The sequence below is a fragment of the Thamnophis elegans genome, chromosome Z (assembly GCF_009769535.1).
Source record: "Thamnophis elegans isolate rThaEle1 chromosome Z, rThaEle1.pri, whole genome shotgun sequence".
Lineage (NCBI taxonomy): Eukaryota > Metazoa > Chordata > Lepidosauria > Squamata > Colubridae > Thamnophis > Thamnophis elegans.
Genome location: NC_045558.1, coordinates 47,578,364 through 47,708,825, shown reverse-complemented (window position 1 = coordinate 47,708,825; position 130,462 = coordinate 47,578,364). Strand labels below are relative to the sequence as shown.

The 130,462-nt window shown below is 40.3% G+C and overlaps 3 protein-coding genes across 5 annotated transcripts; 1 reads left to right on the top strand and 2 right to left on the bottom strand.

Annotated features, from left to right (window-relative positions):
- Positions 1–11,923: 11,923 nt before the first annotated feature.
- Positions 11,924–15,887, bottom strand: RPL15 (ribosomal protein L15). Of its 2 annotated transcripts, none has more exons than XM_032235881.1 (4): positions 15,821–15,887; positions 14,380–14,564; positions 13,185–13,321; positions 11,924–12,277 (listed from the first exon to the last, which is right to left on the bottom strand). In XM_032235881.1, exons 2-4 carry the CDS (start codon positions 14,549–14,551, stop codon positions 11,972–11,974), a joined length of 615 nt encoding a protein of 204 aa, XP_032091772.1. In that variant the 5' UTR covers positions 14,552–14,564; positions 15,821–15,887; the 3' UTR covers positions 11,924–11,971. The 2 variants fall into 2 exon arrangements, with proteins under 2 accessions (XP_032091772.1, XP_032091773.1); XM_032235882.1 differs by having other exon boundaries at positions 14,380–14,561; positions 15,821–15,866.
- Positions 15,888–15,911: 24 nt separating this feature from the next.
- On the top strand, positions 15,912–23,015 carry NKIRAS1 (NFKB inhibitor interacting Ras like 1). The gene is made up of 3 exons (XM_032235885.1): positions 15,912–16,690; positions 17,569–17,810; positions 19,672–23,015. Exons 1-3 carry the CDS (start codon positions 16,597–16,599, stop codon positions 19,909–19,911), a joined length of 576 nt encoding a protein of 191 aa, XP_032091776.1. The 5' UTR covers positions 15,912–16,596; the 3' UTR covers positions 19,912–23,015.
- UBE2E1 (ubiquitin conjugating enzyme E2 E1) lies at positions 22,839–90,368 on the bottom strand. 2 transcript variants are annotated; one of them, XM_032235884.1, is made up of 6 exons: positions 90,246–90,368; positions 88,715–88,803; positions 87,680–87,730; positions 33,224–33,356; positions 25,288–25,435; positions 22,839–23,691 (listed from the first exon to the last, which is right to left on the bottom strand). In XM_032235884.1, exons 2-6 carry the CDS (start codon positions 88,753–88,755, stop codon positions 23,594–23,596), a joined length of 471 nt encoding a protein of 156 aa, XP_032091775.1. In that variant the 5' UTR covers positions 88,756–88,803; positions 90,246–90,368; the 3' UTR covers positions 22,839–23,593. The 2 variants fall into 2 exon arrangements, with proteins under 2 accessions (XP_032091775.1, XP_032091774.1); XM_032235883.1 differs by having other exon boundaries at positions 88,715–88,896; positions 90,246–90,356.
- Between the last annotated feature and the right edge of the window lie 40,094 nt (positions 90,369–130,462).

The following is a 130,462-nucleotide window of genomic DNA, read 5'->3' as shown; positions in this document are numbered from 1 at the left end:
ACCGGGGGAGGGTCTTGAGCAGAATTTATGGATTGACTTTCAACTTGTCACACCTGAGGAAGTGGACAAGGCCATGGGAGCTGTGAGCACCTCCACTTGCGTGCTGGACCTGTGCCCTTCCTGGCTGGTTGCTAACAGCAGAGAGGTGACACAGGGCTGGATCCAGACGATAGTCACCGCCTCTCTTTGGGAGGGGACCTTCCCGCCCCTCTTAAAGGCGGCGGTGGTGAGACCCCTCCTGAAGAAGCTGTCTTTGGATCCAGCCATTCTAAGTAACTACCGTCCAGTCTCCAACCTCCCCTTTGTTGGGAAGGTTGTTGAGAAAGTGGTGGCCTCTGAGCTCCGGTGGTCCTTGGATGAAACCGATTATCTAGACCCCTTTCAGTCTGGATTCAGGCCTGGCTACAGCATGGAAACTGCTTTGGTTGCGCTGATCGATGATCTCTGGAGAGCCATGGACAGGGGTTATACCTCTGTCCTAGTGCTCCTTGACCTCTCAGCGGCCTTTGATACCATCGACCATGGTATCCTTCTGCGGCAGTTGCGGGAGGTGGGAGTAGGAGGCACCTCCTTTGGTGGTTCTCCTCCTACCTCTCGGACAGGTCACAGTTGGTGTTGGTTGGAGGGCAGAGATCGACTCCTAGGCCCCTTAAGTATGGGGTGCCGCTGGGTTCGGTCCTGTCCCCCCTCCTGTTTAACATCTACATGAAGTCACTGGGTGAGATCATTCGGCGCCAATACCATCAATATGCAGACGATACACAGTTGTATCTGTCCGCCCCGTGTCAACTCAGTGAAGCGGTTGACATGATGTGTCAGTGCCTGGAGGCTGTTAGGGTCTGGATGGGTGTGAACAAGCTTGCACTCAATCCCGACAAGACCGAGTGGCTGCTGTTTTTCCCTCCCAATAATTGGCCTTTTATTCCAACTCTCAGGCTGGGGAGTGAAATTATACGCCCCTCAGACAGGGTTCACAATTTGGGAATCCTCCTGGACCCACAGCTGACTTTAGAGCATCATTTGTCAGCTGTGACCAGGGGGACATTTGCCCAGGTTCACCTGGTGCACCAATTGCGTCCCTACCTGAACCGGGAGGCACTCGGAACAGTCACTCACGCCCTTGTGACCTCAAGACTGGACTACTGTAATGCGCTCTACATGGGGCAGCCCTTGAAGAGTATTCAGAGACTACAGCTTGTCCAGAATGCAGCCGCGTGAGCAATTGTGGGTGCACCTCGGTACACCCACGTTACACCTATCCTCCGTGAGCTGCACTGGCTGCCTATTGGACTCCGGATGCACTTCAAGGTGCTAGTCATTACTTTTAAAGCCCTACATGGTATTGGACCTGGGTACTTGAGAGACCGCCTTCTGCCAATTACCTCCTCACGACCGATTAGATCCCACAGATTAGGTCTCCTCTGGATTCCATCAACTAGTCAGTGTCGATTGTCAACCCCCCGGGGGAGGGCCTTCTCTGTGGCTGCTCTGGCCCTCTAGAATGATCTCCCCATGGAGATTCGGACCCTCACTACCCTTTAGGCTTTCTGAAAAGCCGTTAAAACCTGGCTGTTCCGCCAGGCCTGGGGCCGATGAGTTCCCAGCCCCACTCGAATTTGTTGCGGCTGTTGATGAGTTTTTATCTGTTTGTATTTGTCTGTCTTTTTGTTTTTTGTAGTTCCCCTTTCCCCTATTTAGTTTGTTAGCCGCCCTGACTCCTCAGGGAATAGGGCGGCATACAAGTTCAATAAAACTAAACTAAACTAAACTAATTACCCCATTTTATGACCTTTTATCATCTATTGTTACAGAATCAATCAGCACTGTTAATGTAATGCACAGGTAAAAGGGTTCTTAACCTGATATTGTACTGAATTTTCTAATTTTTTTAACCAGTCCTGCCTTTATATTCCTTAATATTGTAAGATTAGAGTTTACTATTTAATCTGTGATTTCACTATCTCAAAATTGTTGTATATACAATTGGAATAGTAATGAATGCATTTTTATGTATTTTTGCTTAGTCAAAAAGACTCAACATTTAGTCAATAACATTTTCCTCTCTTAACAGAGGAAGTTAACCAAATTCATGATATCACATTGCGATTATCAATTGCTAAAAAGTTTAAACTGTCAGATTATAATGTATTTATCAAATTTAGAGACTACCCATCTCACATACATATCCTGTTGTTAATTTTCTCAGCAGTTTGGTGAACTGGTTATTGAAAGAAATCATTAGGGCAGAGAACTGGTTGTTAAATTATTTGAATTCCACCACTGGGATGACCTATATGTGAATTACACCTTATATTCACAGGAGCTGAAAATAAATCTTCCTAACCCAAATAACTCTGAACAAAAGTCATCATGGATTGATGCATTGTTAATTCAACACCAAACATATTTACTTCATGTTTAGCCAAAGTATTAATGTCTTAAACAATTATATCTGTCCAAACTGACAGAATTAGAATTGTAATGTACTAAACTCCTGCTAACTTTGCTGAGTTCTATTTAAAAAAATTAACAATGATTTTAAAGTTTTAGACTCTTTTTTAAAAAAGGTCTGCTAACTTCTAAAAAGAAGTTACCAGAAATCAGATTTGACAATAATTTCTATAACATATCACTTATATTCATTAGTAAAAATAGTTAGCATCGCATCTCAAATATAGTAAAATTATTAAATATTATTAAGTAATTTAATATATTTTATTATGGCAATCATTTCATTAATATGTTTATAAATGATATTTGTATTTTTAGTTATGTTCAACATTCATTGAGTTGGTGTTCTCCAGATGTGGATCCACACATTCCAGAAGAAAAATACAAAAAGAGTATTAGTTCTTACCTGAGATGCCTAATCTCATAGGTTGGAGGTAGCATTCAGACTGGGTTGACCTCATCTGCTCACTGATAGGACTGAATCTGATAAGGCTGTTAAGCCATGCCCTTGTTGGTAGGCAGACCCAGCTTTCGGCAAAGGAATTATGTCAGACTTGATGTGTTGTCCTCCCGAGATAGTAGTTTAGGTGACAGGCATCAATGCCTGATATGTTGCTTCTGGTGTGAAGCCTGCTGTCATGTCTAATGGTAGAGTCAGTTAACAAATTGCAGTCAGAAACACGAGGACCAACCTTTCTTTGGGAGGGGTTGGATGCTACCTCCATCCTATGAGAATAAGCATCTCAGGTAAAAACTTTCTCCAAAGTGGTGGAGGTAGTATCCAGACTGGGATATACCAAAGCTGGATCTGTCCCCCTGGGAGTGTCTATGACTGGTCTGAAGAAGTCCCTGCCCTATGTACGGCCTGGTGTACCCTGAGGCCAAAAGCTGCATCAGCCAATGCGAAGCTGTCCAATTTACATTTTTTAATAAAAAAGTGGGATGGGGAAGCCCACATGGCAGCCCACACAAATCTCCACTAAGGAAGCCTGTGTTGCCCAGACAGCAGTGGTAGTAGCGCTCCTGGTAGAGTGTGCGGTTATTCTTCCCAGTGCTGGTGTAGACTATGACTAGTATGCAGTAGCAATACAGGCCCTTAAGCATCTACCAATGGTGGAAGCTGTTACTTTCCTGCCCAGGGAGGCCGCCTGGATGGACACAAATAATGTCTCTGATTTTATAAATGGTATTGTCCTTTTCAGATAGATCTTTAGAGCCCTCCTCATGTCCAAGGTGTGCCACTTTTTTCCTAGAGGATGCAACGGTTCCGGGCAAAAATTAGAGAGAATAAATTCCTGGGCCTGGTGAAAGCAAGAGCACACCTTGGGTATGAAGGAGGGTCCAGCTGTAGCACCACGCGGTCTTGGTGAAAAATGCACAGCTCCTCCCTGACCGAGAAGGCCTGCAGTTCTGAAATCCTCCTGGCAGGAATGAAAGCCACCAGGAAGGAATCTTTAAGGTCAGGAACTGCAAGAGATATTGCATAGTGGCTTGAACGGGGACCCTGTGAGAGGATCTTAGACAAGTCCCAGGAAGGGTACCTGTGTACCTCAGGTGATTTAAGATTCAACGCCCCTTTCAGGAAGCAATGCACAGTGGGTTGATGGCTCAAGGATTGCAATCCCCCACAAGATAGCACCGATGAGATAGTTGCTATCTTCTGCCTCTGGATGGTATTCGGAGACAGCCCCCTATCCAGTCCATTCTGGAAGAAGTCCAGGACCTGAGGAATTATCGCCCTCATATAATTTAAGTCCTTACCAGTGCACCACAAACAACACGTATGCTGTGTGTTCTGAAGAGTGGTGAACAGATCGACCACCAGGAGGCCAAAGCAGTCCACAATTTCCCAGAAAATTGATGGGTGTAGGCATCACTTGGCATTGTCCATGATGGTTCAGCTGAGCCAGCCTGCCTGTACATTCCCACTCCTGATATATACTCACGGTGATTGACAACAGGTTCCTCTCAGACCAAAGCCCCAGCCAGTTTGCCTCCATCATGAGGGATCTGGACCTGGTCCCTCCTTGTCGGTTTATGTGGGCCTTGGCCGCTATGTTTCCATTAGGATAAGAATGTGTCTGCCAGCCACCTTGTGGTGGAACTGGTGTAAGAACAGGTGGACTGTTCTTAGCTCTAACAAGTTGATATTGTGAGTCTGTTCTGCCTAGCCCTACTGTCCCTGTGCCATATGTGCCTGGAGATGGACCCCCACAGCCAAACAGGCTGGTGTCCGTAGTGACTGTCAGTCTGTCCTGCTCCTTGAAGTAGCGTCCCTTGGTGATTGCTGGGGACCTTGCCCAGGGAACAGCGTAAGAGCCTCCTCTGAAATGGCAAAAGAAACCATTGGAGATCTCTGGCATGCAAGCGCACCCAGGGCATAATGCCTATAGTGGACACCATGGTGTCCAGCAGTTTAGATAGTTTGGCCAAGGATACCCTTCGCTCCCTAGCCACCTGACCTGCTAAGTCCTTAAGGTTTATTTGTCTCTCTTGGGACAGGGAGACTCTGCATTCAGTGGTATTAATTAGCATACCCAGGTGCACCAACCTGGTGGTGGGTTCCAGGTGGTTCTTGGGTATGTTGATAGAAAACCCATGGGCTTGTAGGGTGTGCATGGTGATTCTAAGATCCCTATGAGCCTGACTTTCTGAAGATGACTGTATTAGGATGTCATCTGAGTAACACTGTAGTCTTACTGGCAACTCCCTCAGTGATGTTGCCAAGGCAGCCAATACCTTCGTAAATACTCGAGGCATGAAGGAGAGCCCAAAGGGTAATGCTGTATACTGAAAGTGATGACCCAGCTAAGAGAATCTAAGGTATTGTCTATGGAGGGGTAAGATAGGGATATGGAGGTATGCCTCCATTAAATCTATTGAGGTGAGAAATTCCCCCTGTCTGATGCCCCCTAGAATGATTTGTAAGGAGTGCATCTTAAACCTCCTATAATGTAAAAAACGGTTTAATCTTTTAATGTCAAGAATTGCTCTCCAGCCCCCCGTGGCCTTGGGAATAGTGAAAATATGGAATAATATCCCTGATCTTGCTGATTTTCCGGTACCAACTGCACAGCTCGGATGTCCAACAGGTGTTGTATTGTCTCCTGCATGAGGCGTTGCCAAGCCAGATTTGTTGACACCGGACAGGTCTGGAAAAATCTTGGGAAGTTGGAGATAAATTCTAGGGCAAGCCCTGACATAACTGTGGTTCTAACCCATGCATCTGAGGTGGTGTTGTCCCACCAATTGGCAAAGAAGGCCACTCAGCCCTTGAGGGGGGGATTGATTGCTGGGAGTCTAGGTCCAGCGATAGAAGCAACCTCTGCCTCCACAAAAGGGTCGCTTGGAAGGTCTACCCCTCTGGTAGCGATCTGTCTGGTTTCGCTGTCTCGGGGTGTAGCCTCCCTGCTGTCTAAAACCTGGGGGCCCAGGTTGGATCCCCGAAAGGATGAACCATAGTCCTGGTTCTGAAAGGACGAACCAAACGCCTGGCCACAAAAGGCTGGGCACCTAAGGTATGGAGAAATCTTTCTTTGATGTAGTGGGGAGGACCTTCCTCTTATCTTTGTTCTCCACCAGGAACAGTTCCAGGGCATCCCCAAACAGTGAACTGCCATTGAATGGAGCTGACACCAAACACCATTTGTGTTGTACATCAGCTTGCCATTGTCGCAACCACAACAGTCTGCATGAGGCAATTGAGGATGCCATAGTCCTGGAGGTGAACCTGGTGGAGGTTAAAGTCGTATCAGACATGAACTGGACTGCCGCCACCAGTTTGTTGATATCCTGGTGGGCATGAATGTCTGCAATAGGAACACGCTACTGTAGTCCTGCAACCAGAGAAGGCAGGAACAAGTAAAGAAGGACACAGTAGCTGATGCTCAGACCACCCATGCCGCTGCTTGATGCCCATATTGTAATGTGAGATCCGCTCTCTTGTCTTCCGGTTTCAAGGCATCCTCTGGAGCCCCCTGCAGATTGGCTGAAGTGTAGAGGGCAGTCACCGGAGTCGACTGGAACTGTGTCAGGTCATTGTCCACATTAAAAAATCTTTTATCCATTGACGATGGCATGGGGCCTGAAGTAGGAAATGCTCGCTGACATTGGACCAGGTTCACAAAGATCTTGGGAGTGAGCACTGTCTCGGTCTGAAGTCTTTTCAGAAAACAAGGTCTCCGCAGAAACAGTCATAGGGCGAATAGTGGAAGCAGATGATTCCTAAATTGCCAGAGGTCTTTCTTTTGAAAGCAGCTACTTAAAAAGGGAGGGTGGGAACAGACTGAAAAACCCCAGTTGCTCGGGTGCCATACCCTCGTCCTCAAATAGCTCTGCTTCTCTAATCTCCCCCTCCTCTGACACTGATGATTGGTCCTCTACTGCCTTGTCAGGTAAAGGTGACCCTTGTGCAGATATGGAATCCTGTGGCTCTGTAGAGTGTCCAGATGCCTGTCTTTGTGCACAGGCATCCTTTTGTTTCAACCCAGCCTCAATGCCCTGTGAAACAGCATTGGCTGTGATGTCCTGGAAACACAGGGGATTGAGCTGGTCAGGGCACAATCCAGCAGATATAGATGGGAATGCATCCATCCTGCCAGTGCTAGGCTTCTGCACATAATCTTGTGGTGGCAGTGGGGTTTGCACATCTTGCGCTGATCCCCAGATGCCCGAGACATCAATGGAAAAGATAGAATTAAGGGAGTCCTCCTTCTCTTCTCTACCTTTAAGGGAGAGTTGTAGGGCTAGCCATCCCTGGGAATGCTGCCTCCTGTCTGCTGATTGTGAGGAGGGAATCTTCTTACTACTAGCCTTCTTATATATGTGCTTTGTCTTTTTGTCTTTCAAATCTCGAGCTGGATTTGGAAGATTTCCTAGTCTTGACTGATGTAGCAGAAGCCTTGGATCCCTTCCTGTGAACCTTGTCAGCCTTGGTGTTGATGGAAGTGGAAGGTAAGGAGGCTGAGTCAAGGCAGGAGCCCCTGACCCTGACTGGGGACTATGAACCTCCCCTGGCAGCTCAATTGCAACATTAGTAGGTGCGGAAATAGATGCAGCTGCCATTTTAAAATTAGAAAGCGCCTAGAAAATGGCATTTCATGCCCTTTTTAACTGGCTAGATGGCTCACGCTGCCTCCTGGCTTGCCTCTCTGGCCACGACATGCCTTCGAGCTGTTATCGTTGCCGTCATCGCGTGCCTGAGATCAGGTCACTCCACGGCAGCAATAGATGTTTTAAAAGATGAGGGAAAGCTAAAACAAATATGGGACTAAGAAATTCCAGATAGCCTATGCTTAAGATCAGGAATGATTTAAATTGTTCAAAGTTAGCGTAGCAAGAAGCAGCTAAGATCAATGTAGAGATGTTATTAACCCCTTTTTTATTTCTTTTTTCTCAATATATTTTAGACTGTGTTTGTTAAAAATCTATACCGTGTACGGGCTCTGGGAAGTCGGGGGGGGGGAGGGAGGTGGGGTGTTGGGGGGGAGGGTGGAGGGAGGGAGGGATATATACTAGGTTAGATACGATGTGTTAGATTTCAATGTAATGCGACTTCACGTGTATACTGTTTTTATTTAATTTCTCTGTAAAAATAGGATGTTAAGTACATTGACATATAGTGGAAATACACCAAGGGGAGGAGTGGGATAGAAGAAAGATGGGTAGAGAGGGCGGGAGAGAGGATGGGAGGGAGGGTGATAAGGAAGGGAGGGAGTGGATCGGGAGAGAGGAGTGGTAGAGGGGGAGGGGAAGTAGGGTAGAGGGGGATGATGGAGGGAAGATAGAAAGTTGGAGGGGGGTGGAAGAAAGAGGTGTACGGAGAGTGGAAGAGGTATATTGGGTTTCTATTTTTTGGGGTATTGTTGACAAGAGGAATTGCTGTGATTATTGTTTAATGTTGTATGGCTCCGGCTATGCACAGTATATATGTGAGTGTATGAAAATGAAAAAATGGAAAATAAAAACCTTTTTACAAAAAAAAAAAAAAAGATGAGGGAAAGCTAATCTTCGCTGTTGTGTTCACCGCTTGACTAGTGACAGGAGTGGCAGATCACTTCCCCAATGTAATCTGATCCTGAACTTGCATGAATACAGCACACTGACTGAGTTTAGTTCAATTATTGTCCAGCTTCTGGCAGCTCAGATTAAACAGCAGGGCGGCTAACAAAGCGCGGTATTAATTCTGCTCTGTCGTGAGCATCAAGCATTTTACCTTTCTGACAGTTGGAAGAGCCTCTGTGAATAAGCCTTCTCGCCCTTTATGGGTGTGCAGCCCGAGGCCAGCAACATTCGCCACCCCAAGGGGTTACAGGCTACAAGGGCTACCCTCCAGGTAGATGCCTAAGATTAAAATGCCAGTTACTTACAAATCCAATTATTAGAACAGAATAATATTTGTCTTCTTTTTGGGAGCAATTCTATGACACATCCGTCCTCACTTAGGGCCTGGGTATGCCTAGCGACAAGGGTGTGGCTTAAGAGCCTTATCAGACTCAGTCCTATCAGTGAGCTAATAAATTCAACCCAGTCTGGATGCTACCTCCACCACTATGGAGAAATGGAAATTTCTCATATATTCTCAAAAAATTCTAGGAGACAGGTGTTTTTTATGACCCTACTTTTCCCCCCTGAAAATTCAAATGAAGATGTATTGCCAATTGAATTAAATAAAAAGTCACGCAGGGACAAGTTTAGAAGCTATTTGTCTTGTCAACTGATACTTGTTCTTCATTGTTGTGTAATGAAAAACAGTTCAGAAAAAAAATGCTTTACCAACAAGATCTGCACACCACAGTCCATTTCATTCCCTTTTGGTTGGCAGTGTCTGGAAATTTATCACTAATTTCAAAAATAAGCATATTTATCAACGGTGATTTAATACTTTATATTTCATTGCATGTTGTTGCAATGCTTGGAAATGTAAGCGAAACATGAAACAGATGGACATGGTCACAATTACACTAGATCAAAATGTACTGTTTTTTGAATTATAGCATGTGTGAATTCAGCCATTACATTTTGCAAGCCATGGCTTGCAGGCCTTGTAAAAGTACTGATCAACTTGTTTGATGTTTGGAGAGGGTTGTTTTTATGTACACAATAGATTCTACTTTAGTTCTTGTTTTCAAGACAAGAAAATTACAAGAAAACTCTACCTGAAAGATTGATGTTTTCAGCAGATTGAACAGAGAGTATATTCTGGGATTCATGATTCTTTGGTACTATTGTGGCTTGCTATAATGCTGATGCCCAATCAATATATCAAGAATAGTAACTTTAAAACATGAGGGATAAAAATTTATCTTATATTAGCCAGTTATTTGAATTATTTTGGAAGTTATACTGAATAAAACTATCTACTGTACACTACAAAGTTGCTATCAAATTTTAATTTATAATTCATTTTTATTATAAAATTTAAAGTTGAATCCTTAACAGACAGAAAGATCTCTGCAATTGACTTACCATATCTGAATATTTTCTAATGATTGGGCATGTCCCTCATGCTGTTCATCTCTTCACTAAAAATACTTTGATTTTATTAATATATTATCAGGCATTAAACAAGATTAAAATTATATGATTCATTAAAAATACTTAATGGAGCTTTGGCAGTTTATACATGTCAGCTTAGATAGCAGCATTCGCTAATGCTGTTTTCTGCATAAAAGGAAAATACATATTTTAAACATTAAGAATGCAATAAAGGAAGATATTTTAAATACTGAATATGTCATAATCATGTTAGGCAGACTAGACAATGTGATGTATCTTTTTCTCCCATTGTGCACCTTTTAATAACCTTGTTTGTCTTGGATGTAAAACATTTTGCCTCTACATTAACTATAAACTTCCTTAGTTTTCAAGCAATGGAAATGATTTAAATTGGTGCAACTGAATAGTTTTGCTGCATTTTCATAAAATAATACAATCTTTTTATTTTTATTATATATAGATCCAATCAATTTAGTATAAAATGATAATTTCCCAACATTATCTTATGTTAACTCTAGTGGAGTCCAGCATGACAAATTAATAAATTCTAGAAGCTATAGATCCATGTTTATAACTGTCAGACTAAAATATGTTTTTGTATGTTATAAACTATACAAAACTTGTGATCCTGAAAATATAATTTGAAGCTTGAATACATAATTTTGTACAATGTGAAATCCTAATTTGCATTCAAGGCTTTTCTACAAATTCTAATAAATAAAAACCTAAATTTTAAGTTTGCTTAAGAAAAAAAACCTTACAAGGAAAATAGATTGATAGAAAAGTATATTTGATTAAACCAGAGTATTTGTGTAGTTTTATGCTTTAATTTATAAACTACCTACCTCAGCATGCATAAAGGCAGAACTTAGAAATAACAAGATAGAAAATAATGCATAGCATGGTTCCAAGATATTTGCTCAACTCCTTTATAGCAATGAGATTTGTTTTCTATGTAACCAAGTAATTTGCTGCTTTTGTTTATGAGTACATTGAGGCAGCTAGAAAGTACAAGATGGCCTGTACAAGTATGCTCTTTAGGTATTATAATTCATTTAAACATTCATTTTGTTCTCTATGTAAGTAGATGGAGACAGCTTGGCCCTTTCTCATTTGTCAATAAACAGAATGTTTTTTAGATTTTTCTATTTAGAATTAGGTGAACACTTTTATCTGGAAAAAATAATGGAGTTATGACACTAAGCTCAGAGAATTACCCTACATAACAATCTACTTATTGTAGTGTATAAGATGCACTTTTATCCTCAAAAAATAGGCTGAAAATCCTGGTGCATCTTATACACTGAATACAGCATTTTTGCCACCCGAAGCCCCATCCCTTTCACCAAAATGGTTGTGCGTACCCTTGAAGGCTTTCAGAGAGCTCATGGGGGTTGGGGAGGGCAGAAATGAGCAAAAAAGAGCCGGTTTTTGCCCCCCCACCAGCATTCTATCTGACTGCAACTGTGACTATGAAAGTCTAAACATGAATTATTTGCTTAGGAACAGATAATCAGTCGTATTTTAAACATGTAGATTATGAAACTTGACTAACAATTTTTAACGTCTATTTACGGCTAACAAAGTAGCATATTCTGAACAAAGTATATTTAATAATTTTACTTCCAGAAAATGTATCACAATTTATATAAATTATGATTACAAAACAGAGCCCAACCTCTAACAAAGTAAATTTGTATCAATCTTCATTAAATCATTTTTGGAATAATTTAAACTAAATTTCCAAAATTTGGTGTTTGCTTACATGACATTTTCCCAGTTCTGCCGATTTTATTTTTAACTTTTTTCAAAATTTAGAATCAAAATAATTTGAATTGGTTTATTACGATAAACACAAGTGAGTTTCTGTTGCATATTTTAGTTATATGTTTATAGATGAGAAGCTACATCGAGAACTCTTTAATTCAACCTGTTTATCCCATTTTCACCTCAATGACCACACAATGCAAAGAAATGTAAAACCTCTGGTGACTTTTTATTGTGATAAATTTAGAATCATTTATCAGCGATAACGATGAAGCTGCAAAGTGTTATGTCGTCTCCATGCAGCACGGCGTGATCCACCAATTGTGTGATGGAACTTGTGGCCTTTGCCAAGGCCACGGCTCTTCCTGCCAGCAGAGGTCAGCCCACGCATCTCTCTGTGCTTGTGAACTGGTTTGGTGATCCATTGGGTATCTGGATTGCGCCTGATAGCTTTGTGGAATGGATCAATCAGAATGACCTCAAAGAATTTGTATGTGGAATCCTCACCCACCCAGTAAGAATTCAGCACTCTCAAAGCTCCACAGTGTCGGCCAGCACGCTCCTAAAAAATAAGTTTAAATGTAAGTATCTGTATATACATATACACACAAACAAATATATTATACAGGTGAAATCAGATTGAGAAACATGATGCAAAGAAATAAGAATATATAAATACTAAAGTACTTACAAGTAATTTAATATTTCCTTTCTTTACACATCAGTATTTCATTTTCCTCAGTGGCTATCTCTCATATTTTCTCAGCTCTGGATATTTTGATTCCACAAGTACATGCTTTGAACAGTTGCTTTACTAAGTTGCTTTAGACATTAATTATTTTCACTAGTAAACTGTTATTCCAATTAATGCTGCTCAAATGTCAGCCTCCTGCAAACACTCTTTTGATTGATGTGGTTTTCTGTTAATTCAGGACATACTGGTTTTCCCATGAGCCAAAACTCTTTACCAGAAAGAGTATGAAAATATTCATGAATAAACCATGCATGGATATTGATCCAAACTAACAATATTTGAGTGGCAAAAGGGGAGAGTTCTCATTTGAGCTATAACATAGCATTTAAATTAACTATGCCTCCTGGAAAAAATAAGGAATACTAATAACCCTTAAAATCTTATTCAACTCACCAAGAATAATTAATTAAATCAGTTTGTAATCTTATTTCCAATTTGTTTCTGTACTGCTCTATAGATCCGGTTGTATTTACAGAGAAACAATGTCTCCATGTAAGTGAATATAATAAGTTATTTATCATAGCATTGTTTCTACCTAATAGAAACACTACACCATCATTACTACTCAGTGAGGAATATTTTCTTTAATTAAGGTTATTCATTTAATACATGCTGGACAAAATTATATTGTAATATTACCCTAATGTAATTTATAATTATGTAATCTATTATGCTATAATAAAATTTATCCAGGTTCTTCTCAAGATTTCCTTACTTCTGCTACAGATTGCAGACTCCGGGCAAATTTTAACTGGTTCACACCATGATGCACAGGCTTTCCATAAGTAGCACCCTTAGGAACTGGACGTTTACGACCACCACGACGAACTCGGATGCGATAGATGACATAACCTACAACAGAAAAAATAGCATTTTAACTGCTACCATATCAAGAGGGAGTTAAGCTATTCTCCCTAGAACTAAGAAGAAATTTCCTGAGTTAGAACAATTAATCAGTGGAATGACTTGCCTCCAGAAGTTGTGAATGCTCCAACAGTGGAAGTTTTTAAGACTGGACGGTCATTTGTCTGATAAAGTATAGGGCAGTGATGGCAAACTTTTCTTATGGCGTGCCAAAATTGTGTGCGCGTGCTATTGCACGCACGCCCACATCAAGGCAATCCTCCCTGCCTACTTGCGCATGAGTGCGCCACTCCCCCTTCAGGCTCTGGAGGCTTTCCTGAAACCTGGGGAGGGTGAAAGCGGCCTCCCCTGGTCCTCCAGAGGCCAGTTGAAGCTGTTTTTCCCCCTCCCCAGGCTTCAGGAAAGCCTCCAGAGGCTGGGGAGGGTAAAACCCAGCCCCAACGTGCCAGCCAGAAGTTTGGGAACGAACTTCGAAGGCTTTCCTGAAGCTTGGGAAGGGAAAAAAAAACAGACCTCACAACTGGCGTGCCAGCAAATATGGCTCTGCGTGCCACTTGTAGCACGCATGCCATAGGTTCGCAATCAGGATATAGGGTTTCCTGCCTCTGTAGGGGGTTCGACTAGAAGATCTCCAAGGTCCCTTCCAACTCTGTAATTCTTCTTTCTGTTATAATTGTATTAGCATCTTAAACTTTTGTCCAAGCTATCTGGCTATTCTGTATTTTTGATCCACATATGTCTATTCTATTAATCTGAGGTGATTTACAGCCAACAACAAAAAAAACCCCAATAGAAATTAGATTCACATAACATAGACAAAATTGTTAAAATTTGCTGCCTTATATAAGCTTTCCATCAACTTGACTTTTCAGATGTTTCCTGTACTTTATCCTCTTTGGATGAATAGTTAGGTTCCAGTTAATTTATAATAATAATCCCTATAGCGAACACTCTATCAGATCAGGTTCTTTTTCTCCATATATGTAATATGCATTCAATCAACGATACAAAGCAAAACAAAAATGTTTTTTAATTGTTCCTGTTACCTTGCTTGGCTTTATATCCCAGTCTGCGGGCTTTGTCTGGTCTGGTTGGGCGAGGAGCACGATGAAGTGCCGATAACTGACGATATTGCCAGCAACGGACACGCAGAAGGAAACGCATCACATCAGATTGCTTCTTCCTCCATAGTTCTTGGATATACTTGTAGGCACCCATTATGACTTTCCTACTAAAGAACATGCAGAATTATGTTAAATCATATTGCTACACAATATATATCTGTAATAACAGATATATACTAAAGGGGACTCTTTTAAAAGAACAGTGCTCTCCAGTATCTAAGAACAATTTTCCTAAAACTGATTAAGTAAATCCATAGAAAATATGCCATCATCCAGGTTTCTTTTTTCTGCTAATGTGCTGGTAATAAGGCACATACTGATAAAAGCCATTTTAACTTCAGTCTCCCAGATAAACATGTTTTACATGTCAAAGAAAAAGAGCACGTCATAATTTTTGCTTCCTTCTATCAGCTTCTGAAATCAGATAGATGTCCATGATACAATTTCAAACTGTTATTGCTTACCATATACACCATACACCCCAAACATACATGAATGAATATATATGTATCATATACAGACGTATGTTTTACCAATATTAGGTAGCATTTTTTTCAAATTTTATAGGTTTTAGCTTTAGTCAAGAACAAAGGTTGCAAGCAGAATATTTTACATCATTTACTATGTAAAAATCCTTAAAACAAATCTACCAACTTGAGAATTATTATTTTCTATTTCAATTCTATTTTTTATTCTTATTAACTCTCACAGATTGATAACTTTTGATTATCAATCGGGTTTGAATAGAAAATCACTGATTGAAACTGAGGCTTTGCTCAGAAGAGCCTCGTGTTTAAGGCACCAGACTAGAAAGCAGGAAAATACTAAGGTCAAATCCCACCTTATTCATTAAATTCGGTTGGGTGACTTTGGGCCAATCACTCTCTATTAGCCCAATCCACTCCACAGGGTTGTTGTTGTGGACACAATAGGAGGGTGCGTGTGTATAAATAAATACATTAATTAATCTGGTCTACTTCTTTAGAGTTCCTTCCAATAGAGGTTTGCATCGAGGAAAGACGGCATGAGCAGCCATCGCTCGATTTTCACCATAATTCTGAGCTGTAAGAAAAGACCCGATGCCAAAGGAACTCAGCATTTCAACGATTCTTTTCGTTTGGATTTTCATCCATCTTTTTTTTTTTCCACTTGACTATCTCGCTCGGTAGCATAAGGCCCTAGACGCCATTCTGCCAACCAGACCCTTAAACCCTTCTTTTTCTTCCACAGCTGACAAAACATAATCATTCTCTCTCCCCGAGTCTCGTTCCATAAGAATCTGTACTAAATGGGTGGAAAGAGCCTCCAGACTGCAGGATGACATTGGATAAATCATCCGCAGAAGGAGCCCAAGGAATCTTACCAGAAGTCGCTCAAAGCCGGAAAGGAAAAGGCCTCTTTCCCAAAATGCTTTGTACTAGAGGAGGGCAGGAAAGACTCGGCGGTCAGGTGCTTGCTGGGAAATGTAGTTCGTGGAGAACACGTGTTAAAAGGGGGTGGACTTTCGAGCTATGGGATGGAACGGATCCCTGTGACTTTTGGCTAGCCGCTTTCTGCAAGTTATGTTCTTTTAAAGGCATCAGCCATGGAAATTATCATAGAAAATATTCTCCTTAATCACATTTTGGGGTTGTTTTAATTACTAATGATAGAATGCTTTAGAGATACACTTTCATGCTGATTGTTTATTTCATACGATCTATTAAATGGAATTAATATGGGAAGGTTATGTCTGAGTTCTTATTTTAAATTAAATTCCAATTTTATTCCAGAATTCGAAGCTCATTATGTTAAAGAAATTCGAATAGAGAATAATTCTTTCAAATTTAAAATCCCTTTATCTGTTGCTCTTTTAGAAAAAAAAATAACTTCCAGTTTCATTAACTTTGTGCAAAGGAGCTTATTTTTTGTAAATAAAAAAATAGTTCTAGAAGTCTTTTGCTCGATACTCCAGAAACATGGATAAATCTTATTAGGAGGTAGCTGATCTGTAATTTTAAAAATGATTGCCATTCACTTCAGTTAGCAATAGCATATATTATAATTATGAAAATACCAAATCTATGAAATGAGAAAAATAATTACCATTTTGCGTGGCCTATAGGTTTTGGATTTCTACCGGTAGTAGTGAGAAAGAAGATGGGAAAAGGCTTCAAAGTGTTTGTTTGTGGAATGTGTTCAGTGGGAAAGACAGCCATCTTGGAACAAGTTCTGTACGGTAATCACACTACTGGTAAGAAAGATGCCTATTTTTTATTGTTGCCTAACTAATGTTATAACTGCCACTTAAATAATAAATAAATTCTGCCTGATGATAATAGATGTAAAATGATCCATATACCATATTTGCATAGGTTAATTATGTTTTTTTCACAAAAGGCAAACTAAGTTCTCAAAAATAATTAGATATCTCTTGTATGCATTTTCCTGAACCAAGCTGGCTTGGGGAAAACATTGTAGGACGTTGTCACTCAGTCCTCTCCCAGAAAAATGAAATATCCTAGGAAATATTGAAAAGGCAGACTATTTCTCTGGATGTGAAAAGGAAGAAACATGTTTTAAAAGACAGAATAGCTCCCTGTAGCTTCCTGCCCATGCCCACTTTGCCAATGGGCCATTAAGAAGGCCAAGCTAGTCCACTTTACATAATAAAGAGTTCTCCCCTTCAGCTCCAGGGGGATGGGATTAAGGCATGATAATATTGGCTCTTTACCCAACTCACCACATGGCATCTGAAAACTTAACCAAACCTGGATTCAAAATGCAGCCTAGAGAGTTGCCCCTGCATGACCCCATGGAAGTCTGACAACCAATCAGAATACAAGCTCAAGATCAAAGGCCAGAGGGGGATAAAACCAGGGACTCAGCATCTCAGTCGGCCCTTCTCTTTTCACTACCAACATTGAAGCATGTGATCACCTTTTCTGTTCTGGACTCAAGCCATGTGGTCCTGTCCACCAATAAACCACCTTTCCAAGCAGCCTCCATGTCTCCAGTGTCTTTTTCCCCACTTGGAGCCGAACCCAGAAGGACATTTCTTTCAACAACATAAATGAGTTTTATGTTATGTCTGCAAGAAATTGTTTTTCTCTTTATTTTAAACAAAAATAGGTGGAGACTGCAGCAGAACTATGGAAGATGTATATGTCGCTGTGGCTGAAACAGATCGAGGACTAAAAGAACAATTACGTCTGTATGACACCCAAGGACTCCAAGGAGAAGAGGCTTTCCCCAAACATTACTATTCTATGGCAGATGGCTTTGTTCTAGTGTATGCTGTAAATAGTCTGGAATCTTTTGAGAAAGTTAACTGGCTCAAAAAGGAGGTTGACAAGTTTAAAGAAAAGAAAGAGGTAAGACTATTTCTTTTAATTTTTCAGTCTATTTGAAGTATTATTTTTTCCACAAAACTATGAGAGCTTATTACTATTTTCTAGGCTGCTTATTAGTTATCATACAATTTTGAATGTGTCATGGATTATGGGTTGAAGGTGAAAGAAAGGGAAGTACCTCTACTTTGATAATTTCACTGTAAAGAGTTGCTTGGCCCGGATAACATAAGTGTTGTCTGAGTAGATTCCTCCTTACTCAACAGGTTTTCTTTTCTTTTCTCTCCTTTCCTGGCCCTTCTGCCTCTCAATCTCTTAAGAAGAGTCTCCCACAGAAGAAAAGGATTGGATTGGTACTACTATTGGAAATGGATATGAGAGCTAGTCCTACTGCTTGTCATAAGAGGCAATTTGATTTAAACAAAATCCAGGTCATAATTTGGTATATTTCTGTATGAATCTTTAAGATGAAGGTGCTCTTAAGTATTAGCTACTAGGATTCTCTATCTTGCCTCACAGAATAATTTCACACAGGGCACTGTGTACTCACTTTTAATAAATTGTAGATATTGAGCTCCTAGTGGTTAATATTATTAAATATTTTTGACAAAATACAGGCAGAGAACCTTAATCTGGGACTATCTAAAACAGTTTTTTAGGTGTACAGTTATATAACATTACATGTTTCAAAAGAAATATTTGTGCAATACTTTGGGTTTGCTGATCTCATGAGCTAAATGTAGCATTACAGTAGTAAGTTATTTAAAAAGTATACAGTAGTCCTCAATTTACAACCATTTGTTTAGCGAGTGTTTAAAGTTACAGTGACATGATAAAAGTGCTTATGACAGTTTTTCACATTTATGATCATTGCAGCATCCCTATGGTCAAGTGATCAAAATTTAGATGCTTGGCAATTGGATGATATTTTTAAGGGTTGCTGTGTGTTATGATCATGTGATCATCTCACAAGCAGAGTTAATGAGAAAACCAAATTCACTTAACTATGTGACAAAACAGTTCACTTAACAACTGTGGCAAGAAAGGTCATAAAATAGGGCAAAATTTACTTAACAATTGTTTCACTTAGCAACATAACATTTAAGTTTAATTGTGATTGTAAGTAGAGAATTACCTGTATGGTTTTAATTGTCTTGGGAGCCTACTGTAAGAAGACAGTAGATTTTCAGTGTTCTGTAATTGGGATCTGTTTGTTTCTGTTTGTGTTTAAAATCAAATCTATAGTTGTGGTGGCTTGAGAGCCAGTCAGCATGTTCTCTGATTTGTAAGATTCACTTCTTATTGCTTGCCTGGTGGAGTTTTTCAAGCATCTTAAAGTTGGGCCCACTTCTAAATTCTGTTCTATAATAATAGTAGCTATCATTTTAGAATTGCTTATTCAGTAATTGTTCTATTTTATTCCAGTTAGAGAAGCATAAATAGGTGTTACCTTGTTTATAGGAACAAATGGTTTTAAAAATATATGATGTAATTGTAAATAACATTTATTTAAATAAAATGTATTTAAATATAAATAACAGTAATAAAATACAGGAAATGGAGTCAGTAAGATTTTAGTGATTACCAAATCAATTTGGTAAATGTAACTATTCAATTACCAGTTTATAAAATTGAAAAATACATATAAACATTACAGAAGTCAGTCAAGAAGCTAAAGGATTATTTATTCAGCTCATGGATCTATTTGAATTTTGCATGGTCTACTTGGAATGATAGCAGCTGTCTAAATTGCAGAGAAGAATGCATTCCAATCTCTTTCCCCCTCCCAATAACGTGATTAGTCTATATATGGAAACTGGTACAAAATAAGATTTACATCACTGATTTTATTTCCTGTTTTGATTGTTTTATTCCTTCTTTGCAGTGGCCAATTATTGTTTTAGGTAATAAAACTGACCTTTTGGAGGAAAGACAAGTACAGAGTGAAGTTGCGCAACAGTGGGCTAGGATTCAGTCAGTGAAATTATGGGAAGTGACAGTAACCAATAGAAGGACAATGATGGAGCCCTTTGTGGCGTTAGCAAGCAAACTTTGCCAATCACAGAACAAGTCAACATTTTCTTTCTCCCGTCGGAGACTCAAAGGCAATAAGGAAGATTACTGAATGCTCTTATGCCTCCACTGAGCCAAGAATCTGCTGTGGCTTTTGCATTTCCAGAGTTTGTTCATGTCTAGAGCAACTAAAGCAGCTCTCACACCTCAGGATGAGAATGGCATCTGAAATCACTTCATAAAAACACTGAAATGATCATAGTTGTCTGTATTCAATTACCATATTTTTGGACTATAAGATGCACCTGATTATAAGGCACTTAAATTTACAGGAGGAAAAGAAGAAAAAAACAGCTTCACTCTCCACGGCCTGTTTTCGCCAAAAACATGGCCATTTTTGGCCTGGAGAGTGCTTCTGGGAGCCTGGGAGGGCGAAAACATGATGTGCAGAGGGCTTGGTGGCCCAAAAATGGGCCTGTTTTTTTGCAAAAATGGGCTGTGCAGAGCACTACAGAGTGCTTCTGGGGCTGGGCAGACGAAAACACAACATGTGGAGGGTTCAGGAGGCCAAAAATGCCCATATTCGGTCTATAACATGTACCTAAATTTTCACCCACTTTTTTGGGGTGTGTGTGCATCTTATACTCAGAAAAATTTGATATTTTGCATTTTGTGGAATGCAAACTGGAGAATGTTTGAGTGCAGAAAAAAGAAAACCTTTTTCTAAAAGAGGAATTCTAGAGTCATTGGGAATATTGCCACTTCACTTAGCATTTCAGAAAAGAAATGAAAGAACAAGATGAAAAAGTTGTTTATTTTGATTATACATTGTATAGCTTTATTCATTCTGCTATGAGAAAGAACTTATGAAAAAGAGAGTCCAACAGAATTGGGTGCAGTATAAGCATTTGACCTTCACTACCTTTATTATAAAGTGTATAATATAATAGTATTAGCATTGATGCTTTTGGATGAACCAGTGTTATTTCTATTGATTATCATCAAGCAACCATTCATCTTAATTAGGGTAAAACAATGATCTCTATTGCTAAAAATTGGGCCAAAGAAAGAAAAAATAATTTATAATAACTTCATATATGAATGGAGAAAATTTTGACACCATTCCCCAATTTCAAAAGCCCATTATTTTTTGTCTCAGTGCAGTGACAACAGCCTCCTGAAAAAAAAAATAGTAACTTGGTTAATTTGAAAGGCTATGTTTCTCAACTCAGCAACTTAAAGAAGTGTGGATTTGTAATTCCTGAAATTTCCCAGTATATGTAAATCTTAAAAGTTATTGTGATTGAAAAATGTAGGACTATGTTAAAAGTATTTGATTCTGGCTTAGCGTGTTGTTTGACCTATTTATTCCATAAACTATTGTTTATGGCTTAACATTGGGTGAAATCAGCCTGTAGTAATTTATTAAATCTGTACAGGGAAAAAAAAGAGTATTATTAGGGGAAAGGATTGCTCCATCCAGTTTTAGGTTTAAGCAACCTATTCTCTTCAACTGTACTCATTGTTGCCATGCAATAAGTGCCTTAAAAATAATATGCTGACATAAGAGCAAATAAATACAGGATTTATATCTAGGGAAGTGGAAAGATCTTACAAAAATATGAAAATAGGTACATTGAACTTCCTTAGAAAAAGAAATAGCATACCTACGTATACTTTTCCTCATAGCTATATTCTTCATGACAAAAAGATGATTTGAGCAACTAATCACAAACCTAGATCAAAATTTCTTCAGAATTCCTAATATGACTAATGCTGGATATGGCTGGACGTTTTAGGAACTGTAGTCCCCAATAAATCAAGACTGTTAGATTGGAGAATTTAAAAGTCTATTCTAGGATTGTTACGGTGTCTTATACCATCACAATATAATAGACGTTCTCACCCACTTCTAAATGGAATCTGATTAGATTTGCATTTTCACAATTTTCATTATAATGCTGAAGGATGCAAAAATCAGTTAGAAAGTAGGTAAGTAATTGTTGGACTGAAATTTCTGAAAATGTAGAGTAGAGAAATTGATCAAAGTTTTCTTTTCATCTAGGAATAAAATATTTTAAAGCCTAATGTGATATATTTTAAGGACATTTTTAGAATTTAAATGCACATTCTTAGAATTAACAAAAATAGAATCGGTGAAATATCTAGCTGTTAAAATTACAGATTGAAATACATATTTTGATTCCATTCTATTTATATTGCACATTTAAATGACTCTATTTGTTTATATATTGCACTCATAAGCTGTCCTTCAGTGCATTTTGCAGAATGAGTTTTTATAGCATCATAACAAGCACAATTAACATGTGAATTTTATATAACTATTTTGGGCCACTAGTGAATTGTGCTTCAATTACTATTGATTGAAAGCTAAATTGAACTATGTTCACTTCAGATATTTTGGGTGCTAATAAAAGAGAAAAGGAACTTTTTAATAGAGATTAAATAGGTTAGCAGTTTAGTATAAATGAATGTCAAGAAAAAGGAAAAGCTTCCTCTTCTCCTTCCAAATATGTTAAGCAACAATGACCTGAAACCACAAATGAATTGCTCTAATGTTAAATGGCTAGGGAAACTCCAAGGAGAAGATCCAATCTTTTGATAAAAGTCATCTGCAAAAAAATTAACAGATTGTTGGAAAGATATGTAAGTTTGCCTTCTGACCCAGGATTTAATTTCATAATCTCTTAAATTCTTCTCATGTAAGTTTTTGTTTTATAACCTATTTTTGTTTTTTGTATGATTCTTTTATCAGGAATATATTGTATTGTCTTATATCAGGGATCCCCAACCCCCAGATTGTGGACCAGTACTGAACTAGGATATGCAAGAAATGGGAGAGTGAGTGAACTACTTCTGCACATACATGGGATCTAGGTTGCACATGCGAACCCTCCCACCCCATCCCTTGGATGACAATTTTCTTCCAAAACCAATCCCTAAAGCCAAAAAAGTTGGGGACCATTGTGTTACATGCAGCCAACATAGATGCTTCCAAACAGAAGGTATATCAGTAGGGAGTTTGTACATATTTTTATTAGCACAGTAACAAATGCAGACTTGGATAGTCCACAACATACAACCAATCCACTGAGTGACTCCTATTCCACGCCTTACAATTAAACAGCTTAAGGTATTTCACTACAGGTTGTTCCCAAGTTCAGTTAAAACCTTCATTCTCATAAAGGTAACTCGGCATAGAAAAATGAATCTCTGAACTATTCTCCCTATGCTAGGGGAGACAACAATCTAGCCTTACCCCTATATTTGAAGTTAATGAAAGGGTAGTCTTGTAAAAAGATGTGTTAAATATGAAAATCTCCCACCTTCCCTAGGGAAAAATATTTGCAATATTTTTTACAAATAAAAACAAACTAAAAGAAAATCAAGTTGCAAGCCTTCTTGCAAGAAATTTTACAGAGATGCCAATAAATTAAGCTGTTTTTTTTTAAATCTATCACAACCAAACATCTTTGCCTACCCTCATCCAATTATCAGGTTAGTTTACATTCTTCTTGGTGCTATAGCAGAGCTACTATTGCTGAACTAGTGAGAGTCTTAAAATATGCTATTCCCATTCTAGCTGTCTACTGTAGCAAGATACCTTAAGTAACAACAACAAAATCTCAGGAAATAAAAGACTGAATAAATTCTTTTATAGAAATACCCTACTCTTTTTCAGTTTCTCCCCTTCCCTGTCCCACCCCTTCAAAATCATAAGCAGCTCGCTCTGTCACAGATGATTTAACACGCAGGTCTGACAAAAATCCAGTTTATGTTGCATATCTCTTGGTCCACTGTCTGGCCATTCTGTCGTGCTCTGCTCTGTTAGTCATATACTGAGTTGCAATACTTCCAACAAGGGGATCAGCTGCAAAATAAAACAAATTCCAGCTAATTATTGATGCTAGGGGAAGAGAAAATACATGTAATAGATCAGATATGATGAGAGCTCTTCGAACATTGCTTTAATGAAAAATACTTGTGTGGCTTTATAATTTTAGAATTATTGTACATTTTCCATTCAAGCCAAGACTGAGAAAGGGAACTTGTGGTCCTCTGGATGTTGATAAAGTGGAAAACCCAACCTTTATATTTTTAGACTTCACGGTGCTTTTTCAACCATAGCCATGCTTGCTGAAACTGTTGGCAATTGTTAACACTGCATCTCTGCACATCAAAGACCTACTATAATAATGGGTTTTGTTGGACAACTGGTGCTTCCATAGATATTGTACATTTCTATCAATCCCTTAAAATATATCTCACAACAGCAAGCCCTCCTGGAGATGATGACGACTTTCACAAAGCAATCAAAGCCAGTAATTATTCAGTTACTAAACGCCATAAATGGGAATATTCCACTTCTTATTAATTTTGTGGAAATGAAAGGTTCACTTTTCCATCAGTGGATTTTGAAAAAAATTGTAGGTTTTTAAAAGTTTTTGTAAGTTATGTCAATGTGATGTAATGTACATGATATTCTAACCAATAACAATTCTGTTTGAGGTTTTAATTAATTTAATTTGCTATTCTTTAAGACAGAACAGATAATTCTTGATTAGGGACCACTCGAAGTTATGATATAGATGAATAAGAAGACTTACGATTACTCCTCATAGTAGTAGCTGTTACAGCATTCTTGTGTTCATGTGATCATGATTTAGGTTGCTTGGTAGCCAGCTTGCAATTGTGACAGTCAGAGCATCCTACAGTCACATGATTGCCATTTGCCATATTCATTGCTAGCTTCTGACAAGGAAAACTGATGGGGAAGTTGGCAGAAGGCAATGATCACATGCTGCAATTGTGTGTGATTTACCTAACAATGGCAACTGGGACTGCAACAACTGCCATTATTAGGTTTGCATGATCATATGACACACTTTACAATTATGGAGCTGCCAGTTCAAATTACCCTGATTAAGCAAGGACTGCTTGCATAGCTTTTAGACACAGTTGATTGGATTTTCCTTGTATATTGTGTTTTGGAGATGGGCTCTTAGCAAGAAGCAGCTAGAACAGTGCAGGAAAACTTGTGGGTTAACAATAGCCCAATACTGCATAAGACTGGACAAGGAAAAGAAGGCCAGCCAGTTAATGACTTTTGTAGTGATGATAAAGCAATCTATGGAAAGCAACTATAGTGCAGAAATGTATCTGTCAATATTTCACTACTAGTTAAAAGAAAATATTTCCATTTTATACAAAAAATGAGTTGCTTGGTGCTAGAAAAGGTCTGTTGCCCCTCCTGATCAATACATTCTTAAATACCCAAAAGAATGTAATGCTAGAGGGGAACCACTCTTCTTGCAGAAGATATTCCTGTGTTAGTTATCAGAAATCAACATGAAAATTCCCCATGGCTTTATTATAACCCTATGGATAAACAGGAAGTGGGGCCAACCTTCAATCTCTGGATAGATCCTGTTCTCTGTTCCCCATCCCTCATTTTGACCCAACTTACCAGGATTGCAGTCTGTGAGAAGTGAGCAAATTGAAAGAAGAACTTTAGAAATAGTTAATGCTGGACTCCAGTTGTCCTTTAATATGTCCAGACAGATCACTCCTTGACTATTGATGTTGCAATGATAGATTCTTGTTCGAAAGGTAACCTACGGTATATGAGAAGAGTTTTTTTTTTAAAAAAAATAAGGAAATTGTGTTTATCCTCATTTTTTCAGATAGGCCCTAAGCCATCTGAATAAAATACTGAATTTGTCTAAACTCATTTATAGATGGTTTCCAATTTTTGATAAATTACTAATCTAGCATCAGACAACTTTCTATTATTTCTCATTCTGCTAGATTTTCACGAATATTTTTTTCTCTTAATTCCAAAAGACTAAACCCTACCTGCTAATTTCATCAATTGAAGCTTTTCTTAGGTTTACAATAATGTTGAAAAATCCTCAGATGTTAAATTAGTCAATATCATTAAAATTCAATTTTCCTGCATCTGATTTTCATTGAAAAGGGATTAACATTAACTTTATTTCTACATTAATTCAATAAATGTTTTTGGATTTCATATAAATGATGCAAAATCTCACTTTCTAGTGGTCAGAAGTCTTCATATATTTTACCAGGTTACCTTTTGTAGCTCCCAGGACTATTCTTCAATTTTCCTCAATTGAGACTGATTTAATTTGTACAAACTTACTTTGGATATTTCCCAGTTCATGAATCTGAATATTACAGCAAATAATGTAATTATATTTTAGGCTTTAATTTCTTACTTTCTAAATTTTATTTTAAAAAATTATTAATACTTCCTTTTCAACTAGCCATCATATAAGGGGAAAAAACAAATTCTGAGCATTTTAATTTATGCTGAACCACTGCCATCTTGTGTCTATTGTTTGCATTACATGGGAATTACACGGCTTTAAAGGGTGACAATTTATTGCAGTATTAAAGAATTGCTAATTTTCTTCACCATTTTAGGCAGGATACTTAGGCAACATCTGCTTTCTAAAAATAGATACTTTATTAAGGCAGAAATTAGTAATCTTTTCTATAAGTACTGATTAAGAGAACACCTCTTGTTGCATTTCCGATGTACAGTGCTTTAGATTTGCTATCAATTTAACGCATTTCTTTCTCTAGGGACCAATTGTCAAACCATTTTAGCCCAAATATTCTACAGGGTGCATAGGTATTGGTTCTTATGAAAAATGTTGCACTGACTTTAATGTATTCAGCACATACCCATAGTGGCAAGGGGTGGGATTGGGAAACAAGAGCAAAGAAAGTAGGAAAAGTTATGCAGGATGAAAGATGATGTTTTTTTTCCTCATCATTAAATTGTATATGTGCCTGTTTGTGATCAGTGGACAACTATAGAAATTCAACGAACTCTTTATACTCACAAACCACTGTGAAAAAATCTTAAGGATTTGAAATGCAATTAAAACATGCCACTATCAGCCTTCCTTGTAAAGAAAGGGCAGGTCAGTTATTGATTTGTTCTCACCCATTTACTTTTGATTTGTAATGCTGGGCAAGATACAACATTAAAAATCCAGTTTAAAATTCACAATGAAACCCCCTTCTCAATTCTATCGTGATAACAACAGAATCAGACATCTATTTGATTGGCTCCAAATAGAGTCCCCAAACACTGACAAAACTATGCTTTCTAGGCCTTGCAGAAAATAAACAAGGTGGGGGCCAATCATATCTCTGGACTAATGATGTTCCAAAATGAGGGAGGTACCACAGAGAAGGCCCTTTTCCAGGGTGCCACAAATGTACTTCCTTGATAGTTGGAACCCACAACATGTCCTGTTGCAGTTCATCAAATATCCTGCACTCAAACTTTAAAAGTAATAACCAGCACCTTGAATTGCATCCAGAAGCAAATTGGCAACCAGCGCAGCTCCTGAAAATATGACGTGCAAATTTTGACTTGCAAAAAAGCATGCATCCTGCTGCATTTTGAATTAACTATAGCTTTCAGTTGCTCTTCAAGGACAGCCCCCTGTAGAGTGCAATACAATAATCCAAATGGGAGATGAAGAGGGTATGGATGATTATGAGAAAGGCCCAATGGTCCAGGAATGGCACACAATATGCAAAGGCCCTTCTGGTCATGACTGTTACCTGCTTCCTGAGCAAGAGTTGTGAGTCCAGGAGAAACTCCGGATTATGCATCAGATCTGCCTGGGGGAGTGCAACTCCATCCACAACCAAAAATGGTAATTCTTCAAGAACCAAGAGGCTCCAAATCCAAAAGCACTCTGTCTTGTCAGGGTTCAGTTTTAATCTGTTGCTTCCCATCCAGACCTTAACAGGCTTAATGAAGTGAGAAAGGGCGATAGCAGCATCACCATGGCCAGAGATGTATAATTCAATATCATTAGCATATTGATGATATCGTATCCCATTGTGATGGATGTTCTCATCCAACAGTTTCATGTAGATGTTAAAGAGGAGTAGAGAAAGCACCAACTCTTGAGGGACTCACAATGCAAGAGTCAAGTGTTTGATCTCTCACTCTTCGTCAACACTGACTGGAAGAAAAGCAGGACAATACTATGACTCTCCATTGCCAATCTAAGCTGTTCCAGCAAGACACAATTCATGATTTATGTTATCAAAAGCTGCTGAGAAATCAAGTGGAGCAAGGATGGATACACTACACAGGTTTCCATGTTGTTGAAGAACATACTATTGATGAACTTTGAATTGTACTTTTGGGATTATATGATACAAGTTTCTCTGCTGAGATGGCATTTTGGCCATTCAAAACTAGTTTGGAAGAACTATATGAACAAGACAATTTTACTCTCTATAAGTGTAGCTAAAACTCTGGCAATAAGCTGTCAGTATCTAAATACCAGCCATTGTTGAACGTGCAAAACAAATGCATTTATTTTATTGATGAATGTTCTAAACATGATGACTCTTATACTTGGAAAGGGCCCACAGGCAAACATCTATAAAAATAGAGGGAGAACACAAATGGCAGAATTTGATTTGATAGAGTAAAAAGAGTGATACATAGCATTCTAATTCCATTCTCAAATTAATTTGCATAATTTGAAGACTAGTAGACAAACAGGATAGTATGATATTGATTCAAATATTTAAATAAAAACATAAAAGGAAGAGAGAAAAAAAGATATGGGATTCATTAAGAAAGAGGAAAATATTTTCTGTTGATAACATTCTCTTTTGTCAGAATACAATGTACCTATGTCTATGCTACTTAATGATGAGTTCAAAAATATTTGAGAATGACAGGAGGAGACATTAGGCAAGAATGTTTATGATTTATTATACAACTCCTCAAACTTGCCTATCCTCCTATTAAAGCACTGTGTTAGCACAACTTGACTTTCCCTATATAGTTGAGGGTAGGGGCGTGGTGTCTATAGTTATCTGAGTCATCTACAATATTTCCCTGAATTTCCAAGAGTTTCACGTAGTTGGTAGATTATTTTTATCTTTATAGTATTTGATAATTTAGCTTGAAAGAAAGGTATGTTGTCAATACCAAATACTAATTTAGAATAAATATATCTAATACTTTCTTCAGTTAATAATTTTTATAGCTGTATGGTTTTTTAATGGTTAAAAATAGGTAAAGTCTAAAATAAATTCTTCAGGAACTAGAAGAATTATGAGACAAAAGTTTCTGAAAGAGTAACCTATATGGATCTCTTCTAAGCAACATTTTACAGCAATATGGAGTATTATCATGATTTCTAAACTCTGTATTAGAAAGCTTTAATTTGCTAGCAGAGGGCACACATTTTAATTAATTTGGAATCTTCGTAACATATCTATCCACACTTTTATGTTTATGAGGGTGACAGCTAAGATGTTCATTAGTATCTTATTCCAAGTGAATAGCCTCCTTGAATATTATGGTAAAATTAAAATATACTGAAAACAATAACTTAAGAAGTTGGAGTATTTTAAGTCTGATTTAGTAAAAACAATTATTCATTTTGAATAATTGATTGTATCCAGAATAACTCCTGGGAGGTAAACCTGGGAAAAGAAAATAGGGAGATAATAATTTCCTGGATTCTCTTCCCCTTGTTTTCCACAGCTCTGTAATAAATGGCAATGGCCAGTGTAGTAGAAAACAGAATTGGAGAAAATGTCCACTCTCCTTTTTCTAGTGCAAGAAATAGTGCACATCTTGAGGCTCCAGGCTTCAAATACTGCAAAGATACTTAAAATGACATCACTAACATTAGATGAAAAAGCAACATAATTCTAAAAGGACATTCAAAAAGCCTTTCAATAATCAATAAAGCAAAAATAGACTGAATAGAAAACAACAAATTGTGAACAGCATTTAAAAACAGATACTCACTCATCTGCCTATTGAAGAACTTGGATGATGTCGAAGAATAGAAAAGAATAGAATAAAAAATGGCACAGCTAAATAATTTAGGGTTGGGAATGTAGAGTGCCATGGTTGTATACTGTTACTATATTTATTTAACTTATATGCAGAACACATTATGAAAAATATTGGACTATAGGAAATTTGAATTAAAATAGCTGGACAGGTATCAATAATCTCAGTTATGTGGTCATATCAATCTGACATCCATAAATGAAGAAGACTTAAATAATTTTGTTATAGTGAAAAAAAAAGAGTACAAATGTCAATCCCATGCTTAATTTTAAAACAAAACAAAGCCCAACTACTAATATTAGGTTAAATATTATTTATTCCCAATAAACTGTCTTTATCTACATAACATCAGACAGTATACATAGACAAGCCAATACAAAATAAATATTTCTATATTTGTTCCTATGTTTTCAATTAGAAACAAAACCATGAAGTTGATATGCACCAAAATACTCTAATGACCAAAGCTTTGAAATAAAATCATTTTGAGGGCCTTTCTGAAAAGTAAAAGGTTAGGGCCCAATGATAACAAACATCATTATCCCAGGCTTAAAAATAATGACATTACAGGCATAATGACTGTAACTTTAAAATAAGGAGATGTACTTTGTATAATTGTATGTTTAGAAGTGGAGAGAGATGCACATTCTAACTAACTGGGCATTCCTGTATTATTAATGACAAATTAATTAGTCTTTTTTTCTAATTCATGCATGTCTTATGAATAAGAAATTGAGAAAGTCTCCTTTAGGAACCCGGGAGGTGGTTCTAAAAGGGGAATTAATTCAGTAATATTATCTGATTCTCTTAAAAATTTCCTATTTTCTATGAAGATGGTGTCCTCAAGAATTTGATACTTGGAAGAAAACCCCTATAACATTATAGACATAGTAACAAATTTCAGAATCATCATACTAACAGAAATGTTTTTAGTTTCAGCAAAATACTAACACCTACAAGAGCAATATCATCCATAAAAATGAATACAATAAAAAACCTTGCATATGCTACACTAATTGAACAATGGAACGGAAGAAAAAAATAACTTATCAAAAAATTCACATGTACTAGTTAGTATGAGATTAATTGAATCCTTAAGCTTCTCATTAAAACTAAATTTATAGAAATATTACATTTTTTAAAAAAACATGAACTTAAAAAAAATTCTGCCGAAATTGGATATTCTACTTCTTTATTCTATGTAACTAATGTTAACTTTCATAATATTCTTCATCTGAGTGGTTTCACTTTACCTGCTCCATCTCTTAGAGATATTAAGATTTTGTAAAAAAATATATCAACAGTTCTTGTCTGTTTCAAATGGATCTTCATTTGACAAAACTTTTGAAATTTTAGAAATCTCTAAAACTGTATGAATTAGTATACAAAATGGCCAAAATAAAAATGATATTTCTATAAGTCAGGAATAGAAGAAAAATGAAGTATTTGGTACAAATTTAGTGGGCTTTCTAGCTTAGGAAAAGAATAACTTTTGTATTACCTGATATCCTTAGATATCCAAGTACCGTATATACTCGAGTATAGGCCGACCCGAATATAAGCCGAGGCACCTAATTTTACCACAAAAAACTGGAAAAGTTATTGACTCGAGTATAAGCCTAGGGTGGGAAATGCAGCAGCTACCGGTAAATTTCAAAAATAAAAATAGATACCAATAATGTTTTTGAATATTTATTTCAAAGAAAAACAGTAAACTAGCGGTGTATTCAATGAAATACTTCACTCACCTCATGATGCTGATGTCCCGCTGTGATGATGATGTCCCGTGCAGCCGCGGGAGCGATGTCCCGCCTCCTATGACACACGGCACAGTGATTCCTATCATTGGATCACTGTACCAGAGGAGGTGGGACATCGCCATGTGGCTGCTTGCCATAACAAGGAGGAGGTGGGACATCGTTGCACAGCAGCAGGAGGGGGAGGAAGGGGAATCGTAAGACAGCCCTGCATTACATTAGAACGTGAGGAGGGGGGATGGTGCGGTGCGCGCTGCGCGGCAAACTGACACAGAGGGAGGGGAAACTCACAGGGGCGCTGGGCCATTCACGAGTGTCACCCAGCGGCATGGCCCCGCCCCTTTTTCTCCTCCATTTCGGGCAAATTTTTCACTGACTCGAGTATAAGCCGAGGCGGCTTTTTTCAGCCCAAAAAGTGGGCTGAAAAACTAGGCTTATACTCGAGTATATACAGTATCTCAAATATGTTAATGTTGTACTCTCCCAAGAATTCTTTTTTGGTTGAACCTTATTTTGTCTGAAGTAATAGGTTTCAGTCTCCTCAATACAATCAGCAAACTCTATACAAAACATCTATAATGGAAATTCCAGAACTGACAGGAACAAGAGAACAAACTTGTAGAGAAGCAAGTTGGTTTTAGGGAAAGCCACTCTATGTTGGTCTATGACTAATAAAGATTGAATTGACCGAGTGATGTAATAGCTAAATGGTGATAATCATAATCAATGACAGATGTTCCATTTTCATATCTTCTAATCTTTTCAATGTCATGGGCATCCAGTAATCATTTCCCCATACAAAAGAATCTGCTGCTTATTTAGATAAGATTTTAGCATCTCATTGTGAAGCTCCTTTTTAGGAACATATTCTTAATTATCTCATTAATAAGATTCAGAAAGTAGGTTAAAGCTCTAATAAATCAGGTAACCTTTATTAAAAAACAAGCAATCTGCTACCCCTTTATTCTGTCTAGATTATTGGGTGGGATATTACTGTTGAGTCTTAGGTGTTCTATTATGCTTTTATGTGATTTAATTTCTTTTCTTTTTTTTAATAAACTGCCTTGTAGATCTTAACAGATGAAAAACCATATATGTTTTTGAAAAGTTAAACCTATGGATGGTTGCAATCTGAAAGCCAACAAAATCCATAATTTTGACATTATTTACAAAAAACAATTTATGTAAAAACCACGGATATGCCTTTATTAAAAAAAAACTTATATAAATTGTTTTATAAATCTATGATTTAAAGTATAGCAATGCTGAACACTCACAGGTATATTTATATTGATAACAACTGGCCACCCAATCTATCATATCCATTCAGAATCCAAATTCAAAATACAGATGGATTTCCTGGGTATGACAGCTATTAAGTAAAGGGACAGTCTGTCTCCTGGATGCTGTATATTTTATTTGACATTTTCAAGCAAAGATTGGACAGTCCTTTGTCTGGCATGTTATCAGAATTGCACCAGAAGATCTCCAAGATCCCTTCCAATTTATGATTCTATGATGATCTTAATGGCTATCCTTAACTACTTCGGATAGAGATTTCTGCAAGTGCAACGTATTGCACAATCATCATAATATATGCTTCAGTCATTCCTGTAGTACTTACCCATTAATTAAAAAGCTATATTTGCAAAAAGGAAAAAATATTAAATAATAAAGGGAATTAAATTATACTAAATAGTATATAAAATGTTAATGCGTACAGTTATGCATTAGAAGCTAATGAGACCATGTGGTGCATTTCTTACCTTTGGAGGCTTGAAGGGATATTCTGGTGTAAATGTAATGTCGAGGAAGAAAACGCCACCCTCGTACACTGAACCTGGAGGTCCTAAAATTGTTGATCTCCATTCATAGATATTATCACCTTTTGGACCAGCACTGTAAATTAAACAGGACAAAAAATTGACACTAGTTAACTTTAATAAGACTTCAATATTTATGAAAAGTAACTCAATTCCTGTAAATATATTCATTATAAAATTAACACTGTAAGACTGAGACCAACAACTAGCAGTGTATATTGATTATGTCTCACAGAAAACTGCCATCTGTGGTAATGCTGAAGGGAAAAAATAGTAATACTGATCTTCCCAATGCACGTTAAAGCAAGGCAGAGAAAAAACAATTTAGGGAAAAGATTAAAATAGATTTTTTTTAAAAAGTGCAGGTTAATGAGGAAATTGCAATCATCTAATTTCCCTTGCTTCCTTGCTTATATAGCTTTTGCAATAGTAAACCCCATACAAATGTTATTCCAGAAATATTTTCTTGTTTTTTTATACTACTTCCCTATATGTTTCTATTACCTTTTCAGAATGTTTAGCTTTGACTTAGAAACCATTTGTTTATAACTATTTTTCACTATATGACAGATTTCAAATAACAGAAATGTGCTCTGACATCAAGAAACAAATGAACAGTGTTTGGTTCTGCATGGTACCTGTATACCTATTTCAGAAAAATGTGGTGAAGGAAGATAAAAATGAAAAGGCAGGCAGAGCAAACTCTTCAGGCAGAGTTTAAGTATTTATAACATTTATATAACTGTCAGTGTAACTCTGGACAGTGAACAAAATAAATATAACAAAATAAAAAATACTCATTCCATTAAAATAATAATAAAAAGAATAACATTTGGGGGCCATGTTCAGCATTAATCCCTTGCTCCTACATAAAGGTTTGCTAATGCATTTTCTGTTCTATTATATTCTAAACTTGATCAGTGAAAGTCAACAGAAATAGAACATGATATTTTCAAATGAATCATGAAACTGTAAATAATTACATTTATATATGAAGCTACAAGAAAAAAGATCTGGTTGACTCAAGAGGAAAAAATACATCAATATTAATTGCGGGGAGGCAGGGAGAGGAAAGAAACCTCTTCGAAATTGGAACATAGTATGGTATTTCCAAGAGGACAATTTGTCTCAGCAACTTTACTTGAAGTACGTACACATCACACTAGAAAAAGAAGCCTTGCTTGCTAGTGTATTGAAATAAGATGCAAAATTACTACTTTAGATTCTTAGGCCATAATTGGCAGTTAAAATTTTTCTCAGAATTAGGTTATAAAAGATGCAGTATGCATTTTTTCCCAGATGGACACAGAAGGGGCACTGATCTTACCTGAGACGCCCTTTCTCATAGCGATCGATGGAAGAGTCCAGAATTGGTTACTCTTGTCTATTAACTCTGTTGACTGAGTTGAAATTCTGAAGACATGCCTCCCTGGTAATGGTCCTCAGTCGAACAATGAAGACGAAGCAAATCCTGTACTCTGGCTCCAGTCCATACTTCTTCTTTCCCAGTACTGGATCAGTCAACCCGGTGGATCTGGACTCTCCCGTCAAGCGCTATGAGAAAGGGTGTCTCAAGTAAGACCAACACCCCTTCTCCATTGGATCAACGGGAGAGTCAAGGATGGGACATACCAAAGTCTTGGCAGTCCTACCGGCAGAATCTGTTCTGGTCTGAAGTCCCGGCCTCCTCATGCACTCGCTGCAGAACACGCCTGCCGAATGCTGCCTTTGCTGATGAGTATGGGTCCAGTCTGTAATGGTGGATAAATGACACCAGAGATATCCATATCGTCATCTGACAAATCTCTTCCACAGAAGCCTGCATAGCCCAGGCCGCTGTAGTGGCCACACTCCTAGTAGAATTGGCCGTGATCCCTCGGGGCACTGGGAGAGTCTGGATCTCATATGCTCTGGCAGCTAACAATCCACCGTGGAAGGCGTCACCCTGTGGCCCAGAGTTGATGCTGAAAGGACCTCGGTCTTTCTGAAAGAAGCAGTCCTGGAGATGTAAATGCGGAGGGCCTTTCTTATATCCAATTTATGCCACTGACATTCCAAAGTATGCTGAGGCCGAGGACAAAAGTCTGGCAAGATCAACTCCTGTGCTCAGTGAAACGAGGAGTTAACCTTTGGCATGAAGGCAGGGTCCACCCACAGGACCACCCTGTTCCTATGAAACACACAGACATCCTTTTTCACTGATAATGCCACCAAATCTGATACCCATCTGGCGGACATGATGGCCACCAGGAAGGCCACCTTACACGAGCAGATACGTAGGCTGGCCTCCCTTAAGGGTTCAAATGGTACCGTGGCAAGGCCTATAACACCTTAGGCAAGTTCCAGGTGGGGTAGCAGTGTAACTTTGGGGTTTCAAATTGAATGTGCCCCTGAGGAAGGCTTGAAGCCTGGGATGGTGAGCAAGGGAACTGAAACCCCTCACCCTCAAAACTGAAGCCAGGGCAGCGACCTGACGTTGTAGGGTGTTTGGGGAGAATCGCTAGGCATTCCTGCAAGAATTCCACCAAGGCCAAGATGGGGTCTAAATTGCCCTTAGCACACCAATTACTAAAAAGTTTCTAAGTCGCATTGTAAATGTGGGTGGTAGAAGGCCGCCTGAATCATCCTTATGACCCTAATAGAGAGTTTCTCTTCTTTCAGCAGGTTCTGCTGAACCGCCAAATGGTCAAGTGTAACCACTGGAACTCCAGGAGGATGATGGCTGAGAGAGACACTCTCCGTGGGAATTGTCCATGGTCGAGCGATCAACAGGCCAACCAGATCAGTGAACCACGGGCATCTGGGCTACCTTCAAAACCTCCACCTTCTCCACCAATGCCTTCCAGATTACAGCCGGGATCAGGGGCAGCGGAGGAGGGGAGGCATACAGTAGACCCCTGGGCCATGGGCAGTGTAGCACGGCTACTCCCTCTGCTCCAGGTACTGGGAACCTTGGGAGGTGAGAGTTTGCTGGAGAAGAACCTGGGAAGGTAAGAGTTTGCTGGAGAGGCGAAGAGATCCAGAATTGGGTTGCTGAACCATTCTGCTAGTTCTGCGAACAGACTGGGATACAGATGCCCTGCTCAACCAGTCTGCCTGCACATTGGATACTCCTGCAATGTGCTCTATCCGTATCAATAACAAGTGTGTCTCTGCCCACCAGCACAATGTCTCTGCTTCTATCATGAGGGACTTCGACCAAGTCTCCCCCTGCTGATTGATGTGGGCCTTTGTAGCCACGTTGTCCATCAGGAGGAGGACATGGTGTCCCGATATCTCCTGCTGGAATGCCCTGAGGTCCAGGCAGGCTGCCCTGAGCTTTAGCCAGTTGATATTGTAGCATAACTCCTGCAGTCATGACTGGCAGTCTTAAGCGGCTCACTGCTGCTATGGTGATATAGAGAGCCTGGCAGCCCCAAGGCCCAGCAACTCCCTCTCCAAAAGTCCCAGAAATGTTTTTTTTTTTGTAAGTAAAACTACTGGTCTATTTCCAAGTCTCTGGTCGGCAGACCTGTGGAACTAGTTGTGCTGACACCCAGCTTCCCTCCAGCAAGGCCTTGGCAACTACTGAGGTAAAGCTCACTGCTAGTCAAGGCAGGAAATATTAACAGTCGAATTAGCGAAGGTAAGGTGCCCCAGCGGCTTTTAAATTCCACCTATACCCTGCTTAGCCTTTCTTGAGATAACTCTTGCTGCTGGCTGACTAGAAGCTAGCTGTGAGACCGACTGGGATTGGTCCAGTGGGTTCTCAATACTCTGCCTCTTGTACATTCTCAAGACCGTACAAGATAGGTAGCGGCTGGGACACAAATCCTCGTCCCCCGATAGCCTAGTTCAGCTTTAAAGCCATCTGCGGCTTGAGTTCGACTTCAAGCTGTTTCCTGCCTATTTGCTGCCTATGCCCTCCAAATATATAAGAATAACCATGAAATAATCCGATAAAACAAGAACCAACTCTTTCCTAAGTATCCTGAGCTGTGCAAAAGAAATGTCCTAAGAGCTGAGACTGAGTTGAAAGACTGGGGACCATTACCAGGGAGCTGTCTCTTCAGAATTTCAACTTAGTCAACAGAGCTAGTAGACAAGAGTAACCCATCCTGGATTCTCCCATCAATCCAATGGAGAATTGCAACAAAAAGACAAAAGCCAATTAACATTAAAAATTATTTATAGTTACATTTCATTATGTAATAAGCTAACATATAAAACTTCATCTGGACACCAACTAAATCCAAAATTTACTTAGGAAAAATTAAGTAATGAAAGTGGGAATGGGAAAGAGAAAGGGTAACCATAGCAAATGTTATGAATAAAGTTGGGACAACAAGCATATTAGTTAATATGCTTGCAAAAAAATAAATCCTGCAAAAGTATATTATCAAAATTTCAATGAAATTAACCTTGGAATATGAGTAATTTAAGAAGATTTTTACTCCACGGAATACAAATTATTTCAGTCAGCACATGGGCTATATACATACTTATTAAAATCTTCACTTAATTATGTTTTGGAAATATTGTAATGCTATTTGATTTACATGATCTGTTCATACAGACAATACGACAGCTAACCTGTAAATTGACAGAGAAATAGCTCTATTAAACATCCTCAGCTCTGAGTCTAAGGAATTATCTAAAAGGGATTACTATACTGCTAAAATACTATTATTACCTCAAGTTGCATTAGAAAGCTCTCCTATGATGGAATTCTCAAAAAGCAATTTAGAATTAGAATGTGCTAGCTAGAATTGTCAACCGGGATTCATAGTTAAAAAAGGCAGTTAACCATAAGTTTCTCTGCATCAATTTTTCATTTTTTTCTCTAAAAATTATATTCCTAAGTGTTACTGAAATGTGGCGTTGGTTCTTACCTGATACACTTCTTCTCTGGGCAGGTGGAGACAACGGTCATGCATGAGTTAACTCAGTCAGTAACCAATAGAACTGAGTCTACCAAAGTGATGTTATTGCCTCTGAGGAGCATGCTCCCGCTTTTCTTGACAAAGGAGATAAGTAGACTGCTGTGCGGCGAACAATAGCTTTCCGTCCTGTGACTTCACAACATGCTCCCAGAACTCCCTTGCAAAGTAGGCCAGGACCCCAAAGGGTGGGGATGACCGCTGTCTCCACCTGCCCAGAGAAGGGGCGTATCAGGTAAGAACCAATGCCCCATTCTCCGAAGTTGGTGGAGACAGCGGTCATGCATGGGATGTACCAAAGCTAGCATGTCCTCGGGAGGGAATGAGACTGGCCTAGAAGCTGGAAGAAGGAAGAACTTGTTGAAGGACTCGCCGTCTGAAGACCGCATCCGCCGATGCATACCAATCCACCTTATAATGTTGTATCAATGAATTAGGAGTAGACCAGGTAGCCAGCTTGCAGATCTCTTTCACTGAGGCCTGCCGTGCCCACACCGCTGACATAGTCGCACTGCGCATGGAATGAGCTATAATGTTGGATGGAGGTGGGAGATGATGCGTTATGTAAGTCTGTGCAATGGTAGACCTGATCCATCGGCCAATCATGGATGGAGAAGCTTTCAGCCCTTTGTTGGTAGGGTGGGAAGATACAAAGAGGGCTTCGCTGCGTCTGAAGACTGCTGTCTTGGCGATGTAGATCTTAACAGCACGCCTGACGTCTAGTTTGTGCCATTTGCGCTCCAGACTGTGAGATGGAGCAGGACAGAAATTTGGAAGAGTGAGATCCAGTGTGATGAAATGCCGAATTCACTTTCAGGACAAAGATGAGGTCGATGCGAAGGACCACACGGTCTGGGTGGAACACACACATGTCAGCCTGGATGGAAAGAGCTGCCAGATGTTATGGCCACCAGAAAGGAAGTTTTAAGTGTGAGGTGATGCAAGGAGGCCAACCTGAGAGGTTTGAAGGGCAGGTCAGTGAGAAAGTCAAGGACTTTGGTCAGATCCCAGGAGGGAAATCGGTGTATGACAGGAGGACAGAGATTAGAAGCCCCCTTAAGGAACCTGCGGACATGAGGGTGCAAGGAAAGGGGCTCATCTCGGTGAAGTGAGAGGACTGAGGAAAGAGCTGACCCCTGTCGCCATTAAGGTGTTTGGGGAAAGTCCCTTATCAAGCCCCTGTGCAAGAATTCCAATAGTTGGGAAACTGAATCTTTCAGAGGGTCCTCCCTTTGCGACAGGCTCCAAGCCACGAAGGTCTGCCACATAGATTCATAGATCCTATTAGTGGCTGGGCGGCGGGAAGCCTGAATAGTTTGGATTACTGTCTCGGAAAGGCTAGCTGCCTTCAAGACTGTCTGCTCAGCCTCCAAGTGGTTAGGCAGAGCCAGAACAGGTCGGGATGGTGAATGAAGGAGGGACGGTATTATTGGGAGAAGCCACTGAGGTTCCATGGAAAGATTAACCAGGTCTGCGTACCATGGTCGATGCGGTCAATGGGGAGTGATTAGAATGAGCTCGGCTTTCTCCTCTAGCATTTTCCAAATCACCTTCTGTATTAGGGGGAAGGGAGGAAACGGTTCAGGAGACCATGAGGCCACCTGCACCGTAGAGCGTCCGTCCCTGGTGTTTTGTAGCGAGACATGGGCAGCTGATTGTTGGATGCTGTTGCGAAGAGATCCAGAGTTGGAGTCCCATACCTGGATGACAGCTGGTGGAAAATGCGACAATCCAGGCTCCACTCTGCTGGATCGATCGTTGTGTGGCTCAACCAGTCTGCCCTGGTGTTGTCAGACCCCAATATGTGTTTGGCATGGAGAGATAGAAGGTTGGCTTCTGCCCAGGTTCCTAGGCAAAAGGCAGATTCCATGAGAGATACCGCTCTCGTCCCCCCTCGGTGGTTGACATGTGCCTTGGCCGTAGTATTGTCTGTCCGAATTAGCACATGTGTGTTTTGAAGAGAGGTTTGGAAATGAAGGAGGGCCAGATGGATGGCCCTCAATTCTAGCCAATTCATACTGTGGGACAGGTCGGAATCGGACCAGAGATACTGAGCTGCCTGATCCTCCAGGTGAACTCACCAACCTGTCAAACTCGCGTCTGTCATAATTACGAGATGCGGAGGTTCCCTGAAAAGTGAGTCCTGAGCTATGGCTGGGGAGATCCACCAGTCCAGAGATTGCAGAACCTCTGGAGTCAAGATGATCTTCACTAGGAAACAGCTGCTGTTGGTCTACTGGAATGGCAGAAAAAACTACTAAAGGCAGCGGCTGTGAAGCTGTTCCCAAGGGACAATGGAGAAGCAGGAGACCATCTTCCCCAGCAGCTGAGACAGCTGGAGAAGAGGGATCCACTGTCTCCTTCGCACTTCCTTGGCTAAATCCCTGAGACTGCTCTGGCGGTCCTGAGACAGGAAGATCTTCCCCTGAGAGGAATCGATGAGGGCTTCCAGGTGCACCAGGCGAGAGGTGGGAACAAAATGACTCTTCTCCCGATTGATGGAGAACCCCATCTCCTGCAGCACTTGTAGAGTGTCTTGGAGATCCCGGAGGCCCTGGATGCGTGACCCGGACAACAAAAGGATAACATCCAGGTAACAAAAGATCTGGATGGGCCTGGCCCGCAGAAGTTTTGTGAAAACCCTCGGGGCTGACAGCCCAAAGGGACCGGCCCGATAATGGAAGTGGCAGCCCTCATGGACAAAGTGGGGGAACTGTCTTTGTTGCCTGTGAATGGGCATATGGAGATAAGCCTCTGTGAGGTTCACTGATGTTAGGAGATCGTGTCTGCGCACACTCTCCAGAATTGATAGGAGAGAGTGCATTTTGAATCTCCTGTATCTGATGAATTGATTTAAAAATTAGAGATCAAGGATTGCTCTCCAGCCCCTCGAAGACTTTGGCATGATAAAAAAGATGAGAATAAAACCCCCGTCCCACCTGGCCTGGAGGCACAGGTTGAATGGCCTGAATCTGGAGCAGATGATGAACAGCCTGCTCTACTTAGGGGCCTTCTTTGAGGGTCCCTGGAGATAAGGCATGTGACAAAGTGGTTCAGAGGGCTGGAGCGCAAGTCCAGGAGAAGGCCAAATCTGATTGTGGGCCTGACCCACGCATCATTGGTGATGTCGTCCCAACGATCCACGAAGGCCGCCAGACGCCCCCCTATTGGGAGATCCTCCAGGCAGTCACTTCTGCCTCTTAAAGGGATGATTGGAATTGTCTCTGAAAGGCTTTCTGGGCTGGAATCTCTGGTTGTTTTGCCAGATCTGTTAAAGAAAGAGGGGCCTGTCTGGGAGGGGCCTGCCGTTGCGGACGGGAGTTTGAGGCACCCCCCTCCTGGCCACGAAAGGGCTGCCTGCGATAAAAGGCTTGGTTCCAATCTTCCTGCTTTTTGTGGCTGGTTGTAGAACCTTCCGCTTATCCTTGTACTCTACCAGTAGGGGCTCTAATGGAGGACCAAAAAGAAGGGAGGAAGACTAGAGAGAGGAGGTAACCCTCCACTTGGCACATGCTTCTGCCTGCCACTGTTTCAGCCAAAGGAGCCGGTGGGTGGAGATGGAGGATGCAATAGCTTTGGACTCAAAATGGGCCACGTCCAAGGAGGCATCTGCTGAGTATTCTAGGGCCACTTTAATTTTGTTAATGACCCTGCGAGCCCTAGAATCTCAGCCTGGAAGGCGAGCTTGAAATTGTCTCAGCCATAAAAGAGCGGAGCGACTAAAGAAAGAAGTGGAGACATCGGCTCTAACAGCCCAAGCTGAGGCCTGGTCACCCTTGACCAGAGTTTGTTCTATCCTCTTTCAGGTCGAAGAGCCTCCTCAGGAGCTGCTGAGGCTGCATTAGGAGAGGAAAGGCCAATTATAGGTAAGTCAATAGAAGGTACCTCCAAAGCCTTGGCGAGTTCAGGAGGGACATTACACCGGCCCTTGTCCGAGGTATTGGGGAGGGGACCTGTACCTGGTGATGCCCACTGATTCTGGACAACATCTATGAAAAGTCTGGGCAAGGAAATCATCTCCTTTTCAACCGTAGGCTGAATGAAGAGAGGATCAGTGGTGTCATTCTTGTCTGCCTCCGTACCCTGAGCCGTCTTGGATGAAGGGATGCCTGTGATCTTTTTGGCCTTAAAAAGGAGAGATCGAAAGACAGCAGGTTTAAATAAACTGACAAAAGGAGGTGGGTCAGGAGGAAGACCCTCATCTTATGAGAGATCTGAATCTCTTGCAGGGTATTCTTCTTCCCCGAAAACCGATGGTTGACTGGAAGTGCTGGGTAGCTTGTGGAAAGATGAAGCCGAGAGATTGCCATCCCTGCACCTGGAGCTATAGGAAGATGTCGACATGCAAGAAGTAGAATGGTAAGAAGACCTGTGTTTAAGACCATCCGCTATGCCCCGTTCGATGGCCTCAGAGATCATATCAGCCATGCCCGGTGAGTAAGAACGGTGGCGGCAGGGGGGGGAAGAAATATCTTCCTGGTAGAGAGGATCCTCATCAGGGCTAATGCTTCTGCCACAATCCAAATTATCCCCACTGTCAGGCAAATTGTCTGTGCCCCTGGCATCCTCGGGCTGGAGAATGAAAGCCGCAGGGGAGAGGTCATCCTCCGAATCCGAAGATAAGTCAGGAGGGCGACTGGTGTGAACAGGCCTCTGGGCCTGGAATATGCAACATTCAGTGTGCTTGGTTTTGGCCCTGGTCTTCTTTGTAGGGACTTGAGAGGCCATGTCATCCTCCCGAGGGGATGGATTATCTATTTCCCCCCATTAGGCCTGGGGTTCCTGAAAGGGGGCTCAGTGGGGGTATCTTCAGGAGCAGGCTGAGCAGGGGGTTTGGTGGTGGGAGCAGGGGCCAAGGAGACTGGAGGCAATTGAGGCTCAGGATTAGGAGAGGAGGCCATAGTGCCAGGGGTCTTCCTGCCACCAAGCCCCACAAAGCACTCCGGCCTGGGCTTCTGCGGCATCCTGGAGGCTAAGCGCTACTTCCTAACTTAAGAAGGGAGCCTGGTGAGGCGAGGCTGAGCTGTGATGCTCCCAAAAGGCTTCCCAGGGGTTGAGATCCGCACTTGCGGAACCGGGCTGAGTCTTGTGGGAGCAGCGGGTTGGGTTTCCCATCAGGGAAGCTTCCTCGCAACTCCTGGCCAGCTCAGTGAAGTCTCCTGAGACCCTTCCCGGGAAAGCAGTGAACAGACTGGCATTCCGGCCTCATTTCTCTGAGAGCCGGCTTGGGGGATGGCCAGCCTCCCCTGCCACTGTGCCCTCGCCTCTGCTGTTGGTGCACCTCCCATTTTGGCTCTCTTTCCCCATTGCCATGGCTCTTGGAGGAAGGAGGAGAGATGCCAGCCCGGGGTTTGCTTCCCTTGCAGCTCGCCGCCAACCCCACTGCTGAACAGAGCATTGGAGGCCAGGCTGGTCCCAGCAGCTTGCCCACTCATTTGCTGCTTTCCAGGCCGGCTGCCCAGCTGACCAGGCAGGGCCCGGGTTGCCACTGGCAGGGAGATGGGGCTAGGCTAGCATGAATACTGCTTATCTGTGTATAGGCAGGAAGAGGCAGTTCTATGAATCCACATGGCAAAGGTGAGGCAGGGCGAGTGTCGGAGCTGGTTGGAGTGGCCAGCCAGTGCAATAAAAATAAAACCCAAGATGGCAGCTCCTAAGATACCGCCAGGAGAACTAGTTTGGCGACATTGCAGGCCTGGGTCACTACTGGTTCCAGCGACCCAGGCCACCAAGTTGCTACCTATTTAGCCGAAGCAGGCCGAACCGGTAGGAACCCATCTCTGGGTAGAGCTCAAGATTACTTATATTACTATGTATTGCTAGAAAAAAAGTGATAAGCAACATTTTCTTCATTACTACATTTGGGTTAAGTAAATTGTAGCAACATCTTCAACTTCATCCTCTATAAAACAAACACACAGGCAGAATAGCCCTCAAACCTTGAGAAAATACAAAAAACAGCACCAAACCTCTAAGGCTGCTATACTTTAGCAGCAGATAAGAAATAAATCAATCAAGTGTAAAATGAAACATGGAATTGAATACTGTTTTGTCCATTTTCAATTCATACTTCTCTGTGTTGTTCTTTATTGTCAAGATTAAGTTAAACTGATGAATTGGCCACAGGGCCTTAAAGCAACATAGAGGAGGTGACAGCCACTGAGGTTTTAAAATGTAGCTGATGTGGATTCTGTGATATGGTAACTCATCAGGAGTAATTCTCTGGTCACTTATCTGGATGATTTTATTGCATCAGAATCAAATTTTATATAGCAGTTGCTTATTGAACATTTCTGCATTCCCCAAAATCCCACCGTGAAACGAAAATCTCTTACACCCACATGTAATGCACTCACCTAAATAATACAAAATAGAATTGTACTGAGATTGTACAGAAGTAATGTGTTCAGGTAATGGCATTTAAAATCTCTGACAAGGGAAGCAGAAGAAATAGATAGAAACTTTGAAGTTTATAGTATATCAGTTGCTTGACTAAAAATGCAGTACAATAGTTTCCTTTCAAATTCAAAATGACAGGAGACGGAATCTAGTACAATAATTATTTCATCCATCAAATTAGACATGGCATGCATAATTAGGTTTTAAACCACTGAATGCAAGATTATATTTGGAGTAGATATTTTTAAAAATTACTAATAAATGAAAAAATAAATATTTCAAAAACTTATATCAATTTAAAAAAGGATTTTTGTTGGCAATTAAAAACCAAATAGTCAATAAATATAAAGGTTAAATTAAAAGACAATAAAACCCATGTACATAAATCATCTGCTTTAATAAATGTACAATCTATACTGGTATATGTATCTACCTTGCATAATAAATTACAGGTAATTCTCACTTGAAATAGTCACCAAGTGAAGTGGTGAACCACATCACTAAGAGAGACACACTGTGAAGATCACTATTTCCTTCCATTTTGTTTAAATAAAGTTCCTTTGTACTGTTCTCTTGTGCCCCTTTTCTTTATTCCTTTGCAGAGGAAAGAAACTGCTTAAACAAAATATTTCTTCATGAACTGTTTTTTTTCTCGGGGCATTCCATAAAGAGTGCTAACCACACTTTAACTCTATGGACCTTAATTAATTGATTAGGACCCTTGGCCATTTTGCAGCTGCTGTCTAATTTCACACTGAAGTCTTTTGTCATTCTACATGCCTGCACTGGTCAGAAAATGATTTTTTTTAGCATTTGTTACTGTCATATTTACAAATAGTTGCTATCTAATGCAATTGCTAAAAAGTACATACTAATTTCCTATCTACAGTAATATACAGAATAATTACGCATTTAGCTCATTAAGAATATAAGAAGGAAACAAAAAGAATTGAGTACATTCACTCCAGCAGCCAAAGTGCATTTCAACAGGGATTAACACCAGACAAATACTTAGGCAGAAATTAATATTCTAATTAAGAGACCACCAAGAAGGAATTCACACCCCTAGCAAAACTGACAGGAAAGTTATCACATATAAACAGAAAGCAAACCCCATACTTACCACACTGTTATCTAGTTGATAATGAAATGTCTGCAAACAAATAACCAAAATCAAGGCGCATTCAAGAATTCTACAATAAAGAAGGCGGGGCTTAGCAGTGAGAAGACGGACTTTCAGGCTACTCCTAAAGCTCCTCTATTCCGAAGCATTTGGACGGTCCCTTTTTGGACCCAAGCTGTCCCGGAGAGACAGTGAAAGGTAGGAGGAGATCCAGTGGTCCCAGAGACGTTCGCAAAGTCTCTGGGGGATCTGGAAAAAAAAACCTCCTTTGCCAGTGACTTCCGGATTAGCCATAAGGCTAACTGAAACTGCAGATAGCCCTAAAGAATGTCGAAAGTGTTTCCAGCTGGTAAGATGATTTTATTACTCAGAGATAAACAGTCTGCCTAAAAATTCAAGCTAATTTAAATTAAAGAACAGAAGAATCTAGCGGCGATTTTGATCTTTTTATTGGTTTTTGGACGGTGGTTATCCTACCTTTTAAATGTTTTAAATGTTATTCACATGGACAAAGGATAGATTACTCCAACATCTCCTCTGATCCTCTGCAAGCGGGCTGTAAACTAATTCACTATAATTTGGTTGTTTACAACTTGACACTTTTATTGCTTGGCTGTATTGGTCTAAGATCTGATAAGTTGCACAGATTGCACAGCTCCCAGCTGCGTTTATTTGCAAATACCTCAGAGCTCTCAAGAAAAAATACTAACTGCGTACAAACATGGCGTCTATTCAAGCGTCTATTCAAATGATTTTTTCAGCGTTACAGAAATTATCTGCCACACAAGGTAGAATTGAGAGAAAATTGGATTATTTGGTGTTTTTAGCAACAAAATACGAGGAAAAAACTGAGAATGTTCTTCAAATACAAACTAAGGATGTCAGAGATAAAGATTCTCAATTTGCTGATATTCGGGGCAACTGGTTTACTTCTGAGGGAGAAAAAGATGGAATGTCTGAAGGGGAAGCAGCCACACAGAAGATTTACTTCAAAAGACAGGGTGCAGGAGGAGTGAGAAGCATTAAAGAATTCATACTTTATGAAATACCATCTGCAAAACATTTGATACCACCACTGAGAATTAAAGACAAGCCGATAAAGGAAATAAAAAGAGGGCGGCAGCATTATATGAGAGGCACTATAAGCAAAAAGGCGCAAAGATTTCTTTGTATGGACTTGCTCATAAAGATGTTTGGAGAACTGGACCCACGAATGGCAACAGATTTAAGGCTGTTCTGTTACTAGAGAGACACAGGCTGATAGATGGAAGAGTATAATTTAAAATTAGTTAAACCTAGTTAAATTCATTTGTAATAGGTATAGTTGAATAATAACTGATAATGATAGTAATGTATATAATGTTGAGTTGCTATGATAAATAATAATTGGATATGAGAAGGGAAGGTTAGAAATATATTTGGACTATATATAAAGGTTATTAATCACAATAATAATTATTATAAAAAATAAAATGAAATTATATACAGTTAAATTTTAACTAATAGGGGGAAAATGCTATGATATAGGATATAACTAAATAAAGAAAGGAGAATGATAATAAAATATATATATGGAGGATGAAATTTTTGGTATTAAATATTATGGATGTTTAGCTAAAACAGGATATGAGGATTTGATGTTAATGGAGGATTTTATAAATAAGTAAATGAAATGCCAGCATGTGGTTATGGATTAAATCTTTGGTATAGTTAAGGATGAAGGATGTTTAAATAACTGTAGTCAATTAAAAGTGGAGGTATGATGATGTTAATATAGTAAACATTTGAGTTAAGATATTTGAATTAATATGAATTAATGGACAAGATGCACAAAAACTTGTTGTAACCAGCACTGTTCCCTCTAAGGTGCGCGGCTGCGCGGCCGCACACGTGGCAAGAAACCCCCGTGCAGCAGTTTTTAACTGCCGCGCAGAGATTTCTATCTGTGGGGAAGTTCTTTGCAGGAGGCTAGAACTGGCCGGCCAGACGCTGCATTTGGCGGAGGGAAGGAATCCGTAGTAACAGATGCTCCTGACTGGTCAGGCTTTCGGGTTCTTCATGCTGCAGGGGTGAGAAGCACGAAAGGAAGATTGCGGCTCCTTGGCCAGCCACCCGGGGTCATGGGCGGAAGGGGCAGCGATCCCCCTTCAGATCATCGACAGCCAACTTCTACCAAAAGGTCCCCCAAAGCCCTTTGGAGCGAAATGGGATCGATCGGAGTGGCCGCCCACAAAGGACTTCCCCAGACTGGGAGAGATATAAAAAAAAAACCGGCGGAATATCTGCTGCTGCCTCCTCCTCCCCCAACAGCATTGCCGGATTTGCCGCCCAACGCTGCGGCTGAGGTGAAGCCGCCAAAGCTCCTGCCAGCACCCCTGCTTAGGTGAGGTGTTCCGAGCGGAGGGGGAGGCAGGCACCGCCACCGCTGCCATGGGTGGGGGCGCCAGCGGGAGCTTTGGCGGCTTCACCTCAGCTGCAGCGCCGGGCAGCAAATGTGGTGGTGCTGTTGGAGGAGGAGGAGGCGGCGGCAGCAGTTATTCTGGTGGGGGGGGGGCTTGTCACAGCAGTGATAAGGCCATAGATTAGTCATTTTTAGATGCAGGACATTTTCATACAGTAATGTAGAAAAAGCAATGCTGTCTGCCAAAATGCTGTCACTTAATGAATATGTATAAACATATCAGTGAAAAGTGGGTGAATGAAAGGCAGTAAAAATAGGAAATGTTTACTGAAAGCAATGCAAACAGAAATGCCTTCTTGTTAAATTCTTCGAATACAAATTTTAAAGATTGTCTTAAATTTCTTGCTGGTTTACAGGCATTATTTTTTTTCTTCCAAAAATTAAGTTAGCCTCAAGGAATTTCATTCCCAAGAAAAAGAAACTATTAAAAAAAAACCTGTTCATTAATTATATAAAGCACTATTTTACTTACATTATTTTCTCCAACTACCATTTCAAATTATTCACCCTTCGAAGTTCCTATGTTTCCCTCTCTCCGTGTGTGTGTGTGTGTGTGTGTGTGTGTGTTTAAAATGCAGGAATAAAAATGCTCCTAACACACCACAACTTTAAAGGCTATTTTTTGTTTCAAATGCCAGACTTTCTGAGCCAACATTTTGGTTGCTAAGCAGGAGCGTTGTTAAGTGATACTGATATTATATAACACTTTTAATTAAGCGGGTACCTTGAATAAACATAACTTTGAGTTTCAAATAATACTGATTTCGTTGTTGTCTTAGGTGACATCTGTGAAAAAAATTCAGGTGCTCAGGCATGAAAATATGCCGCTCTAACACTATACTTTTCCGCTCACACTAAAAAAAAATTAGAGGGAACATTGGTAACCAGCTGATATACTTTTTTATAACATATACTTGTTGTGGGTTTTTTTTTTTGGTTTTTTTTAATTGTTGTGTATATACAAAGTGTGTCTGTGGGGGGAAATATAGTTAGGATAAACTAGTAAAGGTAAGGGAATAAGAAATGATACTAAATTATATCTGGGTTGGCGGAAGTACCATCTCAACATAAAGGGATGATAAACAAAGCAACCCAAACCGTATATTACCTATTAAATGAAATAATAAATGTATAAGAATGATAAATGTTAAAACATAGAGCCGAGGTGGGGCAGTGGTTAAAGGCAGCACTGCAGGCTACTGCTAGATCAGCAGTTCAGCGGTTCAAATCTCACCGGCTCAGGGTTGACTCAGCCTTCCATCCTTCCAAGGTGGGTAAAATGAGGACCCGGATTGTTGGGGGCAATATGCTGACTCTCTGTAAACCGCTTAGAGAGGGCTGAAAGCCCTATGAAGCGGTATATAAGTCTACTGCTATTGCTATTGCTATCTGTAACCAAATGACATGCTATATGTGATGATGGTTTTTTTTTCTCTTCTCTGTTTTGTTTCTTGTTCTTTTTTGCTTTGTTTTTTCCCCCCACTGTTGTGGGTATGTGTTGTTTATGTAACAAAAAAATAAAATAATTAAAAAAAAAGAATTCTACAATAATGCTCCTATTTCCTAATTTATTCAAAATCCCTCTTATTAGCTAGGATTTTTTATAAAAATAAATGGACTCGAAATAAAGAACTGTAAACGTAACACCTGGATTTTTTTAAGTCTTCAAAATCACTACAAGGTAATTGATGGGAATTATAAATTAAACTGGATACTAAACATTTCAGTAAGAAACAAAGTTTATTTCTGTATCTTTATAGAAAAATAAGTGGAGTCAGGCCAAGTGTATTGATAAATCTACTTCTGTGTGGATAAAATGTACATTTGCTAAATAACTTCAAAGCAGTTTCATAGTCACATAGCAAAAGTAGAAGACTTATCAGCAAATGAACATGAATTGGAAGCTTCTTTACAATAGAAAAGAGATAGTTCTATGTAACTCATCATAATTAAAAGCAGAAATAACAGTAAAAAATAGGAAATAGGCTTAACATTTTTAAATTATTGCTTTCTCTTTCTCCATTCTCCCTTTCAATAGTACTTCAATTTTCTACCAGTGATCACTGCTTGTGGTGTACAATTCCACAAATATTGACAGAACCTGTATAGTTTCCTACTACAAATGTACACCACACATTTGAAATAGTAATTTAATAACAAACTAAGCATAATGCTAATATACTTTTAAACATTATAATAAAGATATTTAATCTATATGAAACAAAGTTTTTTTAAGATTCAAAAGGAATGTTAATTATTTTTTGTTTCAAAAGGGAAAAATCTTTATGAAAAGATCAATTTAACTTGAACTTAGAATAACTTTATTGTCACTTTGAATGTACACTAATTGTCATACATTAAAATGAAATTTTGTTGCATACAGCGCTCAAAGGGTCTCCACCTACAATATATACTATATAAACACGACAAAATACATATATACATACATACAAAATCATACATATACCCACATATATTATATGACACAGAGAAATACCACAGTCTTGTCTGGATGTATACATGTTCGGTACATGGTGAGAGAAATGTATCTTGCGAGTTTACCAGATGGATGGGATAGGGAACAAAGATGTTACAGAATCTTGTAGTCCTGCAAGAAATACTTTGACATCATCTCTCAGAAGGGGGCAACAGAAACAGACATGAAGTGGGTGTGTGAGGTCTCTAACAGTCTAGCTAAACTTAGTCTAAATCTAATGCACAACTAGTCCTAATCCAGAATACAAATAAGTATAATTAGGTCAGTAGTGGGTTTCAACCAGTAGGGCCGTACTGGATGGTGAAATTTAGCATGCCTTCCCGTACCTGTTGGTCAGGAGGCCCCATACCGTAACACTCCCTCCAATCGTTCGCTCTTCCACTTGCCCCACTCATCCTTACCTCATGCTGCCAAAAAGTTCTCAGAAGAAGAACCAGAAGAAGAAAGAACTGATGAGTGGCTGTGGTGGGGGGGGGGGAGGATGTTGGGGAAGAGGGAGGAGGCTGAGGGGCTGCTGGAAGAGTGTGTGCATACTATGGGTTTTTAAAAAATCTGAGTGAATTCAGGAAGAGGGAAAAGACAGAGGGGCTGGAAGATACTATAGGAACACATGCTTCCAGCCTCTCTGCCTCTTCCCTCTTCCTGGATTCATTCAGATGTTTTTAAAACTCACACCCTGTGCACACACAAGATGTTTTTAAAACTCACTGGAAGTATGTGTGTGTGCGCACAGGGTGTGAGTCTTAAAAGTCTGAGTGAATCCAGGAAGAGGGAAGAGGCAGAGGGGCTGGAAGAGTGTGTGCTGTGCACAGGCTGTGAGCTTTAAAATATCTGAGTGAATCCAGAAAGAGGGAAGAGGCAGAGAGGCTGGAAGTGTGTGCGTGTGCACAGGCTTTGAGTTTTAAAAATGTCTGAGTGAATCCAGGAAGAGGGAAGAGGCAGAGGGGCTGGAAGTGTGTGTGTAAGATGGTCAGTAATGTTGAAGACTGGCAAGGACAGCCATATTTCATCTGTAAGTAGCTGTTTTATTATTTTGTGTACTTATTTTATTTTTATTTAAGTAGCAAGTGCACAAAATAATAAATTTCCTTTTTTTATATCTTCTTTTTGTGGGTCATTCTTTGGGACAAAGAATTCAGTGACATTGACTTGGCCACTCCCACCCAGTCACATGACTGCCAAACTACTCCCACCCGGTCACATGACCAAGCCACTCCCAGAAAACAGGCCACACCTACAGAATAGGTTCTAAAAATTTTGAAACCCACCACTGAATTAGGTCTATATTTAAACCACTTCCTCTTTCATAAAAATATGAAAAATGTATCTTAATAGCTTGACACAATATATTTCTGAAATATATCACTAATAAATATCATCAATAGATTAATCCAATTAACTAATGTTAGTACAAAGCCAACAAGTGGAGAGGCATAGAATTTTATGACTATTTAGAAAAGGTGCCACAATAAACTATATACAATGCTAAATAAAATGCATGCATGTTTATTTTGCATTAACTTGATCTGATATTCTTTAGTCTGAATTCAATATTTGAGTATTAAAAAATAGAATAATGATTATGGCAGTAGGCAATGATCCACTAAATTCAATAAAGAGCTTTTAAATAATTATAGATGGAATTTAACTGCCTTATGCTGAGACTTGAGTAAGCAGACTGGCCAGAAACCGTTCTGTAGCATGGGTAATATTTTAAAATAACTCTTTCAGGGCAGTACAAACTTCTGTTAAATATTAAAATAACAAGTTAATTTGTTAAGGAACTTTATAAATTCCTTTCAGCATTTATAAAAGAAACCATTTTAAAAGAATATATATGCAATTAGGAACACTTGACTGATGATTAGCCAATTTCTGAGTTCACAGTCAATATTCCTCTTGCAATTAATTATGAAAGCATTTTCTTCTTCTTTTCCACCCTAGTCAACTATATTGGTAATAATTTCTTTTTCTATCATTTACTATCGGATGACTGCAAACTCCTGGCCTCTTATAAAAATCAAATGCTTTGGTTGCTGTTCTAATTGTTCCATTTTTTACACACAATGAAGTGTGACCCTGATACTATAAAGAACTAAAGAGAACTGGAAAGACAGGCTGCACAATCTTTGCTGTTTCTCTATTTGCTCTTTTAAAGTTTCTCTCTGATGCTCTTAACACTTCCTACAATTGAAGTAGATATAGTCTCCCACAGAATTGGTTTGTTTTAAAACTATGAAAGTACCATAACATTAAGTGAACTGCAACAAAAGTATCTTTTAAAAGCAATTGTTACTTCACCCTATATATTTGTGTGCTCTGGGCAATTAATTTCATAACGTTAAGTGCAATGTAATGAAAACCTCAAGATGTAACTGCTACTCACACTAAACATACTTGTTTTCAGTATATTCCTCTCAGAAGAATACAGTGGTTCCCTAAATAGTGTATTTTAGTGAATTGTCAAGTTTCCTGTTTCCCTAAACTCCACTAATTTGTTCTTAATTTTTAAGGATTTTGTTCAACATTGTGTAAACTATTTCTATAGAATTTGCATGCACAGTTTGCATGGACATTTCTTCGCTATGAACAATATAGAAAGGAATATGTGCCACTTTATAAATTAGGCTGACCCCCATGCCCTTTCCATATGACAGCTTGAAGATGATAATTCCAATCTATCTGCCTGAGAGTGGTATCTGTTGTCTGTTATCACAAAAACAGACTGAGAAAACTACAAAAAAAAATAAAATCAAATAATGTACTTCCAAGGAAAGTTTGGAATTACTTTAAGAAATCACTGAAAACAAATAATAAACTGAAACACAAGAGAACACACATAAAATGCAAAAAAAAAAGTTTTTAATTCTGAAGACTAGCTTTCATTAAAAAATTAGAAAAAATAATTAAAAATTAAAAGTCTGATATACAAATCAACAAAGTATCTTGAATTTGATAAACATGTACATTCATAATATAATATTTCATATGAAATAGGTTATTTAAATTTCACACCCCTTGTTGCTAGTGTTACCCAGCTTGTTGGCGAACAAGAACTTAGACAGACTCAACATGTCATCACACAAACTTTTTGATAAACAAACCTCTCAAACCAGAGAAATGAACCATATATTTACAGTAAAATTTTTGAATAGAGAGCTCTTTGTAACACATATCAGGCAAACTCATATAAATGGTATAGCAATGAGATCAATCAGAGAGGGAGGGGATGGATGCTATCTCCACCCCATTAGAAGAGGCGTATCAGATAAGTACCAACAGCCTTTCTCAATAGAAGTGGAGATAGCATCCATACATGGGACATACCCAAGCCCACATATCCCTACAGGAGGGAACCAGACTGATCCGGAACAGGTGCAGTAGAATGAATGGCCTGTAGGACTCTGCGGCCAAATGCTGTGCCCGCAGACGCAAATTTATCAGTTTTATAATTTGAAATGAATGGAGAAGGGGAAGCCCAGGTGGCTGCCCGGCAGATTTTTTCAAGAGACGCCTGGGTGGCGTCGTAGCTGCACTTCTGGTGGAGTGCGCTGTTATGCCCTCAGGTACAGCCTGATGTTGGGAAGCATATGCCTTGGTTGTACAACTGCAGAGCTATCTGCCAAAGGTAGAGACAGACACCTTCCCACCTAGGGTCTCAGCCTGAAAGGAGACAAATAACGATTCGGATCTCCTAAATTCGAAAGTGCGAAAGATATAAATCTTAAATGCCCTTCGTACATCCAGCTTGTGCAACGTCTCTCCAAGGGATGAACCGGAGAGGAGCAGAAGTTGGGCAAAACTGCCTCTTGCGCTCTATGGAACCATGATGAGAACTTTAGCGTAAAGGAAGGATCTAATCAAAGCACTACCCTGTTGGTGTGGAAGATGCAAAGATCCTCCCTTACCGACAGGGCCTGCAGCTCCGAGATCCTCCTGGTGAAGATGATGGCCACCAGGAAGGCTACCTTCCAAGAAAGGAACTGTAGTTCCACTGACCAAAGGGGATGTCCGTTAGGGCAGACAAAACTGTGGGCAAGTCACATGTGGGGTAGCGGTGAACCACCGGTGGTCTCAGATTGACTGCCCCTTTCAGAAACCTTTTCATGGCTGGGTGGCGTGATAACGGTTCTCCCCCCCCAAGTCAGAATCATAGCTACCTCTGCTACCTATCTTCTCAACGTGTTGGGTGATAGACCTTTCTCCAGTCCATCTTGGAGAAATTCCAACACCTGGGGAACAGATGCAGTGGGGGCATAAATGGTCTTGTCATCGCACCACTTGCAGAATGTATACCAAGTGGCATCATATATGCAAACCGTGGACAGCCTCCTGGAAGCCTGGAGAGTGCCAATGACCTTGGAAGAAAGACTGTTCTCCCTCAGAGAGTGTCGCTCAAGCGCCAGGCAGTCATCTGGAGCCACTGAGGGTCTGGATGATCCAGTGATTCCTGGCTGAGGGCACCTGCAGTCTGAGGAATCCTCCAGGGTCTGTAGGTCTGTGAACCATGGTCGTCATGGTCAATGCGGGGCCACCAGGATCCCCTCTGCCAGATCACCTTGCGCAACACCAGAGGAATTAAGAGCAACAGGGGGAATGCATAAAGTAGTCTGGGGGGCCACCAACACCTGAGAGTGTCTGTCCCCTCTGCCCCTTGTGTGGGACCTGCTGAATGGCCGGAAGGCACGCCGGCATTTTAAAGTGCATGCCGCCTCGCCCCCCCCCCCCATAGAGCAAAACATGTTCTGCTTTATGGCCGGGAGGCATGCTGGCACTTTAAAGTGCATGCCATCGCCCTGGGCCTGGCCATACAGCCCACTGTATGGCTGTGGTGGCCGCATGCACTTTAAAGTGCCGGCGTGCCTTCCGGCCATAATGCAGGTCCTGCTGTATGGCTGGGGTGGTGGCATGCACTTTAAAGTGCCGTGCGCCGGTCTGGGCGAGTCCCAGAAGACGGGCGGGAGATGGTGTAGGCATCCGGAGCCCCTTCTGTCACCATCCCTGCTACCATCTCTATGCCCACTGAGTCTCACTCCGGAAGCTTTTTAAGCAGAACGCAGGATCTGTGCTGCCTCTCGCGGGGGAGGGAAGAGGAGGAGGCGGGAGCCGCTCCGGAGCCTGAGAAAGGCCGGTAGGTGCCGCTCACGGCCGGCGGGGGGAGTTGGGCTGCCAGAGAGGGGGAGGGCAGAGCAGCCACTGCCGGTCATGGCTGGGAGCGCGGGGCTGGCATGCCGGGCTCCAGGCTGGGACACCTGGGGCTGCTGCTTTGCCGACGGAAGGAGCAGCAGGGGCAGCGGAGCCGCCGGACTCTCTTCCTGTCTTCGAACTCGCTGAATTAGCGGCAGACCCGAAAGCAGAGGGAGCTTCTCCCTCTTGTTGATGTTTTGCACAAGTATGTTTGTGGCTTGGAAAACAACTTCTGCTGCCCAAGCCAGGCCTGCATGTGGCGGCGGCTGCAAGCTGCACCCGGCACCCTTTCATGACTCTCTGAGGAGACATCGCCGCTGCCTCACTTCTCCTCGTCTTCACCGGACGTCACTGACTCAATTTGAACTAAAGTGAATAAACTTTATCAGCAAAGAAATGAAGTGAATCTGAGCAATATCACGATTTGCTACATACATTTAATGAAACTCAAGTCATTATATTCCTCATGCTAGTATCCATAAAAGTGCCTTAGTAAGACCAAGACCAAGGATTTCAAACTCTTTGACATTATAGGTGCTTTTTTTGGAAACTTCAAAATTTATTATGTTTATAATAGTTATTTAATAGAAGAAGACAACATATTTATTATCCTAAAAGAAAATCAATTTGAACATGTTTTCAAATTCTTAACTCTACATGTCCAGAGATCACCATAAAGATTGAGAGAGCAATGACTCACCAAACAAAGTGACAGTCAGGGACGTGCAGTCAGGGGAGGCGGGGCCTCACCAAAGTCATGAGGAAAAGAAAAGAATAATTAAAAGGAAAAGGACTAAGGTAGTTGCTGCCAGACTCCAGAGTCACAGTGGATGACTCTGGGTCTGCTTAGTACTAACTGCAGGGGGAAGCGAGAGAACTACGGGCCTTCTTTGCATAAGGAATTTTTTGCCTTTTAACCCTTGCTCAGAGTTAAGCAAGGGTTAAAAGGCGAAAAATTCCTTATGCAAAGGAGGCACGTTGTTCTCTGCCTCCTGATCTGGGAGTAGCAAATTGTGCCTAAGTTGCTTTTTTATTTAATTTTTTACATTTTCATCATGGCGGGCGGACAAGAGGAGAGTTGAAATCCACAGTTGGAAAAGGTATGTGGATCGAATGGAAGGAGGGGGGGGAATTCAAAATTATTGTAATTTAATTTGTAATTTTTTATTGTGAGTAATTTGTGTGTGTGTGTGTCTGTGTGTGCATGTGTTTCTTTCTTCACTCAAACAAACTCTCTCTCAATTTGTTTGAGAAGAGAGGAGCAGCCCTCCCCCCCCCTGGGAGCCCCGTCCTGCTCCCCTCTCTCTTTCCTCCTCCTCCTCTCCCCTTTCTTTGCTGGCTGCCGCCTCGCCCCCCCCCCCGCTGTGTCCAACAGGCCAGGTGTCTCGCGTTTATGTCCACCATAAACGCGAGATGCCTGGCCTGTTGGACACAGCGGTGGGGTCTAAGGAGGCGGGGGGCGAGGCGGCGGAGCGTGGCAGCGGCAGGGATGTTCTCGCCGCTGTGTCCAACAGGCCAGGCATCTCGCGTTTATGTCCGCTATAAACGCAAGACGCCTGGCCTGTTGGACACAGCGATGAGGTCATTGCTTCTTGCTGCTGCCGCACTCTTGCCTCACCAACCATAATCCTCACCGCACGTCACTGGTGACAGTAGTCTGCAATCTCAGGTTTACCATTACAATAACATTCTCATATATAAAAAGGACCCTAGAGCATGCCAGCATGCATTTCAAAACTAAGCCTCATAATGACCCACAAATCTATAAAACACTATAAAGAATTCTGTGCAAACCAAAAGGTGGCACACTTCCCAAAACAGAACTAACCTTATCTACAAAATCAACAAAATTATATACATGTGGCAAATAGGTATCAGTTTAATTTTTTTATTTCCTGCCTTCACTATGCTTACAAATATGTTCAGAATGGTGAACATAGGCAACATGCTTCCTTCCTATTTTCCCCACAACAACCACCAGTAAGGTGAGTCCGCCTGAGAGAGAGTGACTGGCCCAAGGTTATCAAATTGGCTTTCATGGCTAAAATGGAACTAGAACTCAGTCTCCTGCTTTCTAACTAGGTCTATTTATCACTAGACCAAACTGGCTCTTAGTTGCATCAAAGAATTAAAGAACACAACTGTAAAGGAAGAATCAGGATTTCAAATAATTTGTATCAATCTATCCACTTAACATGAATTACATATTTGACTAGGAGTTAGAAAATTATAGACCATACTAATAGTAGGGGAGCCAGAGATTCCCTAGATGCCACATATTCAAATAAATGGGCCATCAATGGAACAATGGTGGTTGATATGATTTAGCACTCAGTCAGGTGCCCAATCCAGCCACATCCAGTAAGCAGACAAGACAGACCTATTAAAACAGAAAAAAACATCTTTTGCAGCAACCTATTAATTGACATCTCTCAGGAAACCACAAATTGCCAATTTATCCTTAATCCAAACCTTATATAAAGTATATATTCCACAAGGCAACTCTCACTAAAATATTACACCGAAGAAGGGAGTTAGACTGAATTTTATCAGTCAACCTGATAAAAATCTCGACAAACTGACTATTAAGTACAAAGAATAAGGTGTGTTCTTAAATGGCTCAAACACACAAAAAGCATAAAGTACAGAGTTGCTAGCCCAGGTATTAAAAATCCCACTTGAATTCCACTGATAAGTAATTATAAAACAATTATCACTTTGGAATTTCTTCAATGCATATTTCATTTTCTGTTTAATTATACCGGATGAACAAACCTACAGTTTACCATATTTAATTAGTAATACATCTATAGATAATCAAGCCTAGCAATTTCCCAGCCTTGAACACTCACTTCTCATTTGAAGAACCCAAATCAGATTAATTTTGTCAACATCAACAAGTAATAAGGTGGAATAAGCTAAACTACAATTGATAATTTCTTCCAGTTATGGAACGTATGGGCATATACTAGTGATTTTTAGATAATAGAACTATTTAGTAAGATTAACAGTGGCATGTATCATAAAATTTATGTGATGCTGCTCAAAAGATAGCACAAATCCATGCAGGTTAAGTGATTAAAAAGAGAAACAAGCAGAAGACTTCTTTTCTCCATACTGCATCCAGTATCAATGATACATTTTCAAAAGAGAAAAGGATGTGGATATCTAACAGAAATAAAAAATGGATGTGCATATCTAACTAAGGTCAGAATTAAACAATGAATAAAAACAATGATCAGTTTTTGAAAGTCCTTCCAGCCACTCGAAGAAATTAGAACAGAGAGCCGTATGGGAAAACAAACTGCTAGAAGGACTATGATAGCTAACTAAATAACTACCGGTAAATAGATTAGGATAGAATGTGGGCTAATGATAATCTGAATATAAAACAGCAGCAGTTTTTATTGCCTTCAAAAAATGGGCAGATAAAACAAAGTTCCAAGCTTTATTTTCATAGCATTTTAAAAAGTAAGTGCAATAAGCAAATACTTTCCAATAGTCAGATGATAATTCTATTGATAGGATTTTATATCTGTCAACTAGAAAGTACTTATATTTATTATGAATGAAAGATGAATCTCTTATAATTTATTATTTGGCACCAATGTAATCCAGCATTTTTTTTAGCCATGAAGTTTATTAATTAATTTCAACAGGCAGTTCTCATTTCAGTTTAATAAGAACAGAAAAACTATTGAAACAATAGCTGAAATAAATGTGGACATTTCCATGCAAAGCAGAACACAATTAAAATATTCCTGGGTTGTAATTAGGATCTTTTACAGTTTTCCAGGTACAACATTAATTATAAGGTGAGCTTTTACATAGTTTTTATGCTTGAAATGCCCTTAGTATATGAATTAATTGTCATTTCAAACTAAGACTCCAAAATGGGAATCAAACACTGCACTTACCCAGTATTAACAGTCAATGCATTTTAACATTATTTATATTTACCAATAATTGTTCAAAGTACATATGCCTGTTGAAAAATACATTAGAATAGTTGTAAGTTGTAAATAGTTTATTTTAATAGACATGTTCAGAGTTGTGTACCGGCACAGGATCAAATACAACCAATATGCGGACGATACCCAGTTGTATCTGTCCGCCCCGTGCCAACTCAGCGAAGCGATAGAAGTGATGTGCCAGTGCCTGGAGGCTGTCAGGGTCTGGATGGGAGTAAACAAGCTGGCACTCAATCCAGACAAGACCGAGTGGCTATTGATGTTGCTCCCCCAAGGATAGTCCAGATATTCCATCCCTTAGCCTGGGGGGTGAAAATTTACACCCTCAGAGAGGGTCCGCAACTTGGATGCCCTCCTGGATTCGCAGCTGACATTAGAACACCATCTGTCGGCTGTGACTAGGGGGGCTTTTACCCAGGTTCGCCTGGTGCACCAGTTGTGGCCCTACCTGGACCAGGAGGCACTTCAAATGGTCACTCATGCCCTCGTCACCTCAAGGCTCGATTACTGCAATGCGCTCTACATGGGGCTGCCCCTGAAGAGTGTTTGGAGACTACAGTTGGTCCAGAATGCAGCCGCGCGAGCGGTATCGGGTGTACCTAGGTACACCCGTTACACCTATCCTCCGCGAGCTGCACTGACTTCCTATCGGTCTCCGGACGTGCTTCAAGGTGCTGGTTATTACCTTTAAAGCCCTACATGGCCTAGGACCTGGCTATCTGCGAGACCGCTTCCTGCCACATACCTCCCAACGGCCGATAAGATTTTATGGCTGGGCCTCCTCCGGGTACTGTCGACCAGGCAATGCCGGCTGGCGACCCCCCGGGGAAAGGCCTTCTCTGTAGCTGCTCCGGCCCTGTGGAACGACCTACCCGCAGAGATCCAGACCCTTCCCACTCTTTCAGCCTTCCGAAAAGCCATTAAAACCTGGCTGTCCCGGCAGGCCTGGGGCTGTTGACCCCATAAATGAGGTCCAACCTCATCTAGGTTTGAGTGCATGGTGTGTTGTTTTTAAATCTGTTTTTCTCCTTTCCCTATATTTTAGTTTTTATTTTATTCTTGTATTTGTAAGCCGCCCGGAGTCCTATGGGATTGGGCGGCATATAAATTTATTAAATTATAATTACAATTAATTACAATATATTAAATCTGAGGTTAAATGGAAAAGTTGTAATGTATCTCTGGAGATAAATTATAAGAATATGAAAAGGAACAAATTGAAAAAAAAACGCATGCTGGCGTGCCAGAAACAAAAAAAACTCAGCTTCCCAATGCATGCATGGACGCCTGGGAGCTGCTCTGCTGGTTTCTGGCACTCCCATGTGGGTGAAGACCAGCTGGCCAGCATGCACTCAGAAGAGCAACAGGCGACGGCTGGTGTTCCTGGAGAGATAGCTCTGTGTGCCACTTCCGGCACGCATATCGTAGATTCACCATCACAGATATAGATCAATACACATGAGAACCAAAGATCCTGTAATAAGGCACATTTTTTTAACTCGTGTTGTGATTTCTGCTCAATGAAACTGAACATAAAACTGTGTCAAATCAGGAGGGGCTACCTTGAACTGCAAAAGTGGATTCAGTGAAGGTAGACATTACCCTGAAGAAAGCAGAGGTAAGCCTTTGATGAAGTGGATTGGATCATAGAGAAGTAAAGGGGAAGAAATAGATCTTAATGTATTTGTTAGATTGGTAAGGATTTTGGTTCTGTTGCATGGAACAACAAAATATTTTTCCAATGACTGTTACAATGTCCTCAATCATATGATCAAAATTCAAGTACTTGGTAACCAGCAATATTTACAATGCTTGCAACATCCCAGAGTCACATGACTGTCTTTTTTATCTTCTCACCTGGCTTCTGATAAGCAAAGTCAAAGGGAAAGCTGAATTCACTTAATGACCACATTCACTTAACAATCACAGTGACTTGCATTATAACAGTAGCAAAAAAAGTAGAAATAATGCACAATTCACTTAATGACTACTTTACTTAGTGACAAAATTTCTGATCACAATTATGGTTGTAAACATATTACCTATACTGCAGGCAATAGGTATGATCAATTGCAAAATATATCATCCACATTCAGTGTGTCTAAGAGTGTCAAGAAAATTGTCCCAAACTGTCTTTGTCCCTCTTCCTTAAGAATTTAAAAAAAGGAAGAAAAAACAAAATCAGTTTTGTCTAGTGGTTAAGGCACCAGGCTAGAAAGCCAGAGTCTGTGAATTCTAGCCATGCCTTAGCCACAAAAGCCAAGCTGGGTGACCTAGGGCTAGTTACTTTCTCTCAGCTCAATCCACCTCATAGGGTTGTATGAGGACAAAAGGAAAAAAGTGTGTGTGTTTCGTGTGTATTGGATATGTTTGCTACCTTGAGGTATTTGTAAAAATAAAGGCAGGGAAGAATGAATGAATGAGGAAGGGGGGGAGAAGGCAGGAATACCTCACTCTAAACAATAGTAGCAGCATGCTTGATAAGGAAGACTAATTTTCATATACAGTTCCACAGGCATTAGAAATCATATGCACACTCTACTGTAAATAAAATTATTAAGTCTCTCCTCTTGCCTGATAATAAAAATGTGTTCAATGGTTTTCTTTCTGTTCATTTTTATTTTCAGGCAGATGAGAACACTTCAAAGCAAAACAGTGGACAACAGTTACCATTTCTATTTTCAAAAATTGTCTAGCTCCACAGGTGGTACATAGCTCTCCAGATAAAGGTGGTAAGTAGACGAAGACCAGCATTTTGCACTAAAACATTTCTGATGATATACCTGCTATGCATTTAATTTAAAAATAATGTAAAATAAAAGATTAATAGTGAAAAAATATACATACATTATAAGAATATAAAATGGAAAGTCCCCCCCCCCCCAAAAAAAAGAACTCTGAAGTCCTGAAACTTAGTAAAACCCTTTTGAGGTAGTTGCCCAATTTTTCATTTGACAGATGAGAAATGGAGTTTTATCTGTAACAAAGATGAATATATTATATTTAGGTATCCTTACAGGGTATATTACAGTGGGTGGTAGAATTAGTCTTGGCTTATCTTAAAAAAGGAATCACAGTTGGTCCAAACTAGTATTTAAATGGGGGAAATCCATGGTTTTACTAAGGAAGCCATTGGCAAGCTATTTCTACTTGCTGCCAAGAAAATTACATTCATTTAGAAACCAGAAATCTTTACAATTTGGAACTAAGAGCAGGAAGTTATGTATACAGCCTGATCAGAACCTCTCACATTACTCAGGTTAGCCATGAGAAAATGGCACAAGTTGGGATCTTGCCTCTTAATACGTCATATATGCAGGCCAAACCAAACCAATCTCAAAACATTAATTGTAGTAACATAAGCATGTTTATTTTATTTCATAATACTATAATTTCCTTTCAGCACCATATTTGATGGGCTACCTTAATAATAACGAATAGCAAAATGATTTTTATAAAATAGAAAACACTACGATAATTCTTTGCTTCTAACTTCTAAGTCTTTCTTCTATGAATTACTGGGAATAAAGACAACTGAAAAAGCCAATAGGCTTTCAATGAATTGGATTATTTCATCAACTGTAATATGTGGAATACAGAAGCTGGAAAGAACACTCAACGGAGCTAGTATAATAGAAATACACAGAAAGAAAATGATAAAAATCAAATGACACAATACTCTGCTTGCCACTAGACAGGGATGGCCCATCATCCCCTAGACTACATTCTCACTTGTTTTTCCTTTATAGCAATGTCACATGTGTGAAACAATGAATAGTTGCAAAAATACAAACTGCCCATGGAGACTACTTAAAAATACATGATTCATTCAGAAGCAGAATTTGAGGTAATTATATAAACCTTTACATAGCACCAGTTCACAGGTAAGCAATTTAATAATAGTAAAACTAGAAAACTATTTGCTATTGTCTTTCAAAGCAGAAGCAGTAACCACAAACTGAAAGTGCATAAGAGAAACATAAATATCTAAATAGAAATGAGTATGCATATTTATTTTTTATTTTTATTTTTATTTATTAAATTTTGTATGCCGCCCACTCTCAAAGAGACTCAGGCATAAAGTGTTTCATAAGAGGGATTTTCAGATCTAAATAAAACTGTTTACTTCTCTAGATCAATGGTTATCTTAGATGATCTCAAATCAATAGATTTGAATAACAAGAGTATTTATAACCCAGAAACAAAAAAGCTTGTGGATCAGTGAAAGCTCAGGTAAAGCCAGGGGTCTAAGAAACTGAGCAAAATTTCAAACAAATAGTTGTTATATACAAAACTACTTGGCAAGAAATAGAAGACTAAATATAAATACAATCCACTCCATAATTTTTTTTATTACACAAAAGATAGGATAATTAAGACAGTTTTCTAGACAGTGTAGGAAATTTCTGTTTTAAATTTGATTTTCTACTTCACTGTGAAAGCAAAAACCTATTTCCATCTGGGTAATCACTTACCCAGATTTTTTAGATAGTATTACCTGTAAAAGCCTATGATTTGAATAACATGAAAGAAAAGAAATAAATTATGGGAATTCTAAATATTTATTGTGTATATGGAATAAATTAAAGTATTTATTTTATACTTGGATTTTAGAAAAGACAAAGAATAAGCAGTCCTCCTACATCCTGTCAATTAAACAGATCACAAACAATAATAAATGATTAGTTATATACATGTTAAGATTATACTTATGGCTATGTCAATTTTAGTATCCTTTGAGTTGATCTATTTCTAATCATTGTTACAATTAAAACAAATTGTATTTTCTCCCTATATTGAAAAACATTAATTTAGGATTACTTTGAATACAATATATCTTTTCTGACCAGAAAATAGATTTTAAGACATATTTAGAATATAGATAAGCATCATGTGCAGATTTCTAAAAACAAGCTACCCACTAATCTTCAAAACAATTACGTTTCAAAATTTAATAATTATATTTCTGTGTTTATCAGCCTGTACCTCAAACATATCTTTTTCCCCCCCAACAAGAATTATTCTAATATCCATGAGGGAGATTTATTTTTTTCCTCCTAGAATCTTTTGGTAAAATGCCTTTTCACTTTTATTGTAGCAGAATCTTTCCTATCATGGGAATTACACAGAAAAAAAAATAGTCTTAGAAAAATTACTTTACTGCAATCAAGAATCCCCCATTTTCTGTGAGACTTTATGAACAACACTATTTATATTCATTTAAAAAAATCAAAATTATTGTACGTGGTTTATATTCTTCTATAATAGAAATGGGAACTTAAGTAAGAAATCATTCATGTCTTCTAAACCAATCTTGGTAGTTTTTAACCATAATAAAGGCCAATAAACAAATAGGTAAATAGCTATTCTTCAATTCCTGTCACCCACTGTTAATACTTCTGTGTTCTTTTTCTGATCAATCCAATGTATTTATAGATACAATGTTCCAATTTAGAAGAGCTACATCTTTGAACTTCAATACCAAGAAATTTAGCACTATGTGTGGTTTGCATAGAACTGCAGGGAGGGATTCTCTCAGGGTTTCTCTCCTAGCTTCAGAAAGACAACTATGATTGCCCTCTGTCCATGATTTCCTAAACTCAAGATGAGCAATTACTACATTACTCATTCTGAAAAAAGAGGTCATGGGAATGATAATAGTTTGAACATGAAATCACAGCACAATACTAAAAATTATTCCTACTTTTTGTCAAAATCCAAAATTCCTCTTTCTATACAATAGTGGCCCAAAGAACACTAGTCACGTTCAGCTCCTGGTGACCATACAGAATTTTTTTTAAATTTAATTTTATTTTTTTAGCAACAGTGTGAGTTGCTTTACCAGTGCCTTTTCCCAGGTTATTTTGCTTTTTTACTTTCCAGTCAGCCTACCGTATATACTCGAGTATAAGCCGACCCGAATATAAGCCGAGGCACCTAATTTTACCCCCAAAAGCTGGAAAAGTTATTGACTCGAGTATAAGCCTAGGGTGGGAAATGCAGCAGCTACGGTAAATTTCAAAAATAAAAAATCAGTGTTATTTGAAACTCAAAGTTATGTTTATTCAAGGGACCCGCTTAATTAAAGTGTTCTATAATATCAGTATGACTTATAATACTGCAAGTCTGCAATATTAAAATACTTGTATAGGGGATCCCCGGGATCCCCCGAAGAGATCAAATCACAACCAGTATGCCACCTTCTTGGTATATTGTTTTTATTTTCACTGAGTTTTTTAAAATGAGCATTATTTCATCCTTTTTTTCTTTATGTTTGATTGGTATCTGCAATTTGTGTTAATTCTGTTCATACATATAATATAAATGAAAAACCCAGCTCTCTTAAAAAATGTTTTAAGTTCTTTCTGGTGCTCCCTTTTAGAATTGGCCAACTAATATTTCTGTTCACCCAACTAATGTCAGGCAGAGTTAACTGAAAAAGTAATTTTTCATGAAAGGACATTTTCCTAGGATTTTAATTGTTCTTACTGTCAGATTTCTCGTTATTTCCAGCTTGAGTCTCCTTCTGACAAGTTTCCATTGCTTCTTGTCCTGTCCTCAGGTGCTATTGCTGCCGCCGCCTCCTCCTCCTCCAACAGCACCAGCACATTTGCTGCCCAGCGCTGCGGCTGAGGTGAAGCCGCCAAAGCTCCCGCTGGCGCCCCCGCAGCGTTGGGCGGATATCCGGCAGTGCTGTTGGAGGAGGAGGAGGCGAACCAGCCTGCCATCGCCGGCCACTGCCAGCCCCGCCGCTCTTCCCACCCCTTCCAAGCCCCACAGTCCAGCGGATGGAGCAGCGAAGCCCCGGGGCTTCGCTACTGCTCCCCGCATTTTCTGCACGGGGATCCCTTGGAGAGGGGATTCCAGCCTGCCATCGCCAGCCACCGCTAGCCCTGCCGCTCTTCCCACCCCCTTCCAAGCCCCAGTGGGCTTGGAAGGGGGTGGGAAGAGCGGCAGGGCTAGCGCTGGCCAATGTTCCCTCTAATTTTTTTTCAGTGTGAGCGGAAAAGTATAGTGTTTGAGCAGCACATTTTCATACCTGAGCACCTGGATTTTTTTCATAGATGTCACCCAAGACAACGAAATTAGTGTTATTTGAAACTCAATTCTACCATGTAAATATCCATTAAGTAAAAAAATCTCCCTATACAGGTAATCCTCAATCTACAACCATAATTGAGCACAAAGTTTCTATTGCTAAATGAGACATTTGTTAAGTGAGTTTTGCCCCATTTTACAACCTTTCTTGCTACAGTTAAGTGAATCACTGCGGTTGAATCAGTAACCTGGTTGTTAAGTCAGTCTGACTTTCCTACTGACTTTCCTTGGCAGATGGTTGCAAAAGGTGACCCCAGGACACTGCAACCGTCATAAATATGAGGCAGTTGCCAAAGATCCAAATTTTGATCCTATGACCATGGGGATGCTGCAATGATCATGTGTGAAGAACAGCTGTAATTCACTTTTTTCAGTGCTGATGTAGCTTTAGTCATTAAGTGAACTGTTGTAAGTTGAGGACTATACTTTCCCCCTTACTATCCAATAGTCTGCAGTGATTTAGCAAGTTATGAATAAATTACCAACTGATGTAGATTAGCAATTGGAGCACTTAAAGAAGCAAACAAAGAGGGGAGAGGAAGGGAGGGAGGAAGGAAAGAAGGGAGAGGGAGAGAGAAACAGAGACAGAGGGAGAGACAAAAAAGGAAAGAGGAGAAAGAGAAAAAGAAAGGGGAGAGGAGGGTGGGAGGATAAGAAAAAGAGGCAGAAAAAAGAAAGAGAGAGAAAGAGGAAAGGAAGAAAGAAGGAAGGAAGGAAGGAAGGAAAGAAAAAAGGAAGAAAGAAAAGAGGAGAGTAGAGAAGGAATAGAGGCCAAAAAAGCAAACAAGGAAAAGTAGGGAAAAAACTTTCACTGGAAAACACTATTTTTCCATCAGTGCAAAACTTTCCTAAACAAGGTTAATTTTCTGGATTTTGACTTTCCGGTCCAGGTGGACCAAGAAGCCTTTATTTTCTTTTTCTAAAATCAAATAAAATCTGCAGAGCACCAGCACGCCATATGAAAAAGAATTTGTATTTGCAAGTAGGTTGATCACCAATCCATGACAAATAAGCTGAAATGCAATATTTAAAACATTCTTACTAAACAGCAGTCTGCCTTCGCTGGATGGCTTGGATCTCTCGCTGACTCTCCATGAAAGCACCGAGATAGAAACAGCCCTCCTGTGCGACATTGACAGTAGGGAGATGGGGGAGGGGTGCCTCGCCCTCTCCTGGGGAGCCCTGTCTGGGGAAGAACCCCCCTCCTCCGGCCTCGGGACCGTCGGTTTCTCCGACGGGTCTCCCCCCCCCTCCTCTGCCCCCGACCGACTTCCTTTTCTGGGCTTTTTGCAAATGAGCCGGACGCAGCCGAATCTCTCTCTGTGTGTATGTGTGTATGTGTGTGCGCGAGTTGCCCAATCCAGTTCCTCCCTCCGTAGTTTTGAACCTGGGAGGAACTGGTTTGGGCAACCCGAGAGCTCCGCCTGACGCCCGAAGGGCTTTGCACGAAGAAACGCGGCTTGAGGCGCAAGGACGGTCCTGGCTGTGGGGCGCAGGCCCCTAAAATCCTCTCTTTGGTTCCCTCCTCCTCCCCCTCCTTCCACAGCCTGCGTGACGCCCTAGGCTGAGAGCTGCTGCTGCTGCACAGCTGAGGGAGGGAGAGCAAAAGCAGAGGCGGGGCGCCAAGCTTTGCTTAAGGCAGGCAAGGGAAACCGCGAGCCGAAAGGAAGTCTTGCTGGGAAGACGCGGCAGCAGGGCTTTAAAGGGCTCCCTCCTCCCCAGCCAGCCAGCCCACCCAGCCCATTCTTCCCCCGCCACAACTGTATCCAACAGGCCAAGTTGCTGGGAGGAGAAAGTTTGGGCTGCAGGACATGAGATTCCTCTGGGGAGGTCCTTTGCGGGAGGCCAGTTCCAGCCGCCTGCAAAGGACTTCCCACGTTTGCTTTGGTAGAAATCTCTGCGCGGCAGTTAGAAACTTCTGCGCGGGGATTTCTTTCCATGTGCGCGGCCGCGCACGCGTGCACCTTAGAGGGAACAGTGGCGGTGGCTGGCGATGGCAGGCTGGAATCCCCTCTCCAAGGGATCCCCGTGCAGAAAATGCGGGGAGCAGCAGCGAAGCCCCGGGGCTTCGCTGCTCCATCCGCTGGACTGTGGGGCTTGGAAGGGGGTGGGAAGAGCGGCAGGGCTAGCGGTGGCTGGCGATGGCAGGCTGGTTCGCCTCCTCCTCCTCCAACAGGCAACAGCACTGCCGGATCCAGTTGTAGACTCGAGTATAAGCCGAGGCGGCTTTTTTCAGCCCAAAAAGTGGGCTGAAAAACTCGGCTTATACTCGAGTATATACGGTATATAAACTCCTTTGATGCAGGTTTCCATTCAAATACTACTATCTAGGTCTGACCCTGCTCATTCTTCTGAGTCAGTGGAGACAGCATCCATGTGTGGGTTATTCTCATGAACCATCCAAAAGAAATGAGTTTGCAAAGTTTAAGTCCCGTCTATTCCTGCTGCCATACCTAGCTTTTGTGACTCAGCAACCTTTTGAACAAGATGTGCAGATGGTCTCTCCTAGGGAAATAGCTAATTCCTGAAGTTTTCTTCACTTCTTCCCTTCCCTGAGCTGTTAATTTTCCAACACCCTTTTTTCCTTCATCCTGTAGGTTCCCTTACATTCCCCTTCAGCCTTCTTGCCTTTCTGTTTGGCTCCTCGTGGACCAGCACTGCGCAGCATCAGCTTCACAGCATTCGGCTGCAGAGACCTTTGGAAGACATTGCAGCCGCAGATTGCCCCCGTGAGTCAGCGTGGGGCCGGGAAAGGCACAGATAGCTGGAGGAGCAGGTTTTCATGCAGTTCGGAGCATCCGAGGCTTAGGGTGCGAAAATGGTGGCCGCCATTTTGAATTCAGCAAGTGCGGCGGCCGCCATTTTGGAAAGCACATGGAGGCCTACAGGGCAGTGGGAAGGCCCTTTCTTCTCCAGAGCCAGTTCCCCATGGCCACCAGTGTTAGGGAACCCCGGGGCAGTCACTCACGCATTCCAGCAAGTGACAGAAGACCCAGTTCAGGCCAAACCTCCCTTTGCCTCCATCGAGGCTTTTTGCACAGGGACCCAGTGTGGCCTCCTGTAGCAGACTGAGAGACAGGCCCAGGTATGCTTGTCTAAGGGGCTTAATGGTCTGCTCTCCACTGCCCAGAACCCAGGCCCTGGTGTGCTCTTTAATTGGGTTAGCCACCTCCATAGTATACTGTCCTCAGTGGCGGCCTCTGAACTTTTACTACAGGTCGGACAGCTACCCCTTAGCATGGAAGGTGGTGATAGGGAGGTCTCATCCCCTTTGTCGGTTGACCCTCTTGAAGGGCCATCGACCTTTGCCTGACTAGCAGGAGGAAGTCCGTCCCCCCCAAAAGGGGGGGGGGAACCAAGAGGAAATCAAAAGCCACGCAAAGAGCAGAACTCAGGAGGCAAAAGGCCCTAGATAAACAATTCACCAAAGCCCAAAAAGAGGCAGAGAGGTGATCAGTGGCCTTCTCCCAGATCCCTCTCCTTCTGAGGTGACTGCCCAACCAGAAGCCCCCTGCCTGGAGGGGAATCTATCACCAGACAGCGAAGGGTCTGACCAGGACATGGAAGAGGCTCAACAGCCCTCTATCCTGGAAGGGATGGACAGTCAGGGCTCAGCTGGTTCTGCCATCTCCCCGACGGCATGGGTCACGGCCGGCCTGTGTAGAGGGTCTCCCCTTCCTGATATGGCGGCCATTATCTCCAAGGCCATTAGGCAGGGAATTGCAGCAGGCCTGCAGCAAAAGTCCTCTAGCTCCAAAAGGCGCAAGAAGCAAAATAAGAAGTCTGCCTCCAGAGAACAGGCAAGGGAGCCCCCTGTTCAGGAGGAGCAAGCTGCTGCATCGTCGGAGAGTTCCTCTTCAGAGGAGGAGGAGGATCTCCAAAGGGACTCCAAACTCTCAGAGGACGAGAAATCAGATCTAGACCAGACAACATTAGCTAAGCTTTTCAAACTATCTCTGTTTAGATCCCTGTTATTGAAAGCCCAGAAGATAGCCAATCTGGAAGCAGCCCAAGCCTACTATTCAGAAGGAAGTGGTTCCCACCCCCTCTTTTTCTGGACGTAGTTCAGCACCACTGGAAGTCCCTGGGCTTGGGTCCCTTTCTTACGGCCCAGGACAAATGCTTTTACAATATTGGGCCAGATCTAGTTAAGGCATTGGAGGTTCCTTCCCTTGATGCTCCAGTGGCAGCGCTGTCCTCCCCAATGTAGTTCCTAGCAATACAGAGGACACCTTAAAGGTGGAGAAGAGGGTTGAATATGTCCTCATTAAAGGTTACCAATCAGCCGCCTGGGCACTTAGGGTGTCCACCGCATCCTCATTTTTTAATAGGACCACCCTCCTGTGGCTTCAACAGCTACAAGACAGGATCCCTATCAGTGATTCGAGGTTCCATCAGAAGCTCAACAAGTTGAAGGCAGCTCTCCAATTTTCAGCGGACGCCTCACTTAACGTGGCCAAGTTCACAGCTAAATCAGTCAGGTCCTCCATAGTGGCCAGGCCTTTCCCCAGTGGTCATCAACATGATTCAAGTGGCAAGGAGACCCTCAATAAATAGGATCTACGATGCCACGTGGAAAGCATTCTGTACATGGACCAGGAAGGAAGCTCCTCTACATGCACTGACATGTCACATTCTCAAATTCCTGCAGGGCGGACTATCCACGGGCCTGTCACCCAACACCTTAGGCAACAGGTTGTAGCCCTCTCTTCTGTACTGTGTATTGGGCCTAACAAATCTCGACACACAAACCACTCATCAAGCAATTTTGGCCACTAATTTACATTAACCAACTGTCCATTGCTACCCATCTTGGAACCTGCCTCTCGTCCTTCAAGCACTCACCCAGGCTCCATTCAAACCTCTGAAGGACACATCCTTCCTATACATGTCACAAAAAGTGATATTTCTGGTAGCCATTACATCCACTCGCCAGATTTTGGAACTAGCGGCTCTTTCCATGCGGCAAGATCTATGCACCTTCTACTCGGACCGGGTAGTCCTCAGAGTGGACCCAACATTCATTCCCAAGGTGAACACCATGTTTCACCGCATGCAATAATTGGTTATAACCAAATTTCTGCCCGGATCCAGTCCACCATGTGGAACATAGATGGCATACACTAGATGTTCAAAGAGCCTTACTAATCTACCCGCACAGAACTTCATCCTTCAGGCGCACAGAAGCCATGTTCATTTTTTTTCAACCAGACTCTATGGGCCTCAAAACATCCTCCTCCTTATTAGGAAGGTGGATCAGGGGATGTATTTTGAAAGCTTATTCCTCTCAGGCACATCCCATTCCGGAACACATTACAGCCCATTCAACACGTAGCACAGCCACTTCGGCGGCTTGGGGCACATAAGCTCCTTTACATGAGCTTTGCAGGGCAGCCACGTGGATGTCTCTGTCCACCTTTATTAGGAACTACCAGATTGATAGATACACATCGGCCAATGTAGCCTTTGGGAGAAGAGTCTTTCAACAGGTTAGTGTCAATCAGGGGGGTCTTGTCTCGGACTGTTTCCCACCTGTAATAGTGGACAACCTCTTTCATTTCATTTCATTTCATTTTCCCTTTATTTGTATGCCGCCCTTTTCCCTGGGGGGACTCAGGGCGGCTCACAGTTCATACCTCTGGTATGTCCTACACATGGATGCTGTGTCCACTGACTCAGGAGAATGGAGCGCTGGCTTACCTGATGCACCCATTCTCTGGAAAAGTGGAGACAGCATCCAGCCCCACCCTTAAGGTCCGGCCCGGTATCCTTGGAGAGATCAGTTCTGTTTACACCCGTTTGTCTGCATATTAGTCTTTGTCAGAAAAGCTGGGTATGGCAGCAGGAAGAGGCAGGATTTAAACTTTGCAGACTCAGTTCTACTGGATGGTACATGAAAATAACCCACACATGGATGCTGTCTCCACTTTTCCAGAGAATGGATATATCAGGTAAGCCAATGCTCCAGTCGCAGTGTCCATTTGCTGAACAGTCATTGCACCCTGCTGAGACAAAATAATAAAGTTTCTCCTAGTTTGTAAAATATCTTCGATATGATTTATAGCAATAGAATTGTTTATTAACAGCTCCCATAATTTTTCAAACATTTAGATAAATTAGCAAAGTTAGATACATGGAAGTACTATTTAGACATGACTATGCTGGCATAAAGCTACATGTGTAAAGGGGTTTTTGTACTGAAAAACATGTAAATATGTTATTAGTTCTGAAATGTATACAATATGTATCTGTTTTTGAAAAATCACAAGTCACAAAGATAGAAATAATATTAAGCAATATTTATATAGTTCAAACTCTACTTCTTGATCAAAACATTTGGATTAGATCAAATTATTGGCCTTTTTAGCCCCATGTATTACTTATTCTGTAGCACCCCTTTAGCAAAACTCTTTCTGAGCCCTATTTTCATTTTTTTTTAAATGGACAAGATCTCGGTATATAACTTGATGCTATTAGTATAAAAAGCATATGAGTCACACTCATATTCCACTTAGATAAAATGAAGCTTCTGAATTAATTGTGGTAGAATCTCAAACGTCCAACTTTCTGATTATAGACAAAAGTTGGATATTACATTATTCATATTTCCAAATATCAAAAGCAAAGTAGTAAGATGACAGGTGAAAAAAGACAAATTTTAATATTACATTTATGTAATTGTCAAGTCTATAGAACACTACTATCTGAAGTGATTAATGAAATAGTTTAAAACAATATTTGAGCTATAAAACAAGACAGACATCGTGTAGCTACTTGTATCCATTGGCTAAATTTTCTATCATCAGAATTAACATTTATCTGTTTTTCTCTCAATATTTGTATTCCCAAAATAGTTGGAAATCCAGGGAAGGCAGATACATGTTGATCAAATGCAACCCTTTTGATTATCTGAATTTGAAAGTAATAATTCAGAACCAAAATAAAACAAGTTGTAAGAAGGCACAGATACATAAACTATTACCCATACTCATCCCTCCAATGTGTTTTCAAGCATAACCTGAAGGATGAAGAATATATACAAGTTGAAAATGGTATTACCAAGGGCATAATATAATATTATAATAAGTGGTTATTTTAGTGTATAGTACTAAATGGTGCTATATGCCATTTAGTGTATAGAAAAATTCACAATGATCAAGTATTACATAATAGGCAATTATCAATTTAGTAAACAAGGAGAAATCACTATGAAATGTATATATCATAATCTTACATGTACTGCAAAATCCCTAAAACATTCTTTCCTATAATTATCTTTTTTTAAAAATTGGAATACAGCAGATTGTTTCTTCCTTTAGGAAAATAGAAACCACTAAAGAATATAACTTAACAAGATTCTTGTCACTTTTTAATCTGAAGATACCTGCAACTATATGAAACTGCTAAGATGTGAAATGACTAAACACTTTTATAAACAGAATAGCAGAGTGGGAAAGAACCTTGGAGATATTCTAATCCAATCCCCTGCTCAAGCAGGAGAACCTATATTATTTCAGATAAATGGTTGTCCAATCTCTTCTTTAAAATCTCCAGCGTTGGAGCAGCCACAACTTCTAAAGGCAAGTCATTCCATTGACCAATTGTTCTCACTATCATATAATCTGATTATATGATACACTGGGGAGATTTTAAAAATAACTGTGCTTTGAAATGTTCAATATTAGTGGCAAAATATAGAAAATAATTTTATGCCCATGTGTATATATTTAGACTTATTGAAAAACTGCTCCTCTAATTGTACAAATGTGTGTTTATAATAAATGATTTGACTGATAAATTAGTAAAATCAAAAATATTGCAATCATGAAATGAAGCTGGCTACTATAAATCTCACTTTCTAGCTAACAAACAAAGGAATAAAACCATAATTCTCATCCTGGTTTAAGAACTAGAGCAGTGATGGATAACCTTTTTGCCATCACATGCAAAAGCGGGGGGAGCTTGGGGGGGTCGTGCGTGTGCGTGCCCATACCCATAATTCTATGCACCCACCCCCCTTGCATGTGCGCACAATCTCTCCCTGCGTGACTTCCACTTTTGGCACGTGATGGCATGGTGGACCTGTTTTTTGCCCTCCCCAGGTTCTAGACCCTTTCTTGGAGTCTGGGAAGGGTGAAAAAGGCCTCCCCACCCTTGGAGGCCCTCTAGAGGCCAAAAACAGCCCATCTGTTGACTTTAGGTCAGACCAGAAGGTCCACTTTTTGCACTCCCCAGGCGCCAGACCATTTCTAGCAGCCTGGAGAGGGCAAAAATGGCTTTCCCAATCGCCATGGAGGCCATCTGGAGGCCAGAAATGGCCCATTTGCTGATGTCCGGTCGGACTGAAAGGCCTGTTTTTCGCCCTCCCCAGGCTCGAGCCTTTCTAGGAGCCTGGGTAGGGCAAAAACACCCTCCCTCCCCCAGAGGCCCTCCAGAGGCCAGAAATGGCCCGTTTGCTGTCTTCTGGTCAGATCGGAGGGCCTGTTTTTTGCTCTCCCCATGCTCCAGAGCATTTCTAGGAGCCTGGGGAGGGAAAAAACGGCCTCCCCCCCGGAAGCCCACTAAAGGACGAAAATAGCCTGTTTCTTGACTTTTCGTAGGCCCAGAAGGCCTGAAAACAGCCTATTCCTTACTTCTGAGGGGCCCAGAAGGCCCCAAAACAGCCTGTTTCTTGACTTCTAGTGGGTCCAGAAGTGCTGAAAATCAGCTGGCCAACGCACGCATATGCACCAGAGGTAAGCTCGCATGACCACTGATATGGCTTCGCGTACCATCACGGAACTAGACTATTCCTACATTATGTATGCTGAGTTAGAAAACAGCTCACTAGCTGTCAATGAAAACATATTCATATATGATTTCCAGAAAACAACTATATTGTCAACTCTTAAAACATGGATTTGCACATGCTTCTACTTCCAGCGGACTATCTAAAAGTGCTTAAAAAAATGGTTTTGGGACTGGATTAATTCTAATGTGAAGTTCAGTTCAATACTGATTTTCTGCAGTGTCCATGGAAGGAGTTTATTCAGTGGTGTCTATAGGATACAGGTGTCAAACTTGCAGTGTCACGTTGTTGTCACGTGATATAGCATGATGTTTTTTCCCTTTACAGAGCTGGGGTGAGCTGGTCTGTGGATGATGCATCTGGCCTGTGAGGTGCCAGTTTGACACACCTGCTATAGAACATGGGGTTAGATGAGGAAAATAGGATCACACCAATATGACACAAACCTCTGTTCCTTTGTATGTGCCTTATGACAGCACGCACACATAAGAAAAAGATGGTGTGTAAAAACAATAGGCTTTAGTTATTTTAATAAAATTTCACCATTTTCATCTCTATATTTACAAGATTCTATGCATGTCTATGTGTTTATTAATTCCTGACAGAACATTAAATCTTAAGAAAACATATATTTATTATTTTTGTTACAAGATGTATAGCTTTTTATATTAAAAAAACATATCACTAATATTTATAACAGAATGTCCTTAAACTGAAAAAAAATCATGAAATGGAATAAGTCATAAGGAATAAGTGTTAGCTTTATTTATGTATTTTGACCCCTGTTTTATTGTTAGTATTTCCTGATAAATTGCAAACAATGTTGGTACCATTCATAAAAATCTGGGAAACAGCTGGAAAAGATTCAGGTAGACATTAACTTTCCAATGTATCAGTCTTCTTGATTGGGCTATAAAGCCATTTGCACTGAATTCTTTTATCAAAGTTATCAAATCAAGATCTTTAGTTCATAAATTATACACAAACCTTCTTTATAGAAACCTGTTTTTCTTCTATTGTTTTTTGAAGGTTAATGAAAGCCTACCGTGTTTTCCCGAAAATAAGACAGGGTATTATTTTCTTTTGACCCCTGAAATAAGCACTTGATCTTATTTTCGGGAAGGTCTTATTATTTTTGAGGTGCAGGAGGTGGTGAGCATGGTCACCTCATGGCTGCTACTGTGTTGCAACATTTTCAGGGAGGGCTTATTTTCAGGTGAAGGCTTATTTTAGCCCATGCACTCAAAAGCCCGATGGGCTTATTATCCAGGGAGGTTTATTTTTGGGGAAACAGGGTAGTGGGTGCCTGGATTTGCTATTCAGATAGCAGTTTTTTGATACATACATTGTTCAATATGTTGCACAGAAATAGTTATGTACACATGTCAGTATAGTATCAAGATTTTCTAGTTTTTATATACATGGTCAATAAAGAAAAGCTCTTGGTCAACATCTGGAGCATTTTAAACGAAGATAAAATGAGGTGAAATTTGATTACTTGAAAAGTATTGCCATATGAAAGGAAAGAGTTGCCATCAAGATTACTACCAAATATTAGAATAAAGGACAATGATGATGGTCATATGTAATAAAGGAGTAGATACAAGAGAAAGCTGTTATGAAAAAAAAATCCAAAATAGCTATACAGCACCATTTCAGCACAAAACTTTAATTTTAGTTATAATTTTCTAAGCATCACATTTGGACACAAATTTCTTACAAATCAAGGACTGAGATTCTATTCAAAGCAGCTTATAGTCAATGGTCATTTTTATGAGAATTACTTAAATCTTTTTCAATTTACCCCGAAGACTTAGTACAATACTAATCACTTCATTAATGTTAGAAAACTGCCAGTCATACAAGAAGGAGAGCTCAAGTGGGAATTAGCCTTGAGTCTAAGAGACCTAGCGTTAATCCCCTCCCCTATAACTTTCATGGGTCCTTATCTATTTGTTTCCAAGAAAAGGCAGGTAGTCTGGGGTCATTCCTGTATTATATGCAGGATATAATAAAGTAATCCATTTGAAGTCTACATGTGTGAACTTAATTGATTGTGCCTGACCATTAACTTACACTATACATATTCACATGAAGCTGGCAAATCTTATTTTTTCAAGCACAATCTACACAAAAAAGAGCCGAGGTGGCGAAGTGGTTAGAGTGCAGCACTGCAGGCTACTTCAGCTGATTCAGTTCTGCAGTTCGGCTGTTCAAATCTCACCGGCTCAAGGTTAACTCAGCCTTCCATCCTTCCGAGGTGGGTAAAATGAGGACCCAGATTGTTGGGGGCAATATGCTGATTCTGTAAACCGCTTAGAGAGGACTGAAAGCCCTATTAAGCGGTATTTAAGTCTAACTGCTATTGCTATTGCTAAAATATAAGCAGACTGTCACTGACAGTGTTCAACCTTGGCCTGAAGGCAAATGATTGAATTTAAAAAAAGAAAGTTAGAACAACTGTTGGCAGACTTCCTAAAGAAAAAAGGATATCTGAAAAATAAAGCAGTTGCCCCTGTCACCATTAACATTAAGAATACCAAGACATCTCTGCTTATCAACTGGAATTAAGTGAAATAGTTTTCACCTGAAAACAGTATTTACAAACTTGTCATCTTTTGTGCTTTCTTATCAATGCTAGCCTCAAATCTTCAAAAACCCTGGACAAGGACCATTTATTTATTTATTTAGTACATCAACTTATACAGACACCCATATCACCACTGTACTTCTACTATTCATATGTTAAGTAGAAACCAAAGCTTTTCCAACTCATAATGAAAGCAACTTGAGAATTAATAAGTGCTGATGAAGGATGCAGAGACAATAGAAATAGCCTTGATAGCTTGGTGCCTATGTTATTTAAATAAATAATAATTTTAACACTGTCGGTCTATTCATTAGGTAATAGTATCCACATTACTTTTACAAATGGTACATAAATCATTGTTATATTTCTTGTGCCAATTCTTTTAATATGACATCTGTGCTGGCTAAAACATTTCTTCTAGTGAAAATTGTTCTATATGTTTATGCAAAAAAGAATTTTAATATGTTTAATGCAAAAAAGAACACTTTCTGAACTAAACAGACTTTATCAAAACTCAGGAACTTTATCAGAAAACAACATTACTGCTAGATGCATTGTTTTTCTTATTTTTTTGAACAATTATGAGTATAAATCACAACTAATCTTCAACGTGAACAATGAACTTAGATTTTTTGTAAAAAACCCACAGTAATCTACATTTTATCTACTTATATAATCATAAATACAAGACTCTTATAATCCCTAGATTTATTGTGGCATAATCCAATCTCTGTCCCTCAAAGGTCTTGAGCAAAACAAGTATATTTCATGTGTCTTAAAATTTATGATTCCTAGAAAAAGAAAGACCGTTGGCTTACCTGAACGGTCGTTCTCGGGGCACTGCGAAGAGAGCCCAAATGCTGGGTTAACACAGCCTATCTGCCCTTGGACTGAGTGATGTTTTTCTTGACCACGCCTCCCTTTGCCTGCACATGCTCAATTCGAAAACGAAGGAACCGTCCTGTAATCAATTACAGTCAATACAGCCACATCGTTCAATACTAACACCCGGGTGGGTTTGGGCTCTCTTCGCAGTGCCCCGAGAACGACCGTTCAGGTAAGCCAACGGTTTTTCTCCAGTGCACTGCTCAGAGAGCCCAAATGCTGGGACATGCCCAAGCTATTGAGTCCCAGGGTGGGGAAGCACCGAAGCCTCTGGCATTCCAGCCACTCTTTGTAATACTCTTCTGCCAAAGGAGGCTTCGGCTGAGGCAAAGGTGTCAATCTTATAGTTTCTAATAAAGGCCGTGGGGGAAGCCCAGGTAGAGGCCTGGGTTGCCCAGGCTGCAGACGTTGCAGCACTCCTGGTGGAGTGAGCGGTGATTCGTCTCGGAGCCGTCTTGCCCTGGTGCTCATATGCCAGTTTGATGCAAGCACGTAGCCAACGTCCCACAGTGTGAGAGGAGACCTTGCGGCCCAGGGACGCAGGGAGGAAGGAGACAAAGAAAGCCTCTGACCGGCGGTAGTCCTTTGTTCTCTTTACATACGTGCGCACGGCCCGTCTCACGTCCAGCTTGTGCCACTCACGCTCCTTAGGGTGAGAAGGATGGGGACAGAAGTTGGGCAAAATAAGTTCTTGAGTCCTGTGAAACAGGGAGTTAATTTTCGGAGCAAATGACGGATCAAGTCTCAATATTACTCTGTCCGGGTGAACTACGCACAAATCCTCCCTGACAGAGAGCGCAGCAAGCTCGGCTACCCTGCGAGCGGATGTAATGGCCACCAGGAAAGCGGTTTTGATGGTGAGGTAGCGCAGACTGGTCTTTTTTAAAGGCTCAAATGGGGCTTTGGTGAGGGCCTTAAGCACAAATGGAAGATCCCATGACGGATACCGGTGAACAGTTGGAGGGCTGATGTTCGCTGCTCCCTTGAGAAAGCTCTTGATCTGGGGGAGCTGACTCAGCGAGCGAGAGGAGCCCTTTGCCAGGATGGTAGACAACGCTGCAACCTGGCGTCTGAGGGTGCTGACTGCAAGGCCCTTATCCAGACCCTCTTGCAAAAAGTCTAGGGTCTGGGGGATCGAGGCTGAGGAGGCCTCTATGTTCCTAGTCTTGCACCACCGTGAGAAGGCGGCCCAGGTGGCATCGTAGATTCTAGTCGTAGAGGGCTTCCTGGACGCTTGGATTGTTCGAATGACCTGGTCAGAGAATTTTTGCTTTCTCAGGAGCTCCCCTTCAAGTGCCAAACAGCTAGCTGCAGCCACTGGGGCTCCGGATGGATGATGGCCCCCTGGCTGAGGGCAATCTTGTCCCGGGGGATTCTCCAAGGTCTTTGAACTGAGAGGCTGACCAGGTCTGCGTACCAGGGCCTTCTGGGCCAGAAGGGAGCCACCAGAATGAGGTCTGCCTTTTCGGTCAGGAGCTTGTTCACCACTTGAGGGATGAGCGGAAGTGGAGGGAAGGCATACAGAAGTCCCTGAGGCCACGCTGACCTCAGAGCATTTGTTCCCTCCACCTGGGGCGAGTGGTAGTGACTGAAGAAGCGTGGGAGCTGTGTGTTGTTGTGTGTGGCAAACAGGTCTACCTGTGGCTTGCCGAACCTCCTCACGATCTGCTGGAACAGGTCCGGGTGCAGGCGCCACTCCGAGTGGTCGATGCGTTGGCGGCTCAGCCAGTCTGCTTCCCGGTTGCTTACGCCGGAGATGTGATCTGCACTGAGAGAAGCCAGATGACGTTCCGCCCACCTGCCCAGCGCTTCTGCCTCGAGCATGAGGGCCTTTGATCGAGTGCCCCCTTGCCGGTTTATGTGCGCTTTTGTCGCCACATTGTCTGTCATCAACAGTACATGAGCCCCTCTTACTAGAGATGCGAACTTTCTCAGCGCTAGGCGAGCTGCCCTCAGTTCCAGCCAATTGATGCTGTGGGCGGCCTCCCTCTGAGTCCATCGGCCTTGGGCTAGGTGGCCCTGACAGTGGGCGCCCCACCCCAGGAGGCTGGCATCCATGGTGACAACTAGTCTCTCCGGCTCCTTGAACAGGCAGCCCTTCCTGACTGCCTTGGACCTCCACCATGCCAGAGACCGGATCACCTTTCGTGGGAGCCGAACCCGCCTGAGTGAGTTGCTGTTCCTGGCCCTCTGCACTGGCAGCAGAAACCACTGCAGCTCCCTGGCGTGAAGGCGAGCCCAGGGAACCACCCCCAGGCACGAGATCATTATCCCTAGGAGCTGGGACAGCTGAATGATGGGTACCGCGCTTAAGGCGGCGGTGGTGAGGCCCCTCCTGAAGAAACCGTCCTTGGATCCAGCAGTTCTTAACAACTATCGTCCAGTCTCCAACCTCCCCTTTGTGGGGAAGGTTGTTGAGAAGGTGGTGGCCTTACAGCTTCAGCGTACCTTGGAGGAAGCTAACTATCTTGACCCCTTCCAGTCTGGCTTCAGGCCCGGTTACAGCACTGAAACCGCTTTGGTCGCATTGACCGATGATCTCTGGAGAGCCAGAGATGGAGGCTACGCGTCCATCCTGGTTCTCCTCGACCTCTCAGCGGCTTTCGATACCATCGACCATGGTATCCTTCTGCGACGACTGCGGGAGGTGGGGGTGGGTGGCACTGTTTTACAGTGGTTCTCCTCCTACCTCTCGGACAGGTCGCAGTCGGTGTTGGTGGGGAGGGAGAGATCGTCCCCGAGGCCCCTAACCTATGGGGTGCCGCAGGGCTCGGTTCTGTCCCCCCTGCTATTTAACATATACATGAAACCGCTGGGCGAGATCATTCGGAGGCACGGGATTAAGTACCATCAATATGCGGACGATACGCAGTTGTATCTGTCCGCCCCGTGCCAACTCAATGAAGCGGTGGACGTGATGAACCGGGGCCTTGAGGCTGTTAAAGACTGGATGAGAGCTAACAAACTGGTACTCAACCCGGAAAAGACCGAGTGGCTGTTGTGTTTTCCTCCCAAAAATTTGGCTAATGTTCCATCAATCAGGCTGGGGGGGCAAAATTTATACCCCTCAGACAGGGTCCGCAACTTGGGAGTCCTCCTGGATCCACAGCTGAGTTTTGACCACCACTTGTCGGCTGTGACCAGGGGGGCATTTGCCCAGGTTCGCCTGGTGCGCCAGTTGCGGCCCTACCTGAACCGGGAGGCTCTCACAACAGTCACTCGAGCCCTTGTGATCTCTAGGCTGGAATACTGCAATGTGCTCTACATGGGGCTGCCCTTGAAGAGCATCCGGCGACTTCAGCTAGTTCAGAACGCGGCCGCGCGAGTGATCATGGGCGCACCACGGTTCGCCCATATAACACCAATCCTCCGTGAGCTGCGCTGGCTACCTGTTGATCGTCGGGTGCACTTCAAGGTCTTACTTACCACCTATAAAGCGCTCCATGGTAGTGGATCTGACTATTTGAGAGACCGCCTCCTGCCAATTACCTCCCTGCGTCCCATCAGATCGCACAGAGTAGGCCTCCTCCGAATTCCATCCGCCAGTCAGTGCCGACTGGCGACTACGTGGAGGAGAGCCTTCTCAGTTGCAGCTCCGACATTATGGAACAACCTCCCCGTGGAGATCCGTACCCTCACCACAGTCCAGGCCTTCCGCACAGCCCTCAAGATCTGGCTATCCCGTCAGGCCTGGGGATAGGATTACTCTCACCCCGCCCGAATGTTGAGTGAATGTTGTGTTTTTATGGATAATTTTCTTTTATTCACGATTCTTTTTCTTTTTAAGTCTTGTCTTGCACTCCCTTCCCCTCATTGTTGTAAGCCGCCCTGAGTCCCCTCAGGGAAAAGGGCGGCATATAAATCCTCAATAAAATCCTAAAAAAAAAAATCCTAAATCCTACCGACCTGGCAAGGCTGCAGTGCTTCACTCTGCGTCTCAGGTTCGACAGCCGGTCTGGCGAAAGAAATAGCTGGCAGGAGGTGGAGTTGATGACCGCACCCAGGTGCTGTATACAGGTGGATGGTCGGAACTGGTTCTTCTCCATGTTGACAGAGAAGCCATGGTACTGCAGGGTCTGCACAGTTAGAGAAACATCGCGGTGTGCCTGCTTGGTGGTGAGAGAGTGAATGATTATGTCGTCTAAATAACATTCCAGACGAACCAGATGGTTGCGGAGATGAGCCGCTAGCACTGCCAGAATTTTGGTGAATGTTCTGGGCGCAGATGATAGCCCGAAGGGGAGAGCCCTGTACTGGAAATGCTTCCCTTCCGCGTAGAACCTCAGGAACCGCCTGTGGGCCACATGGATGGGGACATGCAGGTAGGCCTCTTGAGATCTATTGATGTCAATAGGTCCCCCTCCCTCACACAGCCCAGGATGGAGTGGAGTGACTGCATCTTGAACCTCTTGTAAGCCAGATGCTGATTTAAGCTCTTGAGGTCCAAGATGGCCCTCCACCCCCCTGAACTTTTGGGCACTAGGAAGAGGATCGAATAGAAGCCCCTCCCCTGCTGATCCCTGGGGACTGGCTCTATCGCCTCTATCTCTAGGAGATGGCAGATTTCTGCCCTCATGCGTTCCCTCTTTTCTGGGTTCCTGGGGGTAGGGCAGTGGATAAACTTTCTTTGGGGAAAGGATAGGAAGTCCAGGAGAAGGCCCTTGCGAATGGTGTTGAGGACCCACTTGTCCGATGTTATCTCCTCCCACCTGTCGGCATACAGCCGTAGCCGACCCCCGATGGGGGGATCCCTGTGACCGTCACTTTCCCTTACGAAAGGGCCGGGATCCACCACTGTTGTTTCCTCCTCCTCGGAATGGTCTCCGAAAGGAAGACTGGGATTGGTTGGCACGAGCCCCGAAGGATCTGTCTTGGTGCCTATCCCCCCCTGCCTGAAAGGGCCTCTGATAGGAGGAAGGGTGAGAAGATTGCCCTGTTTCCTGGCTCCTGTAGGGTCTCTTACGAAAGGACCCCGCCCCTTTCCGGTCACCCCTTTTAAAGGTTGCCGGAAGGATCTTGCATTTGTCCTTGGTTTCGGTGACAAACTTGTCCAGGGCCTTTCCAAACAGAAAGCCCCCTTTAAATGGGGCTGATGCCAGCTTCCATTTAGCCTTCATTTCGGCCTGCCAGTGCCTGAGCCATAAGAGGCGGCGGGAGGTGATATTGGAAGCTAGAGCTCTGGAAGAGAATTTTGCTGCTGTCAAGGTGGCATCCGCCGAATACTCGACAGCGGTAATAATCTTGGTTAGCTCATGGCGCCACCTAGATTTCCTGGGCGGGGGTCTGGACCTGAGTTGGCGCAGCCAGAATAGAGTGGCCCTAATAAAAAAGGAGGCAGAGGTGGATGCCTTGATGGCCCAGGCAGACGCCATGTGTGTTTTCTGACATGCCTTTTCTGACCTCTTATCTTCTGCCTTAAGTCCCTCTAGGAGCTCAGCTGGCAGGTTGGAATTGGAAGTCAGAGACACGACTGGGGCATCTACTTCTGGGAATTTGAGGATTTCCTCCATTTTATCTTCTACTGCATATAGAGTTCTATCCCCCCCACTGGGGTTGGTCAGGGTGCCCGGCTGTAGCCACTGGCGCTGTACCGCGTCCATAAATAGGTCTGGCACAGGAATAACCTCGGGAGTTTCTACTGTCTCTTTGAACAACCCATGCTTAAGATCCTTGGAAGTGGAAGCCTGAGAGGCCTCAGGTCTGGAAGTGGGGCCTAACTCTGTGGCCGTCATGGCTTTGTGCAAGATAGACTTGAATAATGACGGTTGAAACAGGCCAGAGAATTTTGGCTTGTCAGGGGTGGGGTTTTCGTCTTTGGAAAGGGCGAAAATCTCCCCTTCTTCCTGCTCAGAACTTGATAACCCAGAGTGAGAGGGGCTTGAAGATGGAGAGGATACAGGCTGCTTAGAGGTGGAGGCCCTAGGTTTGCGTTTCTCCTTTGGGGCCTTGCCCTTGCGAGAGCCCTTGCGCTTAATGCCTTCAGCTATCCCTTGGGAGATGGCTAAGGCAATTACCTCCCTCATTTCATCCGAAAGAGCAGGACTTTTTCCCCTTTTTTTCTTTTGCTTACTGGGCCTGCGACGGCTAGGCCTGCCTGAGCTGGATCCACCCTTCCCAAAGGGGGAATTCTGGACAGAATCTCGTTCCTCTCCGATGGAGGAGCTAGGGGAGTCGGGGTACCCCCAAGATGCTTCAGGAGATGGATCCCTGGATGCATAGTTATCCCCAGACAAGAATTCACTGTCCCCGGGGGATTGGGCCTCACGATCAGGGGAAGCTGACTCCCTGCTGCGACGGTCTGGGCTAGGTTCTGGCTGAAGGGGCCTTGAAACCTCCCTGGGATCCACTGTGGCTCTTGGAGAAGACCTTTCAAGTGAGCCTTTGTGCCCTTTGCCTTTATTTACAGAGGGATCCAGCTTGCAGCGCTTGCTGGAGGGCCCCACCTGATCCCCTAAGGCCTCCCTGCATTCCTCAGCCATTTCAGGTCCCCACGAGGCCTGGAAGGTAGCTGGAGTTGGGATGGGCAGGCGCTGGCCTTTGCAGTCCAAAAGCGCTGGCAGAATCTCCAGGAGGGAAGGGCCGCCTTGGGGTCGGATTTCCTTCCTCCCACCGCCCTCGGTTCCCCGAGACTTAGCTTATTTTCCGGAGGGAGAGACTAGCTGGCTTCCCAGACTAGCCCCCAGCCTCCCCGCGGCGTTCTGCAGTCGTTGAGGGCTCGCTGAGGCTCCGTTGGCTGGCTGGGCTCTTCTTGCTGCCTTGTTCCTCGCACGCTCTGAGCTCTGCCGCTCTGCCCAGTGAGTCGGAGCGATCCAAAATGGCGGGGGTGCGCACGCAGCCGCTTCCCGCTCTTTCCAGCCCTGAAAGGCGCGCGAAGGCTCCAGCCGTCGCTGCTGTTGCCGGGCAAAATGGAGCAGGCGAGGGAATCCTAGCAATCCGTCTCACCTGCTTTAGAGCCTTCTCAGAGCCTTGCTGGACTTTTCCTCCCCCTGGGACACCCCTGTTCCAACAGGGAACTTGGTTTATCCCACTAATTGCTCCCTTGCTAGCCAGCCCCCGCTGTGCAAGCCTTTTCAACCCCCTGCAGTGCTTGCAATTAGCAACAGCAGGGAAAACCCAGCAGCCCTTCTCTTAAAGCGACGGAAGCCTCACTGGAGGCAAATAGACAGACCTGATGTAGAAGCGTGATTTCCTCTATCTGAGAATTTAAACGTGGTCCAAATTGGGAAACTTTTTCCAGCCTTTCTGCTCTTAGACTGGAGCTCTCCCAAAACAGCCCTAACTCGGGCGGACTGAGTTTTCGAATTGAGCATGTGCAGGCAAAGGGAGGCGTGGTCAAGAAAAACATCACTCAGTCCAAGGGCAGATAGGCTGTGTTAACCCAGCATTTGGGCTCTCTGAGCAGTGCACTGGAGAATCTACATTTACTATCAATATTTTTTGCCAAAATAAAAATGTGAAAGACTAGATTCAAACATGAGCTGTTTAAATAGAGTTAACTATTGAAATTATCCCATGATAATCTGTGTACAAACTTTGATTCAAAAAGTGTGGGCTGGAAAGAGAAAGAAAATGGTTCAATACTGGATGTAGAGTATAGACTGTTTACAATCACCATAACTTAAAATTGTGTGTAGTTTCCATAGCATGACAGCCCTCATTGATCAGAGAAATATTTTCTATTCTTCTTCCAGAGTGAGATAGCCATGAAATCTACTCATCCTTCTATTCAAAACAAAAGATTTTACTACTTCCTAACTAAAGGCTAGAAAAATTAAGGGATAGCACATACTTTCCAAACCTGTTTAAATCTTTTAAAAGACAGCTCAGAGCTAGTTTATAAAAGACAACATACCTCAGGATATGCTATTTACAGATTATACAGGGGCTTAAAGTATACAACTGACCCTTAAAATTACTGTAACATACATTACTATTGCGCACAGAGATAGAAGGGATATTTCCTCTTTATTCCCAAATCTCAATAACAATATTAAAACTATTTTTGAAGGTAAAAGAAGAAAGAAAGTAACAAAAAGGAAATGTGCTCTATATGCAAATGTGCTTTATATGCAATTTTTCATAAAAACATTCACATCTGAAACTCACATCCTGAATTTCAAAGTTTATAAAGAACTATTTTACACAACCCAACTCTTCAAAAAAGATTTTCGGTAATAGTGTTCAGAATCAAAAATGGTATTTTTGAAAAATGTCTATATAGCAATGGAATTGAGCACTGTGAACCTCGAATTCTTTTAATGATAAATAATAATATGAGATGTGATAATTTTGTACTCTGCCTTTCCCTGCTAACCCGTAACCAGGACAAATTTAATGAAAGTTGGAAATATAATATAATATCATCAGATGATATTTCTTACTTAAACATTAACAACAGGACATGGGAGAAAATATAGGATGGCATTGTAATTTCCATACTTGTAATGTATAAAGGTAAAAAGGAGAAGTATCAATACATACCTGCAATTGGGAGGTGGATCTAAAGTGATATCAGCCAATTCCTTTTGAATCCTATGACAATAAACAACAAAGGTTCACATTATTTTGTGGAGTTAGTTTGATCTATTTTTTAGTTTCCCTATTGACAGAATTGAAAGAAAATTGCATAGATTTACAAAAGAGAAGCCAGTAAACATTTCCTGATATTTCCTAATCAATATTTTTATCACTTAAATTAAAGATAGTAGACAAAAGACACATGAAATATTCCTTCTTTTCCTTCCCCAAACAAGACTTCTCTATATCTCTCTCTATATAAATTCCTAAAGAAAATCTGCTTCTTTTATATTTATTGTTTCTGTTGTCATAATAATAATATAAACAAGATACAGAGAACTAGCTCTATTAGCCAACTTGTTTGAAAATTCTCCTTCAAATTCCAGTCAAAGAGCAAATGGATCATAACCATGAAGGTGTACAATACAAATATTTGCAGTTGAAATGGACATTGACAAGTCTTGCCAATGAAGCAAAGCATATTTTACAAAAAAGTCTTAAAGTATGTATTGAATTCAAATTGATTGGAAAATAGAATTTGTTAATTGAAATGCACATTATAATAAAAAGCAGAATCCTTCTTTCATAAAAATAAATATTTTGTCACATTAGCTTAAAGCAGCAATCAAATATAAAAAAACCTTTTACATTCTTTATGTGAAGACTATTATTATAATCTACATATTCAGATAGATGAAGAAATGAAATGTTTTCCTCAGGGTAGTGTAATAAGTCAGCAGCAAGGCAGGAATTTACAGTCTGGGTTTCTAGTCACATGCCTTCAACTTTTCTCACTATCAATATCAGTAATATAGACAAATAGTAAGAGGAAAGTTATCAGGAAAATAATGCACCTTTAAAGGAATGACAATGTATATTTGGAAAAGTTATTATCTTTCACAGAGGAGTTAAACAGGGATATTGAAAAGAGTAAAATCACATTTTAAATCACATTTTAAAAGACAGGAAATAAAGGTTATAGTTAAAAGACAATTTCACCTTTTTGCACTGGTGGAAAGGAGCTTCGAATTTTTACTCATGCTGACTTTACTTTCTTTCTTCTTAGGTGTGTTTGTCTCTTTCTCAGTCTGTTGGTTGGAGGATGAAGATGAAGAAGAGCTGGTGCTAGCCCTTGAATCGTCATCCGACATAGCTCCCCCCCACTATAGCTCCACCCAAACCTGGAGAAGAAATACCACAAGGAACAGGGAGGGAAACTGAGAATTACTAATAGGTGCATGTGTGTGTGTGCATGTGTGTATGTGACTGTCTCTGTGAGTATGTCTCAAGATTATAACTCTTGGGAAACATTTACTTCTCCCATTGCAGGGACTGGATTAAAGGAGGAAAAAGAAATACCCCCCCCCTTTCTGCTTCAATAACATTTAATGCTCATTCCATCTCTAGATAGAAGGGAGGAGAGAAGGAAAATGAGGGTGACATAGGTCAGAGAGAGGGAGGGGTGGAGGGAAGGAAAGGGAAACAGGATTACTGAGACTAAATAATTTCCTTAAATGTCTCTTCCTGCAATTTTTTGAGTGAGACTTACAAAACCCCTCTCCCAAATATCCACTCCGAAGACACAGGCACATGGAGAAGACACCATCAACAATAATTCACTGTCTATTAATCATAACAAAATGTTGCTGAGAAAGCAGGGGAATCCTTATTTACAAGCTTAAGCAGAAAGAAGAAATTCCCATTTGGGAAGAGGGGTGTAGCAAGAATACCTGATCAAAAGTAAAGGTAATATGGTGATAATTTAAGAGATTAGAAAGGAAACTTAGAACCCCAAGATGAGCAGTGGGATGTAATACTTCTCAGGAAGTGTATTATCCATAACTACTAATTTAGAGAGGAGGGAGGATTGATCAGAAAAGAGATGAGGTACGTGTGGGGGCGGGAAATTTGTAGCTTTCGGCCACCATTTGTGTGTTAAGGGCGACAGGAATTTCTAAAAGGCGTGTGTGTGTGTGTGTGTGTGTGTGTGGGTATTTGGGTATCTCTACAATTTAAAAAGGTTCTCCAACGGGACTCCCCGCCCGCAGATCTTTTCGCTGTCTGCTGACCCCCCCCTCCCATGCTGCTGCCCACTTCTCGATCCGGATACCCCCTTCTTTCACTTCAGCCCTCTCCCCCTCCAATTTCCCCCCTCTCCAGCCCATCTTTTGCCTCCATTCACAAGCAGGACTTAGGGGGGTGGGGTGGTAGTGGTGGAAAGAGAGCTGCACATCGAAGCACCCCTCTTGGCACTGCCGGCCTCTTGCGGCTCAGTCGAAGGGACAGCTGTGCTGGGGGTGATATCTGACAGCCCCAGAAAGAATCGCCCCAAATCCTTTCCTTCCTCCATTCCCCCGATCTCCTTTACCAACCCACATCGTTCTCCCATCCCTCGCATTCCCCGGGCAACCACAAAGCCCCACCGGCTCGCTTTCCCTCGTTTTCCCCTCAGAGCTCGTCCGGACCAAGCCGTGACCCAGGAAAGGGGAGCTGTGTCTGGTCGTGGCGTTGGGGTGCCCCTTCCACATACCTCTCCCTTTGTGTCTGGCTGCTCCTCCTCGGTGCGGCTGGGCCTGGCCACTCGTGTGTCTCTCGCAGGGAGAGAAGCGGAAGTGCTGCAACAGCAACTATTAAACAGGCAATGGCTTCCCTGCCTGGCTCAGCCCCCCCTTCCCCCCCCCCGCCAAGCAGGGAGGGCATCCAGCCAACCGGTGCCACACATAGTACTACACACACAACACACACACACACGAACGTGCACGCACGCACACAAACACGAGTACTACTTATCAATGGGCAGGGGTCAGTATCTAAAGACGTACCCACTGCCCCATCCCAAGAGTGTTTCCCCGGAGACATGGCTCTATTACCAAACTGCATCCTGAAGATTTTTAGACGAGCAACGAGAAAAAGGGGGTAGTACCACCATCCTCATGTTTGTGAGGTGAATCTCCCCTTGTTGGATCAAGCGAATAGGACTTCACACCTTAATAGGGCACTCTTCAGAGGACTTTAAAAATAATAGTGATAATGACAACAACAGTATGAATGACACAATGCGAGATGTCACTTTAAAAGGAACCTGTCTGAAAGGGAAGACAAGCAGAGGCCCCCACCCCACACTTACAGTACACTAACAGTTGGGATCTTTCCCCCCTTTTATCTGTAAGAACTTGAACACATTAAAACGTGGGGAGAGAAAGAACTATCCAAGTAACACACAATATTGGAAAGAGACTGATTTTAAAATTACCCTTTTCCTTTACTTTCTTTTACAGGCAGTTTCCCCCTGCTCCCTGCTTTGCAGGCAATAAGTCTGTTCTCCAACTAACTTCTCCAGGAATTTGACATACAAATTTCTACTTTCCCATATCTGTGTCATTTGCAACTCATATTATTTTCCTCTAACTTAATCTGCAACTTTAACTTCATCTTTGTAATGGTGGTGAGGGTGCTTGTTTTCACTTTTTTGTTTATTTTAAATAAAGCAATTGGTAACCATTTACGTTCTTCAAACAATGCAGAGCTATCATTAAGAAATTGTAGTCACAATCCAGCCAGACATGTTGATGACAAGCTGTAGATTCTGGCACCATTGCATTATTAAAAAAATGATAGTGCTTGATTGTTTAAACTGTTAAAAACATGTCATCTTAGTAAAATGTTTATTAACATCCACATTATCTCATTTTTCACACTTGGTTCTTATATCCTCAAATATATCCATAGTGTTGAATCTCATTGAATAACTTCATTACCTTATGATGGGGAACTCTGTAATATTATAGATCCTATTCTTGGATTATTATGAACATGTCTGAAATTGGCAACAGACAGAAACAAAATCAGTCTTATTTTCTGATGTATTACTGAAAAGCCTATGTGTAAAAAAAATATATGCTTCATTTGTCCTATCCCCCCCTCCCCTTTTAAACTGTTACAATGATGTGCTATTTGTAAGGGACAAGTGATGTGATGCTATGTTAATTAGATATATAAATTGCTGAAGTTTCTCACATATCAGCAGGTTCCACGTGAAGAAAGAAAGCACTGGCTTTGCCATTCTTTCTACTTATTTCTGAATCAATATGAATAGAATTGCAGTATCAATTCAGCCTAGAACAGGAAAGGGCATTCAAAAGACATGCTAGCAAGAACCAATAGAGTCGATGCATTCAGCTGGACAGTCTTTTTCTTTCCTTAAGGGTTTCTGCTTGTATAAAATAAAAATGAATAATATTCTGAGTTTTGAAGGCCAAATCGAAGCAAACTGGAATATTTTTAACTACAGAAAATTTAGTATGCTCATACCAAGTCACCAATATTTTCCAATTTCACTTCTTTAGCACCCTAGAATCCTAGAACTGGAAAGAATTGTTTAGATAATCAAGTTCAACCCCTTGCTCAATGTAAGAATCTGATTTTAAGCCTCTCAAACAGATGGCTGTCTTGCTTCCTGTGAACATGCTCAATTATGGGAAGTCTCTTTAGTAATTGGTTCTACTGTGAAACTGCTCATTGTTAAAAGTTTTTTTCCTAACAGCCATTTAGAATTTGCTATGTCTGAGGAGGCACTACATAGTTAAGAAAAGCAATATTGCTCTATTTTGTGTGGATGCTGTAGGGGGAGAGAAGTCAGCACTCCAAATGGCTTTTAAACACTTGTGTAATTTGATTCGCTGCAACATTTCTTTCATATGGAGTCCAGCTGTTTCCCTCAACCTACCCCTATTAAACCAGAAGGCAAATCTGACACTGAGAAAAGCCAAATATCTAAACAAAGGATACCTGATATATTGTAATATGTATTTTAAATTTCAGACTTAAATACGACAATGGGGAGGGAAAGCCCAAACCATGTGAGCCAATGTTCCAATTCTAATTCGATCTACAGCAGCGAGAAACCGTAGCCTATCCATCTTGCACACTTTTTTTCTATTAAATTGCTTCCTTTTTAAGATAAAAAGAGTTTGGTTTTAGAACAACCTGCTGTTCATTTTCAGGACAGGATTTTCAAGTTCATTATTCCAAAATTTGGTTTGTTGGTTAAATAAATACTTCCTTTATTTCTTAGGTTTGGGGTTATATCCATTGACCTATGTATAAATATCATTGAACTTAGTGAAACTTCCTTCTGAGTGAATGTGTGTAAAAATGTGTTATTATAAATGCATTTTAATTTTGCTTTTATATTTTATTTAGTTATTTTTCAATTTTATAGGGTAAAAATGATTCAAAAAGAGATCTGGATTTTCCTCTGTGATTCAGGATATCAGAAAACCAAGTTTGCCTTTCTACATCTAGATTAGACATACATAACTGTCAAGAAGAAAGAGCCACATTGATAAACTAAAAATCCTTGTAGGCTGCAAAGAAAAACATGGTTTGGTTGTTTTGCAGATAATAGAAGGGCATAAGCCTTGGAACTGACTGGTGGCTGTAAATCTATTACTTTTTAAAAAATCAGTGGGTAGTACAAACTCGTTGAACAGGCCTGATCTAGATAATAAAAAGTGTGAAAAAGTTACACTATGTGTGTGTTTTTAAAATACTTCATTTCTGTCAATAACATTTCCTTAGATATCATAGGGCATTCCTTCATCATTGGTTCTTTTAAACTAAAAAGTTTGCCAATATAATTAGAGTTACAAAATAGATTTAAGAATGTATTTCTTCAAAGGTCTGTAGATCAGAATTACCCTATACCATTCTATGTTGCAAATCTCAGAAGCAGACGTTTATTTAGATATTGTTATTCAAAACCTTTACATTAAAGCATATATACAGTATTATGAATGTGCATGTGTGACACATTATTATGATATACATGTGGGACTGCTTGTTGTATATTGTCAGCCTTATGAACAAGCTGAAGTAACCCTATTCAGGCTATATAGGGAAGAAGGCAGGTTTAGGGAAGAGATAAAGAAAACAAACATGTTTTCATTTCCACTAATGTCTGTTGGATAGCATTAGAGAGTTCCAATTTGTAAATACAGCATTTTATTGTTATGTATGAAGTGGTATGGGGGTAGGTAAAGGGTTGTGGAATTGAGATAGGAGATATAGGGAGAAAAATATGGTAGGGAAAGCATGTCAAGAATGGTTTCTGAAATTCTTTCCAACTCCTTAAGAGCAGCTCCACTCTAGATTTTCCCACAAATGGGGTGGGAGGAGGTAAATAATGGAGCAATTGGCAACATTCTGAACTTCTGCCCAGTTGCTTCTTCCTTTGAGCTGCATTGGCTTTTAAAAGATTTTTTCCCCTTAGTCCCAGCTGGATCTGTCCCATTTTTTTTAACTCAATCTTTCTATTGCTTATTCATCCCAGCATGTCAGATGTGTTCCACTTTTATTGTATTTGGAGTTATGCTAATGGACAGCCAGCAAGATTTCACTTGAATTAATACAGGTAGCTGTCAAATTATAACCATAATGGAGCCTGCCGTTACAAACATAAGTTGTAACAATTGTAAAAAGAATTGGTCACGTGACTGTTCATAGTGTTTTTGTAGGTTATTAAGTGAGCATGGTTGTTTGAACCCACTGTTTATGATGAATGCAGTTTTGCTAAAAAATTCTGGGTTTTGGAAAACTGTCATAAAACCTTGATCAAGTGATCATGGGATGCTGGGATGCTGGCAAACTGAATTACTGAGCATCTAAAGTATTTCACTGCCCAGGGGGAGTGGGGAGGGTCACTGTTAGAACTTGGATCTGAGTTATAAAATCTCCTTTTTAAGTAGATTGTAACTTTGAATAGACAGTAAGTGACCTGTTGTAAGTTGAGGATTGCTTATAATAAGATAGGAAAGGCGTGCAGAGCATGGCTTCTGGAATTCTTTCCAATTCCTTTAGCAGTAGTGGACGAAAGAAATATCAATAATTTCTTCTCTGCTATATGTGGTGTCTGCTTTACCTTTATATTGTATCTCTGGGTTTGTGGGAGACAAACAGGCCACATATGTTCTATGAAAGGAAGAAATAGGAGGAAGGATTTATATGAAGCAGTAGGTAACTGCACAGATGTTTTTCATAAGTAAATATGAATGAATTTATTTCTGGAATTTTTAAAAATTATTTTTGCTCCTCCCACTATACCAAATTCAGTCCCTCTTTGTTTAGTTTTTGGAGAGGCATCTTGCTGACAGACAGTAACAAACATCCTGAGCCTTTTTCATTTCAACATTGAAATTGAAAAAAATAAAAAGAAGTTCTTTTGAAATTATACATAAAGGGAGTGATTTGATTATTATACCTTTTCTCAACATTTATATTGATTATGCTTCGCATTCCTTCATGAAGTGGATGGCATCTCATTATAAGTTATTGGTAATATTAAATGCATAACATTTCTGGATATCTGTTACCAGAGCATATAGATAGGAAATGCTATCAGCTATGTCCTGCTCAAGCTTTCATATACTTCTGGTTAGAACAGAAGTGGTAGGAACAAGCTCATTTTTCAGAGCTGGCCTAGAGTCCATCTCCGGGATCCCTCCCCCAAGAGTTCATAGCTCTACTTATTAGGCTATGAACTACATTAATAGAAAAATTCAAACATTCTTTTGAATCCCTGGATATGTTTTATATGGACACTCTTTTGTTGTGTAAGAACAACAGGGAAAATTGGCAAATGCTGTCCCTTTTGTCTTGTTCTTTATCTCTGCTTCCTCTGAATTTAGAACTTTATGATCTTTTGAGGAAGGTAATGTATGTTGTAATTTTGAACCTTGATTATGAGGAGAAAAGGTTTCATAGTTCTGAAGTTCGGCATTTTCTCTAAGAAGATATATAAATGAAAAGGTAACTTGAAAGAATGCCCACATTCCTTTTCCTTTAGATGTGTAATTGCTGGTGAAGAAAAAAGTACCAAAGGGGACTATAATGAACAATGAATTGAGGTGGAAACTATATGAATAACTTCTAGCTAGTCTAGCTTTATCATTGTAGACAAGGCAATTAATTTGTCATACTTTATTTACAAAATGGGAAAAAAACACAAAGTGATGTAATTGTTAAGTTTTGATTAGGCATGGAGAGATACAGATTCTGGTTTACTTTCAGTCCTGGAAGCTCATTAGGTCTTTCCCTGCTAACCCATTCCATTCCATTCACAGTGTACCCAAATTAGAATGAGCAAACAATATATATGCTGCCTTAAGTGTCTGAATGAAAGGAAAGACGCAATACATAAAATAAATCTTTAGGTCTGAAGATGTGATATTTGGAATCAATAGTACAAAAATCTTCTAAATTTCATTCATTCAGTAAAAATGCCTTGTACCATTTCTTTTCTTTCTTGTAAATTAACATTTTCCTTTGTTTTTGTGTTTGCAAAGGACTGATCACAACTTTCAACACTAAGAACTATCCACCTCAGCTGTACATTGTTTGTTTTTGTTTGTTGTTTCATTTTTGGTATAGTAATTTAAGAAAAAATCATCTAAATGCATGTTTCTGTTGATTCAAGGCAGGGTTCTGCAACCTTAAACACTCAAAGAACCGTTTGGACCTGCTTCCCAGAGAAGAAAAAAAAACACCGGTAGCCACAAAACCTGGGTGGGCATGGTCAACTTGACATCACTCTCTCCCAGTCACATGATCTTCCCCTAACCATACCTACCAAGCAGGTCATTAAGAGCAGAGAACCAGGAACTACAACCCCCCCCTCTCTCTCTCCCCTTCTCCCTTTCTTTCCCCTCTTTCTCTGTATCTCTCTATAACTCTCTCCCCCTCTCTCTATCTATGTCTCTCCCCTCTTGTCTGTATCTCTCTTGGTATTTCTCTCTCCCTCTCTGCCTCCCTCTCTCTGTATATATGTACAGTACTCCCTCCCATATTTTGAGCATACCAGGTGCTTGTATGTGTGTATGTGTATGTTTGTGTGTGTGTAATCTGTGTATCTCTCTCCCCCTCCCCCTCTCCATGTATCTCTGGGTCTCTCCCCCCCTCTCCGTCTCTCCTCCCCTCTCTCCCTCTCTCCCCCTGTATCTCTCTCTCTCGGTCTCTCTATCTCCCCCTCTCCCTGTATCTCTTTGTGTGTGTTGTTAGGAATATAATCTAACAGTTGGGTTGGCAATATATAAATCATGTAACAATGCTGTACCTGTTTCTTTAAATCATGCTGTAAATATGATTGGTTGCTGTTTCCTCAATTGGCCATAAGATGGAGCCAGAATCACTGTTAAATGCTGATACCTAACATATGTGTCTTTCTATGTTTCTCTCTGTGTCTTTATCTGTGTATCTCTTTCTGTGTATCTGTGTCTGTGTCTCTTCTCACTCACTCTCCAGAAACCCCAGCGAGCTCTTCTTGGGGCTCTTTGCTACTCCTTCTCTTTCTTCTTTTTGGAAATCTGGGCTGGCTAAAGAATGAGCATGAACTACATTGGAGGCTTCCCTTTGGGTGACCCTCCTCCTTCTTCTCCTGTCACAACCCCCTGGCCAGCTGTGGTGGAACCAGGAGTATGCGCACAAGTGGGATAACCCTCCTCAAGCAAGCGGGCGAGCTCAGCCAAAGTGCAGCAAAGGTGCATATGAAGTTGGTGGCCACTCACTTGAAGAAGGTCTATCTGCTTGTGCACATACTTCGGATCCCGCCACAGCCAGCCAGGGGGTCGCAAGAGGAGAAGGAGGAGAGAGGTCACCCGAAGGGAAGCAGTATGTGCTTGTTCCTCAATTTCAACAATTGAGCCTGTGTGTGTGTGTCTGTGTGTGTGTGAATTTATTTATTTATTTATTCATCAAATTTATAAACTTATCTTCTGAGTTGTATATCACTAATGTAAACTTCTTTTTCCTAAAGATTGCTGAAGTAAACAGGTGACAAAATTGTAACTTGGTTCTTGTGCACTGCACTGTGATTCTGCACACATCCTTTTTCTCTGTGTTTTAATACTAGCACTAGCTGTTAATTTAAGGTGGATTTTGGCATTGGCATTGAGGACATGTGGCTAAGGTAGTTTCCAAGCCAGGAGTATGCCATAAAATAAGGCTAATATGGAAAACCTGGAATAGTCTTTGCTTTGTGAGACAAGTACCAGCTATTCAGCAACTTGCGTCTAGCTGTGGCAGTCCCAGGCCACCAAAGTAAATATTAAAGTACTTCCCCCACTTTAAACATCATATTGAACTGAAGTTTTTTATCTCATTTTCGATCATTAGCATTGACCTTTGGACCACAACTTACAAGTGTCAGAAGGTGCAGTAGTAGCTACACATATATCATAGTCTTTCTGAATTCACAGAAGGATCAAAAAATCACTGAATAAAAAAAAATTGAATTTAGAAGTACAACATTTAAATCAATGATATACACTTGTACATTTGAATAAAAAGAGCAGAATACAAACTGATAGATAAATAAAGCAATAAAAATACAGGTCAAAGTTACATATGATTTTTAAGCTTTGGAGTGGTTCTCAGAGGCTTCTCCAAAAGTTAATACATGATTGAAAGACAATGTTAAGGTTATATCAAATATACTTGATTTAATTTTAATTAAATTATTTTTTATTCTTCTGTTCTTCACTTATTGAGATCTCACTCATAATGCCTTGGTAAGGTCACACTTAGAATACTGCATTCAGTTTTGTTCACCACGATGTAGAAAAGATGTGGAGACTGTAGAACGAGTGCAGAGAAGAGCAACAAAGATTATTAGGGACTGGAGACTAAAACATATGAAAAACAGTTTCAGGAACTGGGTACGTCTAGTCTAATGAAAAGAAGGACTCGGGGAGACATGATAGCAGTGTTCCAATATCTCAGGGGTTGCCACAAAGAAGAGGGAATCAAACCATTCTCCAAGGCATATGAGGTAGAACAAGAAGCAATGGGTGGAAATTAGTCAAGGAGAGAAGCAACTTAGAACTGAGGAGAAATTTCCTGACAGTTAGTGGAGCTGACAATCAGTGTAGCAGCTTGCCTCCAGAAAGTGTGAATGCCCCAATACTGGAAGTCTTTAAGAAGATGTTGGATAGCCATTTGTCTGGAACGGTATAGGGTTTCCTGCCTTCCTTGGGAAGATCCCCAAGGTCCCTTCCAACTCTGCTATTGTATTATTTTATTTACTTTCTGAATGTGACTATTAGCATGTAACTCAAAAGCAAAGTGTGACTCTCAGATCTCCCCCGCCTCCAACCCCAAATTGTGCACACCTTTGATTTAACCATGAAAAGATGGTGAGCAAAATAAAGTTTAATGCATACTTCTATCCATTAACATTTTCCAAGATGATTTGAGCTTTATATTTGATATAAAGGGAGCAAAAATAAAGGATTAAAAATATTTTAACATGTTGAAAAGAGGTTTATTGGAACAATTTTCTATTGTGTCCAGTAACAGTGTTATTTAACTCTTGTCAGAGAGACAGAAAGGAAACTAAGAAATCCATGCATATTTTTTTTTGTATATCTAGAAAAGCAACATAAGCAAGAGAATATGGGAATAGCAGAATCATGTTCAAGGCACAATTAGTAATATAGAGAATTTTTATCCATCACCACCAAACTTTGTGCAAACAAAATACTTGGTTGTACATCACTTTTATAACCATATTGAAGATGCTTAGGTGTTCTGAACCCCTCCTCCGCCAGTAATGAAAGCCGAGACAAGCTTAATTAGAATGTCCTTTAATAACAAGACTAGACTCTCGGTGGCTGAAAGTCAAGCAAACAAACAGATAAGGATCTTGGCAGCAAGTCCTACAAACCTTGGCAGAAAGTCCGACAAACCTTGGCAGCAATTCAGACAAACCTTGGCAGCAATCCAGCCTGCCAAGTTAGTTACTTTCTCTTTAGTCAATGCGTTGACTTCTGCAAGAAGGGCGTGTCACAAGCAGTCTTTTTTATAATCTGGAGAGGAGCCTAATGACCATCAGCTGAGCGCAATTACCTCCTGTAATTGCGTAATTGTTCCTGACGCCGAGTAGCTCTTCGATGGCGTGCATCCAGGAACAACTCACTGCTGGCTTCTGGATCACTCTCCCTTGTTTCCTCCCCACTGGTCCAAGGCTCAGGCACCACCTGGTGGCCAACCAGTCTCTCTGCGCCCTGCTCGGAGTTGGAACCCTGTGCAGGGTTCTCCACATCCTCCAGAGCCAACTCATAGGGCCCCTCACTGTTGGAGTCTGGTGGCAGCTCCAATGGCTCCTGCTGGGCCACAACACTTAAGTAAACCCAAAAGAAGAATACATGGTGTTCTTGCATACATTTCTTTGCTAAATATCCTGAGTTATTCTTTACCCCAAATAGTTCACAATTTACTCTTTACTGTTCTCGTTTCATTAAAATGACCAGCAAAGCTCTTCACAATTGTTGGCCCTTAAACTTTTTTAACTTTTTTACATTAAGAATCATTTTACATTTATTCAAGCAGTTGAAGAATAGAGTGACCATGTTTAGCTCTTGTTTCATTAATGGTTGTAGAGAAGATTACAACATAGTCAGTGCTACTTTTCATGTGACAAGAGAAATAGTAGATGATTTTAATTATGAAATTAAAATCAATTATCATGTATATAATATTCAGTTGAGGTGAGGAAAAATCTTATGTAGGATAAATCCAGCTATAGCCACCAAAATAGTATCCACATTTATGTACATAAATTGAGCATTGTGACATTGTGGTTAGAACTTCCTGAAAAATACAGCAAACTTAAACCTGAAAGACTTGCTGTGAATTAGTGTCATAATGTGCTTGAATGCATGGTATGACTTCTTCCAGCTCTGAAGAAGCCTTAGCCCATGAGCCCAATTCAACCACACAGTTCCTCTAATTTGTCTACAAATTTCTTAGAAGGTGCCTATCTTCTTTCCTTCTCACACTGTTTCGTTCTTCCAAGACCTCTTTTCCATAGGTATATAATTTTATTAATGTAAGAAATGGTCTTAATATTGGCATATTTGCTATAATATTGTAGCTAGGTGGTGTTACAAAGGGGGAAGGGATGGTAAACAAAGCAACCCAAACTGTATATTATAACCTATTAAATGAAATAATAAGTGTATAAGAATGATAAATGTTAAAACACTTGTAACCAAATGACATGCTGTATGTGATGATGGGTTTGTGTGTGTGTGTGTGTGTGTGTGTGTGTGTGTGTGTGTGTGTGTGTTTTCATTGTCGTGTGTATGTGTTGTCTATGTAATAAAATATATATATATATATATATATATATATATATATATATATATATATATATATATATATATATATATATATATGTTAATTTATGCTGATAAATAAATAAAGGGAGACTAGTATAGATCTATTTCAAGCTATTTAGCTCTCATCAGCTAGCCATACCCAAGTTTTTGGGAATCGAACCAAAAAATATTGTAGCTATTTCTGTCTTGATGTACAACCATTGAAGATATGCAACAATTTCTGTCTTTATCTTCTATGTCTTCTACTGTTCCCTTTCTTATTACATGAGACTGCTGGCTATTCCTGAATGAATTGAAAATAAATATTCTCCATTTGACTAACCTATGACAACCCCCACCCCCCACAAAAAAGTCACAGCTGATCTTTTTTCTGGCTTCTCTCCTGAAAAGACAAGATTTTCAAACTCAAAAATAAGAATAAAACTTGGTAGTCATGAATATTTCCAACTAGCTTAACTAACAGATGTAAGACTGAGTTCCTTGGGTGATATTGGTTATTATTAATGTTCATTTAAAACAATTTCAAATCTGACTTGAGAACAGAGAATGGCTGTATTTTCAGCACAGATTTTAAATGATTAACCTATTCATGATTTATTCTATTAACCTCATTGACTGATTTCATACTATGCTTTCAATTATAAACTAACCACATGGAGTACTGCAATGTGATTGGCTGATTTGTGATTTAATGTACTATGTGAAAACAACCAATGTGATCTTGCTAATCTTATATTCCTTAGCTGGATTTGATATGGTTAATGGAATTCTTTTGGAAGAGTGCCAGGAATTTGGATGCAAAATTTTGCTGAAACATTGTTTTGGTAATAATTAATTGAATGAGAAAAATATCTGCCCCAAATGACATAGTCTTAAAATAAGGTTCATATGCCTAAGATCTGGTGATGATAAACCAACTTTAAAGCTCTGGAAAGGACATTGGTTGCAACTTATTCTCTGAGGTATTGTGGGAAAAGTAGCCACATTTCAGACCTAGGCAAGGGTTGAAATTTACATTGTGTTGTGATCTTAAAGAGAAAAAAATTATAAAATGGTGCTTGTCTTTTCTATTTTTCAACTTTTTTCTTGCACCTTTTGCCTTCTTTTTGCTTTCTTTTTTCTTCTTTTTTCTTCCTTACTTTATATTAGTTCGTATTAGCTTTTATTTTATTTTTAAAAGTTTCAGTAAAATCATATTTTTTTAAAAAAAAAAACCAAACTAACTTGACTTTGCTGAAGGCAAATGAAGCTACCCAAGTGAGGAGTATTATCTGGACACGACAAATTAGAAACACATGTGATTGTGCATGGTAACCATTTACTACACGTTCAAATTTCTTCTAGGGGAACAGCTTTATTCTACTTCAGATGTAACCTCTACCAGTTTTAGTGCCAGGCCAGCTACTTCAAAAGTAACATCACTGTACAGTAAAGTTCATTACATAGACAGAGAAACCAGAGAGTAGCAAGATTAGCCTGGTTTGAGCATTATTCCATGGTGAATTTTCAGCGGGAAATCTAAGCATACAAGATTTCCAAGAATTTGAGGCATTGAAGACTTTTACATTTCAGTATGCAAGCATTGCCTATTATCTATATCTATTCTACTGGTAACTATTCTTGAACAGAGTTTATTGAGGAGTTATATTTCTAGTCTCTAGAAGAATATTTTCCCCCCAAATGAGACAGTTTGTATACTCCAACACTCAAAATGCATAAGATATCTCAGCTTCCTTCTTACAATTAGATGGTGGTTCTCAGCATCCTAATAAGGCATTTTTGGGAATATTTTCCTATAAAAAAAATCAAGTTTTTTTTTAAAGCAACTGTCATCCCATGATCTTTCAGACCTCCTTTCAAGTATAAAGGATGAAATTTCTGCTGCAGAAGAAAACATCCAGAGCTTCTAACTTAATCATCTATTTTAGGTGAGGCCCAAGTGATCTCAACTGCCTGATAACATTTGTGTAGTAAGCCAAACTCTCTTGGGCAGGAAGAAAGCATCTTAGGACAAGTCTCCTCTTGCTTCACTTAGGTTTATTATTGGGTGTTTAATTTTCCAGTTGGTCTCTATTTCTTTTGGTCATGCCTTGTTTTGTGTTTTTAATCTGTGAGTCATCCAAGTTATTAAGAAAAAATTAATATCTAATACATATCTGTCTGCTAGATTTAATTTAAAATGTAGTGCAATGAACTATCCCCATTTAAAGATTAAAAAGAGGAGCTTCTGTAATCAATAATACAGCTGAGTAAAAGTCTTCAAGTTAACTAACACGCCAAGGAAGATCTGTACGTGTTGGCAGAAGACCATCGCAAGGTTGCAAGATAGATTTTCTAGAGAGGAAATGGTAAAATATTTTTAAAGCAGAGAAAATGGTGGGGGGGAGGATGAGAGAGAGGAAGAGGAAGGGAGGGAGGGAGAAAAAAGAAACAAAAAAGCTCTACCATCCTTCAAGCAGCTGGCTAGGAGAGGAAAGAAAGGGGGGAGCTGGAATCAGGCCTCGTTGCCCACCAAACATTGAAATGTGGTTTTTCAAATTGGGTCATTGCATAAAGCCTCAGCTGTCTAGTGCCTCCTGCTCTTCATGCAAACCTGTCTTAGTTTTTAAGACAGAAGTGCTTTTAATAAATAAATTTGCCCATCTATCTAGTTCTTAGCATATGAGCTTCATGAGCTTATTTGTTTAAAGACTGTTTAGTGTTGAAAAACCTTTTCATGGTTTTTTGATGCTACTATAGACTAACATGGTTGCTTTGCCACATCATAGCAGCAGCAAATTTCATAAGAGGTATTGTATTAAATTTATGCAATAAAACAAAAATAGTTGTGGGAGCTAAACGATCGATAGCTTTATTACTAGCTGAATGTATCAAAGTTTACCTGGCCACTGGAAAATGCAATGTAATGGACTTGACCTTGGGAAATAGGGTTAAGAGTTACTGCCTAGAGAAACGTCAGATGAGAGAAGGTATAGTTCACAAGGGCATAGTGGGTGGGTGGTTCAAGAGGTCAGGAGGGACCTTTCCTAAATTATCATTATAAAGCTGATGAAGGGAGAATTGTACATTCAGACTTGCAAAATTCTGTTAATGTAGCTTTACAATAAAGTAGAATTGGCTTATCTGGTCATGTTTCCTGTCCAGTTTACCTGTTAAGGCTGACATTGATTTTTCAAGTTCTCCCACCATTCCTTTAATAACCCCTAGGAAGGTTCCACCAGAGCCCTTTTGTTCCACCCACAATGCAGCTGTAGGCTATGCTCCTTATTTGACTGTTCCCTAGGCAGCATCTCTTCACCTAATCTCCCAATATCATTCCCACATACCATGATTTGTACAGGCATAAACCTGAACAAGTGGGAGCAAAAATCCTAAATAGTCTTTGTCACAGCAGTGCTTCTAACTTTCCAAAAATGGTACATGGATTGTCCTGTTGTGGTACAGAGGGAAAGGAGAAGCAGCAGTCTTAAAAGCTGGGAAGAGCCATTTTTTTGTCTGCAGAACACTGTGCTCAAAAGAAGATCTCCATGAATCCATGAAAATGCCTCCCTTTAGCACCAGGCCATGATTTATGCATTTATCATTGATTGCTCTCATTGTATAAGTCAGTGATGGCTAACATTTTTGCCATCGTGTTCCAAAAGCAGGGGGGAGCACGGCGGGGGGGAGTCATATATGTGTGTGCCCACACCCATAATTCTATGTGCCTGCCCCCGCACTCACCCCTGTTTTGCCAAATGATGGCATGGTGACCTGTTTTTCATCCTCCCCAGACTCCAGACTCTTTCTAAGAGCCTGGGGAGGATGAAAATGGCCTTTCCATTTTTCTTGGAGGCCCTCTGGAGGCTGGATCAGCCCATTTTCCAACTTCTGGGCCATTTTTTTACTTCTGGAGACTTCAGGGAAACCTCCTAAAGCCTCCGGAGTGCAAAAAATGGCCAGCCCGCGCATGCGTGCTGGAGCTGACAGCACAATGCCTCACATACCCTATGAAATGGCTCCACATGCCACCTGTGGTATGCGTGTTATAGGTTCACCATCATGGGTATTGGTGGTATTTTCAAGAACAGACGATGGAGAGAAGACCATCAGTTGTGTCCACAGGAGAGTTAGTAAAACCAAGATGATGACTGTGACATGGGGAGGAAGCTCTCGTTTCCCTTTTTTACATGTACTATGCATAAGAGACATGTAAAAATGGGAGGGAACTTCATTTGAATATTCACAGCTATATTGACTTTGTTCACACCTGCCCACTGGTTAATATCCCTGAACACCATGAGAGAACAAATTGGGGAACTAATTCTCCCTCCTCAGTTGCATGTCCTTTCATCTGTAAAGTAGATTTTAACTGAAAAGTCCCTTAGCCCAGCTTTGAGTTACCTTGTAAAAAGGACATGTGTTAAGAAGCTAATATATAACAATATAATATAGGCCCAGGGTACCTGCAAGACCACCTACTGCCACCGGTAGCCTCCCACCGTCAAGTGTGATCCCACAGAGTTGGCCTCCTCAGGGTGCCATCGGCCAGACGGTGTCAGCTAGCGACCCCCAAGGGGAGAGCCTTCTGTGTGGGAGCGCCTTCCCTCTGGAATGAGCTGCCCCCAGAGCTTCGTATAATCCCTGACCTCTGGTCCTTCCGACGTGCCCTAAAAAGTTGGTTTTTCCAGCAAGCCAGCCTGGCCTGAAAAGAATATAATAAATTATTGATCATTGTTAATTTTAATTCAAATTTTTTAAAAATATTATTGTCAATTCTAATTGGGTTTGTTTGGGATATTCTATTTAATTTTTTAAAAACTTTTGTATTATGTGTTTCTTTTAATGTTGTACGCCGCCCTGAGTCCTTGGGAGAAGGGTGGCATATAAATCTAATAAACCTAAACCTAAACCGAAGTCATTTAATTGTTTCAGATGCATCTATTGCAATTATTTCCTAATATGTCATCCTTCTCTGTAAGTGTATTGTTCTTAGACTCAGATTCTGTCTGCCAAATCTATGTATAAACTATGTACTCATTTTTTGAATTAGCAGATAATGGAATAACAGAGTTGGAAGGGATATTGGAGGCTTCCTAATCCAACCTCCTGATCAAGCAGGAAACCCTATAACATTTCAGACAAATGGTTGTTCAATATCTTAAACATTTCCAGTGAGGGACAACCCACAACTTTTGGAGGCAACTGTTCCACTGTTGATTTGTCCTAACTATCAGGAAATTTCTCCTTAGTTCTAAGTTGGTTCTCTCCTTGATTAGTTTTCATCTATTGCTTCTTATTCTGCCTTCTGGTGCTCTGGAGAATAGGTTGACGTCTTCTTCTTTATGGCAACCCCTTAGATATTGGGGCACTATCATGTTGAAGGTTGAAGGTTTATTGTATTTATATGCTGCCCTATTCCCAGAGGGACTCAGGGCGGCTAACAAACCCAAGGGGGGGGGGGTAAAACAAGAAGGGACTACAACAAACACTACAAAGAGAATTTAAAAAAAACAATCAACAGTCACACAATTCGAGGGGGGAAGGGAACTCATCAACCCCAGACCTGCTGGCACAGCCAGGTTTTAACGGCTTTGTGGAAAGCCTGGAGGGAGGTGAGACTCCGAATCTCCATGGGGAGTTCGTTCCAAAGGGCCGGAGCAGCCACAGAGAAGGCCCTCCTCCGGGTAGTAGCCAGATGACATTGGCCAGTAGATGGAACCCGGAGGAGGCCTAATCTGTGGGATCTAATGGGCCTTTGGGAGGTAATTGGCAGCAGGCAGTCTCTCAAGTACCCAGGTCCAATACCATGAAGGGCTTTATAAGTGACGACTAGCACCTTGAAGCATATCCGGAGACCAATAGGTAGCCAGTGCAGCTCGCGGAGGATAGGTGTAACGTGGGTGTACCGAGGTGCACCCACAATCGCTCGCGCGGCTGCATTCTGGACAAGCTGTAGTCTCCGAATGCTCTTCAAGGGCTGCCCCATGTAGAGCGCATTGCAGTAGTCCAGTCTTGAGGGCATGAGTGACTGTTGCGAGTGCCTCCCGGTTCAGGTAGGGACGCAATTGGTACACCAGGCAAACCTGGGTAAATGCCCCCCTGGTCACAGCCGACAAGTGATGTTCTAAGGTCAGCTGTGGATCCAGGAGAACTCCCAAATTGCGAACCCTGTCTGAGGGGCATAGAATTTCACCCCCCAGCCTGAGCGATGGAATACTTAGCCAATTTTTAGGAGGGAAACACACAAACCACTCGGTCTTGTCAGGATTGAGTGCGAGCTTGTTTACCCCCATCCAGACTCTAACAGCCTCCAGGCACTGACACATCATGTCAACCGCTTCACTGAGTTGGCACAGGGCGGACAGATACAATTGGGTATCGTCCGCATACTGGTGATATTTTATCCCATGCCGCCAAATGATCTCGCCCAACGGCTTCATGTAGATGTTAAACAGGAGGGGGGACCGAACCCTGCAGCACCCCATATTTCAGGGGCCTAGGTGTCGACCTCTGCCCCCCAACCAACACTGACTGCGACCTGTCCGAGAGGTAGGAGGAGAACCACCGAAGAACGGTGCCTCCCACCCCCACATCCCGTAACTGCCGCAGAAGGATGCCATGGTCGATGGTATCGAAGGCCGCTGAGAGGTCAAGAAGCACTAGGACGGAGGCATGACCTCCATCCCTGGCTCTCCAGAGATCATTGGTCAGTGCGACCAAAGCAGTTTCTGTGCTGTAGCCAGGCCTGAATCCGGACTGAAAGGGATCCAGATAATCGGTTTCATCCAAGGACCGTCGGAGCTGAAAGGCCACCACTTTCTCAACAACCTTCCCAACAAAGGGAAGGTTGGAGACTGGACGGTAGTTATTTAAAATGGCTGGATCGAGAGATGGCTTCTTCAGGAGGGGTCTCACCACCGCTGTCTTTAATAGAGGGGAAAAGAAACCATCCCGAAGGGAGGCATTCATTATCGCCTGGATTCAGCCCCGTGTCACCTCCTTGCTGTTCATGATCAGCCAGGAGGGGCACGGGTCCAGTGCACACATGGAGGCACTCACCGCTCCCATGGCCTTGTCCACTTCCTCAGGAGTAACAAGTTTAAAATCAATCCAAAGATGTCGCTCAAGACCCTCCCCCGGTACCTCGGCTGGCTCTGCGCAATTGGAGTCCAGGTCTGTCTGAAGCCGAGCAACTTTGTCTGCGAGGAATTGGACAAACTCCTCAGCTCTACCTCGTAAAGGTTACCCCTATCCCTTATTTTTTGTTAAACAAGACATACCCAATTCCTGCAACAATTCTTCACATGTTTTATCCTTCAGTCCTCTAATCATCTTTGTTACTCTTCTTAGCATTATTTCTAGAGTCTCAACATCTTTTTATATTGTGGTGACCCAAACTGGATCAATATTCCAAGTGTTGCCTTAATAAAGCATTATAAAGCAATGCTAATCTTTCAGGTGATCTTGATTCTATACCACTATTTATGCAGCCTAGGGTGGTGGTTTTTTTTTTTTTTTTTGCGGCTGCTCTTATTAAGTGGTTGTCTACTAGGTCTTCCAGATCCCTTTCTCAGTTACTGCTATTGAGCCAGGTACTACCTAATCTGTACTTGTGAATTGTGTTTTATGATATTTGTTTACATTGTTTAAAACATCTTTTTATTGAGGCAACATACTGAGGAAAAATTGATGCTGTTTATTTTAGTTTCACCTTTATTTGTATAACTAAACATAAATCTAAACAAAACAATACAATCATTAAGAAAAAATACAAATACAAAACGAATTCTTAATTCATAGGACAACTACATGAAACAATGTGATTATGGTGGAGGTTAGTTTTCTTCAGTTTTTTTTTAAAGTTTAAGGTTAAAAAACATATGTTAAACTATTGTGGTTTAAGAAGACATTCACATTCCAATTTAGTTGACATGACTTAAATTCATTTTTTCTGCAATTACTCCAGGTTGTAGCCTAACTGCACAAACAGTGCAATCCTGTGCCAGTTTCAGCAGAAGAATGTTTCTCTTTGCTCAAAAGAATTTATTCTGTAAAACAAGAATGGACAGTATAATTTCTGGGGCCCTGAAGCACCTGCAACACCCCATTTATTGGGCTTTTAACAGTCAATTGAAATAAAACTTTTAAAAAGTCACTGTGAAGTACTTCCAGGTGAAAATGGCAAAACTGTGTGAGATTTTAAGGAATCGTAATTGAAGACTATCTAAGTTTATCCATTTCATAAAAGTTATTGGTTATTTATTTTAAATTATTGTTATTACTATTATTGTTAAAACTATTAATTTGCACCAGTGTACAATAAGAAGCTTCCCGAGGTCAACATACTCCAGAAGTGTTGAATTACACTATTCATCCTAACTAGATAGCAAAGCAGGAGGGGAGAGGTGATGACCAAACATAGATCAACACATCTAAATGTGCCAAGAAAGAGATTGGGAGGTTGGCTTAGGTAATGTTTTAAGTCATGCAGTCTTTGAAAAGGAATGGATTCCTTCCAATTCAGTAAGTAAATATTGCATTTCAGGAAAGTGGGCACTATTGAGATAAGAAGTAAGATACCTAGATAAGTAAACATTTCTAAATAAACATTTCATAGCAGTGTTAGAAGTTTGGCATTAGCACCGTTTTTCCAAGGCAGAGTTCTTTAGGAGATCAACATAAACAATTGATCGGGCCACTTTCTTTTTTCATCTCAAACCATAGAAATTCAAGAGTATTATCCACAAAGCCTTTGCATTCTCATGGGATGGCCTTTATAATGATGGATGTTAGTTCTATGCTGCCCAAAATTCATGCCCACATTATTTATTTAGTTGATCAATTGCAAAATTTCTAATTGACTTGTCTTTGAGTAGACTGCATAATTACTAAAAAATATTAAATATATTAAAAGACATTTAATAAGAACACAAAAATACTAAAAATTAGTTCACTTGTTGGATTTATATCCTGCTTCTCCTCCAGGGAGAGGATTAGATTGTTCAAATCCTTCCTTTCACTTTATTCCCATAACAACAACAACCTTGTAAAGTAGGGTGAGTGACTAGGCCAAAGTCAGCTAACAAACTTCCAAATTGACACAGCACCTATTCTGGAGTGGAGAATCTACGCTGAACTGGGAGGGGACTTGTACTTGTTGCCTACTCTGAGCTATTTATTATAGCTCTTGAAACTGCAAGTGTAAGTCCAATGGCAGTTCAAAGATGCTTGAGGACAAAAAAGGATGCTTTTAATTGTGCACAGTTTCCTATCTACAGTTGGCAGGGCAACAGACTGAGACAGGATTGCAGAGAGATTGTCAGAAAGCAAAAGCGGCAGTTATCCTGGGTAAGAGGAGTGCCATGAACTAGAGCTGGAAATGATTATGTAGACATTTTCTCAGCTTTGTTTTTGCAGCTGGCCATTATTTCCTGCCCTATAGTTTCCAAATGAAGTCTGGAGTAGCTAAAGCTCAGGAGAATATGTGCCTTGCAGAAAAGAAGCTGCAAGTTCAAATCTCTGAAACTTCAGGCAGGAAAATGCTAAGAGAAACCCAACATCTCAATTGGCAGTGAACTGATTTAGGATTTGGTAGTTCTCTGTATTTAAAAATAGTACATTCCGGTATTGTTAAATATAGAGGCAGTAATCTGGATGCATTGTATAGGACCAAGCTTCTGAAAGAAATAAAAATGAAACATTAGTTTTCTCTTCTTGTTATATTTTGTTCATTGGATATTTATCTATCTTTCATATTTTATAAGAAGAGAAGAACGTTTGTGTATGTGTGTGTGACAGGATAAGGAAGTGTAGGCCAAGGTATTTATGGATGTGCCCTGGTTCAACTGGAGTCCCATTTATTTGCCCATTTGTGAATCTTATGATAAAGTTGGGCTAAAACTAATACATTGATTTTCTGATAATGTATTAATAGTTTTTGTTTTATGCAAAATAAAGCTAATGCCCTAAATGGTTTTTTCATCACCATCTCTGAAGTAGAACATCATAGGCAAATAGCAGTATTGAAACTGCATAACCAGCCAGATATGGGTTGATGATGGGTTTGAACAGTGAGTACTTGTATTAAATTGAGGGGGCATAGAGTATTTTTCTGCCAGATGGTAGACAACCAAACAATAATCTAATGTTGATAATTCCTTTCTAAATTCAGCCTGCTCTTTAGCAATAATATATTCATTTTATATCCAATACACTGCTCTTAAATATAAAAATCTGACATATAATTTATTTATTGTATTTAATAAATTAATAGGCCTATAATTTGTAGAGTTCAGTCTATTTCTTTATTTTTGTGTATTAGTACAACAATGGCCTGATTCCAATCAGATGGGAATTGTTCAATATTATTAAATATGTAATTAAGGTAGACAATACAAGAACTCATCAATCTTTATTTTCCTTTATTAATTATGGGTAGGAGGAATGAAATCACCTCCAGATGATTTTGCTGGTTTTAGTTGGACAATAAAATATTTAATCTCAGTTATGGGTACTGGCAACCATCCTGGGAGATCACTGTAGGAAAGAATCACATTTGAGATTACAACTGCTCCTCCCATTTATTTGCAGGTATTTGTGTAATAGCACAAAAATGTCAATTGTAAAAGACTGATTTATTAACTGCCAAAACCAAATGGATTGAGAGAGGTGTTAGTGTAAGTAGGCCTTTAATTTATCTGAGATTATAGATTTTGTAATATAATCATTTCACTGTTTTCCTTTAACAAGTTTCCTTTTTAGAATGCATGATAGGAATGAATTATTTATCCGGAGCTTCCGTATAAGCCTTAGTATAAGTAATAATCTGACTTTTGTGTTTTTGTACAAAAGTCTCAAATTTTTTTTTACCAGTAAATCATGTTTTAGAGCACATAGCTGCTCAAATAGTGGAATAAGAATTAGATCTGTAAGAAGACATTGCTTTGCCATAAAATCCCACAAATTTTCCCTCAGAAGCCTCTCTAAATGTTGGTTTTTGTGTTCTATTTTTATACACCAATATTTATTTCCCTTAAGAATAGCTAGAATAGATGAGCTAACAAGACATATCCTTTCTTGGTACTGGAGAAAGTGTGAGGGAATCCACATTTTCATTTATCTTTTCTCTGTCAGATAGTGAAAGACCTAACATCTGTTGTTTTTCCAGTTCTGGTGGAAAGTCTCATTCAAGTGATTCGGGGGCTGCAAATTTGTTAGTGGGAAATTTTTATTTTAATTACAGTTTCCTTTCGTATAGAGTGTTCTTCTATCTATCATTGCTTTGTAGTTTCTTTAATGAGGAAAGGGAGTCAGGACTGATGTCATATTATTCTTTCTGTTTCCCATGCTGTTGAAATCCATTCAAACTTCCTTACTTGTATCTTTTGCCTCCCTGGTATCTTCTCTGTAGAACTGTGAATGTATCTAAAATAGTCTAATAAGTTCAAATAAAGTGTAGTGAAATCTACACTAACAAAGTTTTGCTTATTTTTAGTAAAACTAATTAAAAAATAGAAATAATTAAAAAATAACTATTTAAAAATAATATAAAAATAAAAAGGGATAGGAGCATAAACAGTTATTGCTGTGCTACTGCCTTGGCTCCCCCCAAGTGTATTGGTACAAATCTTAATACATTATGTCATTTCAATGCAATGATATTTATATAATACACTTAAATTATTAACATTCTATTGTTTAACTTCCCTAAAGTATTGGAAGTAAAGAACAGGGGGGAAATATATATTCTGTCTTTATTAATTACAGTTTAGGATATAAGTAATAAAATAATTATGATTATTTGGCTTTTTCATTCAAAGTATAGGTAACCACATTTGACTCCAAAATTTCTGCTGCTAAATTAGAAGCTATTAAGTGAGTTTTGCCCCATTTTATGGCATTTCTTGCCACAGTTGTTAAGTGAATCATTGCAGTTAACAACATATTTGTTAATTGAATCTTGCTTCCCCATTGAATTTGCTTTTCAGAAGGTTGCAAAAGTTGATCACATGACACTGAGATACTGCAACCATCATAAGTATGAGTCAGTTGCCAAGCATTTGAATTTTGATCAACTGACCATGAATATGCTGCAACAATCATAAGTGTGGAAAAAGATCATAAGTAATTTTTTCAATGCCATTGTAACTATGAATGGTTACTAAATGAATTGTTGTAATTTAAAGACTACCTATACAACATTGAAAAGAAAGAGAGGAAGCTCAGCCCAAGAACCACATAGAACAATCCATCCATTCAAAGTTCTTTATTTTTTCATACCATATAGACAGAATCTTGCCAAACTAAATCTATAGACTTATTTTGTGCTCCTCCTTGGAATGTGTTGCCTCCTTTGTGTAAAACTACTGCTTTACTGCAGTTTATCACACAACTTGTTCTTTGTAGACACAATCCATCATAATGGGAAAGCATACATCAATATATTTGTTATACAATAAAGTTTTCAAATTAAGTTTCTTGAAGTATCCATTGTATTGCTACTTTGTATGTGTATGTGTTTATAGCTATTAAGTTTGTTCTTCCTCATAAGAGCCGGGTTGGGTTTTTTTCCCCAGGTAGTTTGAATATTGATACATTAGTTGTGACAGAAATTGATTGACCAGCTGGTCTTCTGAGCCTGACATTAAGGCTTGAGACAAAGTGATTGCCAAAAGTCACCCAATTGACTTTGATGCCTCTAAGGACTGGAAATCACAGTTTTCTAGCCAAGTGCCTTATTCACTAGATCATACTGGTTCTGTATGTTATACATGTTAATAGAAGAAAAAATAGATGAACAAAACAGCATCTGGAATTTTTCCAACCCTTTAGTGACACATAATCCTAACCCAGAAGAATACTTGATAAAATACCCAATATTTAATCAGTGAGTGTTAACCTCTCCAAATTATCTGACCTGTGGAGGCATAATTCTATTCACCAGCATGAAACTTTTAGAAAGAGATTAGTGATTTCCTCTTTTATGAATGTTCTTTGAATTGGAAGTGCAAATTTTTAGTTCCTTAAATTAGGAATAATTGTTTCCAGATTCTTCTTCTATTCAAAGAAGTATACCCAGAGGTGTTGCATATACAGTATTTCCAGGATAATATTTCTACGTTTATGTTTTCAAAAACAACAACAATTGAGTATATAAGATGACTTCCAAATGCCATGTAACTAATTTTTGTCTATTGCTTACTTATATTGTTTTAGTGCTTTTCACTTCCATTTAAAAAGAATCATAATGGGGCTTTCCAGATATTGTTAGGGCTACCAGACTGGAAAAATATGGACAACCATTAAATAGCAGCAAGGATATATAGAAAACCCTCATGTTTTGTTGCAATCTAGGAATCATTCATAATTTTCCCAGTCTGGATATGGTAGTCCTAATTTTACAATCCCCAGTAGTTCAACTTCTAACATATCTGATTAGTAGCCATATTATTCACAGCGTGATATCCTCCTATGGAAAAAAACAACCCTGTATGTTTTCTTAGAAATACTGGAGGGTCAGATCCAGATTTTTTTTAGGTACTTCAGAATAATTAAGAAAACAAATCAAATTGATTATTCCTTCACTTTTCCATCTTTTTCCTTCATTTTTATGGAACTGAAATGAGGAAATATTCCCTTCCTTCCTAATAAGGAATTTTTGTCAGTTCTGATTCAGAATTGAGTAAGATTTCCCCAATGTAGTAAAAACTCCAGATATATTGAACTACAACTCTCATCCTTAGCCAGCATTACCATTGACCCAGCTGACAGGCTATAATGCACATTTAAATTAAATGCACCTGTACATAGGCCACATTTAAAATTAAAGAGCAAGAAGCAGTTCCCAGTCCTTCAAAGTAGGCCAGACCAGGAAACAGTCTGTATAAGAAATACTGGAACTCCGCTTTATTGTTAAATGCTATAATAAGAGATTCTTGAAAGCCTTTGAGTGTTTTTTCTCTCCTATTGCTTTGTATTGCGGTGTGACGGGGTAAGTTCCCACTATTTGTCCCAGCTCTTGCCAACATAGGAGTTTAAAAGCATGTAAAAATGAGTAGATAAATAGGTAGCGCTTCAGTGGGAAAAGTTACTGAGTTCCATATTTTCATAGTGCCATATGATGACAGAAGTGTTCTTCAGAAAACTCAGACTCTCTCTGCTGAGAATTGGAGATGATTTCCCCTGCCACGACTGGACAGGGGAAATCTTTAATCCCTTATTTTATGCCAAAGAAAATTTAGAGTCTGTTTAACTTTCCTTTTCATTTCAGGGCTTATATAGCATTTTACTAATTGCTGTATTCAGAGTCATCTCTGATTTTCTACACTAAATATGACTTCTACACAGTGTTTGTTTATTATATTTATAAAATTATTTTCCCTCAAAGATCTAGATGCTGTTCTCTCACACCAATTTATCCTATTTTGGATCATATGTATTGGCATTCCTTCCAAGTGACTTGCTGAAGTTTCAAATTATTCTTATCATGTCATGGTGTCATGTCAAAAGGAACATAGACAAGATATAGATTTTGAATGTCCATTTTCATGTCCCATCCTTTCTCTCTCCTATCTGTTTTAACAGCTGCCAGCTTTCTTGGAGATGGGGGATCTCAGAACTCAAATCAGTGAAGAATTTTCTTTAAAGTCTTCAACTGACACATTTAATTAATGTTCATAACATCTTCTGGTTCTTCACCACAGATAGCAAAGCAACTGGTTCATGATCTGATGATTTAACACCCAGTTTAGTGCAACTGTCTGTTAGCTATTAATAATACTATATTTCTCCCTACTCCCTGATCCAGGTTGAAATCAGTGCTGTTGGGTTGTTCTAGACCAGGGGTGTCAAACTCAAGGCCTGTGGGCCGGATCCAGCCCATGATGTGATTGGATCCGGCCCATGTTCCCTCTAAGCTGCACGGCTGCACACATAACAAGAAAATGCTGTGCAGCAGTTTCCAACTGCCGCACAGTGTTTTTTAATGTCTTAAAATATGATTTAAAATATTCCCCCTCCCTCCCTCCTCTCTCTGCACTGAACTCTCTCCTCCAGCAGGTGAAGTCAAGGAAGACTCTGCCCGGAGACCGATGATGCTGCAGAAGGGAGAATTCCCATTGGTCCTCTGGGTCTTCGTCGGTTCCTGGGAAAATGCAATTCGCTGGTTGTAGCCTGCATTTCTCTGCACATCCCATATTTCTCAGGCATGCCGTCGTCTAAAGGCCCGTTTTGGGCTCAGCAGCCTTTCTGCGATCCCTTTGCTTTGAGGAGAGAGGGAAGTAGCGTGGAGTTCGACTGCCTGAGCCAAAGGGTTGACAGGATCTTGAGACTTGATTTTTGAGCAGTACCAATCCATTCCACTCTTTCCTTTTCCTTTCTGTCCTTCTTCTATCTTCCTTTCCTTTTCCTTTCCTTTCCTTTTTCCTTTCCTTTCTCTTTTCTCTTCTTTTTTCTTTTCTCTTTCCTTCCCCTCCCTCCTTCATCCTTTCCTTTCTTCTTTCCCATTTCCTTTCCTTTTTTCCTTCCTTTCTCTTTTCCTTTCCTTTCTCCTTTCATTTCCTTATTTCTTTTTCCCTTCTTTTCTTCTTTCCCATTTCCTTTCCTTTCATTCCCCCTCCCTTTCCTTCCTTCTTCCTGGGAGTCTGAGGGAGAGGGAAGGGACCTTTTTCATCCTTGCCACCCTCCCCAACATCTGCTCTGATGGCAATTATGGCTAAAAAAAATGCAGGTGCTCAGGCATGAAAATGTGCCACTCAAACATTATACTTTTCCACACACACTGAAAAAAAATTAGAGGGAACATGGGGCCATCCTGGTCTACCCAATGCAAAGATGAATAATCGAGCCAGCCTGGCTTCAGCCCAGTCTATCCAATGTGAAGAGGAAAAATCAGGCCAGTGTGGCTTCGGCCTGGTCATTATGGGGTACATAATGGGTACATTATGAAGAGAAAACCTGCCAGAAGTTTGGGGAGTTGTGTCAAGCTGGCCACGCCCACTTAGTTGGCCACCCACCCAGTTCTCCCAACCCCCCAAAGTCAACCACAGACCTGATGAGGCCCTCAATGAAATTGAGTTTGATACTCCTGTTGTAGACTTTACTAGAGGAAGATAAAGGAGATTCTATCTCTATCTTGCTGTATTACAACTAGGCTACATTAGGTACCAGTTTAAATTGCTGTGTTAACTCAGCAAGCCCTGATTGTAATCATATCTGGTTATCTCAAAAATCTGTTCGTAGTTCATGTGCTTAATCAGTTGTTTAGTCAAGGCTGATTGGAATCTCACTACAATAAAATAGCTTTGTCATGATTTGATACCTTTTCCCTAATCTGGTGCCAGTCCTCTAAAATCAACTTCTACCAAAAGTACATCTAATTCTCATTTTTTATTTAATTGTGGGGTGAATGGCTCTTTGAATCAGTCTAGAATCCTGATGATTGCCTAGATAAATATCTGTATCAGCAACATTTTTGGAAGTTCCAACATTTCTTCCTTCCAAAATTAAAAAAAAAAGCTGTAAAGATGTTTCTTTTTAAGGATCTTTCTGAAACTGGGTAAGTATAATTTTTTTATTTTTTTTATTTAGATACATATTCATCACCAATTAAGATATCTGAGGAGCTGTATTTTTATTGTAATAAATTGGAATTATAGCAAATTATTGTACATTTTATTCATATTTGATTGCTTTGTATTGTTTTGGGATACAAAAATAAAACTACTGTAATAAGGAACCCTTTGGGCTGGTTAATTGAGATATAATGAATGATTCCAAATTTTTTATTAAGATTCACAATTAAATATACATTTGAGCTTTGGTGTCACTAGTTCAAGTCCAAAAAAGTCCAAAAGCCCAACCTCTATACCATGCAAATACCCCAGGCTAGAAACCAGGAGATGGTGAGTTCTATTCCCATGTTAGACATGAAAGCTGGCTGGGTAACTTTGGTCTAGTCATGGTCTCTCAGGTCAACTGAGTTCAAAGGGTTATTGTTTTGGGGCAAATAAGGGAGGAGAAAATATTTGGTATGTTTGCTGCCTTTAGTTAAAAAATAATGAAGGATATAAATAAATTAAAAAATTAAAAAATCATAATCCTTTTTAAAAATGCTTTGCAGAGCTTTAGCATTCAGTAAAAAATGGAGAATGATGGAAGGCCTTTTCTATTGATCGGAGAAAAACACCAGAGACAGGAGCTGGTTTTCTAGAACAGTGGTTCTCAACCTGTGGTTTGCACTTCCCTGGGATTCCGCGCTGCCATCATAGTGAGTGCGTACAGGCTTGAAAAAATATTATGATTTAAATCTTGAAATCTTGGGGGTCCATAGCCATGATCTGTAGCCACAAAAGTATCTATGGGTCTATGATGAAGAAAAGGTTGAGAACTACTCTTTTGGAAGAATTCTGAAGAATTCTGGAAGAATTTCAACATTTACAAGCAGGTCAAGGTAACTGAAAATCAATACAGGCACGGTTAATTAATCAATAACAATAACAGCAAAATCAGGAAAAGTGTTAATTTCTGTCTCCAAAACATCAAGAGGCCACACTGAAGCAATTCCTTGAAGTCTGGCTTACAGCTTAAGGAGAAAAAATAATCAAATTGGCCCAAAGTAGGAAACAGATTTCCTAGATTTGCAAGGCAAAAGAGTGCCAAATCCAAGCTATGAATCAAGTTATAAGCACAGATAAGATGGTTTCTGAAAGCCAGACAGGCTTTCTGGATACAAAGTGAATGATCACGAGAGCTATTTCAGGCAACTTGACTAGCTTGCTGTGTGAGCTCTTATGCTCCAGGCAGATAAGCCCCACCCAAAGTTAGCTGGCACTTCTCCCAGGAGCAACTCATGAGTAATCTGACCACAGAATCTTGTAGTTCTATGTTCTTCCATCTTTTAACTTCTCCACCTGGTGGCAGTGGCATTCCTAAATATTCAAAAGTTGAGGTCTGAGTTCAGGGTTAGGAACTGAAAAAGAAGCCCAGCAATCACAAAAGTTCTCAATGGGTTGAACAGAGATAATTCATAATGAAAATATGGGGAAAGCAACCAACAGTACATGACTTTAAGGAATGTATGTATCCCATTTTGAGGGTTTTAAATGTGGGAAAGTAAGAAGGAGGAACAGGAGGAAGCATAAAGATGTAGAACTTGCCTAAGGCTACATAGTTACAGGGTGTAAAATGCTTTACATTCAATTGCTGAAATGCCAAGGCATAGTAGAATAACCAATGCTCATTTTCTTTTTAGGTTTCTGTATTCTGGCACTTGGAAATTTTTCTCATGAGACAGTGGGAGCAGAGAGCTTCAGCCCATGCTATCTAATAAAAAAAGAAGGAACGTGTTGCTAAAATAGTAGAATATACTACACTCAGAAGAGATTGCATTAAAATAGGGAAAGAAGATAATGTTATTTCACTTGGTGGTATCATGGATAGATTGTTACTTTTCAGTATTGCAAAGAGCAGAAATGCTAAAGGCAGAAAATCAGGATTCTGCTACGTAAGCTGATGTAGGAAATCTGTGGACTGCAGGACACATGCATCCAATATCTAACTGATCCAGATTTACTTAAATTTTGAAGGATGCCAGAAGAAGGGATGATGCCCTGTAGGCAGAGCCATAAGATGCATATAGATAGAGGTTTAGATATTCTGATTTTATTCTCGGCATAGGTGTCATTCCAAACTACAATTATGCCAAAATGATAATACATGTACTGCAGTGTTACAACTGATGCAACTTCAATCTTTTGCACTTCCATCAAAATATTTTGGTATTGCACTCAAGAGTGCAAAGCAGTGAAGTGCAAGTTGCAATGTTAATCAGACTTTTATTTTGTCACTTGCCCCTGCTTGTTTCCTTGGATCTTATGGATTTAGGATGACCAAACTCTTATTTTTTGGAAGGAGGTTCTATAACTTAAAAAAAAAACAATTGAATTTGAATTGATTTATTACAAATGATATTTCATGCCTCAAATAATGGGGAAGCTTATACTGTGGCTTATTTTCAGCTCTTGAAAGAATTTGAAAGGACACAGTTTTGGATTACATAAGGATTTGGACACTTATTCATGAATGTCCTCCCAATATGATTACAACAATTGATGGTGCATTAGAAACTAAAAGCTATGAGAGCATTGACATCATGTTGCAGAAAAGTGCTGAGTATCAATAGCATAGAATAGAACAAGAGAAGGCATTTGGTTAACTATTTTCTACTGTTATAGAAACAACTGTTAGAAGCAAAGATAGGGCTGTTCTTACGGGGCTCCATTCAGCAAAATGAAGGAAATGATGTGTCTCATCATTCAAAGAATTTTCCCTAACCATAAGACCACTAATACTAAATAAGTCTAGTCTAAGTAGGACTAAGACTAGTAATTTGATTACTAAATGAATGTAGAGAAAGGCTGAGAAAATTGGCCTTTTAAATTTTTTGGTGATATCAAGTTTTCAAGTAAAAGGACACCATCTGGTCAAAGTGGGAAAGAACCCTGTATGTTCTTTGTATTCAAAAGTCTCAGGTGCTTAGGAAAAGCTGATGTCCCTTTCCACACACTCCCATCCCAAATGCTAGTAAGGATCAAAGACAGAACAGCTAAAGCATTAAAGCATTAGAGGCTAAATCACAAGTAAGATTGTTCCCTCCCTGTTTCTCTCACACATTTGGTTTCCTTTTATACTGAAGGCAATAACTCCATTTTTATAATCTGTGTCCTAGTGTTCAAGCTGCCTTAATTAAACAATTGCAACATCAAGAAAAGAACTTTGAAACATCATTCCAGTTTCCACAGCCACGTTATTAGACTGGTTGAATGTTTCATGCTCATTTATTTGGTTGGCAGACAAGCCTAAGAGAAACACACTGGAAGCTGGAAGGAAAGGAACCCTTTGGGTTCTCCTCTTGCCTTCCCAATCTGGTGTTCTAGCACAGGCATGTGGGAACACTCTCCCATAAATAATATAAATGCATTTAACTGTTGAGCCAGAACTCTATATCTGTCCGTGCAAGGGGAGGGAATCCCATGCAACCCTCTCCATACTTCAGGTTGTGTCCAAAAAATGGCATGGAGTTTTTTATGATGAGCTTGCAATACTTCTATCATAACTTTGTGTCCAGTACTTATTTTAGAACATACAGCAAGTGGTAGAGCTACAAAGTTCAGTGACCTACACAGAATTGGGAAAATAATTTACAAATACGTTAATTTTAAACTTGATTCTTGAAGCCAAAGGCAATGTTTGAGCCAAGATGAAATGCAATCCATTGAGCCAAAGAAGAAATCTATTCTGAACTTACAGGACTGCAGGAAATTATGGACTTTGATCTTTCTATCAACTTTTGAGATGAAATGCATGGAGGAAAATTTGTATCTTAAGGACAAACTCTTCTGAGCCCCTTCCCAAAGTGAGAACCAAAAAGAAAAACATATTTACATATCTGAACCTGCTTCAATTGTGCATCATGGTTGACCACTTCAGTATCTGGATTCGTGCCTCAAGTGCAGCTTGACTTTAAATGAAGAAAAGTGGCTAGAAATTTATAAGTGGACCTTGCATTTATAATTGAATTTATTATCAAAAATATGGGAAATATTTCCTGTATGCAATTTTAGGAGGACTGGAAGTTAGATTTTTAGCAGAATGTGCTGTTTAGGCATTCTAATCTATATTTTGGGCTCTCTTGTATTCATGAATATTGGGACAATTATTAATTTCTCTGACCTATGCAACCCCAGCTTTATGCATCCTCTTGTTTATGTGGTTTTAGAGAATGTTCCTCTGTGTCCAAATGAAGCTCAGTCGCTCTTCCCCCCAAATATCTTTAATGATAATGCAAATTCACAAACATGCAAATTTGGTTTACATAATGATTTACAGCTATAAGTTTGTTTTTCCTTATGTATAAAATATTCTATTTTTGCACAAAGGGGAAATTGAGCAAGAAATCAAGTCCTCCAAACACTCAATCTTCCTCTACTCGTATATCCTTCCTGCCATTTATTAGAGTAAAAGGTTAAAAATTACAATCAGGACAAAAAAAAGGAAGAAATTGCAATCGGCTCCACACAAAGAATTAGTGTAGCAGAAGCTACTAATCTATTCTGGGCAACATTCCTTCCAGGATACCAGGATCCTGCTAATTAAATAACAAAAGATCCTTTCTTTGAAGAAAGTGCCACCTCCATTTGCAATGGTAAACAAGCAGAAACTGCAAACTCAACAGGGGTGCCTGACCATAGAGCATTCCCTTTTGGAAATCCAGCTCATTGCACTTTCTTGATATTCCTAATGAGAAAGTGGTTTTGAAGAACAAAGGCTAGATTTTTCCTATATAGGGGGTTGTCAGAAAAGATCCAACCAGCTGATCATAATGGAATAAACTTCACTTCTGATCCAACTGCCTGTATTCTGTGTTCTTTATTCTCAGCCTCAGAAATAAATCTGATTTTTTTAACAAGGTTTTTCTATTTTTATGCAATGACAGTGTGTTTACATCTATGAGCATGCTGACAGAAAGGTAGGAGAGAAATATAGCAGTTTGGAGAGAAAATGTTTATAATACGAAGCTTTCCAGGAAAGTTAAGTGTTTGTCTTGCACCTTGCACATCAAGAAGAAACAGATTCTTCCTGGGACAAAGACATTATATGCTGCTATGTTGAATACAAAAATTTTATAGTCCAGTTTTGGAAATTTCCAGATAAGACTAGAAAAGATAATCATTAAAAATAACAAGCTACAGCCAATCAACATAGGCAATGTTAATTAAATCAGCTTATATATTCCTAAATATGTTATTCAAAGCTGTTTTTATCAATAATTGAAAACATATTATTTGCTTGGCAGGAATATCAAATACCCATAAGAGGCAACTTGCAGCCTATAACTCAAAGCATACTCACATTTGCTTGAAGCTTTGGACATACCATGATTTGAGGATAAATTGCTTTTGAAAAAGCTGCAAAATGTATTGTAAAGTAAGTGTATTAAGGCTTTAATAGATGTAATAATCCTACTCTAATAACAAAAGAAAAAAGAGGGGGAATGAAATTCTGGTCGTCTCAATTCTTAATGTTACTACATTACCACAGTGCTGTGTCAATGATCAAAGGAAAAGTAGAGAAAAATGTGGCCAGAGAAAGATTGACAATGCTAGATTGCAAATAGGAGATATTTGGAGATGCTGTTAAGATGAGGATTAGTATGGAATCTTCCTATGCCTATGAAACTAGCCACCAAAAAAAATCAAAGTATGTTGCCGTATCCTGGCCACTGTTTCTTTGTCAGTAGAACAGATGCCTATAAATTGGTTCCATCTAAATATGCTGGCAGGAATCATGTCAATAGGACATGAAAATGGAAAGGCTGGACTACATTCTGATTGAGGAAGGATTGGGCATCTATCCTCCTAGATTTCAGGAAGGCCTTGAAAAGCTGGCTCTTTCCACAAGCCCTGGGGAGAGAGAAGCTGAAACCCGTGAAACTGAATGCTGACATGTGGGTGACTGTTGATTCTGAGTACATTTTTAATGTAGTTCTATGTCTCATTGATATTATTTTTTTGTGAACTGCTCAAGATTATGAAACATAAGTCTTTTACATACCGTGTTTCCCCGAAAATAAGACAGGATCTTATTTTCCTTTCGCCCTCGAAATAAGTGCTTGGCCTAATTTTTTGGGAGTTCTTATTATTTGTGGGGTGCAGGAGGAGGCGAGCGTGGTCACCTCATGGCTGCTGCTGAGTCACAATATTTTCAGGGAGGGCTTATTTTTGGGGAAGGGCTTATTTTAGTCCATGAGCTCAAAAGCCCTATTGGCCTTAATATCCAGGGAGGTCTTATTTTCAGGGAAACAGGGTACATACATTCATACAGTCTATTTATTTATTTATTTATTTATTTATTTATTTATTTATTTATTTATTTATTTATTTATTTATTTATTTATTTAGTTTTGTCTTAAAAATGATGAAATGAAAAATGTAGTGATCACAAGCAAATAAATTACTCTCAACTGTACTCCATCATTAACCAAACTAAGAATGATGAGCTGTTGATTTAGAAAAGGGATTATTTATTTAAAAGACATAATCATTACATGTAAAATTCTGTAATAGAATGTTAAATGGCCTATAGGTAACAGCCAGCATTCATAAAATCTTTTTTTGATTTCATCGAAAATATAGTAAGCATTACTCTGCTAGCATTGTTGATATATAGATGGAACAGTAACAGGACATATTAGGCAAATACCATTAAATATAGTACAGAGTGATCCTGTGTTTATTATTTTATTTAAAACATTTACATATCTTTCAGCCAGCTTTGGGCGGCTCCTAATTGATATTGAAGTGAATGACAAAAGTCATTAATAATATAAGTTCTAACTATTGGATATTTGAATAATGTCTCATTGTTACATAACTAGGCTGTTCTATTTATATGGTAAACTTCATAATTGTACTCTGCTTTTGTAATGTCTTTTGTTTCTTTGGGAGGTTGTATTTATTAGGAAAGAATGAGGAATCAGTTGGCAAATGAAAATAAAAGGAGGCTGCAAACAATTTTGTAATAAAACAGTTCAGTTGAGATTAGGATATGTAACACTATTTATAAAAAATGAATGAAAATTATATAGTCAAATACATGTTTTAAATTAGCTTACCAATGCAGGACTGTTTTTGTTACCATTGTTACTTTGTGAATAGTCATAACCTATAGAAAAAACAACAAAAAAAGTTTTACATATCTTATAAACTATAACATTGATCATAAAATAATTATTTCTATAATTAATAAATATATTTTAAAATAATTTCTCCTTTATTTTATTTACCTCTGGTTTTGCATGTTATCTTCCCTCATGCTTCTCTTGGGATTCTAGTCCAAATAATGTATAAAAAATGAGATCTTAAATTTGTAAAAAAAATAATTAAAGCTGATGTTCTGAAACTGGTAAACTTAAAGTATCATGAGATATTTTCTTCTATTGGTTTTGCTGCAACATCCTGAGGTGGGTGCCTGTTATCTATAATTGGAGAATGGAATCTATTAGCTGTTAGAAGTAGTGATGTTTTAAAAAAGAATTGGTGTACAGATTATGCTCAATTTATGACCAGCTACTTTTGCCTTGTTGCACTCAACTTATAGTCCTTCATGGAACTGCATCTACATGAAGAGAAGTATGCAGAGGAGTACCCCAAGGATCTATATTAGGCCTAATACTCTTCAATATCTTCATCAATGACTTAGACGAGGTAATAGAAGGGGAACTCATAAAATTTGCAGACTAAGATGGCAGGAATAAACTAGAAAGATAGGCTCAAGATATTAAAGGATCTTAACAGACTTGAACATTAATCCCTATTTCACAAACTGAAATTCAATGTAGAGAAAAGTAAGGTTTTACATTTAGGCAAGAAAAACTATATGCATAGGTACAGAATAGGTGATACCTGGCTCAATAGTAGTAACTGTGAGAGGGATCTTGGAGTTCTAGGGGACAATCACTTAAATATAAGCCAGAAGTGTGCTGCAGCTGCCAAAAAATCCCAACAGTCTTAGGCTGCATTAATAGAGGGATGGAATCAAGACCTCCTGAAGTGTTAGCACTACTTTATAATGTCTTGGTAAGACCACACTTGGAATATTGCATCAGTTTTGGTTGCTATAGTATAAACAGGGGTGGGATTGAAAAAGTTCAGGGACTGGTTCTCTGCCCGATTCTGGGTAGGTGTGGCCATGGTGGGCATGGCTTACTCAGCCTCCTGCACCATGGTGGTATGGGTTTTTTTGCCCTCCCCAGGCTCTGGAGGCTTTCCAAGAGCCTCTGGGAGGGCAAAAACAGCCTCCCTCAGACTCTGGAGACCCTCCAAAGGCCGGAAACGGCCCTTTCCCAATTTCTAGAACATCCAGGAAGTCTGTTTTTTGTGTTCTCAGAGCCACTGTGCGGGCCCTGCACTTACCTGGCATGATGAACAGGCCGCATGGACGGGGCAGGGTGGGCAGGACCAGCCAGTCCTTCCAACTACAGGTTTGGTGAACCAGGTATAAAATTAGCATCCAGTTCACCCAAACCAATCCAAATCGGCTGAATCCCACCCCTGATTATAAAAAATATGTTGAGATGCTAGAAAGATTGCAGAGAAGAGCAAAAAAGATGATTAGGGGAATGCAGACTACAACATATGAAGAATTGTTTAATGAAAAGGGGTAATATGATACCTAAGGGACTTATCTAAGGGACTACCACAAAGAAGAGAGGATCAACCTATTATCAAGAAGGCAACAGACAGAAACTAATGAAAGGAGAGAAGCAACTAAAGAAAAATATCCTGACAGTTAGAACAATTAGTGGAACAACTTGCCTCCAGATGTTGTGGGTGCTCCAACAATGGAGGTTTTTAAGAAGCAGTTTGACAAACATTTTCTGAAATGGAATAGGGGGTTGGACTAGAAGACTTCCAAGGTCCCTTCCAACTCTGTTATTTTGTTATTCTGATTTACAAGTTTGGTAGTTGTGGATGGGACTTAGAGGGCGGAGGAGTTTCCACTCAGGTCCACCTTCCTTTGTCTAGTCCAGGTGACAATTTTTCCTTTCTTTCCTTAACATCTTGGTTCCTTCCTAACTACTCCAGCAAGGAATTTTTAGACCAGATTCCTGATTTTTGTCCATTTTCCTCATGTGACTCTTATAGCTATTCTATGGCAGCTTTAGCCTTCTCTCACAGAAGATAATCAAAAGAAAATTATTTTTTTAAAAAAAGTTGAAAATTGCCAGTTTCAATTAATGTAAAATCATATAATATTTTTATAGCTTTGACATACAAAGTTAATGATTTAAAGAAGCTTAAAGATAAACTATGAAAATATCACCGAAATATCAGTGAAAGCTTAATGTTAAATTTATAAAATCTGGGACATGCCTTAATTAATGCTTTTAAAAACACCCATTAAGCTTCTCAAAATGTTTATATGTGTTATAAATGTTTTGTTTAAAAGCAAAGGCTATCTTTTGGCATATTTTCAGTTCTAACCACAAATAGATTAATGTACATGAGACAGATGGGAAAGAAACCTTGAATTAAAGAAAGCAGGAAAAGTCAACTGATGTGGTAGATAAAGTTATAATTATTTCATGGAGTAACTACAACTTCAAACAGTAATATGATAATCACAACTGGTGCTTCTTCATATCTCTGGGGAGGTAGAGTTAAAAAGAAAAACAAACAAACCAGGTCTTGGTGCAGTTTAATTGTACTTATAGGCATTGTGCCCAAGGTTACCAATTGCTGGGGAACGAAACATAATGTGGAACTGGTTGGTTTTCTTTGAATGACTTGTGACTTGAATGACTTGTGAGTATGCTTCATCATGCCCTAGAGTTTAACCTTTGTAATTCTGACACATTATCTTATCTGGCCAGTTAACTCTAGTTGCCAATAGCTTATTGCATATCTTTACATGACACGATCAACTTTATGTATTTCTTAAAGTTGAAACCTAAAATTTTTAAGTTGTAATAACTTATGGTGGTATTTCTCAATCAGTGGCCCTCCAGATGTCAACAAGACTCAAATATATGATTCATTCTATGATGGACTCCCAACTAACAAAAGACCAAACATATGACCAATTCTACTAGGAGATACCAGGCTGGAAATGGGGAGGGAGGGAATATTTCTTCTAATACAAATGATCAGTGGGATGCTTTGTTTGCAAGAGCCTGGGCAAGCACAGAAGGATCTTGACAGACTTGAACACTGGGCCCTATCGAACAAGGGGCAATTCAGTGGTGAGAAAAGAAGTGGGGCATAGGCAAGAGAAAAAATATGCACAGATATAAAGCATGTGGTACATAGCTACACAGTAATAACTTGAAGGTAGGAGCCAGTACTGTGCTGCAGTGGCCAAAAAAGCTAATGCAGTTCTAGTTCTTGCAGCAACAGAGGGATAGTTTCAAGAATATATGAAAGGATTATACTGCTTTAATCTGTACTGCAGAGACTATACTTAGACTACTATGTCAAATTCTGGTAACCATGATACATAAAAAAAGTTGAGACCTCACAAAGAATACAGAGAAGAGAATAAAGATGGAAAAAGGTCTGGAAGCTAAACCATATGATGAACAATTGAGGAATTGACCATGCCTAGTTTAACAAAGAGAAGATCTACGGGTGATATTAAAGCAGTCTTCCAGTACTTGAGAGATTGTGACAGAGAAGATGGGGTTCATCCTATTTTCCAAAGCACCTGAGGGCAGAACAATAAGTAACAGATGGAAGGTTATTAAAGAGAGATCCTATCTAGAACTAAAGAAACAATTTCTGACAATGAAAATGATTAATCAGTGGAACAGCTTACCTTCAGAAATTCTGGATGCTCCAAGACTGGAGGTTTTCAAGAAGAGACTAGACAGAGATTTGTCCAGAATAACATAGGGTCTCTCCTGCTTGAGCTAGGGTTGAACTAGATTGCTTATTATTCTGAGTTCTGTTCTGACCCAGACTTAGCAGAAGCAAAACTCCCTCTTTATTTACCTTTTGTGAATTAATTGCATTCACCCACCAAAAAGTCCAGGCAATAGTCCTTTAAGGAGTTAACTGCAGTAACAGATCTTATAAGTTCCTTGCGATAATTGTGGCTCAAAACACAATGAGCAAAATCTTCAGCAATACCAACTGTTGCCTCCTATGATAACCACTCCCCTTTCCTTCTATTTATTCCCCAGCCAGGGAGGGACCATTCAGTGTCTACGTGTGCTTTGCTTCCCGAGTCAACTCCTTGTCCGGTCCTCACCTCTTCTAACTGCTCTGTGAATACGTGCATCTGGAACAGGCCCCATGTGTTCTTCCTCCTCACTTATATCAGTCTCAAAGGCAGCTGCCTCTACAGTGGCTGGGAAATGTAAGACAGCCCTGGCTCTATCTCTGCGTCCGATGCAGAGCATCCATCAGAGCCTTCCCCAGACTCCAGCACTGGCTGAAGTTCCTCCCCAATCTTCTCATTGTCTGAGTCTGGTGGACCACAATAAGTTCTATATTCTAAATTCTCATCGGAGGGTTCCATTCTAAGTATTCCTTGATTGGCTCACCTCTTTTTCCTAAGAAGAATAAAATAAGAAAAAAAGAATCAATCAACTAGGAAGGAAGAAGAAATAAATGAATTGAGCAGGAGGCTTGAAATTCTAGGGTTTGGGATTTTGAACTCAGAGATTCAACCTTATTAGCTTTACTAAAATTGAGGAAATTGCTGGCGTTTTTGGATTATATTATGTTCTGATGAAAAACAAAGAAGGACTAATATTCATAGTTTCTGATTATATGGGAAAAATATGTGCCCAAGCAATCTGAAAATCACCTAATCCAAATTCAAGACAACAAAATATTATCTCAGAGAGTGAGGGGCTTTTCCTTTATTATCTTGTGAAGAAGAAAAAAGTTAGGATTATACATTACAAGAGCCATCTTTTCTATCTATAAAAAAGTTTTATAATTAAATTATCCAGCTCAAGACACTATTTCTTTTTCAGTATTTCAGATGACCTGTAGGACACCATTTTCACCTATAGAACCCTTAGATCAGTGATGTTAAACTCAAGGCCTGCAGGCTGGATCTGGCTCATGGAGTGCTTATATCTGCCCTGCAGTGCTATCCCGGAAAAAGTGAAGAACTGGCCCGCGATGCCTCTGCCAGCAAAAAGGGAGTTCCAGGACTGTAGGAGGCTGTCATGTTCCCCCCCCCCCCCCAGTCCTGCCCGGACTATCACAAGTGCCCCTGACACAAGTGATGTTGAGCTGGCCATGTCCCCCATACATGCCCCCCCCCAAAGTCAAACACAAAGCCCTAATTCAACCCTCAATGAAATTGAATTGATATTCCTGCCTTAGATACACAAGATTTGTGTCATAGTTCATCTAGATAAGGTATACAGAAAAGGAAGATTTCCAAATAGGAATGTGTTTTAATCAGTGGAGCAGTCCTGGACACAAGACAAACTATTAACAAATTATGGAGAATTATCAGGCCATTACCGGATTGAGACTCCAGTTTGCTGAAGGAGAAGAGATCCTTCAGCATGCTGAAGATCTGTCAGCATATTTCACGAGCATACTTTTTTTCAGAAAAGCCAAAAGCTATTTTTTTTCTTTTGCATCATACATAGATGATCACAGAACTAATGTTCTAGAGTTGGCTATTAGATTCTAGTTATCAAATTACAGGAATCTATTTGGATAGCAAATCAAGTCTAAGGAAACAACATTGGCTGAGAATGTATGAGGGTAATGCTATTCTATACCTGGTCCCAATTATCCCAGATAGTGATCATTCCTGATTTAAAACATTAAAGAATCATGTATGTCACTGGTGAAATGTGCTGTAAGATTTTTATAACTGAGCTTTATGTGCAAACATAGTCACAATGCAAATCACTGAAGGATACACGGTAATAGAATATATGGCATTCCTATTTGTAGGAATGAAAAAACTGGCAGTGCACAATTATTTGTTTTCAGTACCTCCCCTAGTTCCCTTGGCAGAAGTAATTCTTTTACAATGTGTGTCTTTCTGATGGCTCATATTA

What these genes read in the sequence shown, in the direction of transcription:
- RPL15 (XM_032235881.1), bottom strand. Translation starts at nt 14,551, where the DNA reads ATGGGTGCCTACAAGTATATCCAAGAACTATGGAGGAAGAAGCAATCT. An exon ending in GGGATATAAAGCCAAGCAAG is followed by an intron (nt 13,322 to 14,379) that starts GTAACAGGAACA and finishes TTTCTGTTGTAG; the next exon opens with GTTATGTCATCTATCGCATC. An exon ending in GTCTGCAATCTGTAGCAGAA is followed by an intron (nt 12,278 to 13,184) that starts GTAAGGAAATCT and finishes CTTATTTTTTAG; the next exon opens with GAGCGTGCTGGCCGACACTG.
- NKIRAS1 (XM_032235885.1), top strand. Translation starts at nt 16,597, where the DNA reads ATGGGAAAAGGCTTCAAAGTGTTTGTTTGTGGAATGTGTTCAGTGGGA. An exon ending in GTACGGTAATCACACTACTG is followed by an intron (nt 16,691 to 17,568) that starts GTAAGAAAGATG and finishes AAACAAAAATAG; the next exon opens with GTGGAGACTGCAGCAGAACT. An exon ending in AGTTTAAAGAAAAGAAAGAG is followed by an intron (nt 17,811 to 19,671) that starts GTAAGACTATTT and finishes CCTTCTTTGCAG; the next exon opens with TGGCCAATTATTGTTTTAGG.
- UBE2E1 (XM_032235883.1), bottom strand. Translation starts at nt 88,866, where the DNA reads ATGTCGGATGACGATTCAAGGGCTAGCACCAGCTCTTCTTCATCTTCA. An exon ending in CTTTCCACCAGTGCAAAAAG is followed by an intron (nt 87,731 to 88,714) that starts GTGAAATTGTCT and finishes TTATTGTCATAG; the next exon opens with GATTCAAAAGGAATTGGCTG. An exon ending in TCTCACAGACTGCAATCCTG is followed by an intron (nt 23,692 to 25,287) that starts GTAAGTTGGGTC and finishes TTTATTTTGCAG; the next exon opens with CTGATCCCCTTGTTGGAAGT.